Source organism: Vigna umbellata, chromosome 4, assembly GCF_029865625.1.
Source record: "Vigna umbellata cultivar VRB3 chromosome 4, Vumbellata_1.0, whole genome shotgun sequence".
Classification (NCBI taxonomy): domain Eukaryota; kingdom Viridiplantae; phylum Streptophyta; class Magnoliopsida; order Fabales; family Fabaceae; genus Vigna; species Vigna umbellata.
The window spans coordinates 39,861,814-39,973,536 of record NC_142168.1 but is presented as its reverse complement, the minus strand read 5'-3'; the positions used below and the strand labels follow the sequence as shown (position 1 = coordinate 39,973,536).

General features: G+C 32.4%; 6 protein-coding genes, 1 long non-coding RNA gene and 1 pseudogene across 10 annotated transcripts; 4 read left to right on the top strand and 4 right to left on the bottom strand.

Moving 5' to 3' along the window:
* Positions 1-10,209: 10,209 nt before the first annotated feature.
* On the top strand, positions 10,210-11,533 carry LOC148200164 (uncharacterized). The gene is made up of 2 exons (XM_088111971.1): positions 10,210-11,138; positions 11,219-11,533. Exons 1-2 carry the CDS (start codon positions 10,212-10,214, stop codon positions 11,531-11,533), a joined length of 1,242 nt encoding a protein of 413 aa, XP_087968097.1. The 5' UTR covers positions 10,210-10,211.
* A 6,835-nt stretch (positions 11,534-18,368) lies between these two features.
* On the bottom strand, positions 18,369-20,675 carry LOC124847119 (protein trichome birefringence-like 19). The gene is made up of 2 exons (XM_047324516.2): positions 20,116-20,675; positions 18,369-19,182 (listed from the first exon to the last, which is right to left on the bottom strand). Exons 1-2 carry the CDS (start codon positions 20,581-20,583, stop codon positions 18,394-18,396), a joined length of 1,257 nt encoding a protein of 418 aa, XP_047180472.1. The 5' UTR covers positions 20,584-20,675; the 3' UTR covers positions 18,369-18,393.
* Positions 20,676-29,859: 9,184 nt separating this feature from the next.
* Positions 29,860-38,774, top strand: LOC148200162 (protein trichome birefringence-like 19). The gene is made up of 2 exons (XM_088111338.1): positions 29,860-30,545; positions 37,689-38,774. Exons 1-2 carry the CDS (start codon positions 29,916-29,918, stop codon positions 38,472-38,474), a joined length of 1,416 nt encoding a protein of 471 aa, XP_087967464.1. The 5' UTR covers positions 29,860-29,915; the 3' UTR covers positions 38,475-38,774.
* LOC148200163 (uncharacterized) lies at positions 35,346-36,781 on the bottom strand. Its single transcript, XM_088111339.1, has 2 exons — positions 35,671-36,781; positions 35,346-35,377 (listed from the first exon to the last, which is right to left on the bottom strand). Exons 1-2 carry the CDS (start codon positions 36,779-36,781, stop codon positions 35,346-35,348), a joined length of 1,143 nt encoding a protein of 380 aa, XP_087967465.1.
* Positions 38,775-48,213: 9,439 nt separating the features above from the next.
* LOC124847115 (pentatricopeptide repeat-containing protein At1g09220, mitochondrial pseudogene) lies at positions 48,214-57,861 on the bottom strand (annotated as a pseudogene). Of its 3 annotated transcripts, none has more exons than XR_015785520.1 (2): positions 55,751-57,861; positions 48,214-49,476 (listed from the first exon to the last, which is right to left on the bottom strand). The product of XR_015785520.1 is annotated as a pentatricopeptide repeat-containing protein At1g09220, mitochondrial pseudogene, transcript variant X3 (transcript). The 3 variants fall into 3 exon arrangements; XR_015785518.1 differs by lacking the exon at positions 48,214-49,476 and adding an exon at positions 50,735-52,393 and having other exon boundaries at positions 55,751-56,182; XR_015785519.1 differs by lacking the exons at positions 48,214-49,476; positions 55,751-57,861 and adding exons at positions 50,735-52,393; positions 55,124-55,246.
* A 7,212-nt stretch (positions 57,862-65,073) lies between these two features.
* On the bottom strand, positions 65,074-69,768 carry LOC148200161 (uncharacterized). Its single transcript, XR_015785521.1, has 2 exons — positions 69,268-69,768; positions 65,074-65,391 (listed from the first exon to the last, which is right to left on the bottom strand). It is a non-coding gene; the product is annotated as an uncharacterized LOC148200161 (long non-coding RNA).
* A 9,920-nt stretch (positions 69,769-79,688) lies between these two features.
* LOC148200160 (protein trichome birefringence-like 19) lies at positions 79,689-86,199 on the top strand. The gene is made up of 2 exons (XM_088114552.1): positions 79,689-80,286; positions 85,260-86,199. The coding sequence occupies exons 1-2, from the start codon at positions 79,774-79,776 to the stop codon at positions 86,043-86,045; spliced, it is 1,299 nt and encodes a 432-aa protein (XP_087970678.1). The 5' UTR covers positions 79,689-79,773; the 3' UTR covers positions 86,046-86,199.
* A 12,269-nt stretch (positions 86,200-98,468) lies between these two features.
* On the top strand, positions 98,469-100,853 carry LOC148200159 (protein trichome birefringence-like 19). The gene is made up of 2 exons (XM_088111576.1): positions 98,469-99,438; positions 99,772-100,853. The coding sequence occupies exons 1-2, from the start codon at positions 98,965-98,967 to the stop codon at positions 100,579-100,581; spliced, it is 1,284 nt and encodes a 427-aa protein (XP_087967702.1). The 5' UTR covers positions 98,469-98,964; the 3' UTR covers positions 100,582-100,853.
* The last annotated feature ends 10,870 nt before the right edge of the window (positions 100,854-111,723 follow it).

Genomic DNA, 111,723 nt, shown 5'->3' with positions numbered 1-111,723 from the left:
CTCCTAAAGCTTTTTAATCATCTTTCAGGTAAGGAAACGTGGATGCTTTAGTGCGTGTGAGTTGGACACTGTTGATTGAATTTGGTATGTTGAACATGTTTATTGTGCATAATTGTATGGTATGTTTGATTCCTTGAACTAAGTGTTGGTTGTTTTTGGACTGTGGTGATTGAGGAAGCCGAAGAATTGATCATTTGAGCAAGTTGGTGTTTATTCTAATATTAAAAACTGTTTATGAACTAAATACTAAGTCAGGAATACCGATTTCCATGGTTTCCCAAATCACATATTTGAAGTGGTTGTTTTCTAATATAGTGTTGAAGAGGATTGATGTGACGTTGAGCACTCGCTTAGTACTACAAATATGGAACCAATTTTGCTTTCACTAGTGCAGTCAAGGGAAACGACAACGGTTATTTTCGCCTATAGGCAGCGGTTCCGCAACCGAGGTATATACGGGCGAGGTAAAAAGGTGGACGACTTTTGGCCTCGGTTGCAACCGAGGTAATATCTCCAACCGTTGAGTGCCCACTTTTTTCGCTGCAACCATTTATGAATGGTCTAGCGCTCAGCAGTGGCAGGACACCGTTGAGCGCCACTTTTCACAGCAGATTTGGAACCATTTTATTTCCAGTTCGCTGAGCGACAAGTGTCGTTAGGAGAGCTAGTTTTACAAGAAAAATGACGTTGAGTGCTAGAGTTGCCAATGAGCGCAACCTTTGTGCAAGAGGTTTCTACACTGAGCGCCACTTTGAGCGTCGATTTATATGACTTTGGTTTGTTCCTTTGATATTTTTATATTGATATGTATCATTACTAATTGTGTTGATGAATATAATGGTTGCATGAATGTGTATGAAAACCTATGATATGTTTTTGTGTGGTATGGTTGTTGAGAGTAATTCAATGAGAAATTTATGTTTTTGTGATGTTTAGTGTATGCTTGACATATGAGAATCCAAAAAGAAAAGTATTCTGATATACTATTAGCCATTAAACTCATATAGAGAGGAATGAGGTGGCATGATATCTTTACCCTAGACTTTTGGTTTTAGGTATGAAAGATTAACCTCGTGAGTAGTAAGGTGATAGCCCCTGTATTTATGATTCTACAGAGCATAAATACCACTACGAGTGTACACCTACAATGAAACCCTATGTTAAAGCATGTATTTAGATAATTGAGTCCAAAGTCATTTGTATGTATGTTCATATGAATTATGATATGTTATAAATGCTGAACTAATATGTTATATACTTAAATCATTTTAGGAAGTTTATTTTTGATCACTAGCTTACACTGTCTTCTTTTCTTTCTATGATGTTTCTATTTCATAATGATTACCTCTTAGTATAAATAAAGAATGAGTTAGGTGTTAATGGAAGTCAAATATGTTACCGAATAATCGTTTAATGGAAGTCAAATATGTTACCGAATAATCGTTTACGTTTTAGTTAGATATTTATATACACTAGTGCAAAAAGGGGCATAGACGTCCGTTCTTTAGGCCTTTTAACGTCCGACCTTCAACGGACGTCTATTCGGGTGACGTCTATGTAGACGTCCGTTGTGTCAGGTCGGACGTCTATATGGACGTCCGTTGTGTCCCGCCGGACGTCTATATGGACGTCCGTTGTGTCCGGCCGGACGTCTATATGGACGTCCGCTGTGAACCTCTCGGACGTCTATATACTACTGCAGAAGGGGCTTTATTTGACGGCTTATTATTTAGGGTTATTTAGGATTACGGGTTAGGGTTATTTAGGATTACGGGTTTGAACGTTTGTTTGTGCACTGCAACACGTCTGAAGAACAGATTCAAAATGAAAATGGAGGAGTAAACGACCTAAAAATGTAGGTCAAAAAACGCCGCCCAAGAACACGCAACAAACTGCACCAAAATGCACCGAAAACGATTTTTAATCGGTCCAAATGAAAGATATGTCATCACTGAACAATTTAATCGGAATAAAAGTAAGATTAAATGGCCCAAAACGCATAAAAACCAACCTGGAAATGCAAGGCGCAGAGGGGAAGGTTCGCATAACTCCTCGCGGGTTCGCGTTTTGAAGTGTGTATCTTTATTTTAAACGTCTTTTGAACGTCCGTTGTGGCGGGGGCCGGACGTCTATAATATAGTAGACGTCCGTCCCCCTCTACAACGGACGTTCAAGGGCTGACAGCGAACTACCCTGTCAGCCTCCTGAACGTCCGTCCTGAAGGGGGACGGTCGTCTATTATATATGGACGTCCGTCCCCCTCCAGGACGGACGTTCAAGAGACTGACAGGGTAGTACAACCCGTCAGTCTCTTGAACGTCCGTCCTGGAGGGGGACAAACGTCCATATATAATAGACGTCCGTCCCCCTCCAGGACGGACGTTCAAGCGACTGACAGGGTAGTACAACCCGTCAGTCTCTTGAACGTCCGTCCTGGAGGGGGACGGACGTCTATGATATATGGACGTCCGTCCCCCTCCAGGACGGATGTTCAAGAGACTGAGGGGTTGTACTACCCTGGAGGGGGACGGACGTCCATATATAGTAGACGTCCGTCCCCCTCCAAGACGGACGTTCAAGAGGTTGATGGGTTCACTACCCTGTCAGCCTCTTGAACGTCCGTCCTGTAGGGGGACGGACGTCTACTATATTATAGACGTCCGGCTCCCTTTAGGACGGACGTCTCCACACTCAATTATTTACATTTATGCCACCGGTCAATTATTTACGTCGGAGTTTTCGTGGACGGACGTCTATGAGGTGACGTTAAAGGTCAATTCTGCACTAGTGATAGTAGTTTCTATATTTTGAAAAACTTTATAATATTTTTGTAATCTTGTACATATTCTATATCAGGATAGTTATTATATTGGATAAATATATTAATATTTGGTATGTTTTATATCTATCTACTAATTTATGATGTTTTATTTAATAATTTTTTATTATTAAATGTAATGTTATATGTGACACATCATAGTTATCCATAAAAAACAGTATCACATAGTTAAAAGAGAAAAATACTTATAATAAATTATATTGTGATTTAATTTGGAAGTCACTATATTGTTACTATTTTGATACATCCAAATAATTACATTTATTATTTATGATGTGTTATTATTGTAGTTTTTAATAAATATTGAAATTTAATAATTTTTTATTGGTAATATTCATTTTACAAAAAATGTATTGCATTAGTTGCTAATGATGTATAAATATTTAATTAATTTTTATTAATGAATATGATTTTATAATAAATTATTATTAGAAGAGGAAAGAGTTTGAAAATCAATGAATAAAAAAACAGTGTAAACTATTTACTGTGGTAGTAGAAAATATAAAAATAAAAGTTAGCTAATCATGTAGCCGTTACTTATAAATGTCTTGACTTCAGTTTCCCCACAAATACAATAAATTCGGTTTCTGGTCAAGCATATTTAATGCTGCCTTATATTTTGGTCTTAAAATCTTCAAAAGCTGAGATAACATTGATAATATCAATTATAACTAAAATCAACTATATTAAGCAAAGTTCATTTAAGTTTTATTTTATTTTTCTAGATAGTTTTTGTATTATATTGGTGTTCAATCAATTTTCGTACAGTCAGAAACATCCAATAAATCATTTAGAAATTGGTTGGTTGAACAATGTGGATGATCATTTTTAAACAATAACTATAATTAATAAAAATTAATTTAAAGTAAAACACTATTATTACCATTTGAATTGTGATTAGGTTGATTTAATTCGAAATCCATTTCAAAATTTATATATAAATTTTAAAGTAGTAAAATAGATTAGTTAAATTTATTCAGCATCGTTAAATTTATCAAATCTTTGTTGACATTAATACATAGGATTTTCTTCAGATAATCTTTCAACACAACCGAACAAAACGAAGAATAAACAATATTACAAACAAATAATTACAGATTTAAAAAACTTATAACCTCAGCTTTATAGTTTTCTTTCAAGTGATTCTTAAATCAAAGTTATTGAAAATAATGTTTCATTTTAAATATAAAATTATTTTATAAATATCAATACTAAATAAGATTTAGAGAATTCAAATTTACTCTTTAAAATATAGAACATTTATAAAATAATCACACACATTAAGAAAGATAATGGATTTAGATAATTTTTTTAAATGCTACTATATCAAATTAATCTAAACTATTAAAAAAAATTAAAAACTGTTCATGAATTAATATAAACTACAAATATACACAATATTTAATTAAGATAAAAATAGAAAACAAATGTAAAAATATAAAATACCTTATAGAGTTAAGGACCAGCTTTCTTTTTTCTAAAATGTGTCCTATAATAAGGATTGGAAAAGTAACTTTTTATTATGATTTTAATTAAAAATGTATATTATTAACAAAAATGATCATCTAATAATAAATTATGGTATCAATTATTTTTCTGTCTGTCAATCTCTTCTACAGGGCTTGACCAAGATCCAATAGAAGCAAACTCTAATCCAACAGCAAAACCGGTGCAAATAATTTGATTTATGACAGTTTCCTCGTATTCACAATATACAAAACTAAATATTCTGATTAAACTGTTATTAAACCCTTTAAGATTTAAAAAAAAAAGTAATTTTGATTCAACTTTTAATTTTGTGTACGTTTTTTTAATAGTGTAAACGGCAATAAAATTAGAAAACTGATCCTGGTAGTCAAAAAAATCTTGCAGCCAATACTTCATTTTAAAGTAAATATAATAATAATAATAATAATAATAATAATAATAATAATAATAAATAACCAAAGAGACAAGTAAAAAAATAATAAAAAATATTAAATTTATAATTTGTTGTTCATGTTTTTTTTTTATTTAAAATAATTAATAGTGAAACCGTAATAGACCTGATGAATAATTGTTTTTTTTGAAGAGCCAAAAATTTCTCTAATCAAGCACTTTGAAATTTAACAAAAAAAATAGCTTAAATTTTTGAAGGGATTGCTTCAACTAAAAAAAAAGGTATACAATTTTGTTTCCCTAAATTAGACTGAATCTTCTTTTCTTTTCCCCTTTTCTTCTTGTGTAGTTTTCCATTCCTATATGAGAAAATGGCATGAGCAAAGCTCACACATGTTCTTCCCAACATTGAACATAGAAAAAAGTTTAGCTTTCGGTGGATGTGAAAAAGAAAAGAGAGAGAGAGAGAGAGAGAGAAAAAAAAAAGAGAGAAAGAGTGTGTAAAAGAGAGAGAGAAAGAACATAAACATAGAGAAAAAACAAAGATCTAATCGAAAGTACATATGATGCATGAAAGAAAAATTGAAGGGAAAAGAACATTAAAGAAGAAGAAGTAAGAAATGTTTGAGTAATCAGAAAGCAAAAGTTTTGGACTTTGGAGAATCAGCGACTTTGAGAGTTTGTTCAATAAGTTTTCTGGCTTTTCTGCTTCTAATCTCCATTCTCATGCTTTCACTCTTCTCCACTTTATCATACTCACTCTTCTTCACAATCTTCAAACATCTCATCTTTGATTTCAAACTCACCATCAATCTTCCCAATCCCATTGCTTTCTTTCTTCTTCTTCTTCCTTCAACCTTCTTCTTCTTCTTCTTCACTCTGTTCATCATCAATCAATCACAGATAAACTCATTAGAACAACAACAACAAGAAAAAAAACAAGAAGAAGAGACGGTCACGTGAGAGAGAGCTACTCAAAAGGAAGAGGAACATAGAAACAAACCTTTTCAAGGACTGATTGTGAAAAGTTTTGACCTTTCTTATGTTATATACACTGCAAAAAAAAAAAAAGCCTCTTTCTCTCTCCTTTTTTTTTTATTTATATGTTTTTTCTGAATAACAAGTGCATTCAATGAATTCTGCGTATATTCTGTGTCCATTTAAGAATTCTTGTTCTTAATTGTTTCAATATTCACATCAGTAAATAACAAAGGATAAGATCAAATTCATTGTACATTGAAAACTAAAAAACTTAATAATTATAATAATAATATCAATACTTTTGTAGGAATGAGATAAGTTTAAGTTTAATGTCGACTTTAGTGGGAGCAGTTTTGAAATTGTATAATGGTTAAATAATTTTTTAAAATTTTTGAACTGGTCTATATTAAAATTGATATTTTAAGAAAATTGTTATGGTTCATACTTAATATTTTAATGAAAAAAAATATTATTAGTAACTTTATTATTATTAAGTTATAGTAGTGGGAGTAGCATAATAATTATGAAGACAAAAAATTAATAAATTTAGAGATGTATAAATAATTTTGAAGAGATTTTAGAAACTTATATAATCAGATTTTGAATTATGTTTTTGTTTGTTTTAAAAATTGAAATTTTGTTATAATTTTATTTTTAAAAGAAGTTTTTAGAAAATAAAAGAAAAAAAAATTAAATTATATACTTCATTTCAAATTTTAAACGTTATAAACTATTAAATATTTATAGCTTCTATACTTTTGAAGCTAAACGATTTTGATTCATTACTTATGCATGTCTTCCAACTGCTAATAAAATATGTTATATGTTTATAAGTTATAATAATGTCAATTATTTATTTGCGTAAGATGTTAATAACACAATTTAATAATAAGTTTTAATATATATGTTATAACAACATATGCATTAATACTTATGTTAACCATTAAATAAATTAGTAATGAGCATTAAAAGTTATTTAATTTTAGAAAACAAAAAAGAATCAAATGTACACTGTGGTCAAACTTTAGCATTCGAAAAATTATTCACACAAAATAGTAAATTTATGGTTTTAATATTCTTTAATAAAATATAAATAATAGATCTTATAATATAACAAGAAAAATATAATTTTCTGGCATTAATTTCTTTTAAAATGTTTCTATTTTTTTTCAAGAAATTCTAAAACTAGAATAAGGTTACATATTGTCCTCAAACTTTTAAAAGTTATGTTTCGTCCTAAACTTATTTATTTCATTCTGTACTTTATAAAAATTATGTAAAACATTATTTTCAGTAAATTATTTATCATTATTTTTCTTACGTTAAACCATATTTTAAACTAATATTTAAAATAAAATAACAATTTAAACACCAAATACTAAAATGATGTTAAATGTGTTAAAAAAAATTCATATAATTATATTCAATTGAATATATTTATTTATTTTTAAAATTTTAAAATTAAATTACACTAAATTTAAAATAGAAATAAATTTTAATTTTATAATTAAATTCAGTTACTAAAAATATATTTAATTCAAAAATATAGTTTGGATTTTAAAATTTAAAACTATTTATTTAATCTGAATTCTAAAATATAAAGAATATTCATATCATTCAATATGAAATCTTCTTATAGGAGCGATTCAATAAAATCTGAATATATTTGTTCTTCAGGAAGAAAACTTTTGTGGTAGTAGTAAACACTGTTTTTTAAACAGTCTTAAAACTGTAAAGTAAAACAAAATTAGTTTATGTTAAAATTAGTTTAAGTAAGCTTTATAGTTAGTTGGCATGCAATTTAATTTTATGAAGCAAATAATTTTAATTTTACTTTTCTTGAAAGAGTTTCGGAGAAGTTCATTTAAGGAAGCTTATAAATATGATAAGAATATCTTCAAATAAGCTTTTTAACAAGGCTATTTTTTTTATAAATAGTTTTTGAAGATTATAAAAAATAAATGAGCTCTTTTACAAGTTAAAATTAATTTATGTATTAGTTAATTTGGAGAATTATCCTATATAGTTTCTCTAAACCTAAACGAAGAAATCATGTTGAGAAACAAGAGTCCACTAAAAGATAATCAATTTAGAGAAAGGGTTAAATATGTTTTTAGTCCCTAAACTATGGGCCATTTCTGGTTTTCGTCCCTCTTCCAAAGTAAGGTACACTTTAGTCCTCATCCTTTTCGAAACTTTGGTTTGAGTCCTCCAAAACTAACACCGTCAAAAATATGCTGATGTGTCTAACGTCTCTGTCCACGTGTAATTGGTTTTTTGCTGACGTGTTAAGTCAGCTGGGGATGGAAGTGATTCCTCTTTACTTTGGAACGAAATTGGTACTCAAAATCAGTTGCAATTGGTGTTGGTGTTGCTGTTCTTTGTTTGGGTTTGGTTCGTGGTTCATTTGCGCGTGCATCTTCGTGGTTCATTGAGTTTGCTTGGTGAAAGAAAGGGATTTCTTTGTCGTTCGTTGAGGTGGTTCGTTCAGCAAGGTAATTTTTTAGTTTAAGTTGAACTTGTTTTCTCTGTGATTCGTTGAACAAAAAAAGCAATTGTGTGTGTAATGGGCATTCCGCTGTGCATTGTGAGTCTAATGTGGGAAGTTTTCATTTGACCTTGTAGGAAAAATGGTTTTTGATGTGTGTTTGTATCATATGGGGAAGTTCATGAAGAACAAGGGTCTACAATACGTGGGAGGAGAGATACATGTTATTAGGGGAATCGATCCCGACATGTGGTCATACTTTGAAGCAGTGGGATTTGTTAGAGAATTCAAGTACTGTGGAGAGTTCAAACTTTGGTGGAAGGGTTCCAAACAAAAGGAAATGAACAACCTCAGACCACTGACAGATGACAGAGAAGCCATTTTGTTGGCTAAGTATGCAGAGGCAAATAAGGAGGAAGTTGAAATCTATGTTCAACATGGCCAACCCAGTCAGGCAGAGGAAATTAGTTTTCTTACATTTGGTGAGGAGGCAGAGGAAGTAAGAGTACAGCAGATGGAGGAAGAGGTTGTTATGGATGAAGAAGATATTGGTGGGGTGGAGGGAAATGTTGAAGTACAAGACCTGGTAGTAGATGACGAAGAGGAAGAGGGGAATGTTGAGGGAGAAATGGTGGAAGAGCAAGTGGAAGAGCAAGAGGAAGAGCAAGAGGAAGAGGGGATTGTTGAGGGGGATAAAGAGCAAGATGAAGAAGAAGAGGAAGAGGGGAATGTTGAGGGGGATGAAGAGCAGGAGGAAGAGGGGAATGTTGATGACAGTGAAGAGGAGAGAATGTTGTTGAGGAGTGAAGACGAAGGGATGGAAAATGTTGATGAAAGTGAAGAGGAGAGAATGGCAAATGGTGATGATTGGTTTGGGATGGACAATGTGTATGTTGAAGAAGAGAGAAGAAATATTAATCCAGTTTTGGATAGGTGGAAGAGAATGAAAAACAAAAATAAAAGTGTTAGGAGAAGATTTGGAGAGAGTGAGGGGACATTTGTCATTAACGAAGATGTTGGAGAACATGAGATAAATGAAGATTATGATACAGAAGAGTTGTCCTCAAATGTAGATAGTGATGAGTATGTGAGGGACAATAGAAGCCACTTTCCAACGTATAAAGCAGAAGATATGAATAAAGGATTCAAATTTAGATTGGGTATGGAGTTTAAGTGTTTGAAGGATTTTAAGAGTGCTTTACAGGAGCATAGCGTTTTGAATGGAAAAGAAGTAAGGTTTGTGAAGAATGATTTGAAGAGGGTAAGGGCAGTTTGTAAGAAGGGGTGTGGTTTTGTTATTATGGCTAGCAAGGTAGGAAGCAGGGAAACCTTTAGACTCAAAACTCTAGTTCAGCACAAGTGTGGAAGGGGTTTTGGTGGCAAAAGTGCAAATGTAGAATGGATTGCACAGGTTTTGGTTTCCAGATTTGTCAATGTTGCAAGCATGACAGTGAAACAAATCATAGATGAAATACAAAAGTCATATAGTATTGGAATAACTCATTGGAAGGCTGGAAGAGCTAAGAGAATTGCAATGGATTGTTTAGTGGGTGATGGAGAACGACAATATGCTCGTTTGTATGACTATGTGGCTGAGTTATTAAGAGTCAAGGCTGGGACCTTCAAGATTAAGGTCAATCAACCCGAACCCACCTTGCAACCAAGGTTTGGGTCATTTTACATGTGTTTGGAGGGCTGTAAGCAGGGGTTTTTAGGTAGTTGCAGACCATTTATTGGTGTAGATGGTTGTCACTTGAAGACAAATTATGGAGGTCAGTTGTTAGTTGCAGTAGGAAGAGACCCTAATGACCAGTATTTCCCACTAGCTTTTGCTGTGGTAGAAACAGAATGCAAAGACACATGGATGTGGTTTTTGAGACAGCTGCTTGATGATATTGGAGGAATAGATTGTCAAAGGTGGATCTTTATTTCGGATCAGCAAAAGGTACATTAAAATTTTTAGTGTAGTTACAAATTTATTTTGATTATGTTATACTTATTAGTGTATTATGGTTGCAGGGATTAATGTCAGTTTTTGATGATATCTTGAATGGAGTGGAACACAGGCTGTGTTTACGCCATTTATACAACAATTACAAGAAAAAATTTGGGGGAGGCTTGCTGATTAGAGACCTTATGATGGGGGCTGCCAAGGCAACATTCTATAAGGAATGGGAGAAAAAAATGGGTGAGTTAAAAAATGTCAATGTTGATGCCTTTAATTGGTTGATGGGTATACCAACTAAAAGTTGGTGTAAGCATGCTTTTAGTGCTTATCCTAGGTGTGATGTGCTGATCAATAACTTGTCAGAATCATTTAATAGTACTATTTTAATGGCAAGGGACAAACCAATAATTTCAATGATGGAATGGATTAGATCATACATAATGAGTAGGTTTGCAAGTCTTAGAGAAAAAATTGACTCATATCCTGGTGATGTTATGCCTAAACCGAGGAAAAGGCTGGATATGGAGGTTGAAAAGAGTGGCAATTGGCTTCCGGTATGGGCAGGGGGTTCACAGTTTGAAGTAACTCATGGCTTTACCATGGACAAATTTGTTGTTGATTTAAGTAATCACACATGTACTTGTTACTTGTGGGATTTGGTAGGAATACCATGTAGACATGCAGTTGCTGCCATTCATTACAAATCAGAAAACCCAGAACATTATGTTCATCCTTACTATAAGAAAGATGCCTATAGAACTTGTTATGCACCAATTATAAGTCCTATCAATGGACAACAACTTTGGCCTACATCTGACTCTCCACAACTACTACCTCCCATTTACAAAAGACCTCCTGGGAGGCCAAAAAAATTAAGAAGAAGAGAAGTTGATGAATATGTGAGCCATGGAAAATTGTCAAAGACCAATACTGCTATAAGATGTAGCACTTGCAATGCATATGGACACAATGTAAGGACATGTAAAAAGAGCCAGAAAAGGAAGGTAAATCTTCTTGGTAATGTTATTTACAAGTTCATTTATTTACAACTATTTGTTATTTAACTATCTTACTCCTTTCGTAGGACAAAAGGGGGGCTTCTACATCAACACCTGGATCTGCATCAACAAGGGCTGGATCTGCATCTGCATCAGAAGCTGGAAGGGGGGCATCTGCATCTGCATCACAAGCTGGAAGGGCTGCATCAATTGCTGGAAGGGGGGCATCTGCATCTGCACCACAAGCTGGAAGGAGATTAGCCACAGTTGCAGGGGCTGGGGCTGCATCAGCATCACAAGGTGGAGGATCTGCAACTATGCGTGAAGGGGCAAGAAGAACATCCACAAGATTGGCTGCACAAATTGTAGGGTCTCAAGGAAGTTGTAATTCAAAGATGTAATTTCAGACAAATTGTAGTGGCTGTAGGCTGTCAAGGAAGTTGTAATTAAAGTAGTGGCTGTAGTGGACCACTTTTTTGTCTTGTACTGTCTGTAACCCTTTAAACTATGCTGGGACCACTATTTGAACATCTTCTTTATTAATCAATATGGACCACATTGCTTTGCTTTTACTTATGTTGTAATTCTTTAATCTGCTGTTTGCTAAAGTGTGCTTCATTATGTTCCTGCTAAACTGGTTTAAATATTTGCAGTTTCTGGTATTTTATACAATTTGGTACAAGTTTATGCTTTGAGTCCCTCTGTTGGCTGCTGGAACAACCAACAATTTCGTGCTAGTTTCTGCTTTTAGTCCCTCTACAAATTTCCCATTCTAATCCACCACTTTTGGTGCTAAAGACCAACTCATACACTGATATTTTCATCTCGAAGCTTTTAGCCTCTGGTGGCAATTAGTACATGTCAAATTTGGTCAAACAAAGTTGCTAAAATCATCACATTAACATTCCAAACTCGTTTCTGCAAAATTGACATTTAAACCCCCAAATTTTAAACACTTTTTCTGATAACTTGCAGAATTTGGTGATTTTAAACACACCTGTTAATATTTCCAAAGTATATAACACAAATGCACATAACACAACCATCAAGGCACAATTGAACTGAACTTCCACAGTTTATTGAATTTAAAACTTCCTTGTACATCCACATCACAACCTATCTAATTACAATTAACCTTCAACACAAACAGAATACAAAACATGGCAGTTAATGCCCATGACAATACAAAAAACACCAACATCATTTTGAAATTTTTTCTCTCTTCCTCTAATTTCTTCTTCAACTTGTCCTTCTTCTTCCTTAGCTCCAACACAACATTTTCAATACACACTTCAACTTCTTCACTCTTCCTTTGTAAGCTTCCTTCCATTTCGAAATCTCCTTCATCAACCCATTCAAAGAAGTTACAGCTTGAATTACTCTACAAATGAAAATTATAAATCAGCAATGCAATATTCAACACAATAAATAAAGCTTTTATTCTCACTTACTGCCCAATTTCTACATCTATAAAATTGTCTCCCTTTGTTCTTCAATGTAGTTACCTTCAACAACAACAATCTTTCCCCACAACCACAGTTTTTTGAAGCTAAGTGAGATGATCCACAACTTTGGGACATTCCAGAACCTATGCTCCTTGGTGTGCAACCTCCTCTGTCACCTTTCATTTCCCTTCAAAAGTGATTAACAAAGAAACTCAAGTTCGAAACCAGTACCCTTCAACAAAACCCTACATCCCCAAATCCATCCATCATTTTAAACCAAAACAAAGACAAATGTGAACTTACGTGCCCAACTCCACCAACGCCCAAGAAGGTGATATCCAAGCTTCAACCTTCTTTCCACTTTGTCTTTGCTCGAATCCTTCACACAACACTTTGCAATGAAACTAATAAACCAAACTTCACCAACGCTGGATTAACTTTGCATTTTAGCTGTTTAAACACGTGGAAAGAGACGTTGAACACGTGGACAGAGACGTTAGACACATCAGCATATTTTTGACGGTGTTAGTTTTGGAGGACTCAAACCAAAGTTTCGAAAAGGATGAGGACTAAAGTGTACCTTACTTTGGAAGAGGGACGAAAACCAGAAATGGCCCATAGTTTAGGGACTAAAAACATATTTACTCATTCATAACATTATTAAGTACTTCATAAATTAATTTCAAGAAATATTTTTAATTTAAACAATTAATTTAAAAGTTCAAATATTAAGTACTACCAGGAAAACAATACAACATTTAATGTGCATTTTTGAGAGAACTTCTGCAAAAACTAATTTTAGATTACATTAATTCTCATGAGAATTTATTGTAGAGTGACATGATGTGTCTTTGAAAGTTTTTATCTTAAAAACATGTATTACTTTTTAATTCAGTACACAAACTATTTAAATTACTTCCATGAATTAATTGAAAATTTGTAAATTAAAATTAATTTCATTTTCTAATATAGAGCAATTCTTACAAACAAGTACCATACGAGTTGCTATTTGAGACTAAATTGTTTAAGCTAGAAATTGTGTGGGCCTAACAAGCCCATATAAAAGCCCATTTATTCCATGAACGTAGTTAAGACTGCTACTTTCTGCAGTTCTCCACTTTTCTGCCTACACCCTATAAATTATAATATCCCCATTTTATTCTTTATTAAAAAATAATTAAATATGTTTTTAGTTGTTAAATTTTTTGACAGAATTCATTAATATTCGAAACTTTAATATATTTTGATCTTCAAATTTAGTTTTAAAAATAATAGATATAGTTTCTTTTAACTTAATTATATTGTGTTAAACACATGTCAAACAGTAAAAAAAATTTAAATGTTAGAAAAAAATTTGTTTGAAACGTTAACAAAATTTAATAGGTTAAAAAATTATATTAATTTATTTTTAAAATTGAAAGAAATATTAAAGTTTCAAATAACAACAAATGTTCAAAAATTTAAAATATATTAAACTCTAAAAATATTAAAAACCCTAATTTCACATTCCCTTTCCTAGCATCACGAAATGTTCTGTATCTTCCTCTCTCTGCTTCAGTTTCTTCTTTTACATAAATTTGCTAAGATTGAAGGTGAAATCTCTCTACTCGACATTTTATGAGAGGTAAAGGATAAAAGAAAAAATGAAATTTGGAGAAAAATAACAATAGAAAGAAGTTGTTTAGGTTATTTAAAAAAGAAAAAAAATAGAAATTCTTAATTTATTGGAATTATCTTACATAATAGAAAAAAAAGTTAAACATAAAAAATAAACAGAGAAAAAATTCTTTAAAAAACTGAGAATTATTATCTCGTTTTTTGTGTTTAGAATAAAATGAAATTGTGATTTGACACTTTATGACAAATGGAATAGACGCGTCTTTTTATTATCTATAATGTGAAAGTGTTCTCGTTTGCTTGACATTGTGTTTACTTGAAGATGATCTTTTCATTACTTATCATGTGAAAGTATTCTCGTTTGCTTGACATACGAAAATTGTGTTTATTTAGAGGATGAATTTAAAGGAGATAGAATATATAAATGCGAAAGCATTTGAGTAAATTAAGTGTTAATTTTTTTAAGGGATTTAGCGATGGGTGATAATAGATTTGAAAATAAAAATTAATATAAGATTTCACTTATGTAACATATATAAAAGATATTTAAATTTATAAAAAAGTAAAAATTAATAAAATGTTTTTAATAGTAAAAATAATATATAATAATATTTATTAATAATGTATTTATTGATAAAAAATATTATAAGAGAAAAAAATTAAAATTATTTTTTAAATAAAATAATTAAAATAATGTATTTTTTTTAGGATTATTACTATCATTATTAATGGAAGTATTTTTTTTATACACGAATACACCATTACACCGTACTAGTTTAGCCGGTTTGACAAATTTGTTTTTATACCACTTTAAAACATTTCTTATTAAGAAAAATATCTTATATAGGGATTATAATTCTCCATGCGTGTGTGTAAATAAATCGATGGAAGAATTGTTACTTGATTTAGGTTAAAGAAAAGAGATAACGAGAACGGTGTCAATATATGTAAGTATTTGATAATAAAAGTTAATTAATTAATAAAATATATATTAAATATTATGAATAATTACTTGGGTATTGAATTTTGATTATTAATCTTTTGAGTTAATAATTAACAATAGTATTCATTCAATTAAAAAATTTATAATAATGAACATATTTTTTAATTTGAGTATTGAATTTTGATTACTAATCTTTTGAGTTAATAATTAACCATAATATTCAATTAACAAATTTATAATAATGAACATATTTTTTAATTTGAGTATTGAATTTTGATTATTAATCTTTTGAGTTAATAATCAACCATAATATTCAATTATCAAATTTATAATAATTAATATATTTTTTAATTTGGGTATTGAATTGTTTATTATTAATTTTGATTATTAATTTTGAGTTAATAACTAACAACAATATTTAATAAACAAATATATAATAATCAACATATTTTTTAATTGGGTATTGAATTTTGATTATTAATCTTTTGAGTTAATAACTAACAACAATATTCAATTAACAAATTTATAATAATCAACATATTTTTTTAATTTGAGTGTTTAGAAATTATGTACATAAGTTTTTCAATTCCTTAGATTACATTTCAAAAAAGCTAACATTAGTTTAAGTGATGTTGATTAAGTGTTTTACAACAAAGTTTGAAGTGTAACAGTGTATCTAATTTTAAGTATCAAGTCTTGTGAGATGGAATTGCTTCAATAATGTATTATTTTTTTGATGAGCTAGTACTTAAGCATATGATAAGATATGTAGTCTTCAACGTTACATGCTACAACTCAAAGTTTATAAATGTTTATACTATTTTATCCTACATTACATGCTACAACTCAAAGTTTATAAACGTTTATACTATTTTAAGAGGATTTTATAAGAAATGTCAACATCAAATATTTTTCAAAAAGTGTGTTAAAGTTGTCATGTGTCAACAACTCCTTTGAAAAATATAGTTTTTATAGACCATTTGTCTAGTTGCTTTGACCTTTATTAAAAAATAAAATAAAAAATAAATAACATAGACTTGATAAATATGTTGAATATTAGAGATATCTTCAAAAAGAAGTTTGCATTTAATGTTTTATTAGGATAGACACAACTTAAAGAACAAAGAACATTTCAAGATTACACAATGATTTGAAATGATTTAGAATGACTACTTTTCTCAAGACCTTTATAAATAGAAAAGTTCTTAAAAGAGAAAGGCTACTTAGTTGAAAAATATTTTAAATGAATATGCTTGTCACAGTCTTGTGATAACACATCAAATTGTTCTTTAGCAATTTAAATGAGTAAATTTAACTTTTCATTCATGCAAGAACGTAAACTTTTTTTAATTAGCATTCTGATTTTTTTGATTATTTTCTTTGTAATATTGTTTTAGGTAGGAGTAATTGATGGTCTAAATAATACTCAATTTAACTAGGAGTAATTGATTATCCAAACAATACTCGACTTTGTTAGGAGTGACTGCTTGTCTAAATAATACAATTTTAAGCCACGAGTGGTTGAGTTAAAATAATACTTAGTTCATGTCTTGCTTGGCCGAATAATAAAACATGATCAAGATTAACATGTCCTAATCCTAATTTAAAAGAACTTTTCACTAAGAGTATTAGAGTTGTGTGCCTAAGGGAAATTCTGTTTGTGAAAAGGAAACTTGTGTTACTTGATGCTTATAGGAGGAAAGTGTTATTTTTAGTGTGTTTAAGTAGTGGAGTATACCTACAAAGCATAATCAAGTTGTTCATCTTTTTGTGTGTTAAAAGGAGACGTGTTTCATCTCTTATCTGTTAAGAGAGATGATTTCTAATCTAATCTTTAATTCTCTATTGTAAATTATTACTTATTTTAGTGAAAACGTTAATCCCTCTTTTAGAGAGATTAAGAACTAGATATAGGGTCTTTTGATTCGAACTAGTATAAAAATTACCTGTGTAATTTTTTTCTCCCCTTTACTCCTCTTGTTTGTTAGCCTTTATTCAAAGTAATTTTTCAGTTTCATTAAAGAAATTTTTAAAAACAAAAATCTATTAAAATGGTAGCGATTTTTAACTTGAAACAATTCACCCTTTTTTATTTTGTCCTACCCTCTAGTCATTTGCTCGCCAAACTAACCAATCCTTTTATAATGACAAGGAATAATAAAGTGGCTAAAGGATCACTTTTCCTGGTTCCTTTTGATGGATATAACTCTTTAATAAAACTTCAATTCACTAGAAGTTGATATGGATTCCATACAGGCACTTACCACAAAATCCTAAATCTCCTAAACATATAAGAATTTTTACTTGATGAAACCATGATAAGCCTTTTCAAAATCTAACTTTAATTATTACATTCTTTTTTTTTTCTTTTTTTTCTCTCATTTACCATTTCATTTTCCTCAATTACCCCATTCAACATCTTTCTAACTCAAAGGAATGCACTCAATGATTCATCTATCACTTTATATAACACATTTTTCAGCATATTTAATAAGAATTTGGCTAAACTCTTGCATAAACAACTCATAAGTGAGATATGTCTATACTCATTTAGCCCAAGGGATTATCACACTTAGCTGTTGAAGTGATAAAAGAGAAAATACATCCTTTTTTCTATGTCACTCCTTTTAAGAAAGTCTTCCATCACGATATATTTGTTCAAAATTTCTCTAATAAAATTGAAATTATAATTATTTGGTATCAAACTTTTACTTTCTTCACATTCTCTCACAATCATTCTCAATTCCTCTTCTATAAATCATGTAGGATATTGTTTTCTTCTCTCCTTGTAAACCTATTTTGAAAAAACTTGACTTCCTCATTGATCCTTGTTGCCTCCTTTACCCATTTCTCATTTATAAAGATTTTAAAACTAACACATAATCGTTCAATAGTATCATATTGATGTCATTTTTTTATGTGTTAACTTGTATTTCATTAAATGAAAATCAGTTTAGTATTGTCATCTTCAAATTTTCCAATATGATGAATGATTGCATTAAACACACACAAATTTCTAAGATTAAATGATTTTTAAACACACATTTAAAAAAGTTTACATAAAAATACACATTCCAAGCAAAATGTGAACTTTTAAAAGCAAATATGATGTTAATTAGTTTTTAATCTCATTAAAGATATTATTTCGAAAATAAATAATAATATAAAAAATATGAATTACATTTATCACACAATTAAGAAAAAAAAGTGAAATGTTACAATAATGCTATATTTTTAAACAAAATTATCAATTTATCTATGAATGAATCATATTTTTACTTATAGACGTTACACTTTCCATTTTCAACATTTCTAATAAAAAATCACTCCATGTGTCTATTGGACCAGGCAAGCACCAATGGACACAATCATTATATAGTGTCATATTCTCATTTGGCCAATAGCCATATCTATTGGGGTGACCATCTGGTCTCAATAACATTGCTTGTGTGGTGTCAAGTAACATGAACTTCAACCCTTTCTTTATTCCTTCTTTCTTGGCAATTCTGAACTCATCTAATTGAATCTTATGTAACTCTAAATCATAACCCTCTAACTTTGTTTCATTACTCCTAAATGGCTTAGTTCTCATACAATTTCCACCTTTATTCCACAATCCATTTTCAAAATGAGATGGTGAAAATGTTCTAAGAAATATGGTACCCTTGAAGTTTTCTAAACTAATGATGGATTTAAATGTTGTGTTATAAACCTTTCTATAGCCATAGTACAAGTTTGAGTGAGTCATATTATCTAGGTCACAATGTTGACATCCAACAACTCTTTGTTTCTCATAGAACACAAGGGGTCCCAAAAACCATTGTCCTCCATTGATAATAACATAGTCAAAATCTTTAACGTGGGTTGTCCATGTTTCATCAAACTCATCAATGTAAACATTGAAGAGAGCACTACTTGAATCCACTTTTTTAGCCCTAACTAGATGGGGTGTCCAATAATTAGCCATGGTGAAGTTGTAATTTGAGTACTTCCATTGCTTGAAGGAAAACACATTCGTGTTGGAAACATCTATGGGCCACTCCACCTACAAAGGATGATGAAGAAGATAAGAGGATTACTCTTAAAATGTTTGGGAAAAAAATCTATTAAGAACTTATGGAAGGGAAAAAATAATAAAAGAAAATATGAATTTAAGTTAAAATTATAGTTCATATACAAGTTGTAAAAATAAAAATTTAAAACCATCACCCATCTTCTAACAAAATGATATTAACAAATTAACAATAAAGTACAAGTATGACATTTGCTTATTTTATTTTAAACTTGATAAAGAATATTTTAACATACAATAGCAAAAATATTTGGCAACAAGTTGTAGAAAAAACACAATTTCTTTTTCTATTAAAAAACTACAGTTAAAAGTGATTTTTGGATGAAAATATATCTCTATCCTACTCTTTTCTTCTTCTTCTTTTTTCAATTTAAAGTTAATTTAAGTTACTAACTATGTCAAAACATAAAGTATTCCAACAATTAGGGAACATTTCAATTTTAGAGGAGTTCTATCTATGTATAAGCTAATCTAACAAGTTGTAGTGAAATTATATTTTCTGAGCTCTTATCTGCAACACTATCTCTTACTTGGGGACTCTAAAAGTACATAAACAAAAATGAACATATGTATGTTTGAAGAGGTTATTTACATAAGTATATTTTTCCATAAATTACGTAAATGGAAACAAAAAATAAAAAAGTAAATTAATAAGAAATTATGACATTTCAGTTCAAAATAATAATACTAAAATTGTTACGACTCAACGATTTTACTTTTTTTTATCTTTCCTATTCTTTCCTTTTTCACAAATTTATCCCACCCATAAAAAACTATTAGAAGGAGTTTAAAGAGATAAATGACATAGAATATACTACATTAAGATGAATCAAACACCACAAAGCTTATGATTATGGAAGCAGAGTTTTAGAGTCTGAGTCTTGAAAAAGTAGGAGAAACACTAACCCTTGAAAGGAGGCAAATCATAGACTGCATATGATTTCTGGCTAAGGAGTCTCCAACAAGAGCCATAGATTTTCCCCTCATAATTTCCAGGAACTGAAAGGGGTTGAAGATGGGAAGTTCACACTCATTTGGTTTCCATCTCCACTTCATGAACTCAGAATCTGGTCTCCCATGTTTCATGCAGTTTTGGTGTTCATGAATTGCCCAACATGTTGTGTTTGTGTAGTATGGTGCTTCAGGATTTGGCACCCATTCCCCACTGAAAATGTCACACTTCTTCAGAGATGTTGAGGGCAAGCTTTCTGGCTCCTTCAAATCACCAATTGCAACCTTAAATTTATTGATCTTCAACAGTGCTGTGGTCACAGTAAATATCAGAAACATTATGCATACTACTTTACTTATGTTTGATACTGTTTGTTTTTTGGTTCTGTTCCCACATTCAAGCTCCATATGTAGGAACTTCATGGAAAAGGAGAAAAAGAAGAGGAAGGGATAAAGGAAACTAATAGGGGAATCAGCTTTTGCAAATATATTCTGTGTAAAACCATGGTTTGTTTTGTCCAAGTTGCTTCAGATTCTCTTCTTTTTAAACCTATCATTAATTAACCATAATATTTTATCATCTCATAATTTTCTGGTGGACTTGTCACATGTTTATATTCCTTTTCCTTTTCTAATAATGTGGAAAATTCAATTTACTAAACTAATATTTTTCTTACATTTTCTTATATTCAAATAAATTTAATATTCTTATATTATTTAGAGTCAAGGATAATTAATTTACATTTTTTTTCTCCAATTCCTTAAGAGATAAAATTGTAATAAAAATTGATTTGCTAACATGGATAGTACTTTAACCCTAATGATATTATATCAAAGATATTGGAGTAGAAAGAGTTAATAAATTCACCTGTGAGATGAAAGTTAGATGACTGTGAATTTGAACATTGGTATTAAAAGGAGTAATATATTATTAACCTCTAATCTTGATCATGTATAGATAAAACCACATCTAAAAACAAATGTTGGTGATATATTGCTTTCATAAAGAGTGATTTCTTTATGATAATTTATGTACGAACTGGTTGATTTGTTTGCTTCATCAAACTTTATGTAGGTACAAAATGAATGGACCATCCTAACTTTTTTTGACAGCTAAGATTGATAAATGATGTTGTAAAACGAAAGGACAAAAGGGGAATGGTGCTTTGCTGGAGTTTTCTTGTGATAAGGTCCTTCATATATGAGGAATCCCTCACCAACAAAAGCTGTCACATCGTTGTGTTTTGTCCTGTTCAACCTGCAGACACAAGATATCTCTTCAGATATGTTTTTCATGCATGTGAACTTATGATAAAGCATAACGAAATTATATATCAGCAAATAGTGAATATTTATTTCATGGTTTAACCTCATTAATTCAAATCAAATCAAAGTCTTTGCTTCATTATATATAAGTAAAATAAATATTAACACATTTTATTTTTAATATAGTAAAAAATTTACAATATAAGAATAAAAGTTTTAACTCTATTAATTTTATTTGATTTTGTAAGTGTAAAAGTTTAAAAAATCGAGTTTTAAATGGGTAGTGTGGTTTAAATAATAATATTCAAAATTATTTTAATATTAAAAGTTCAAAATGTAAATACATTTTTTTTCTTAAATCACATAATTTTTTTAATTTTTTTTTTCTTTAAACTTTTTAACAATCTCTTCATCCATTTGAAGATCAGAGACTACCAAAGTTATCCTTAAGACATTCTCTTAACTTTTATCTGATTGGTTTCTCAAATAGAGTAAATTAGTTTTTTACTCCTTTTCATTGTTTGTGCATTTTTCAGTGCATGTGAACTATTCTAGTTTACATGTGAAGTCTGAGTCTTTTATAAGAGTCTCTACTAATCATTGGTCCTAATGGTGTATCTTGATCGTGTTTCTGTTATTCATAGGAGCAAAAATGGTTTTTTGTGTGTTTAGAGCTGTTTTTAGGAGTTCTTGAGTGTTTGGTCAGTCTATCAAGTAAGAGAAGTTAATTACCTTGCTTTAGAATTTTATATGCTTTAAGAATGTTAAATTGCATGTCTGATCTGTTTGAGGTTGATGGACATCTAATATTGGTCATTGAATTGTCAAGTAATCTGAATGTGTTGCAATGGTTGTGTGTTGTTTGAAATTGTCTTAATTGGTGTTGAATTGAGAAACTTAGGATCTGACCATTTGAGCAAGTTGGTATGCACTATGAGATTGAAAACTATTTTTGAACCAAACACTAAGTAATGAATACCAATTTGATCATTTGGTTCCTGATTTCCCAAATCACAGTTTTGAGTTTTTTGTTATTTGATATGACATTAAGCGATATTGGCATGGTGTTGAGCGCATACTTGGTTGTGCAAGTTTGAAAGTACTTTTGGTCCAAACTGTTGACTGCCCCTTTCCACTGTAGAATGGCCACTTTTGCGAACGTTTGGTGTTGAGCAGTGGCAAGGCACCGCTGAGCGCTACTTTTCACTTTAGGTTTGGAACAATTTTAATTCTAGGTAATTGAGTGATAGAATTACGTCGTTGAACAAGACGTTTTGTGAGAAGAATGACGGTAAATACTAGGACTACTGTTGAGCGCCATGATTGCTACTAAGTGTCAAGATTGCCATTAAGCATCATGATTACTACTGAGCGTCACTTTTTGCGAAAGGTTTAGCGTTGGGTGCCAAGATTGTTGCTTAACGCTCTCTTATGTGAGAAGTCTTGCATTAAGCGCCACTTTGAGTGCCAATGTGTATTTTGTGATCTTCTTATCTTGTGATTTAGTTTGAGGTAGTTTTACCATGGTTTCTATGTATGATTATTATGGATTTTATTGCTTCATGGACTAATAACATGGTTGTGAACATGTATAGTGAATGTTTTAAAAGGAATTTTAAGGAGAAGTTTCTTGTAATAGTTTCAATAGTATATGTATTGATGTATAAATTTCGTATTGAAAGTTATATTGATGTTCTAATAACCATTCAATCTCAAGTAGAGAAGAGTAGGGTATGTGGTGACAGTAGCAGAAGGTCCTAGTGTAGGGGTTTTACTTTGGCCAAAGACGGGAACATACTAACTTTGTGTGTGATATATAGGATGAAACCATTTGACAATGGTTCTGTAGAGTAGTAGAGGTCACCGCAAGTGCATAACTCGCTAGAGTCTTAAATAAATACATACATATGGATGGTCAAGTCTATAATGAATGATTGCATGTCTTAGGATTTGTTGATGTGAATGTTATTTGTGTTAATATCTCTTTAAATGTTGTATGATTGCCTTTTTGATACATTAGCTTACCCTTTCTTTTATGTTTGTTTGCTTTTTTGTTTCTTTTTATAATGTTCACCTTAATGGTGTAAACATATGAAGATGTTGCCGTTAGTCTGGTACAGAGAGAGATGCAATAACATACTTAAGATTAGTTGTGTTGTGTATAATCTTTTTTCATTTGAAAATTTATAGCTTTTGTTAGTGTGTATATAACTTCTAGACTTAGTACATATTTTATGTATAAATATTTGTATGTTTGTCTCATCTCCTGGTTGATTATCATTTATATAACTTTTATTTAGTAGTGTACATTATTAAATAGAATTTTACATTTAGTTTATTATTTATGTTTATTAAAGAAAAATAATAACTTTAATGTATAATTATATTTAAAGATACCTTTTTTCTATGTTTTGTTCTTTGTGTTATAAATTTAAGTAAAAATTATTGTTAGGATAAATTTCTGAATAATTTTAATGTAAATTTAAAAATAAGTTTTAAATCTGATTTAATTTTATAAAATGAGTTTGTTAGATGAGTTTTGCATTTATTATATTATAAAATTAATTTATTTTTAGTTGATTTCAGATTTTTAATATTTATAACACATTCTATTCATATGGAAATTATCAATGTATTGTTTTTCTGGTTGGCAGGTAGATCTCATGTTCAAGTAATGTATTTTCATGCCGATGGAGTCTGCTTTCAAATTGGGGTAGGTTCACTAAGAATAATATTGCATTCTTGAATGTTAAAATTGCATATTTTAGAAAACCTTACAAATAAAATCTTCTGACAATTAAAATAACCACTAAAATGACATATTTGGTGACAATTTTTTTAAAATACTGATAAATTTGCTAGAAAAGAAAAAAAAAGCATTATTAACGATTAAAAACTGCCACAATTATTTAATATTTATCATATTTTGATAATTGAAAACCATCATAAAAATATATCATTATTTATAATCCTTCAATATCTATTAAAAGTTTTAAATTGTCACAATATTTTAAATTTTTTGTCAATCTTTACAATTTCAATTATTATTTATTTTTCAATTATAACTAATAATTGAATTATTTATTTTCTTTAAACTATTTTATAAGATGATGATAATAATATTATTAATTTTATCATACTTTATATGTGATGGATAACTGGGACCAGACTTCATCTAGTCTAAGATGTAGTTGGCTAAAACAGGATGCCAAATATATTTAGTGAACAACATAGAAATCATCCATGTTTAGTGAGCACAACCCATCCACATGAATAGGCCAAATATATATGAAGAACGGCAATAATAATCTCAAATCTAACTAGCGATGAAAGACAGTGTTGCACTTCTTCCTTGAGAGCTTTACTCCATCAACAACCTCACATTTCGCATAATGTTAGACTATATCACCAAAGAGCACCAATATATATTTATATGGGTTTTCAAAATCTATCACAAGTAAAAAGTATATTCAGAAATATAAACCATCTATTGAAAATGTAAGAGCAAACGACTTTATCCTATAAGATACATAAAAACGTTCGTAGTTATTCTGTTATTTAGAGTTCTTGATCTGTGCTTTGTTTGATCTGCATGCTCTATTTGATCTGCATGCTCTAGTACGTAGGTGTTGCTCTTTGGGTAATCTTGTAGTGCAGTTACCATGATTTGTGAATTTTAGTTGTTCTAGTTTAAACATAATGCAGACTTGAGGACTTAAATCTGTTTCAGTTCAAATTGTAAAATTGTAAAATACGTCAATTATCAGTTCTGGATTTTGCTTTGTTTCATAGAATTCTGCTTGTATTTTTGTAATTGTTGCCTCTGTAGATGGTTATATTTTTCGGAAGTTTTGAGTTATGTAACTTCATGTTGAACATCTAGTAGTTTTAGGCATTTTAGCTAGATTTATTAGGTTAGTTTATACCTCTAAAGAACGTGTTCATGTTTTCATTCTTCCATTTGCTTTGCATGGTCTTTTTTCTAGTTTTCAGTTTTGAATAGATCCTAAACTGGTCATTGTAATGTTTGAACAAGTGAATGAGAATTAACATGTTGATTACCGGAAAAGTGCGAATTACCGACGGCATATTACCGAAGGCTTGTAAGCCGTTGGTATTGAGATAATTACCGAAGGCTTTTAAGCCGTCAGTAACGTTCTTGCTAATTCAAGTCCCAAATTGGGGCTTTCGTTCCCCAATTTGATTTTATTCACTTGCACGCTTTCGTCTCTGTCGTCCCTTTCTTCACATATTTCCTTGTGTTTCTTCACACACTTCCCTCCATTTCTTCACGCTCTCCACTTTCTCGGTTAGTCACTGGTGGTGGTCCTTCACTATGGTGACTGGCCTCCTTGATCGCAGTTCGTTCACGGTGCGTGGTGGTTTGGGGTGTCTTAGGCTACGATTTTTATGCGGGTTGGTCGCTACATTGAGGGCTGTTGGTGTCGAGGTTGAGGGACTTTGTTGGAGTGGCCGTAGTGGGCTTATGTTGCTGTCGTGCTCGTGAAGGGCTATCTCGGTAGAGGTAAGTTCCACAGAATTTCATTCACATTCTCATGTTCATATTGCTGAAGCCTAGACAGTTTTGCTGCCTTCATCTACTTTTCATTCACTTGTTAGTATGTGATTGAAGGAACGTGGTTGAGGGATTTCGTTGGAGGGGCCGTTGTGGGCTTGTGTCGGTGTCGTGCTGTACAAAGGTTGCCATCGTCAAGTGCTATCTTGGTTGAGTAAGTTGTGCGTTTAAAAATTCATTATGATTTACAATGTTCTGGAATGTGTTTGATGTTCTTGTGGCAGCAGTGTATGTGCTTGTTTGATTGAGAAAGTTTATTGTTTTGTAATTGAAATGAGTGGCAAGGCATTGCATGGAAGGTTAAAATAGCCTTAGCCATAGTTTACGGAAAATAAAAGCAACCGAGCAGGTGAAGATTGAAGAAGAGTGCTAATTGATGTAACTATTGCCTTTGCTTCTAATGCCTGCAACTACGAACTTAACCTTTCAACCTCTAACTTCCCCTTGACCTGCTTCCATTCAACGTACACATGATGTTATATATTGTAAATGGTTGATACTATAACTTTCCTAATCATAAGTAATTTGTAGGTTTTGGTGCCTTTGCTTGGCACGGTATGTTTGTCCAAAGGCAAAGGCACCAAAACATTAGTCTATTACCGTGCCAGTGCAGGCAAAGGCACCAAAACCTACAAATTACTTTTGATTAGGAAAGTTATAGTATCAACCATTTACAATATATAACATTATGTGTACGTTGAATGGAAGCAGGTCAAGGAGAAGTTAGAGGTTGAAAGGTTAAGTTCGTAGTTGCAGGCATTAGAAGCAAAGGCAATAGTTACATCAATTAGCACTGTTGCTCAATCTTCACCTACTCGGTTGCTTTTATTTTCCGTAAACTACGGCTAAGGCTATTTTAACCTTCTCACTGGCATGCCAATGCCTTGCCCCTCATTTCAATTACAAAACCATAAACTTTCACAATCAAACAAGCACATACATTGCTGCCACAAGAACATCAAACACATTCCAGAACATTGTAACTCATAATGAATTTTTAAACGCACAACTTACCTCAACCAAGATAGCACTTGACGATGACAACCTTTGTGCAGCACGACACCGACACAAGCCCACAACGGCCCCTCCAACGAAATCCCTCAACCACGTTCCTTCAATCACATATTAACAAGTGAATGAAAAGTAGATGAAGGCAGTAACACTGTCTAGGCTTCAGCAATATGAACATGAGAATGTGAATGAAATTCTGTGGAACTTACCTCTAGCGAGATAGCCCTTCACGAGCACGACAGCAACATAAGCCCATTACGACCACTCCAACAAAGTCCCTCAACCTCGACACCAACAGCCCTCAACGTAGCGACCAACCCACTTAAAAACCGTAGCCCAAGACTCCCAAACCACCACGCACCGTGAACGAACCGCGGTTAAGGAGGCCAGTCACCACCGTGAAGGACCACCACCAGTGACTAACCGAGAAAGTGGGGAGCGTGAAGAAATGGAGGGAAGTGTGTGAAGAAACACAGGAAAGTCTGTGAAAAAAGGGATGACAGAGACGAAAGCGTGCAAGTGAATAAAATCAAATTGGGGAACGAAAACCCCAATTTGGTACTTAAATTAGCAAGAACGTTACCGACGGCTTAAAAGCCTTCGGTAATTATTTCAATACCGACGGCTTACAAGCCTTCGGTAATATGCCGTCTGTAATTCGTACTTTTCCGGTAATGTTGGGAGACTTTGAGAATGAGATTTTTGGAGAAGTATATTTTTGATAGTGAAAAATTTTCAAAATGAAAGCTAAAATAATATTTAAATATATGGAAGAAAAGTGTTTGAAGTTGTTTTAATAAAATAATAGGTTAAAAAAATACTAAATTATCCTATGTGTTCATCGTGTTATTTCATTTGTGATGAAAGTGTGTTTCACAAGAGTAAAAGATGTTTCGGATGGAAAGACTTTAGCAATGAGTGTAGAGGAAAGATAAGAAGAAAATGTTTTATATTTTGTACAGAATTTCTTTTTTGAATAATTGTTATAGATGTATGTATGTATTTGTTTTAAACTTCTTATGAAGTGAGAATACTTTTATTTTTGAAAAAAAAATAGTTATATATGTGTATATATTAAAATGTTTTATGAATAGTTTATTAAGTCTCGAGAGAGTCATGAGAGAGAACAAAATATCAGTGGGTTTAAAGAGAAGGCAGAAAGAAAACGAGAGCACTCGTCCTAGGGCTTCAAGAAGAAAGAAGACCCTCTTCACGCACACACACAAATCTCAGAGAGAGAGCACTGGAGAACAATGGAGGAGAAGATCAGAGACAGAGGAAAGACACACACTCTCAAAGGTACTGCAATTAAATTTCTGATGATTTTTGTGTAAGATTACAACTTTTATACATGTAACAAAGTAAACTGATGTTTGGTTTTGTTTACCATCTAAGATAGTTAGTACTAATTCAGCTGTGAGATGTGACATTACATTGAACAACTAAGTCAATAAACTTAATGCACTATTTAGCGCAAATATATTCACCCTACCAAATATGAGTTCCTGTGGAAGAAAATATTTCATACAATATATAACTCATTGAAAGAATGATCCGGAAAAGCTTACGTAAGTATATGAATATATTTTCTCATGTAAAAAGAAATAATAAAAAGAAAGTAATAAAAAAATGACATTAGAAAAATGATTAGAGAGAAACAATACAAAAGTGAATGTAGGAAAATTTTAGAAATCAAATAATAGAAGTATTGATTCAAATTGACAATTGTTCACTTATATTTATTGCATTAACTTAAATTATATATTTATTTTAAATTGTTGATGAAAAGTTATATGGAAGAATTATTGTTTAATGCTCATTTACTATTTGCCCTTGCGTGTGATTAAAGATTTTCTATTTAATTAATTATATTAATGACAAAATCATGCAAACAATAAAAATATTGTAAATGTTGTGTAACCAAGTGTATACTAAACATATTACACTTGCTATAATACTTATAAATTTATGTACAGTGATTTATTTTTAATGATTTTCCTGATACTTAAAAATGTTACTAAATACTGTTTTTTTTTGTAAATATCATTAAAATAAATAAATACCAACAAGTTATTAATATGAATAATACTGTACTTAATTTTCTTATACAAGATTTCGAATTTGAGCCTTGTAAATTATAGAAAGAAAAACAAGGCTTATATTAAAAATATCCAGCAATTTTTTTCTGTAAAGATCTGTAAATCACAAGACCTACCTGTTGTAAGAATATTAAAATAAATCATTTATATTTTTAAAATAATTCCAAAAGTAAATTAAGTTTTCTAAAATCTTACCAAAATGTAAACATTCTCGAAAACCACTTATCAATTTTCCCCCAAATCCCACTGATTTGTTTCTCTTCAAGGATTATGACACCTGGTCTTTTTTTTTTCCAAAAGAAAAACTATAAAAAAAATTCCATTTTACTTTAATTAAAGGAGAAAAATTAGGGAATTTTAAAAACTATTAAATTTTGAAAACTCAAAAAGTAATTTCTTTATTCCTTAAAAAATAAAAAGCACATACATACTAAGAGTGTTATATTGGATAAAGTTTTCATTCTTTTCCTATATGTGGTATTACCAAATTCTACAAAACCAATGGGCTAACTAAACATTTGCAAGAATTAATTCCATTTTTAAACCATTTTGAAATTAATATTATTTGACCACTCTGCTGTTTATGGTTTACACGCAATACAAAAAATAATTAATTGTATATGGTGATAAAAATAATTTATGAGGTACAGGAACATGAGAAAATTTAATTTAAAATATTTAATGTAGGTTTTAAAAGCAAAGAGTGTCAATCAACAAAAATGATAAATTTAGTGTGATCTTCTTTTGGATTGAGAAAACCTAATTTTTGGTTCATCTCCTCAATCCCTTCTCTCTCTTTCAAAATGAAGTTTCTTCTCCAATTTCCTCTTCTCAAAGGGAACAACAACAATAGATCAAAACAAACAATGTCACAAAAAGTTACAATACTAGTAGTATTCTCATCCTTGTTCGTATTCCTTATCACCATAATTTCTTATTCTTTGCTGTGGAAGATCAATGAATTCAGGGGGCTGGGGCTATCTATTGATATTGATTATGGTTTGAAGAATGAGACAGAAAGTCTGCAGAATCAGACAGAAAGTCTGAAAAATGTGACAGAAAGTTTGAAGGATCAGACATGTTTGAGGAATGATACAGAAAATTTGAGGTATAGTTTGAGGAATGAGAGAGAAAACATGGCATCAAAACCTTTGAAGAAGTGTGACATTTTCAGTGGGGAATGGGTGCCAAATCCTGAAGCACCATACTACACAAACACAACATGTTGGGAAATTCATGAACACCAGAATTGCATGAAGTATGGAAGACCAGATTCTGAGTTCATGAAGTGGAGATGGAAGCCAAATGAGTGTGAACTTCCCATCTTCAACCCTTTTCACTTTCTAGAAATTATGAGAGGAAAATCAATGGCTTTTGTTGGAGACTCCATTGGCAGAAATCACATGCAGTCCATGATTTGCCTGTTATCTAGGGTTAGTCTCTTCTTCTATCTTTTCTCAATCTTCAACTTCGAAAATCATGTTATTACCATAATTATCTTTTCTTTATTTTACTCCTTCATTTTCGATATCAATTATAGTTGTCCTTTTTTTTCTCTGTCTTTGTTTATGTTTATATATAGTAATGCATCTCAACATGTGTCAACTCATGTTTTAATTCATATGTCACCAGTTCATGTTTTTTTTTCCACTGATAATATAATACATGTTAATATGAAGAATTGTCATATATAATTAAAATGATTAACTTTTATACTTTTAAATTTTTTTATTTTAATTAATGGTTTACAGACAGACTTTAGCCGGCAAGTGAACAAAATTTTCATGATAATATATAGTTTGATTTTTATAATGCATTAATTATAAAGGAAAGGTACTTGACAACCAATAAGTTTAATAGTTGTTGAATATTTGACTAAGGGACAAAGAAAGTAAGAAGAGTCTCTATTTTTTTTATAGTATTTTAATAAAATTCAATTCAACTTGTTATTGTAATATATATTATCTACAAAACTAAAAAATAGTGCTGCATGTATGAAATTTATTTTTTATCTGCTTCGATAGTTACTTGTTATTAAATCATACATGTTATGTGGTCACTAAATTTAGTTAGATGATTAGTCGTATAGTTATCAACATGTTATATTTTTAGCTTAAAACCAAAACTATAGATATGAATAGTTAATAGATACAACTATTATATATATATATATATATATATATATATATATATATATATATATGTATGTATGTATGTGTGTATTCTTTAAAATAGATACATGTGACACTATTAAAAATGTTTTTTAAAGTGAATTCAAAAAGTTATCATTCCTAAATTAAATTTTAAAAGGTATTATTTTTAAATTAAACTATTGAACTAGGTATTAATAAAATAACAATAATAATTATATAATTTAAAAATAATATTAAATAAATATAATATCATAATTTCAAAACACTAAAACTATTTACCATGTATACGCTTGTATTTCAATTAGTTAAAATATGATAGAAACACAAGTCACTAGAAACATTATTAATTTTTTTTTATTAAAGCTATGGAAAAAAATGCATACAATCGTAAAGTTAACTTTTTCTTATTATATTTATAATGTTATAATTATATAATAAGAGTATTTGTAATCTTTTAAGACAACTACTTTGTTGTTAGTAGTTTCCTAAAATCATTAAAGTTTCTTGTGTTTATCTATATTGTGTACTTTTGGTAACTATTTTTGGTGTTATATCATAATTAGATAAGTTTATCTTTTAATAAATACAAATAATTTTTTGTTTAATAAAATAAGTAGTTTATACCATTATATAAAAATGATATAACTAGACAATTTTATCTTTAATAAATAGAAAACATTTTTCTATTTAATAAAGTCAATAATTAAAGAATGTCTTTATTAAAAGGAATTACATAACTTTTCCAATTAAAAACAATCAACATTATTATTATTCTTATTATTTTAATAGTATCCTTACAAAATTATATATTTCTAAACTCTATTATTTTAATAATTTATATCCTTTTAAAAAAGTGTGTATTTTAAAACTGTTTTAGTTTGATGTAATAAAAATGTTGATGCACATATATCATACTAAAATAATGCGAATCAAAAAACAGCTGTGACAGAGTGATGGCCAAGCAAAGATAAACCTTAATCCTCATTATTCATCCTGTATAATAAAGTCTGAAAGTGCTCAATATATATTCAGCACATTGTTACAAAATAAAAAGAAGAAAATAAAGAGGATTACAGCCTGTCTAACACAATAACAGAATGCTAGAAATATCTACCAAAATCTACCACAGTAACAGAAAGCAAATAAACATAACAAACCAGGGGTAGAAACGATATTTCTCACACCCTCCCTCAAGATGGGTGGTGAATGTTTAGCAATCCCATCTTGGATAAATTGATGTTGAAAGGTCCAGGATAAAGTGACTTAGTAAACATATCTGCCAATTGATGCTTCGAAGGAACATGAGAAAGAACAATGAGCCCATCAAGAACCTTAGCACGAATAAGATGACAATCCACTTCAATATGTTTGGTGCGTTCATGAAAGGATGGATTCTTAGCCAGTTGAATGGCAGACTGATTATCACAAAATGTAGGAAAAGGAATTGGAATTTTAAGGCATAAATCATCAGCAACATACTTCAACCATTGCAATTCACAAGCAACAGAGGCTAAAGCTCTATATTCAGCTTCAGTAGAGCTCCTGGACACGGTGGATTGCTTCTTTGATTTCCAAGAGATAAGACAATTCCCATAGAATACACAATAACCAGTGATGGATTTTCTAGAGATGCAACAAGTAGCCCAATCGGAGTCAGAAAAAGCTTGAAGTCTGTGAGGATTGCTGGAAGGATAAAAGAGGCCTAATCCAGGACAACCTTTGAGGTATTTCAAAATCCTGAAAACAGCATTGAGATGAGAGGATCTGGGCTTGGACATGAACTGACTAACTTGCTGAACAGCAAAAGAAATATCAGGCCGTGTGTTTGTTAGATACTGTAGTTTGCCAATTAATCTCCTATAAGAAGTAGGATCTGAAAGAAGATCACCATCATCATCATTTAGCTTATCGGTAGGATTTGAAGGAGAAGGTGCTGGTTTACATCCAGTGAGACCAAATTCAGCTAAAATTTCTAAGCAATATTTTCGTTGATTCAAGACAAGACCCTGTTGTGATCTAGCAACTTCAAAACCAAGGAAATACTTGAGATTTCCCAAGTCTTTGATGCGGAATTCTTGATGTAAAAATTGCTTAACAGCAACAATATCATCCATGCTATCACCAGTTAGAACGATATCATCCACATATATTAGAAGAGCAGTAAAAGAGGTAGCAGACTGTCGAAGAAATAATGAATGATCAGCTGTACTCTGAGAAAATCCATAAGAAAGTAAGGCAGCTGTGAGCTTAGCATTCCATTGTCGAGAAGCTTGGCGAAGACCATAGAGAGACTTGTGCAATTTACAAACCAAATGAGGTTCGGGAAGAATCAAGCCCGGCGGAGGTTTCATATAAACCTCTTCATCCAAATCACCATGCAAAAAGGCATTATCAACGTCAAGCTGGTGTAAAAACCAGTTATGAGAAACAGCAATGGAAAGGAGAAATCTGACAGTTGTAAGCTTCACAACAGGGGAAAAAGTATCAAAGAAATCCATGCCTTCAGTTTGTGTGAACCCTTTGGCAACTAAGCGTGCCTTATATCTTTCTATAACCCCAGCTGCATTCAATTTAGTCTTGTAGACCCATTTGCAACCAACAACTCTTTTCTTTGGTGGTAATCGGACCAATGACCAAGTTCTATTCCTCTCAAGAGCCTTAATTTCCGCAAGCATGGCCTGCTGCCAATGAGCATGTTGACAAGCCTCTTTAAAAGAAGATGGCTCAATGAAGGCAGATAAAGACATGCAAAAAACAGTGTGAGAGTTAGAACATTTGGAATATGACAAGTATGATTGTAAAGGATAAGCTGTGGAGCTAGAAGTAGGAGCAAAAGAAACAGTGGAACAATCATAATCAGACAAATAAGCAGGTGGCTTCCTAATTCTAGTTGAAAGTCTACCAGGTGGATCAACAGGTTGTACAGTATCAGGAGAATCATTATGAAATTGCATAACTGGTTCAACAACATTATGATCATTATTACTAGAGATAACATCCGAAATAATACGAAAATCATTAAAGTGTGAACCAGGTATATCAAAAGCAATCAAAGAATCAAATGATTGTTGGGATGCAGCAGTACCAGTGTGATGATGATGAGAAACAGAATATGGAAAATGAGACTCATAAAAAATGACATTACGAGAGAGCAAAAGCTTATGTGTAGTCATATCATATAACAGAAAACCTTTGACCCCTGATTTGAAACCAAGAAAAATACACTTAGAAGCTCTTTTGTCTAATTTGGTTCTGCCAGAAGTAATAGTGTTTGCAAAGGCTAGACAACCAAAGACTCTAAGCGTTTTAAAATCAGGAGTTTTGCTAAAAACAATTTCATAAGGAGATTGGTTTTTGAGAAATGGAGTTGGGAGCCTGTTTATGAGATGTACAACATGTCTTATAGCAAAAGACCAAAAAACAAAGGGAAGATGTGATTGGAAAAGTAAGGCGCGAGCTACATTCAAAATATGTTGATGTTTGCGCTCAACTATTCCATTTTGCTGGGGTGATTCAATGCATGATGTTTCATGAAAAATGCCTTTAGAAGAGAAGAAATCAGTTAAGAAAAACTCCTTGCCATTGTCAGATCTTAGTCTTTTAAGTTTAGTGTCAAATTGATTTTCAATGAGATGTATGAAATTGGGAAGAACAATTTGGACCTCAGCTTTTGATTTTAAAAGATAAACCCATGTGAATCTACTGAAATCATCAACAAGTGTTAAAAAATATTTATGACCATCAATAGAAACAGTGCTTAAGGGTCCCCATATGTCAGCATGCAACAACTCAAAAAATTGAGAACTCTTGGAGGTGCTAAGAGAAAAAGGTAATTTCTTATGTTTGGCAAAATGACAAGTGTCGCAAGGAGTACAATTCTTGTATATAATATCATCATGTTGAGAAGATAACAATTGTAAAATGGAATTTGAAGTATGGCCTAGTCTATGGTGCCAAAGTGCACTGATATTGACTGCATTTACAACGAAAGCATTTGATTTATTGATAACATCAGTTTGGAAAGGTAAATTGCAACGCATAACATTTGATTCTGCAAGACAATACAAGCCATTAATCTTCCTAGCTGCTCCAATCATCTTGAAGTGAGATTTCTGGAAAAGAAGACAGTGAGAATCACAGAATACTGCCATACAGTCAATAGTGGAAACAAGTTTGGAAATAGAAATGAGATGAGCAGAAAAGTCAGGAACAAAAAGAACATCAAGAAGAAATAAGTCACCTATGTGAATATTCCCAGAGAAATTGGCAGTGACAGTAGTGTGATTAGGCAATTTAATGTGTATGGGTGTTATGGCATGAAGGTTATGAAATAAGGATTTGGTGGGACAAATATGATCTGTGGCACCACTATCAAATATCCAGGGAATAAAATCAGAAGATATACCTGAGTGTTTAACAGAGGCTTGATTCACTGAGGAAGAGTGATCCTTACTCTGTTGAAGCAAAGCCAAAATTGCTTGATACTGGTCTTTAGAGAAAGTGAATTGGTCATTGGGAGGACTACCATCCAAATCAAGGTGCTGTAGAGAGGCAGCTGAATCTACTTCAACCAAACTGGCAGAAGCTTTGGTGTTGGGCTTGTTCTTTTTATAACCAGCAGGAAAACCAATGCGAAAATAACAGGTTTCAATGGTGTGATTGTTCTTCTTGCATTTTTCACAGAATTTGTTGTTCTTGAAATTGTTCTTACTAGCATTGAAAGGGACTTTGTTGGAAGAGTTGAACCGTGGTTGAGCATTCGAAACTGCGGTGAAGGCCAAAGAATCGGAAACAGGATGTTTAGGATTGGTGCTAATGAACTCACGTTCATGCTGAAGAACCATAGAAAAAGTTTTGACAATCGAAGGCATGGGATCCATTATCATGATTTGAGAACGAACTTGGGCATAGCTCTCATTGAGACCACAGAGAAATCGAATCACATAATCATCCTCTCTTTCTTTTTGAAGTTTCGCAAGAAGTCCACAAGCACAGGGAGTTAAACAATTGCAGCTGAGAACACATCTATAGAGCTCCAACTCTTTCCATAGGATTTTCAATCTCGTATAATACTCAGAAACAGGTAAATCACCTTGATGACAAGCAAGAATCTGATCCTGAAGATCAGAAACCCTAAATTTATCAGCATGGGAGAATCGATCCTTGAGATCTCTCCAAATCTCTGATGCTGTATCCATCCACATCACCGATTGCTTGATCGAAGAAGTCATGGATCGTGTGAGCCAGGACATCACCATTCGATTTGAGCGACGCCAAGCTTCGTGAAGTGGATCTGAGAGAGGGGGACAAGGAAGAGTACCATCAATGAACTTCTCCTTGTTTTTGGTCTCCAGTGCGACGACCATGTCACGTTCCCATTGATGAAAATTGCTCTCCGTAAGGAGAGGAGAAACAAGCACCAATGCTGGGTTTTCTGCAGGATGAAGATAAAGTGGGTTTGCCGGATTCACAAGGTGATCCGGTGTTTGTGTAATAGGATGGCTTAGGGAAGCCATTTTCAGAAAATGAGGAAGAAGAAAAAGAAGCTTCAGGCGGAAGAAGCAGTGGGTGTTAGCTCTGATACCATGACAGAGTGATGGCCAAGCAAAGATAAACCTTAATCCTCATTATTCATCCTGTATAATAAAGTCTGAAAGTGCTCAATATATATTCAGCACATTGTTACAAAATAAAAAGAAGAAAATAAAGAGGATTACAGCCTGTCTAACACAATAACAGAATGCTAGAAATATCTACCAAAATCTACCACAGTAACAGAAAGCAAATAAACATAACAAACCAGGGGTAGAAACGATATTTCTCACAAGCTGCAAAAGGAAATTTTATTATTAATCGTCATGCATTATATTCAGTTTATTTTTAAAATGTTTATAATAAATTCAGTAGTCAACCAAATATATGTTTAAACTTTTCCATTCTTAATTAGTTTTAGTCAGTTTTAGAACGGTTATGTTTTATGGTTAAAGGATTAGTTTTAGCAACAAGTTAATAAATATGTTAACAATATGCATTTAGCTGGATTTTTTCTAATTATACGATCTTAGTTATTTACTCCAATTAAATCAATTTGGTTCTATGAATAAGCCAATGTATGATGCTAATTGGATCTGAATGTTATTTTAGTAATATTCCATTAGAATACAGTGATGATGTAATTTGGAGAACCAAAACCTCATGAGTATTCGAGCATCTAATTGCCACCCTTACAACCTTAAAAAACTAAAGTCATTTGTATGTATTATGATAATTCAAACAGCTCAGTTGGGATATTTAGAGAACCAAAATTACAATTATGCAACATTGTATTGTATTAAAAACAAAATAGAATTACTATTACATACAAATATTATATATATAGCTATATTTATATTTTACAAAATTGAACTTTTTTGTACTTTTCAGGCGGAGTGGCCCATAGATGTATCATACACAGATGAGTTTTCCTTCAAAAGATGGCAGTACTCGAACTACAACTTCACAATGGCTACTTTTTGGTCACCCTATCTAGTTAGAGCTGAACAAGTTGATTCAAAGGGTGATCTCATCAACATTTATCTTGATGAGTTTGATGAAAAATGGACGGCTCAAATTAAAGAGTTTGACTATGTTATTATCAATGGAGGACAGTGGTTCTTGAGGCCAATAGTGTTCTACGAGAACCAAAAAATTGTTGGATGTCAATATTGTTCATGGGAAAATGTCACGCATCTAACATGGCACAGTGGCTATGGGAAGGCTTTTAGGACTGCATATAAAGCCATAGTCAATTTAGGAAACTCCAAGGTTGTAACGATTCTTAGAACGTATGCTCCATCTCATTTTGAGAATGGGGTGTGGGATAAAGGTGGGAATTGCATAAGAACTAAGCCATTTAAGAGTAATGAAACAAGGTTAGAGGGCTACAATCTTGAGTTACACACCATACAATTGGAGGAGTTCAAACGTGCTGAGAAAAAAGCTATGAAGAGAGGTTTGAAATTCATGTTACTTGACACCACACAGGCTATGTTACTCAGGCCAGATGGTCATCCCGATAAATATGGTCACTGGCCTCAGGAGAATATGACAGTATCTAATGATTGTGTGCATTGGTGTTTGCCAGGACCTATTGACACAATGGCTGATTTTCTATTGGAAACGTTGAAAAGGGAAGGTGTCACATCTTTTCCTAAAAAAGATTTCATCTAAAGACAATTGTTAATTAGAATTATTTTTCAAACTACAATTGGCAAATCTTGTCTTGTAATTTGATGTATAAAGATGAATTGTTCTTAACAGGTTTTATAGACTCAATAGTGATTTTTTATTAGAAAAGTTGAAAATGGAAGTTCTTATATATCTTTCATATAAAACGATAAATGAAGCCTCTTTCTACCCGGAGAACTAACACCTTCCTTCCATTTTCAATATTTCTAATAGAAAAATCAATTCAGAGTCTATAGGCCTGGCAAGCACCAATGTCCAATTTATTTGTATTATATATGTTATTATCATAGTATTATTCAAGGAACCCTATTTATGTTAACCCAGATTCTATCCACTCACATAGAAGATAAGATCTATCAAAATCTGAGAAAAGAATTCTCACACCCGCTTGCATGATAAAACATAAAAACCATGCAGATGTACAATTTCTATGGGTAGATAATCATCCGCAATGTAGGTGGGTGAAATGAAGAGCAAGTTTCAATTACTAAAAACAATAATGACGACACACTTTCTTAGTGTTTTCAATATACTATCTTCTATTGATTAAACTTCATGTGAGCCTTATTATTTTCAAACTCAGACCCACCTAACGAGATAGAAATTGGAACTCACATACTTAGTGTGACAATGTGAATTTCACCTTATAAAAGATATTATGTCAGAAAGATCTTTTTGAGAAAATGGATTTAGACTTAATTTAACATGTAAAAGAAGGTTCATGTCAAATTATGAATTATAACTCAATAATAGCTTTTATCGATATGGAATCTTCAATGTATCTTGTCGCACCAGAAATCAAATATCTTAAATTTGATATTTGTGGCTAATGGCAGACTATATAATAGACTCAACAAATCTATTATGTTCTAGGTTTGCAACCAACAACCTATACTTTATAATGTGATCCTAATTCTAGTCTATCTGAAATCTACAACACGAATGTTAGAAGCATTTTCCTGAAATCTAACATTGACTCGCAAATTGAGAGGCAACTGAGATGAAATTCCAAATAAATACCCAAAACCAAAATGATGTAGTCGTTCAAGCATTTTGCCATACATGTAGAATGCAAAGCTCCAGAATGACAGGTGGGCCTCAAGTAAAAACCCACTTGGAAAGAAAAGCTCCATTGCTATAACACCAAGCTGGAAGCCCAAGGATGGAGGAAACCCACCTAAGAATGAATCCTTATGGCTGACCAACACCATTGGAGCTGAAGCAACACTTAGATTTTCTATAAAAATGAGCATCCCTTGTTATTTATATACTAACTTTGTAGTTCAGTCCTAGAGTTCTTAGACATATATTTGATAAGTGCTTAATATGAATTAATTTTAAAAGGAATTTGGCCCTTATATTACTTTGATTTTGTTAAAATTTTGTACAAATCATTCCAGTTTAGCTTTTTTGCAATACTTGATATAAAAGGAGAGTCAAAGTGAAAAAATAAAAAAAATGGATGAAATTTAAGTAATCATGGACAAAAGTGACGTCTGTGCAACTGAGCGGAAAAATTGAGACTTAAGCTACACAAGCAAACCCATTGCAAAAGGAAACCTCAAGTATTAAATCTGAAATTAAGTCACAAAAACTCATTTATAAAGAAGTTATCTCAGGGTTGCAGCACCAAAGCATGAGGCTTAAACCACAAAAGAAAATCCACCTAAGAATGAAAACTCTGCATTTGGAGCCCCATGTGTGCTAAGCGCTGTCTTAGGCAATTTATAAAAACAAAGTTGCTTCCCAATATAGTGTTTGCAGAGAAGTGAGATTGAGAGAAAGGAAAATTGACTATCTCAAAGACAATTTGAACCCAATATACGTCAAATGCAAAATGAGATATAGAGTGTAGATCAAAAGATTAGGGTTGTCAATCGGGAGAAGGGTATCATGACTCTTGATTCAGAGGATAGAGTTATGCTATCTCATAAGAAAGCAAGTTGGAAAATCAGAAAAAGAAACATAAGAAAATGTAAATCCATTTTATTTGTATTCCCTTTACTTTCCACTTTTCGTTCTTTAGAATTATGTTTCAAAGTTGGCCATCATTTGTTTATTATTCTTTACAGATTGATGACCTTAAAGACAAAATTAGAAAGGTGGTTAAAGGGAGGGTTCCTCTTGATAAGGATGTAATAAAGGAAATTACTCAAGCATTAAGGTTGGGAAAATCTTTTAATTTTTTTTGTTTTTTTATGTTTACTCGTAGTTGTAAGCACCTACCTCTTGAATTTGGACTGGGAACCTAATTCCATCCTGAAATGTATAAGGTGAGAATTGTCCAACCTTGTATAAGCTCTCCATTGGCCATATGTATAGTTGATGTGAAATATCAAACACACTCCTTGTTGGACTTCTTAATTCAAGAAGTCAAGAAAGCAAATCAACCACACCAACAGATTATACTTCTCTGAATATACTTCTCTTATTCAATGAACCAAGAATACAATTGTATAGTAATCCCTCCTAAGAAAGCTTGATCTCCCTCCACTGGACTAATGTTCCAGTCAACAACAATTACTAATCTCATTCCCCTCGCCCTTTTCCACTAATTATTATTTGGTTTAATAGCCAATTTAGTCCCCACTTTGGTTGAAAAATCTCAATTTAGTCTCTCGTTATAAAAGTGTTTTGCATTAGTCCTAACTTTTAAAATAGTGGGTCAGATTGGTCCCTTTCGTTAAATATAAGTTAACGAAATTAATGGATGATGATGTGACACAGCTTAAAGCTGATGTGTTAGATTGGTCCTCGTTAGCTTTAAGTTGTGTCACATCATCATCCATTAATTTTGTTAACTTATATTTAACAGAAAGGACCAATCTGACCCACTATTTTAAAAGTTAGGACTAATTCAAAACACTTTTATAACGAGGGACTAAATTGAGATTTTTCAACCAAAGTGAGAACTAAATTGGCTATTAAACCTTATTATTTATACTCCCAACCCTTTAACAAACTTCTAATAGAAACTCCCTCCTAATTTCTAATGGACATTTTCTCCTTCCCGTCTTTATTTCTCCTTACATATACTTTTTTCCCTACCAATACCCCCCTCCATCTCAACAACCTTGTCCTCAAGGTTGAAATTCGGAAATTGTTGCTTGATGTACAGTTCCTCTTCCCAAGTTGCTCCTTCTACTCCACCCTCTTGTCATTGGATCAGAACTTGGGATACCTCCTTTCCTTGTTGATTTCTGTCTCGCCTATGTAATACCTTTAAAGGTTTATATAATGGACCTTCCACCTGTAGTTCCTCTGGCAATTCCCCTTCCACCTTATTCTCCCCGCAACTTTCTTCAACTGTGATACATGAAAAATCGAGTGTGTTCTGGTGGTAACTGGCAGCTGCAATTGAAAAGCCACTGGACCCACTTGTTTTTCAACCAAGAAAGGTCAGTAGTATCGAGCAGATAGCTTGGGATGCAGCCTAGTTGGCATTGACACTTGACTATGAGGTCTTATCTTAAGGATGACCCAATCCCCTTCTTTTATATTGGACTCCTTCCTCTTTCTTTCGCATACTGCACCATCCGCTCTTGTGCTCTAGTCAGGTGATGTTGCAGCTGATTGATAGCTTCATCTCGCATCTGCAAGTCCTGTGCCACCGCTTCTACCAATGTTTCTCCTGGAATAAATCTAGTTAATGCTGGCGGGGGTCTGCCATAAATTGTTTCAAAAGGAATGCATTTTGCCGCCCCCTGATAACTGGTATTATACCAGTATTCAGCCCATGGTAACACTGTGTTCCAAGCCTTAGATTGTTCTGAACAGAAACACCGTAAATAGGTTTCCAATACCTCAGTCTGGTCGTCCGTCTCTGGGTGGTATGCGGTGCTCATTCTTAATTTGGTGCCTAAATTCTAAAAAGCTCCTTTCAAAATGTACTGATAAAAAGAGGATCTTTGTTGCTAACAATTGACACTGGTATCTCGTGCAGGCGCACCACTTACCTCACGAAGATTTCTGCAATTACCTTTGTTGTATAAGGATGCTTTATGGAAATAAAGTGCCCATATTTGCTCAACCTATCCACCACCACCATTATCGTTTCAAACCCCTGAGATTTTGGCAACTTAACCACAAAATCCATATATTTGTGTTGTTGGCAGACCAAATAGGAAGCTACATAGTCTGTCACCCTCTTCTTCATACCCTTCCAATGAAAAGCATGGGCAAGTCTTCTATACATTCTATATACCCCCGAATGTCCCCCTATAGTAGAATCATGCAATTCTGCTAAAATATTTGGTATCCATTCAAACTTTTCTGAAAGCATGAGCCTTCCCTTAAAATGTAACATCTCGTTCTCCATTGTGTAAGTAGGATGAGAATCCGGATCATTCTTTATCTCTTCAATTATGTTTTTCAGCCCTTCATCCTTCTCCACTTCCTCTATTATCTCTTGAAAATCAGGCCAATATGGCCTGGTTATCACTTGTAATGTCTTGTCCCCGTCTTCCCCTTCTTCTCCTTTCCTAGACAATCCGTCCGCCACCTTGTTTGAAGCACTCGTCCTATAATAGATATCAAACTCATATCCCATGAGTTTTGCTAACCAGTTTTGCTGGCTTTGAGTTATTATGCGCTGCTCCAACAAATACTTCAAGCTTTTCTGATCTGTAAAAACACTGAAACGCTTCCCTAGTAGATACGAACGCCAGTGTTGAGTGGCCAACACCACGGCCATACTCTCCTTCTCGTAAACTGACTTGCTTAATGAACCTTCTGATAATGTCTTGCTGTAATAAGCTATGGGCCTCTTATTTTGTGACAATACCGCTCATATTCCCTTCTCCGAAGCATCACATTCAACTTGGAAAGGTTGTGAAAAATCTGGCAGAGCAAGAACAGGAGCAGTGGCCACTGCCTTTTTAAGAGCTTGCATGGCTTCTTCTCCTGCAGTTGTCCACTCAAATTTCCCGTTCTTCAAAAGATTCGTGAGAGGTCGGACAATTTTCCCATAATTCCTTACAAATCTCCTGTAATATCCAGTGAGCCCTAGAAACCCCCTTAACTCTTTAATGCAATGGGGTGTTGGCCATTCGGTCACTGCAAACACTTTGTCTCCATCCATCTCTACCCCTTTTTTCGATATCATGTGTCCCAAATACCGAATGTGCCTCTTGCCAAAATCACACTTTTTCTTGTTGGCAAATATCTGATGTTGTTCTAGCATTTCCAACACCTGCCTAAGGTGTTTCTCGTGATCCCCCCATGACTTACTGTACACCAAGATGTCATCAAAGAATACAAGCACACTCTTTCTCAAGAATGGTCTCAACAATGAATTCATCATGTCTTGAAAGGTGGTCGGAGCATTTGTGAGGCTAAAGGGTATTACTAAGAACTCATGTCCTAAATGAGTTCTAAAGGTTGTTTTGGGTATATCGGCCTCCTTCATCCTTATCTGGTGGTATCCAGATTTTAGATCCACTTTAGAAAAATAAACTGCACCGTATAATTCATCCAAAAGATCTTCAATTACAGGAATTAGATATTTATTGGAGATAGTTGCTCTGTTTAAAGCTCTGTAATCTACACAAAAACACCAACTCCCATCTTTTTTTTTAACCAAAATTACTGGACTAGAAAATGGGTTGTTACTGGGCCTAATAATACCTAAGCCCAACATCTCCTGAACCTGCTTTTCTATTTCAGCCTTCATTAAGTGAGGATACCTATATGGTCTCACGTTCACTGGCTTAGTACCTTCTTTAATGGTTATCTGATGATCCACTTTTCTGACAGGAGGAAGTCCTTGTGGCATCTCAAACACCCTCTCAAACTCCCCCAAGATCTTCTCCAGATTTGCTTCCTGCATGGGAGTTAAACCCTCTACTCCTAAGTTTTATGCTGTTGTATCAGACTGATGCAGACCCCACACCACCGCTAGCGTTTCAATCCCTGTTTCCTTATGCAACGCCTCGAGATTGATGACCTTCATCATTGATCTGCTATCACCTCTTATCACTACCTCTCCTTCTGCCATCCCATACTTCATGGTCATTTGCTTCCAGTCCACCCTAATTTCCCCCAACGTGGCCAGCCACTCTACTCCCAGCACGACGTCGACTCCCCCTATTTCAAAGAGGCAAAAATTCTCTTTAATTTCCACTCCTTATAGTATCAATGAAACTCCCATGCAACCACCTCGCGTTTCCTTTCTTTGGCCGTCCCCCAGGCAAACGCAATATGGCGTCGTCTCCTCCTTCTCTAAACCCATCTCGTTCGCCAAACTTGTTGAGATGAAGTTATGGCTCGCTCCGCTATCAGTGAGCATGATTACTCTCCGATCTCGAATCCACCCCGACAACTTCATGGTTTTGGATTGAGCGATTCCCCCAACGGAATACATCGATAATTCCATGCATCGTTGTTCCGCCTCCTCTTCTGCCTCTGCCACTTCTTCTTCTTTGTCATCGGCCCCCATAATCATCACCTTGAAACTTCTCTCCGCACAACGATGTCCTGGGCTATAAGGACCCCCTCAATGAAAACAGCGGCCCTCCTCTCGCCTCTTAAGATATTCCGGATATGGTAGAGTTCGCACTCCGCGACTCGATCTGCCTCCACCTATATTGCTTTCTACCTTTGAACCGACGGTTCTGGTCGTCTCATCTTTCTTTGGACCGAGACCTCTGCCACTGCTCCCCTGCCTCTCTGATGACCCGCGATAGGTCTCCGTTCGCGCTACAGTGCCCGCGCTAGCCGCATATTTCCCCCACGTCGATCCTCCTTTCATCGTTCCACCACCGCTAGACGTCCTCGCCACTAATCCCGATTGCTCCACGTCCTGTGCCCTTTGCATCACGGTTAACAGATTGCGCAGATCGTAAGGTCTAACGAGATCCCTCAGTTCTTCTTGTAATCTAGCAAAGAAATATCCGAGAAGTTGTTCCTCCGTCACGCCAGCTGCCTAAGCCACTAAGACTTCGAATTCCTGTACATATTCTTCCACCGTTCCTCTTTGTCGCGCTGCCGCCAATTTTTCGAAGATTGTTCCCCGATGTCTACATCCAAACCTCCTTACCATCACCTCCGTCAATGTCACCCAGGTAGGATTCTTCACCTTCTTCCGCCAAAAACAAAACCAATAATTCACTCCTTCCTCCATACAGATGTACACCAGCTTCATCTTCTCCCTTTCTGTCACATTTTGTAATTCAAAAATTTTCTCCACCCTAGCAATCCATCCCATCGGATCGATCCCTTCGAAAGTGGGTAATTCCAGTCTCTTCATCCAACTCTTTTGAACATCGCGTTCTTCATCCGATTCTTCCTCTAATTCATCCTCCTCCGTATCCCGACTTCCATTAACCGAATGACTTCCTTCAGAACTCCTCCCCTGGTTCCCTCTTCTCCCACGGTCGTGATTCACGTTTCGAGCCATTCCTCTCATCTTCGCTCGAATTTCCTCCAACGTCGCTTCCATGGCATCGAATCTTCCCTCCAATGCACTCACCTTGTTCTCCATCTCGTCTCTCCTTCGATCTGGATCCGGCAAGTCGGACCAATAATGTTGGACTTCTTAATTCAAGAAGTCAAGAAAGCAAATCAATCACACCAACAGATTACACTTCTCTGAATATACTTCTCTTATTCAATGAACCAAGAATACAATTGTATAGTAATCCCTCCTAAGGAAGCCCAATCTCCCTCCACTGCACTAATGTTCCAGTCAACAACAATTACAAATCTCATTCCCCTCGCCCTTTTCCACTAATTATTATTTATACTCCCCTTTCCCTTTAACAAACTTCTAACAAAAACTCCCTCCTAATTTCTAATGGACATTTTCTCATTTCCGTCTTTATTTCTCCTTACATATACTTTTATTCCCCTATCACTCCTCACGTTCAAAACTTGTTGAACCAAGTTCACTTTGAGAGTTGAGGATGAGCCGAGATAAGATTTATGATATGTTGGAGTTGCAAGTATAAGTGAAAAAGTCTTACATTGGGTAAGATTGCAAACTAGATCACAATTTACCTTGTATTGAATTTTCTTTCTGGTGCAGGGCTGGTGGAGGGGAATTTGATGATATTAATGCAAAGTACTGCGATGCTGAGAAGGAAGTCAATATGTTGCAAATAAAAATACAAGAAGTTAATGGTAACCTATCCAAACACCACAAGGATTTGGAATGTAAGTGCTGTCTATCATTCAAAGAAGTTGAGCATAAACATTTTAGTTTTTGAAGGAAATCAATGTTTGAGTTCTGCATGCTTATTGTTGCAATGGATTGCTATTCTGTCATGCCAATGCCAATAGATTGCTATTCTGCATATCAACATGATAATAATATGCAGTAAATATAAATAGCCTTCTATTTAGCATTTTGTATGCGTCTCTTGATATAGGTGATGGTGCCCACTTGATATTTTTTTTTTTATGCTGCATCCTCTTTGCCCTGGTTTGGTTTCTTTCTTCCACCATGCTGAATAACTGAAGACACAGTTTTGTACCATCTATATTTAAATGATTTTCTTGCAGCAAGAAAGAGATTTATAGAATCGAAACTTCAGTCTTTGGATCAGCAATGTTCTGGACTTGATTCTTATCTCAAAGTTTTAGAGTCTTCCAAGGAAAAAAGAGATGTACAGAGAAGGTCGATTTGTGCCAGACCATAGTGTTCATGTTGTTTTTGTGAACATATCAAAGTTGTCTCTTGACTTGATGTTGTCACTGGTATGCTGGTTTCATATCAACTAATACTTTGTCTTATGATTGCTTGCATCAAATATAATATTGCTGATGGCATGAGGCAGATGTTTGATCCTTTTGAAATGGTTGCCAGAGCTCATCATGTTTGCCCTTGCTGGGAGCGATGCTACGACTGTCGCGGTCATACAAATTTGATGTGCATAGAAAGAATGCAATATAGCTAGGATGTGACTCCTAGGTCGTCTCACAAGGACCAAATTTGGTTCAGTTTCGGATCAACACGTTATGGGGGGTTTTGTGATTTTGATGCGGTAAAATTAAATTAAACTGAAAATTAACTTTAAAACAGTAAACGTGAAAACGGTGAAGTAACATTCAAAACATTAAAAACCAAACGGTAAAAGACACCAAAATAAAATTAACGTGGGAACACTAAACGTAAAACGTTAAACACAAAAATAAAAGCATCAGTAAAAATAAACCGTAAACATAAAACTAAAATGGTAAAACTGAAATTAAAACAGTAAAACGAAATTAAACAGTAAAAACGATTTGCTACAGTAAAACGAAAATACAGCAAGGTCAAACAGTAAAAAAATAAATCTGGAACAGAAAACTAAAATACAGAAAACGAAAATACAGAAAAACTAAAATAAAGTACATAGTAAATACAAAAAATAGTAGAATTAGAAAATAAATTACAGCAGTAAATTTTACAACAAAACAGTAAATCTGAAATAGAAAAATGTAGTACAGAAAATGAAAATACAGAAAATAAAAATACAGAAAACAGTAAATACAGAAAACGGTCAAAACAGTAAAACAGTAAAAAAAATAAAATTTCAACAGTAATTAATAATATCAAAACAATAAATACAGAATTGGAGAATCCAAATAACAAAAATACAAAAACAGTAAAAATGGAATACAGAAATACAGTAAAACAGTAAAATACGAAAAACAGTAAATTGTAAAATATGAAAACAGAAACAGAATTACTGCACCAAAATATAGAAAACCAAATTACAGTAAATAATTCAAAGTGAAATAATTAACAACAAAGACAAAAGAAATTAATTTGTAGAAAACATAATTCACACATTTAATTACAACAGAAATTAAATTACAGCATCATTAAAATACAACAGTAGAAATTAAATTACAGAATCACAAATAAACAATAATAGATTTAAAGTTTAGAAAATTAAATAAGACTGAAATTAATTACATCAAACAAAATAAAATTGGAACCTATGATGTAGTGTGTACACCACTTTCAACCGTAGCCTTCCATTCTGCAAATGCTATGCTCCTCTTCACGTTTCTGTTACAGCCTCCTACTGTCAGCAGCTGAACTTCTCTCTGACTTCTACTCTACACCACGGCACCCCCTTTTTTGCTGTACCAAAGCTGCCTTCTTATATTTTTCAGTCCCCTTTTGTCCGTGTATGTGCACATCACTTGAAATAAAAGTGCTAATGGGGTCTCCATGAATTTGTCTCTAAACATTATTATTTTTTTACTCTGGACCGTCCCATTCTCTTCCAATTTCCAAATGCCCTCCATGTCACCATGTATTAAATACAAGAAATAAAAATGGTGCTACTAGGCCGGCCCACTTCTTCATTATTAAGTTTTGTCTTTAGCACATTTTCTTCATTCAATCCTTCCTTATGGACGTTCCAACAAGGAAATGGAGGGGCCTCCACTCTTTCTTTCTTTTCTCCAATGTAGACCGTGAAAATGAACCAGCACATAGTTAGCAGCCTCTCCTTTCTTTCATGTGCACATGGACATCTCCTTCTCCTTGCCGTCAGCATCAATCACCGTGTCATTCTCCACCAAAAATCAGTCACGTTTCCTCTTCTTTCCAACTTATGGCAGCAACAACTTGGAGACTTTCTTCCCTGCATCACCATGCTGCATTTTTTTATTCATGAAAACATGGTATGCATTCCTTCCAGGTTGCGGATGCTTCTCATGCTCCAACCAAGGTGGCAGCTGCACCAGCTCATTGCCGAGACATCCCCCTTCACCTTCTTAATTAATTCCATGTGCCTCTTCATCCAAAAATGGACTGCACCGTGAGTTGATGATGTGTGAACGGTGATTAGCTAGAATCCACTTTCAAAGGTGCATGAACCCCTTTTGTAGAACAACACCTACTATCCTCTAATTAGATATAAAAAACCGTGAGCTCCTTGAACAAGTGTGGAGTGGAAAAGCATGGAAAGTAAAACAAATCTTAGCATTTTAGAACTCTTTCTCATGTGGTCGTGAGCTTAGTGGTGGCTGCACCTCCATTGCCGTGACACTGCTTTTGATTCAAAATAAAATGTGCACTTAATTAATTGCTTCATAAAATAAATTAGTCCCTAATTTTATCCAAATAATTTCCCTAAAATTAATAATGTAAATAATTAACCATAGATAATTCAAATTAATCAAAATAAGAATTATCGGTCAAATTAAACACAATGATGAAAAACGGGAAAATACTGGACAATTAAGCACAATTCCCTGACTAATTCTAGTACAATAAGCTAAGTGAAGTGAAGAAAATAGTGATTCATCAAGCGGCCTTTCTCTCCAGAAGAAGACAATTTTGTCAAGAAGGTTTTAACTTCAAATCCTGTTATTACATACTTACATTATCTATTGGCTTTGAGCAAGCACGTTATGCAGTTTTGAACTGCACTTTTTCAATGACAGCAAAGAGTGAAGGCAGCTAGTTCAGCTGAACATATGAAGATTAAGTCAGTGGTTCCTTAAGCATCAATATATGAGATTTAATGCCATTAAACCCTGTAGTTTTTTAATTTTATTCAACCAAGCGCCCTTCTATTATTGGAATTGAGTGCCCTTTGCTTACATTGCGTTAAAATACATCATTTGGCCTTAGTAAAGCAATACAAATTCCACGTCAGGTTGATTGGGGGCTTAACTGTGTAAACTGGTTAACTATCAGAAAAGCGTGCTATTGAACAAAGGGCAACCAAAAGCACCCAAGTGTATCAAACAAACCAAAGAGAATGAAAAATATAACTAAAAGGGAAAGAAACACACATCTTTGAAGAAGTTCAAAAAGTTGGTTTCAAGCATATTAAAGTTACTATATGAAAGCATATTAAACAGTCTATTTCAAGCATTAATCAATAAGGATACACTTAATAACAAAATTATATACTTCTGTATTAAATTAAAACTTTAATGTGGTGCTGTCTTCATTAAAGTTAAAGGATCATGGAGGACAGGAAAGGGCAGGAAAATTTTCAGTTAATTGTGCTCAACTGATTGGTCAGCGCCAAAATGCAGAGAGATATTATCTTGTCCCCAAAGATGATATGTAAGAACAACAATATTACTGTTTTCATTTTGTTTTGAAAATAAATACAACTTACTGTAATATAATTCCATTTTAAATGTGAATTTTTTATTGAGAGCTTGTTTCCTATAAAGTTTATTTTATCTGAGACAACTAAAATATGGAATTCGACCACTAAACTTAATTGTAGGTAATCTCATTCTTGAGTAACTAGAAAAGGCAGAACCAATTTGTTTAAATGCAGAAAGGCAGAACAAAAACCATCTATTATATAATTTAGACTATACTATAGCCAGGAAGTTTAAATGCAATTCTTTTATCTATCATATCTCTCAACCTTTGAGCGTCCTTAAATCTCTCAACACCAACAAGAATATTGGACATAAGAACATAATCCCCACCGTGTCCTCTCTCCATCTCTAGTACTTTCCTGATCACCCTCTGACCAATTTCAACATTATTATGAACACTACAAGCACCCAACAAAGTTCTCCACATTACAGCATTGGCAACCTCATGAGGTACCTGTGAAGCAACCTTTTCAGCTTCTTCTAACCTGCCAGCCCTCCCCAGCATATCTATCACACAACCGTAGTGCTTGATATCTGGCACTAGTTTACAATCCTTTACCATTTTAACAAAAAAATCGAGGCCTTCTTGAACCAATCCTCCATGACTACAGGCACTCAAAACACTAAGGAATGTCACACGATTCGGACTAAGCCCAGCCTTCTCCATGTTTTCAAAAGTCTCTAGAGCTTCCCTCCCCATTCCATTCATTGCAAAACCAGAGATAGCTGAAGTCCACGATACCAAATTCTTCCTCTGATCAGGTAACTCCTGCAAGAATCTATTCACACTTGCTATACATCCACACTTTGCATACAAATCAATTAATGCATTGGTAATGCGTATGTCAGAGGAATTGAACCCTCTCTTCTCTGCATATCCATGAGCTGATTGACATATCTTAATACACCCAATGTTTGCAATAGCAGGAAAAATGGTCAAAAGAGTAACTTGAGTAGGTTCTATACCATCAACTTGGATCATTTCCCTAAATAAAGTTAAAGCTTTCATGGGCTGATTCCTGCGTGTGTATCCATCAATAACAAGGGTCCATGACACTACACTCCGAGAAGGCATCTGATTAAACACAGAAAGTGCAAGTTCAACCTCACCCCATCTAATCAAACCAGTGATAAAAACATTCCAAGTAACTAAGCTTTTGCATAGCATTTGGTAGAACACTTGTGCGGCTTCAACTAAAAGACCCCAACTTGAGTACATTTGCAAAAGCCCAGTTTGCACATACATATGAAACTGAAACCCAACCTTGAAAACGAGGGCGTGGAGTTGAGTCCCAAAGCGGGTGCAGTTTGGATTGGCAGAAGCGTGGGAAAGAAAGGCAAAAGAGAAGGTGTCAAGGGAAGGGTATGTGAAGAAAGTGTGGGAGTGTTGGGTGTACCTAAAGAAGTGAAGAGCTAGTTGAGGGGAAGGGCCACGGGAGTAACAGCGGATGACATTGTTCAAGAGGAGTAAACAAGTGGAGGTGTCGTGAAAAGGGTAGTGAAAGAGGCCAGAAGTGATAATGTAACAGTGAACTTGTTGCAGAATTTGGGGTTGAGAAGGATGTTTGAGCAGAAGAGAGAGCAAGTGTTGTGGATGTTTAGGTTTGGGAGAGGACGAAGGAGCTGGGATTTCAAGACACGGAAAACGGTGAGAGATGGTGGTGCTGGATATGGTTGCCACTGTTACAAAACCTGTAAGGGAGAAAAGGTGCTTTGGTTTCAAGAGTGACATTTTACTAACCATGTTCCATGTTCCATAAAACCATGTTCCGATCCATCTCACATTATCTACTCCAAGAGATGAATATAATGATCACAATTATCCACACCTAAACCTGTACACATAAATACCAAGTCACCTACGTAATTTAACATTTTCATGTAACAGAATAAACATTAGAATTTCACAGAACCAATAACATTCCTTATATTGCATTATGTTCTCATAAATATGTGTATATCCTGCAAGGTCCATTAACAATTATCATATAGAGCCCACAATAAATCATACAACTCTTTACTTTCCATCCATATCTAGTACCAGTTTTTAACATACCACCCTGTTCAATCTTTGCTTAACTCATTTGCTTAACTACCTAACATATCATATTACAAACTTGTCCAAACGGAACCTTCCAACCTTCATTAAGCATGCACAGACCCAGTAATAACGATGCACAGAAGACTTATACTTTCATACTATCAGTCGTCTAGATTAAAGAGACCTACTCCAACCTTCAACCAGCGAGACAGCTGGCCCTGTTACTCTAGTTCTGGTTTTAATATTATTACATGCATAACAGACCAACACAATGGCAAAGATAACCAGATAACCCGAAAACCCACGTTTTCCAGGAATTCTTCGTTACAAACCTGATACATTTAGACAGCAATTAGACAGACCACGTTCAGCATATATTCAGAACACCCACCATCAGTATATTCTCAAAAATTACCCTCCATCACACAATAACTCAAGTAACTCAATCCCACCACATTCCAAGTCTTCCAAACATCTAAAACCCTAACCATACTACTCAGAACAGCCCAATGCATGGCACGCAGGGTATTTAGGAACATACTAACTTCAAGCAGCAACTAAGCCAGACATTGTAATCATTAAACTCTCATCAGTATAATTCATACAGAGTACTAGTGCAATCAAACATGAATTTCATCAAACAAAACGTAACAAGAAAGTTGTTAATTAAACACACACAATGGCAACACAATAGGACTCTAAAATTTCATCAGAAACAGCCGTGAGCACATTAACATTGACTCTTCCACAATCACGACATCCAAATACATCAAACAGAAAGCTCAATTGAAGGATTTTCATTATGAATCACACATTTAACTAATAAATACAATTCAAGCAGAGTTAGCTCCCCATACTCAACTCATCCAACTAGCTAATCCATCCAGACTTAGCAGGTTCATGACAAATAGAGTACTATGTATATGGAAAATCAACTTTAGGCATGACCCAAGTCACACGATACTCATATTCCAAAAGACTATTGCAAGGTCAAAATTGTTGTTAAGTATGGAACCAACTACATAAACAATCAATTACATCTCCATTAACATTTGCAGCATGAAACACTAAAACAATCAAAGTTACTCAGAGTTACTCATCAGAAACTAGGCAAACTCACTCCCCACAGCCTCAAAAGTTTTTTTCGAAAACCTGGTTCTAAAATATAACATCCCAAAATCGGGAGTCACAATTATACGATAGAATTTGAAATTTTCACAAACCGTTTATAAAGTTTCCCAAGAAAGATAACCAAATATTAATAATTGTACGACCATTGTATTAATACATAAATTAGTCTACAAAGTTAGCATTTACATAAACCTCAATTCGTTATTACATTATACATAAAGATTCACCAAAAACCCCTTTTAGCTTTAACTCCCCCTCTCACCAGCGTCCACAAGATAATTCTCTATACCTACATATACACCTGCTCCCACATAACACACACGTTATACGATCATATTCACACACACACAAACAAACAAATATGGGTGAGTAACACATGCATTAGAAGACCATCAATAAGACACTCGGATTTAGTACCACATGTTCACCATCCCATTTAAATTCAAACATAGTATCTCCCGAACATAATCATACAGCATCTATTAATGATGATAACAACCATCATCAACCAACCATAGACTTCACTGTATTCCCAAATCTCCCTAGACACATAACGTCCACCCATAATCCAAATAAGCTATATTTAGCTTAAAACAATACCAACTCCCCATGCACCTGCCAACAATTATTTTTCCAGTAATTATAGTATCACACAGCCAAGTACAGATCAAGGATACCCATAGTATTTCATTTTAACTAATCCAAACAGTTTGCAAGCAACCAATGATGAGGGACCAACAAAAATTCCAACAGTCTAGCAATCAGAACACTAAGAAAGGACATGTAATACACCAGATGACCCAATGCACTAACCCAGTTTGAACTAGCGTACCAGGGTCCCTATATCTCTTTTTCAATGCAACCAGAGTAAAGTTCAGAGTTGACTACCTTAATTATTTCAAATATAACTTTGCATTAACAACGAATATACAAACTACATTTGACCAAAACCCAGAGTGTCCAAACAAATCAGAGAGTAAATTCCCAGCAGCCATATGAATAACTAGAATGCTTAAACACAGCATATACAACAGGCTAAAAACTGTAACATAAACAAAGCAACAACATCCAACATACTTCCATCAAGCATTTAACGTAAAGGCTCATTCCATGTTTAAGGTACAGACCGTACTCACACCTGAATTTGCAGTCCAACCCATATCTAAAAACGGTAACAATTACTCACATATAAACTACATATGACAGCCCTGTCATAAGCATAATCAATTTCCATCATATTATTATACGGGCAAACAAACCAGTTAATCAAACAGAGTCATAAGCAACAGGTCACGTAATTTATCTGGGCAGACTCAATTCAGCAGTGGTTAACATAAGCTTATCATTGCAAGCATGCATCTGGACAAGGGTTTAATACAGGTAAGCAACATACATTATGGAGAATCCTGTTAGTAGTAGATTCTGCCCAACAGACTCTCACATGATAGCCCAGCCCAAGCCACAAAATCTATTCAGTTTCACTAACAGCCAACCCAATTCCATCACACACATTAGACTCTGCATCAAACTTACTGTAAGCACAATTTTGACAGGTGAAAATACATTCCATTTCCAGTTACAGTTATGCTTGTCATATATTCAGAACATGTAACACACAAGCCCACACTTAAAACTCAAATACCATATAACACACAACCCGTATCAACCAATGTCAAATTGTTACAATGCAGCTAACCAAGGATGAAATAACAATCTTACCCACTTCCCAACCATTATCACACCCAAAACACAGCAACAAGTTCCCATCAGTTCATATAATTCTAAAATTATCACAATAACGTCTAAACCCCCTTTGGACATAAACAACCATTAAAAAATTGATATTCATCAGGAACACAGTCAAGGTACTTTAGCAGTTCAAATTTCAGTCCAATATCAGAAGGAATAGTAGAACAGAGCATCCCGCTCACACATTCGAAACACCCAACAAGAACATGCCCATCATTTACACGCACTTAGAACAACAAAGAAAATACACATTTACATTTACTCCCCATACCTTTCATGGCGTCTCAACCACAGCCACTACAACCTTTCAAACTTTGCATCCCCTGCTCCAACGTTCATCCCCTTGACTCTAAACGCCCCTTCTCGAACCACATTGCATTCATTCTCAGAGTACCACTCACTGACACTCAAACACAACCTTTCTCCCTCGAATTGCTCCCTAAAAAAAATAGCGCTCCTCCCCTCTCTTCTCTACCCTCCCCCATGTTACAAGAGAGCAGTGAATGCTCATCATTCACGCCGAAATCCCCCCAATGCCCTAAGGTTTGAGGTATTTAGAGGAAAGAAGAAAAAAAACGTGTTCTCTATTGGTCAAAAGCTAGGTTAAAAAAAATCAACCAAATAAAAATAAACTCTCCTTTGTTCCCATTAGGGTTTGAAACCAACACACCTCACCGTCTCTTAACCACAAGCCTACTCTCACCACTAAGCCAAGTCATTTGTGTTGCTTACATACTCATTTAATATCTATTTAAAGGTTACTTTCCGTCTCCTAGTACAATTAAAAGACACACTTACTTGTACAATTAAAGCTTCTATTAGTTAACCCACTTGATACTAGGATAACTATAATTTATTTTATAATACACAATATTCTCATAATTAACTTATAAATTATTTATATTAAAATTGCGAAAATTCTCAGGTCTTACAACTTGCATTGCACAATTTTTCTGTATGCAAGTGATACTACACAATACAAGTACCTTAGCCTATGTTAGTATGCTATTTTGGATTTAAGAAAGACAGGTCTACAACTAATTGGAGATTACTTCAACTACTTCAGTTTATTTCATGCTAGGAAATCTTTGACATTTAATCATCTCAAGAAAATTACCGTGGTTCCTCAACTCACTAGTTTCATCATGATCTCCAAAGGCACAAGCTTTAAGGGATAAAAAACAAAATGTGTCAATTGAAGTCTTGAGACGTAACTGACTCTTCATAATTTAATCCAAGCTTTGCACTTCCAAAACATTCCTAATGTTACAATTTTGATTTAACAAGTATTGACAAACTCTCACTATAATATTGTGTGGTGGGTGGGGGGATCCTTCCCTATGCGTTTTAAAAAAGCGCAACTTTTTCCATTATTAACTTTCCTCCAACTATTAAAACCTATAAAAAAAACACTGAACAAAATTAAAAGATGTTGACGACAATGAACTCATTGCCTATTATAATTCAAATTCAATTACATGTAACAATGAAAACATGTGAATCAGGGCATCCGCTTGATTTTTTCACTAAAAAGATAGTAAGGTAAGCAATATGCAAAATCTTTTATTGACGAATACTCTAACCATGAAGGAAATAAGCTAACCCAAGTGTATTGAAATCTTCTTAGATGATCATCTTTACCAAACTATGAATGATTTTCTAGATGCATATGATATGGATCTCATTTTAGATAAGTCCTTTGTACCTCATCAATTTGAATTGGTGGGTAGTGCCAAATTTGAGGATGTTTTCCTATATCACATTCTAAATAATTTTCAAGTCCTTATATGTAACTATAAGAACTTTAGAGAGTAGTTTTTCATTTTCTTCAATCCTACAATTCTCATGAAATTTCTCAAGTTTACTTGCCCTAGATACATTTTTTTCATCTTCGTCAAAATCATTCATCTTGAAAAACTAATGAGTTATTTTACTCTTTATTTTTCAAGTTTACCCAAAATTAAATCTCAAAACCAAAACTCAACATTTCAAGAAAATTAACAACTTCTAAGTGGTTAACTTTGTTTACCTTAAGGTAGATTCCTAATACAGCTCTTCTCCTACACAATTTCAAAGCTTAAAATAGCTCTATTTACATAATGAAGAGTTCAATCAACAATTAAAACATGATTTTATGATCTCTAATATATAGAGATTTACCTAAAGTGTACAAAAGTCACATGTAACAGGAAAATAAATTGCTTAAAAAATAAGGTAGAAGATAAACTTACTCATAAGAAGAAATAGATCCTTCCATAATATTCCTTAAATCCTCATTTTCACCGTGGTGAAATTTGATTTTTAAAAATACGAGAAATTGAAAGTGAAAATTCAAATAGAAAGAAATAGAGCTACGGAAGAATAAAAGAAAAAGAAATTAGAGAGCGGAAGTTATGTAACATCCCAATAAATAGTAAATACCATTAATTAGAATTAATTACAATTAACCGTAAACAGTAATCAGTCTTTGCAACTAACAGCGATTAAAGGCCGAACGGCTTGAAACCAAAACTAGCGTACGCTCAAACAGAAACAGAGATAAATAGGACGAACGGCTTTACAAAACACATAGCCGAACGTTTCAACTACGCTATCATCTACAATACTAATCTAACGAGCATTCTAAGGCTCGGCCTTTACTTCAACTTCGACCAGGTTGGCATCATCCAAATTTTCTTCTTCCAGCATTTCTTCAAGGGATGCACCACCATCTGCTCACATCCACAACGGATGATCATTGCAAGACAAGACGAACGTACATGGACAGTGGACAACACAATGGAAAAACAAAAGGGTAAGCTTACGTAATTTAAATTCATACTTCATCATTTATATTCAAACCAACACACGATCAACACATATACATACACATCAATCAACACATGAATATATCAATACTAGACCGACCGTCCGGACTGTATGAATCTGTGTAGTTACAAGCGTCCTTGCACCCGAGTGATGTAGTAACTGGGATACACCAAACAGCTGCCACTCGAGGTAAGTCCGTTCTTACGTCGCCCATGTTAACTTATGGACTAAGGACCTCCTGCCGTTCCCACACATGAATACCCCCTTCTACTTGAAGAGGCGTATCACGGAACATCAGGATGGACAGCGAGTCTTAACTAATCCACAGTCATACTTTACCAAATCAATATCCAATACAGAATTAAGAGTCGTTCCTCCTTGGAACGCTCGTTCAAATGTCAATATCATAACTTCATTTCTTAAATCGTTCGCACACCTTAACTCTTCCATTAATTCACATTTTCATTCTATGTTCCACTTTCATAAAAAGACGAACGTCAATTAACTGTATGGACGAACGCTACTTTGAGATCAGGACGAACGCTATTTCAATTTCAGGACGAACGTTGTTTAAAATCAATTACTTATTCATTTGTACAAGCGCTTGATAGAAGACCTTGCGCGATTTAGAACGATCGTTCGATATAAGGCCGAACGACATTAAAACGAACGCTCGACATAAGGTCGAACGCTATTATAGACGAACGTTTGACATGAGGTCGAACGTTAAGTCAATCGCTCGACATAAGATCGAACGCGATCGAAGACGGACGCTCGACATGAGGTCGAACGCTTTTTAAGGACAATCGCTCGACATAAGGTCGAATGATTTCACAGACGAACGCTCGACATGAGGTCGAACGCTATCGAAGACGAACGCTCGACATAAGGCCGAACGCTCAAACATTCAATTTGGGAACGCTCGTTCACGAGTAGAATTCTTTCCGAATGAAGGAATCCCAGTCTAAGTTATTTTAAGGGGCAGTCGAACGGTTTATGACCGTACAGTGACGAGCGTTATTTATCAAAAGGGATGAATAAAAGTTAAGATGTTTCAAACTTTGAATATTTTCCAGATTTCAACATTTAAACTTATACTGTATAACTTATATGATTTTCAACTTATAAACTTTATAACATTTATTCCAGTAATTTCATTTTCAACATCAACATTCAGATTTATTTCCCACAACAAAAGATCCATTTTTCATGCGTATCAAACCAACATGCAGATAAATCAAAACCAGAAACCAGATTCCATAACAGCACAACAGAGTTCGTTCATGCAGATCCAGAAAACAAGTATACAAAGATTTCATACAAACAACTCACATCATGTTTTCATAAAATCAAACACGTATAAATTTAAATGTATGTAAGCTTCCCTTACCTGGATAGCAGTGTACTCCCAACAGCAAGATTCTAGGGTTTCCTCTAACCACGTCTTATACCCAGGTTTCGTTCAACAGTTCCCACGTAAAACTAAGACACCAAAATCAACGCACTTCAGACTCAGAACTCATGCATGCAACCAGAACTAGGGTTCGCATGAAACCAGAGAGGACGACACTTAGAAAAGAAAACTTACCAGTTCCAATCCAAGTTCTGTTCGGTCCAAATGAAAGATCACAGCTGGACGAACGTTCCTATGGTTCTGGAAAGTGAATCGGAAGGAGAAGAAGATGAGTTACAGAAGAGAGAAGAGCACTGGTTCTAGAGAGAGATCAGAGAAAATGGAAGGTTTGGTTCTGAGGAAGAAGACGAGTGATGCAGGTGAGCGGAAGGGTTTTCGAAAATCACTTTTGTTCCTTCCAATTCCAGATGAACGAGCGTCTCACTTTCGGACACCTGCACCTCCACTCAGACTTCCAAAACTTCCATCGCGACACATGGCGCTCATGCAGGCAGCGTTCAGAGCGCAATTAATGCCTGGGACGTGTGGCGCGGCTCATTAAGGAAGCAGCTAGGTGATTCATCAGCGTAATAAATACTGATTTGACACCTAATTACGTTTAAATTTTTGGGATCTCACATTCCACCTATCTACAAAAATTTTCGACCTCGAAAATTAAAGACTCACCCGGAAATAGATTAGGGTATAAGTCCTTCATGGCGCTCTCCACTTCCCAAGTTGAATCACCCGTCTTATCGTCCCACACCATTTTCACCAAACGAATTTCCTTGCCTTTGTAGTACTTGGTGCGGTAATCCTCAACACGGACTGGATGCAGCTCTAACGTTCGGTCTGGACGTAGTTGAATGTCTTCTAACTCCAGTACGTGTGACGGATTTGCTATATATTTTCGAAGTTGAGATACGTGGAAAACGGGGTGAAGGTTGGATAGCTGGGGTGGCAACGCAAGCTCATACGCCACTGGTCCGATCTTCCTCAATATCTGGTACGGCCCAATGAATTTGGGAGATAGCTTCTTTGGACGAACGGCTCGCCCTACACCAGTAACTGGATTGAGTCGAAGGAATACATGATCTCCTACAACGAACTCCAACGGTCTTCTCCTTTTATCAGCGTACGACTTCTGTCTGCTCAAAGACGTCTTCAACCTCTCCTGGATTTGCTTAACCTTCTCGGTCGTTTGCTGGATAAGCTCAGGTCCAGTTAGCACGTTCTCTCCTTCCTTGAACCAACAAAGTGGCGTTCGACATTTCCTCCCATAGAGTGCTTCGAACGGTGCCATTCCAATGCTCGCCTGGAAACTGTTGTTATACGTGAACTCCACTAGCGGCAGAACCTCATCCCATGCACCTAAGTGATCTAGGACGCACGTCCTCAACAAATCTTCTAGCGTCTGGATGGTTCGTTCAGACTGGCCGTCCGTCTGAGGGTGGTAAGCTGAACTCATTTGCAACCTACTACCAAGCTCGCTTTGAAGTGATTGCCAAAACCGTGAAGTGAACCTTGTATCACGATCGGAAATTATGCTCGAAGGTACTCCATGCAGACGAACGATCTCCTGGATATACAACTTGGCTAAGTTGGCTAACGACATCTTTAAGTTGACAGCTAGGAAGTGGGCGCTCTTTGTTAGCCTATCCACGATCACCCAGATTGAATCATGATTCCTGACCGTGCGTGGTAGATGAGTCACGAAATCCATGGATATGCTATCCCACTTCCATTCGGGAATTTCCAACTGTTGAAGCAATCCGCCAGGTCTTTGATATTCTGCCTTCGCTCGTTGACAGGTTAGACATGATGCCACGAAACGAGCGACATCACTCTTCATTCCAGGCCACCAAAACGATTTCCGGAGGTCTTGATACATCTTAGTCATGCCAGGGTGCATGCTAAGACGACTATGATGACCTTCCTCCAGAATAATCCTCTTCAGTTCGCCATCATTAGGAACGCACGTTCTGCCCATGTAACGCAACATGCCGTCCGTTCCCGTATTGAACCACTTAGCTTGATCCGTACCGAGCGCTCCTAATATCTTCACTAACTCTTCATCTTCACGTTGCTTCATCTTGATTTGGTCAAACACATTGCTAGATATCCTAAGGTTACAGCACTTGATGCTGTTCGGTTCTAACTCAAACTGTAACCTTAGATCTCTGAAACTCTCCACCAAGCTCAGCTCGCGCACCATCATGGATGACATATGCACCACTTTTCTGCTTAGAGCGTCCGCTACTACGTTCGCTTTTCCTGGATGATAGAGTAGCTCGAAATCATAATCCTTCAAGAACTCAAGCCACCTCCTCTGCCTCATATTCAGCTCTTTCTGATCAAAGAGGTACTTGAGACTCTTGTGATCACTGAAGACTTGGAACGTGGATCCATACAAGAAATGCCTCCAGATTTTTAGCGCAAAAACGACCGCTGCCAACTCCAGGTCGTGCGTTGGGTAATTCCTCTCGTGAATCCTCAGCTGCCGAGATGCATACGCTACCGCCCGCCTCTCTTGCATCAAAACACAACCAAGACCTTGATGAGAAGCGTCGCAATAGACTTCAAACGGTTTAGACGTGTCCGGAATAACCAGTACTGGGGCGCTCGTCAGCTTCACCTTCAACTCCTGAAAACTGACCTCACAACGATCGGTCCAAGCGAACGGCTGATCTTTACGGGTCAATTGAGTTAACGGCGCTACTATCTTAGCAAAACCTTCAATGAAACGTCTGTAGTAGCCCGCCAGTCCAACAAAACTACGTACTTCCGTGACCGAACGCGGACTCTCCCAATCCAGTACCGCTCGCACTTTCGCTGGATCTACTGAGATGCCTCCAGCCGACACCACATGACCCAAAAACTGAATCTCCTTCATCCAGAATTCACACTTAGACAGCTTGGCATATAGTTCTTTCTCCCGCAACACTCCAAGTACGAGTCTAAGGTGTTCTTCATGCTCATCTTCGGTCTTGGAATAGATGAGGATATCATCTATGAAGACAACTACAAACTTATCCAAATAAGGCCTGAATATGCGGTTCATGTACTCCATGAACACAGCTGGAGCGTTCGTTACTCCAAAAGGCATTACCACATATTCATAATGCCCATACCGTGACCTGAATGCTGTCTTCTGGATGTCATCTTCTTTAACCCTAATTTGATGATATCCGGACCTCAAATCAATCTTTGAGAACACTGCAGCCCCATGTAGTTGATCCAGCAAGTCATCTATCCTTGGCAAAGGGTACTTGTTCTTGATGGTCAGCTTGTTTAATTGCCTGTAGTCAATACACAACCGAGAGCTGCCATCCTTCTTCCTTACTAACAGCACGGGCGCTCCCCAAGGTGATACGCTCGGCCTAATGAATTTCTTCTCTATCAACTCCTCAATCTGCTCCTTTAGTTCAGCTAACTCCGCAGGCGACATCCTATATGGTTGAACCGAGATGGGAGCCGCTGTAGTCACCAAATCAATCGTGAACTCCACTTCACGCTGAGGGGGAAGTCCAGGGATCTCTTCCGGAAAAACGTCCGCAAACTCGTCTACAACCGATCGTCCATTACCGTTTCTAGTGGACGATCGTCCTTCTACCACTCCTCTGGATTCCTGATCCTCGTGGGTCATAATCAGGAAACAGCTGGCACCTTCCATAATGTCTTCTTTCAGCTGACCGAGCGTCACTGAAAGAACTTCTTCTTCTTCACCAGGGAAGATCAACTCCTTCGCTCCACAATCAATAAGAATGCGATTGGCAGCCAACCAATCCATTCCTAAGATCACCTCCAAACCTTGAAGAGGTAAGCAGATGAGGCTAACTTTAAACCTACGTCCCTCCACTTCTATAGGACACTTGACGCACATAGTGGACGTCCTAACCTCACCAGCTGCTGGGGTCGACACCACCAGATCAAACTGCATCTCGCTCACTTCTAATCCCAGCTTTTCAACACACGCCTTCGAGATGAAGGAGTGCGTTGCCCCCGAATCAAACAAAGCACAGCATGATCTACCATACAACATGCATTTACCAATTACAAGGTTACCTGAGCTTGCTGCTTCAGTGCTCGTTATAGCATACACTCGCCCACTAGCTTGGGCTCGTCCTCCTCTCGCCTGATTCCTTCCAGCATTGGGTGGCCTCATCACCGCACGCCCACTCATATTGCACTCATGATCCGAATGTCCGTTTCTCCCACAACGATTACAGTACTTGACTCCCACCAAAAGAGGGCATGAAGATCTATAATGTGGCCCTCCACACCGGAAACAAACAACACCTCCCTGTCCAGACTGTCCGACAGGAACTACTGCTTGAGATCCGCTCGTCTGAGAAGACTGATTTGGACGAGCGTAAGGAGGTCTCCTCTGTACAGCTCCTCCCCTGGACACCATCGGTCCTCTACTCACTTGCTGCGACCTCTTCTGACGTTCCGCTTCTGCCATGTTTTTCTCCAAAACCATAGCAGGAAAAGACCGGATACACAAACTCGATATCAATACTTTCAGGTCACTTCTCAACCCATTTTCAAATTTCCTGCACTGCCATTCCTCGCTAGTAGCCATCGTATTGAACCTCAGGAGGTGTTTAAAGGTGTTGGTATACTCCGACACAGACTTCGCTCCTTGTGCCAGTTGAAGGAACTCAACTTCCTTAGCGTAACGTACGCTGTCCGGAAAGTACTCCTCATAAAACTTGCTTCTGAAAACCGCCCAGGTTATGGGGTTCTGAGCGTCCGTTAAAATGGCCTTCATACTCGTCCACCAGTGACTAGCTTCTCCAGTCAACAAATACTCTGTAAAAGCCAAGCGGCTTTCATCCGGACACCTCTTAGCATTGTAAATACGCTCCATATCTCTCAGCCACTGGTCGGCCTCATCAGGAAGGCACTTTCCACTGAATTTAGCCGGATGGTGTTGAAGGAAACTCTCCAGCGTCCACTCAGCAGTAGGCGGGGCAGCGTTGGAAGAAGACGCTCCCGCGGTGTGCCTTGTTGCTGCTAGAATCTCCATCAGCTGTCGTTGAGTTGTTTCCGAACTAGCCCGTGAAGCTTCCAAACCTTGCATGGCAGCTTGGTTTTGCTGCACTAACGTGGCATTTTGTTCCATCAATGTGGTATTTTGCTGTTGAAGTCTCTCAATGATGTTTTCCAACAATCTAGAGTTGTTGGAAGTATCAGGTTCACTCGGTTGAGGAGGGGGAGGCAATCTAGGTGCCATTGATTCTCTGGACACAGAGAAAAACGAGCGTTAGTTACGTTCAAGAGTTAAAATAAAATTAACTCATTAAACATACAACAAGCACACAGCAAAAACGCAATGCACTCATAACCTACAGCGTCCTTAAAAGAACAAAACTGCTCTGATACCACTAATGTAACATCCCAATAAATAGTAAATACCATTAATTAGAATTAATTACAATTAACCGTAAACAGTAATCAGTCTTTGCAACTAACAGCGATTAAAGGCCGAACGGCTTGAAACCAAAACTAGCGTACGCTCAAACAGAAACAGAGATAAATAGGACGAACGGCTTTACAAAACACATAGCCGAACGTTTCAACTACGCTATCATCTACAATACTAATCTAACGAGCATTCTAAGGCTCGGCCTTTACTTCAACTTCGACCAGGTTGGCATCATCCAAATTTTCTTCTTCCAGCATTTCTTCAAGGGATGCACCACCATCTGCTCACATCCACAACGGATGATCATTGCAAGACAAGACGAACGTACATGGACAGTGGACAACACAATGGAAAAACAAAAGGGTAAGCTTACGTAATTTAAATTCATACTTCATCATTTATATTCAAACCAACACACGATCAACACATATACATACACATCAATCAACACATGAATATATCAATACTAGACCGACCGTCCGGACTGTATGAATCTGTGTAGTTACAAGCGTCCTTGCACCCGAGTGATGTAGTAACTGGGATACACCAAACAGCTGCCACTCGAGGTAAGTCCGTTCTTACGTCGCCCATGTTAACTTATGGACTAAGGACCTCCTGCCGTTCCCACACATGAATACCCCCTTCTACTTGAAGAGGCGTATCACGGAACATCAGGATGGACAGCGAGTCTTAACTAATCCACAGTCATACTTTACCAAATCAATATCCAATACAGAATTAAGAGTCGTTCCTCCTTGGAACGCTCGTTCAAATGTCAATATCATAACTTCATTTCTTAAATCGTTCGCACACCTTAACTCTTCCATTAATTCACATTTTCATTCTATGTTCCACTTTCATAAAAAGACGAACGTCAATTAACTGTATGGACGAACGCTACTTTGAGATCAGGACGAACGCTATTTCAATTTCAGGACGAACGTTGTTTAAAATCAATTACTTATTCATTTGTACAAGCGCTTGATAGAAGACCTTGCGCGATTTAGAACGATCGTTCGATATAAGGCCGAACGACATTAAAACGAACGCTCGACATAAGGTCGAACGCTATTATAGACGAACGTTTGACATGAGGTCGAACGTTAAGTCAATCGCTCGACATAAGATCGAACGCGATCGAAGACGGACGCTCGACATGAGGTCGAACGCTTTTTAAGGACAATCGCTCGACATAAGGTCGAATGATTTCACAGACGAACGCTCGACATGAGGTCGAACGCTATCGAAGACGAACGCTCGACATAAGGCCGAACGCTCAAACATTCAATTTGGGAACGCTCGTTCACGAGTAGAATTCTTTCCGAATGAAGGAATCCCAGTCTAAGTTATTTTAAGGGGCAGTCGAACGGTTTATGACCGTACAGTGACGAGCGTTATTTATCAAAAGGGATGAATAAAAGTTAAGATGTTTCAAACTTTGAATATTTTCCAGATTTCAACATTTAAACTTATACTGTATAACTTATATGATTTTCAACTTATAAACTTTATAACATTTATTCCAGTAATTTCATTTTCAACATCAACATTCAGATTTATTTCCCACAACAAAAGATCCATTTTTCATGCGTATCAAACCAACATGCAGATAAATCAAAACCAGAAACCAGATTCCATAACAGCACAACAGAGTTCGTTCATGCAGATCCAGAAAACAAGTATACAAAGATTTCATACAAACAACTCACATCATGTTTTCATAAAATCAAACACGTATAAATTTAAATGTATGTAAGCTTCCCTTACCTGGATAGCAGTGTACTCCCAACAGCAAGATTCTAGGGTTTCCTCTAACCACGTCTTACACCCAGGTTTCGTTCAACAGTTCCCACGTAAAACTAAGACACCAAAATCAACGCACTTCAGACTCAGAACTCATGCATGCAACCAGAACTAGGGTTCGCATGAAACCAGAGAGGACGACACTTAGAAAAGAAAACTTACCAGTTCCAATCCAAGTTCTGTTCGGTCCAAATGAAAGATCACAGCTGGACGAACGTTCCTATGGTTCTGGAAAGTGAATCGGAAGGAGAAGAAGATGAGTTACAGAAGAGAGAAGAGCACTGGTTCTAGAGAGAGATCAGAGAAAATGGAAGGTTTGGTTCTGAGGAAGAAGACGAGTGATGCAGGTGAGCGGAAGGGTTTTCGAAAATCACTTTTGTTCCTTCCAATTCCAGATGAACGAGCGTCTCACTTTCGGACACCTGCACCTCCACTCAGACTTCCAAAACTTCCATCGCGACACATGGCGCTCATGCAGGCAGCGTTCAGAGCGCAATTAATGCCTGGGACGTGTGGCGCGGCTCATTAAGGAAGCAGCTAGGTGATTCATCAGCGTAATAAATACTGATTTGACACCTAATTACGTTTAAATTTTTGGGATCTCACAAGTTACATGTGGTTTTACAAACTTTTCCAAACTTAATATCAATATTATAATAATATATAAATATAGTTTTAAAAAATATATAGATTAGTATATAAATATAATTTAAAAAATATATATAAAATAAATTGAGAAACTTTTGGTGGAGTCGTAACTCTCCTCTCTTAACCAACGTTTGTTTATACGTATAAGAGAACAAACATACGGTCCTTTTATCTTTTCAAATATTAACTAAGAATTTATTTTAAAAAAATAAAATCCCAGAAAAGAAATGGTATTCTAAAATAGTCATTATAAAAAATATACAGTTTTTCTTTTACAATATTAAATATAAAGACAAATCTTAATTATATAACAATCAAATAATATATGATAGACGTAAAATAATTATAAGAAATTATAAATGATCGAATATATATTTAAAAAAAAGTTACATAGCTATGTAGAAAAATTAATACAACTTTTTTAAATTATTTAATAAACTATAAATATTTTATTAATTTAGAACAGAATCCAGTATGGCGTTGAAAATGAGATATATATAAATACTTTTCATCATTATTTTCGATTAAAAGAAAATTTTCATACCAATATTTTTACCTATTCAATATTATAATTTTCTATCAAAATCAGTACCAATTCATATAAGATCAAAACAAATTTATTTTCTATCCATATAAAATACTAATTAATCTTGTTAATAAAATACTTTTATAAGTGTATTGTACGACCATCCTACCAATTATGGACAGGAAGGTCATGTAACGCCGTGCAATCCATGGTAGGATTGTACACCCCTATTTTTGGAGTCAATCATCCCAACCAAAACATTGCAGAACAGAAACTACTGCACCTAAAACAGATTGGGTCGAATATTCTTGAGACAAAGTACCAACCTGGCTGGTACTACACAAAACTAAAGATGGTGCCAGTTTCCCAAATTCTAATTCCAGTATATCCACTTTATTCAACCTTTTTCATAGAAACAGCATTCACACACAATTAATCCATATTCCCATAAGCATACTTATATTTTATTAAGTTAGAATCTGGTTCATAACACACGTGTACTTCGTTATTTTGGACAATAGCTACCTATATAACATAAATTTGAACATATAATCAAATTAAACCATACATGTCAACATCCAGAACTCATCATCATACACTTCATATAATATATCACATTTAGAATCATAAACGTGACTCAAAAGCTCACGAATTGCACTACAAACAGCAGATATCGCAGCCATTCATAATAGCACTTCATAACCATCCAACAACGAACAAAACCAGAATAATACCCAACTATTTGCACCGCAGAAACAACATTCACCATGAATTCAAACCAAAATAAAATTGAAGACAAGCAAAGTTACCTCCGCATACTACTCTGTACAACCTAATTCACGAACCTCAAAGCATCAAATTGTATTGTTTCCAATTAACCTTTACTCCAGATAGTACAACATAAACACATCATTAGCATATCAATTGTCAATTTATAATTCACCAATGCAAGCATTTCACCAAACAACTCTTCAAGTACAGTCTGTTAATTGAATAAAGAGAAAGGCAGCACAACCAAGTTCATTGGATTCGTCATATCCAGCCGTGAACACATTCTCATTGATTTCTTTCACAATTACATCATTCAAACCCTAAAACACCAAACTCGAACAAGACTTACCAATTCATATCACTCACACAACAAACATATACAATGCAAGTAAGGTTAGCTCCCCATACCTGGTTAGAAGCTCCTCCAAGTAAGACCCTTGAACCGAAGCCGTTCGCGCCTCCCGTGCTCACGATTCTGCTTCGCTTCCTTCCTCAACCCTCCCTTCACCAACCTCCAATATCGCACTCACAGAAATTCGCCCAAAAACCCGAAACCAATCACTCCCTTTTTCCTCTCTGATTTTTTTTCCCTCGAATCATGTCTAGGTGGGTTCTTAAAGCTACCCTTCACTCCTACCAATCCGACTCTCGACTCCCCTCTTGGTGGTTACCGCGATTCGGGCAAGCGAAGGCAGCGGGGAGTGAGATCGTCGAACCAACGATTGTTGTTAAGGTTGTAAAGAGAAGCTTCGATGCAAGCTCTTCCTTCGTGAAAGGCTCACAATCGCAGACGAATGAGGCGAGGCGAGGCGAGGCGCGTGAAACCACTCTCCTCCGCCGCCACTTTCTTCATCTTAAATCCCTTCCCGCTTCAGAGACAGCAAAGTATAGATGTGGTGAAAATGCAAAACTTTTATCACTGTTTTTTATGCTAAAATAATAATTAATGTCATCATCTATCTATTAAAAAAAGAATATATTTTGTAGGATAATAAATAATATGAGTTGAGATTTTAATTTGGTTAATCTCATAAATATTTAAATTCAGATTAGTCTCCTAAAGACAATAATAAACACAAGTTTTTAAATTTGATTTAATAAAATATTGTGAACTATTTTATCATTAACACAAAAATACTTTTAACGTATTATATTTAAAATATTTTACTAACAGAGATTAATTTATATATGTTATATGTGAATTTATTTTTAAATTTTTTATCAATATTTTCTTCCATAAAGTTAAAGAAAATCAATATAAAAGATACATATACAAAAATTTTCCTTTAATATCTTAAATAAAACTATATAATATAAAAAAATTAATGAAAAAACTACAAAATGAAAAACATACTTTAACAAAAATTCCATAACTCCAATCCCCTTTTAACCACGTTTTATGTTTGCTTTTTCAGTTATATGTGTTTGTTTACTAATATATTTTTGAATTTTAATATAATAAAATATGAACAATTTGCTTCGCATGCTTAGTTTAATTGAAATATAAAGAAATCAAATATTTAACTATTATACTTATATGAAATCACTCTAATTATAGTCATTAATATTTATATGTATTTATATTCATTTTAATTAGTAAATTCAAATTTAATAATTTATACATATATTATAAATTTTAAACATGTTTACAATTTTTATCAAATTACCATGGTCGTAATTATTTTCTAACTAATGTTAATCATGATTTTCGTAGTTAATACAAGTTTTTTTTTTCTAGACCAATATTATTTTCTAATATCAAGATGTTCATTGTAGTTGTTTTTCTATTAACGTTTGCAGTGACTTTTTTTTTTTTTAATACTAACATAAGAGCATTTCACCAACACTGACCGATTGCTTTTGTAATGTCAATAAAAACATTTTCCAACTAATACAGATTGAAATAACTTAAATTCATTATAAGCTTAAATAACTATGATAAACATCAATAAAAATAATCTCAATAAATATTAATCAATAAAATACGTTGTCAATGTTAACTAAAAGAAAAAAAATTAAAATTTGAAAACAAAAACATCTATGAATATTAATTAACTTAAAAGAAACTATTTATATTTTTGATATATCCGATGAAAATAAAAATAATTTACTTAAATAAAGAAATTAGAAGTAATAAATATTGATTTCATTATTTAAATAAAAATGAAATAGTTAAAATTTAATGTTAGAATGTCTTAAAAATGTCGAGAACAAGTGAAAGATAGTAAAAAAAAATGTATAAAAGGAAATTACATTATAGAATAAAAAGGTACAAAGGAGGACTATCATTAAAAGGGTGTTACTCCCTCCACCACCACAAATTGCTTCCTCAACCACCCCATTCCCCTTTTACCCTTTTCTTTATTTTTTTCATTTCTATTTTACCCTTATTAAAATTTTAGGGTTAATATTATTTAAAATCTCACGTGGACATTCATTCTCTTTATCATTCTTCCATCTTTCTCTTTATTATTTTTTCCAGGTTGTCTCTTACGTTCCATTATCCTTGGGTTGTCTCTCATGTTCCACTTCTTCTTCTCTTTTATAGAATTGTGACGTGAGAGTGTGGTGGACTTTGTGTTTAGTAAGATTGAAAGTGGGGAAAGCAATTCATCTTCAGTCGTGAGTGTGATGGTGCTTCAAGGTGCTGGTTCAGAGGCGTGAAGGTGCGTAATAAAATCCTAAAATATAAACCATATAATCTTTAAACGGATGTGAGCATCCGTCAACGGATGTCAACATCCGTTTAAAGATTATATGGTTTATATTTTACTGTTTTTTTTATATTAATTTTGAAGATATTTAAATAATATAATTTATATTTTTTGATATATTATTTTTGAATATATTTTGATGTATTTTAATAATGTATTTTTGAGGATCTTTATTGTTATTAGTATATATTTAGATTTTTTTTTGTTTTATTTTGCACGTTATATATAGTTAGGGTTTTTGTATAATATATATTTTTATATATGACTTTTTTTTTCTTTAATAATTTTATAATTATATAAAAAGTTATTTATTAGTTTAATTATATGAAATATATAATTTTACTATGTTATTATTTTTATATTTTTTTGATTAATTATTAATTATATTAATAAGATTTATTATAATTTTATAGGTGATTATTGTTTAAAATGGATGAATATCTTCATATGGATTCTCAAGTTGGTTCTAGTTTGATATCTCATTTCTCTTCATTCATTGACAAAGTTGGAGAACATCCTCCTCCTGTATGTCAGGAACATCGACATGTTCCTCCTCCTCATTATCGTCATGAGGACCCTCAAATGCCTCCTCGTGAACAGGACCCTCATAGGCCTGATATGCCTCCTCCTCAAACGCTCGGTCCTCGGTTATAGGGTCATCCTGAATTGGAGTTGCACGTCTTCTCCGAGTTGAAGCTGTAGGTCGTCTCCTACCTTCACCCTGTGCAGAACTCTCTCATCGAGAACTTTCTCCTCGAGAACTTTCTCCTCGAGAACTTTCTTCTCTAGAACTCTCTCCACGAGAACTAAAAGATGAACCTCGTGTTCTTACCATTTCTGACAAAAATATTTTTAATTAAATTAATAATTATTTCATTAATTAATATTATTTTTTTATTAATTTAATAATAATTATTTCATTAAATAAAATAATTTTAATTTAGATATAAATAAATAAATAATTAGAAAAAAAACACTAAATTTAAATACTCTATAAATTAATTAAAAATATAATAAATTAATAAAGTAAAAAAAATAAAAATATAATAATTACGTAACAAATTAATTGAAAATAAAAAATTAAAATAAAAACTAATAATAAACTTAAAAGTTAAAAAAACTACAGGCCATAAACGGATGTCGAGTATCCGTTTGGATCTGAAGCGGATGTCGACATCCGTTTCAAATCCAAACGGATACCCGACATCCGTTTTTAGCCTGGTTATCTTCTTCCTTTCTCCCAACACACGTACACAGCAAAAAACGCAGAGCACAGCACAGAACACAACACAGAGAGATATATGTATTGCATTTAAAAAAAATAAAAATATTATCACTAACCTTGTGGGAGAACGCACCGCCACATCTCACCGTCGCACCACCGTCGCACTGTCGCGCCGCACCGCCGCATTGTTGCACTGCCGCGTCGCGCACCGCCCCCACCGCCAAACCGCTGAAGGAGGAAGAAAACGGATATGGAGGAAAAATGGAAGATGAGAAACGAATGTGATGGAGTTTGGGTGAGAATTTGAGAGGGTTGGGAGGTGGGTGAGAATGGGTAGAAAGATAGATTTTAGGGTTAAAGTAAATAATTAGGATTAAAAAGTAAAAAGGTTATTTTTGTAATTATAAAAGGTTAGTTTTGTAATTCAAAAAATATGTAATAGAATTGGGGAGGTGGAGGGAGAAAATATGGTGGTGGAGGGAGTAATAACAACAAATCATTTTTCTGTATTAATAACAAATCGCATATAAGGTAATGCATTTTACTAAAGGTAATGCATTTTACTAAAGGTCGATTATACCTTTTCATAAATAACTTATTACCTACCTACATGCACCAAGTAACTTTTCGTGCATCTTCACCCTTAGGATGTCTCCTACCTTTGAGATATCGAACAAATAGTTTCATTCGGGTCTTTCCACCTTTTCAACTTGCATACACGTCTATTTTTTCAGTGGAAGGTAACAAAAACACTTGTTGAAGTAACAATTTGTATCGCCGCTTCTTCTTTGTACTGGCTAGTTTAGAGAACACATCGACCCTCTAATTATCTCATCTAAAGATATGCTCAAACTTTATCTCAACAAAATTGTTAATCATGTTCCAAACAAGGTGGTTGTACTAAAGTAGTATAGCGTCCTTTACTTGATCATCTCCATTTAGATGGTCCACTGTGAGTTGAAAATCAATCTAGCATATTATCTTATTTGTGTCAACTTCGTTTGCAAACATAAGGTCTGTAAGCTCCCCAAATTATAGGATGTTACGGATTTACAAAAATCGATAAATTTTAAAATGTTATCATAACGCAGAAACGTATTTTTCAAAAACTTTAATCTTTCAACATGCATAATTTATTCAAAACATAATTGTTCCAAAAGTTTTGTCCAATTACATTATTCTAAAAGTAATTACAATGAATATGAAAATAAAACAACTACTATTACTTTGTTTCAAAAGTCTATGCCAAATTTTTTTTTTAAAGAAACCCAAGTTTCTCCCTCGTCATCTCACAAATCTATCATATCTCTAGAATATCTACAATATCATTTGCTCACGTATAACACATTATACGATCATCGTTATAATTTCATTCACAAACATGTATAGGGTAAGCTACCGATAAAACAATCATAATAACAAGATACATACATATTGATTATATCAACCATAATCAAACTCTCAACAAGAAACATATCTTTTGATTATATCAACCTTAATCAAACACACAACAAGATGTACCTTCTGATTATATCAATCATAATCAAACACCACATACATAGAAGTAATAACAATAAGATTCTTAATCCTCTAACAATTCAATCATAATGAATTACTCGATCCTCAGTCCTCGATCCTCAAACTTCCATCCTTGATTCTTGATCTCAACTCTTGATGTTATCACTAACATCTCACACATAGTCCTTTGGTCTATCAACTCATTAACACCTATGCTAACTACTTACTATAACCATATTAGTAACACCACTATCAACATAGGATAACCTAGAGCATCTTCAATACCATGATCATCATTATAGGTACACCACCAACATGATTATCCCAATCATAAACCATACCATGAGCATCACCAAACTATGAACTCCGTTATGACAAGACTTAGTCATACTCTTGTACCTTACCTCACCGATTGTAGCCACTCCTATAGCCCCATTTGTAGCTTTCCCATATAGATACACTTGAGTCATCCTTCTTCTGACTTCAGACTTGTTCACCTATCACAAGGCAGAACATTTATCCTCCTCACCAAAGAAGATTCAACACTCGAACACCATTCTCTTTTCTACAACTATTTGCCAAAGAGAATGTCACTCTCTTTTCAATAATCAATGCCAAAGAGAGTCACCCCCTTTTCAACAACCAATGCCAAAGGGGATATCCCTCCCTTTTCAACAACCAATGCCAAAGGGGACACTTATTCGTAGACAGAACTAGGATTTAATAGGTACATCAAGTAGACTAATCCCTCATGTCTCATGCTCATTAACCACACACATTCTTGTGCATTCCATCTTCCACACATGCTCTAATCTCAACTACAAGTAAAAACTGACCCTAAACTTAACCACTAACATCAATCTCTGATTATCATCACGTTCCACAACTCCTCCATCTTGTTCCATGTTCATTCTTCATCAAATTTGCCATTTTTCACAAAAATACATTGTGATAATCAATTATCTCAGTGAAATTTACCCATAAATATCACATAGGAAGGGATAATCGATTATCATCTCAGATAATCGATTATTTTCGCAACCATACTCAACAACGACACGTAGATAATCGATTATCACTAATGATAATCGATTATTGCCGAATCGAAACACATCTTGGACATGATTCAAGCATTCAAACATACATACATCAACCCTAGATCATGTGGAAACATACTTAACACATCTTATATGCATTCAAGCATCACATACCCATGTAAGCATACTCAAACGCATATATTACATCACTTAAATCATCCAAATCCAACCATTGATATGTTATACCCCCAATAAACATAATTATACTACATATGATTTTTATCACACACCCTTACAACATATATTTGCATGGAAACTTCCAAACATCATAACTTTATTCTCGCTTAGCATCAAACTATCTGTTGGGATAACCCAACAAAACATATATAATATATTCATAGGCAAATTCCATCACAAATGTTACCAAAAACCTATTCTCATGCACACACAAACTCTTACCCAACAATAGCAATAGATAATCATAATCATAATCATATAAAAATACATCAAACAAGTACTTTCATGCAATTAAATCAAGAATACATAGCATACAAAAAACAATGGTAAGCTTCCCCATACCTTGGCCAATCCTAGGGCGCTTTATCTAACTTCAAAAATACCACAAGTCCTACCTTGTACTAAGGTTTTTTGTAGCTCTTCCTCTTTTTTCCTAGAAAAAGTCTTTTCTCTTCTTTAACTCTCTAATTTTCGTTTTTAGGAATTAGGGTACCAATGTGAAGACCCCTTTTACTCTTCTCCTTTTTATGTTCTTCTATTTTATCTCTATCTTTTTAATTAAAATAATATCTCTCATTTAATCTATAAAATAACCAAGATTTCCTCTCTTATTCCCTCTTAACTACTTTTTAAAATATAAACAATTACTAAATCTTTCCAAAATCCGTTAAATCTTTTAATTTTAGATTTATTTTTATTGTTTCACTTTCTACACCCCCTTATATTCATTCTACACCCCTTATATTCATTCACAAATTAAACAAAAGTTTACCTTAACTCTTTTTCTTTCTAGAATTTGGCTCACTCCTATTCAATCCTAAATCACCCTTCTACCCTCAGTCCAACACATCATATTGGTAACAACACACCACACAAATCATCCAAATAACAACATATGTTTCACTTAATCAATAATAACATTAAATAATCAACATAATAATTATAATTCTTGAAAACATCTAATCATCAAACACCAATTACCAAACAATAAAATTTAAGTCTCATAACCACATTATTTCCTAATTACCACATTTTCCTAGGGTCTTGTGTAAAGCCCATGAAAATGTTCATATTAATAGTAGTAATTTTCTTAAATATTATTATTGGTAGTAAAAATTTTATGGATAGTAAATATGATTAATAAGGAAATTTTGAAAAGTTAAACAAAAAAATTTATGGTCATTTTAGAGGTATGGATTCATACTTTTGAGAATATATTTTCTTAAAAACAATAACAACAACGAAATTTGGAAACAAGAAATGGACAAAGGACTTTCGGGAGTGATTGAATGAGGAAGAAGACAAAATAGCTTTAGTTGAATAAAATATTATTTTTAATAAAATAATATTAAAAAAAACTCAAATAAGACCAAAATTTTGGCCTATAAATACCTAGTGGAGGAGGTTTTTTGCACCAAGGAGTAGAGAAAATCTATGAGAAAGAAAGATTAGGAAGAATTTAGAGTTGGAAGGAGTTTAGAGGGAAGAGGAGCTAACCTTTCTATGCTTTTATGTTAATGATTTAATATTGCTATATGACTATCCATGACTTAAATTTTTGTATGTAAATGTGTTGGTTGTATAATTTATGTGTTAGTATTGTTAATGAAAAACTATGTCGTTATTTTGAATTTGTGAATAAGAAATTTTGTTAAAAACTAGTTGAGGAATACTTTGGCTAGGAAAAACTTGGATACTTAAGTTGTCCGTTGAGACACACCTCTCTTTCCTGAAAGTCTACTCGACAAATTTTTAACTTAATTCTTATTGAGCATATTATGTACCGCTAATTTATTTTGTAATATACTCAATTAATATGAAATATTTGATGGATACATTTTATTGTGCTGAATATGTGAACTATAAAAAGGTTTGAATAAATACTCAATCATATTGTGAAATTTAAATTTTTGACCATTTGAATTTGTAACTGGATGTCTATACCTAGAGGAATTAATTCCGCATTTTTGATAGAATTGGAACCCACTTGAATATTGTCCTCGAGTTTTCTAAGTAAAATCTCAATCTATACCAAGTTAACCATTAGATAAACCTAAAATTTGGATATGTAGTTCCTAAGACATGTTGATTCATCTTGACTGTTCAAATTTTTTTTATTAAGTCGTGTTTATTAAGGATCTCAAAATAACATAATTTTATGTTTGTGAATTATTGATGTAAAATTTCTATTTTTCACTTTATTAATTGTTAGATCGGACTGAAACTTTTACCCTAGACTCTAGGTAAAATTATGACGTGGGACATGTACTAGGAATAAACTTTTATGTAATGTCATAACAATTTAAATGGTTGATCTATAACCTTCAATTGGTAAAATTATATTGAGGTTTTACTCGTTATGGGTAAGATAAGATTATAATAAGAGTATGATATCTGGAAATAGGTGTATGATATTTTATAAATTTTGGGTATTGACACGGAAATGGGTTGTTACCAATTTATGATTGGAGAATGAATATGATTGAGTTAGGTGGATGAGATAATATGATTTGTTGATTTTATGAAATGTTGGGATGAATATAAGGAATCATTAATTATGAAATGAAGTTTACTACCAGGAGTAGTATATTTGGTTTGTACCATAAGACCTTGATATAAGTAGAGTGACTCATGAGACTTATGAAAGCAAGCAGAGAGTGGTCTGACCATAAGGCTTTGACATAAACAGATTACTCATAAGTCTTACAGAAGCAAACAGAGAGAGGTCTAACCATAAGGCTTCAAAAATTAAAACATAGTATGCTTGGAAGGCTTAAGGAAGTAGGCAGAGAGCGGTTTGACCATAAGGCTTCGTGAGTAAGCATAGTAGGATCAAAATGATAGCAGAAATATCATTTTTTTTCTTGACTTCTTTCAAAATCATCCTTCTCGTTTCCATAAACCTTACTTCATTAAAGATAGATAGTTTGTGGAAGGCTATCGTAAGATCAACTCTAAGGAGCTCGACTACCGTCCATGCAAACAAATCAGCATTATGAATCAACACTTGACATATAGCTTTCTCTCCTTTTTCATCCATCGTTATCCTTATTTTAAAGTTTCAGCCTTCTTGCAAAGGAAACATCATGGTTTCCCGAACGGGCTTCATCTTCGTTTCCCTGACGACCTTCATCCGTGCATCATTGTCTATCTTGGAATCTAGATTATTTCCTTCTATATAGTTGTAATGACTGCTCGTATTCATTCGACATTGTAACATTGAATGGTGGGATGAGGAGCCATGAACTCGTAATATAACAATCACGAGTTGTCTTTTTGATCGTCATAAATTATAATAATGTCTTCGAATAATAGAAGTAACCTAGATGGACTTTGACATATAGATAATATATTTGTAACTATAAATTATCCTTGCATCTTTCTATATATTTTGTATTAATAAATATTTATTTTGATGATAAAAAATCATAATTTAAATCACAAACTTATAACTTTTTATTACGAAAAGCTACAGTCATGGATGGGATTTATTATACAACTAACAAACTTATACAATTTTATGATGTTTTTTCCTAAATTTAATTAATACAAAAACTTAAAAAAAAAGTGTTATTAATACTTGAGAAATAGACGAAAAAAAACTCAAATAATCTTAAAGAAAACTTTAAAAAAAATATTACCTTCATTTTAGTTATTCCATCTTTAAGCAATTAATAAATATTAAGATAATAAATAATTTCTTAAAAAGTTACTTTTTTTTAACAATTTGATATCTAAATATGTAAATACAAAACATACTAACTAAAATGAATAGTCTTATTAAATGATTATATAAACTATTCACAAATAGCACATCCATGCATTTAATGTGGCACAGTTCAAGAATATATGAGGATTGTTTCTCCAAAGAAAAGTAAATGAAAAGTTCAATCATAAATTTATATAAACCTAATCTAATAAATAAATAAACAAATAAGTAAAAACAAAGAATCACAACTCATACACAACTTTAAACCACTTTACAAACATTATATATATATATATATATATATATATATATATATATATATATATATATATATATATATATATATATATATATATATATATATATATATATATATATATATATATAGAAGAAGAAGAAAAGGCTTGAAGGACCCTATCCTATTTCCCTCCTCTTCTGTCCCTTTCTCTTTCTCTTCTACTCTCATTCTTCATCATGAAGTTCCAAGACACTGAGCATCATCCCACCATGACCCCAAAGCACATGATCCCAAAACTCACCTTGCTAGCAATCATGGTGATCCTAACACTTGCCATCACCCCTTTGTGGTACCCTTTTTGCAGTTACCATTCATCATCACTCTTGAAGATGAAGCACAAGTATAAAAACCACATTCATGATGATGATGATGATGATGCTATGGCACAGAACCTTCCCTCAACATATGTGGAGAAGTGTGACATTTTCACAGGGGAATGGGTGCCAAACCCTAAGGCACCCTATTACACAAACAAGACTTGCTGGGCCATTCATGAGCACCAGAACTGCATGAAGTATGGGAGACCTGACTCTGAGTTCATCAAGTGGAGATGGAAGCCAAGTGATTGTGAACTCCCCATTTTCAACCCTTTTCAGTTCTTGGAAATTGTTAAGGGAAAATCCATGGCCTTTGTTGGTGACTCTGTGGGAAGGAATCAGATGCAGTCCATGATTTGTCTCCTTTCTAGGGTAAGTACAAATACCACCACCACCCTCTTCCAATACCTGCAAAACTCTAAAATTCTGCTTCCACAATTATTTTTTTATATATTAATTAACATTAATTACAAAAATATCATTCATTAATTAACTTGTACACAAATTATAAAAAAAAATAATATATATCACCAAGTTTCATGTTATCCGGTTAGAGGGTTGTCATAATCAGGGTTAATTTATGCATAATTTATGGTATACTTTTAGAATTTCAATCTCTGTATACACAGAATTATTTTCAAGGATTAAAATCATTGATATATTATGATATTTGTTGAGACTATACTTCCATTGATGTGATGTGATGGTTCAGCATTATACATGCTAACTATTTTTATTTGTTTTTTTTATATTTTATTTTATGCAGTGAATATAATAAATAAACTTTATCTGATAAAAAAATATCTTGTATTCGAGTGAGTGAGTGAGCACATTTCTTCACATCCCATTATTGTTTATCATCAGTGTTGTTGTTTTCTCATTTGCTTTTTGTCTTTTTTTTTGTCTTTGATTTTTGTTTTGGAGTATTGCTTTGGAGTTACGTAATTAGGTATCTGATTACATTGCAAGCTTAAACCTTTTTCTTTAACCAAAGTTTAAAGCCAAAAATGCCTTCATTCAATTAAACTCTTCTCCTTTTTCAGCATATGGGATTTTCACTCTAGTGAAAAGCACTCATTATTCTTCTATGTGAAGTATCAAAAAGGTTCATGTCCCATACAAAAATAATATATTTTTTCTTAACTATTAAGTATTTATTAAATATGTTGACAAAATTAAGGATTTTTTTTAATTGTATTTCTCTTATTTATGATCGTAGAATTAGACCACACCTAACAAAGATGAAATCTACTTAAAAAAGGAGAGAAAATAGAAATATTCAAACAATGTAATCTTTAATTTAAGTCCTGATTAGAATTATTCCAATACCTGTTTAATAATGAAAAGGGTTATTTCAATTTTGAATATTATTGTTTTAAAAAGGGTAATTAATTAAGAGACAGAAAATGATGATGAAGGATGCATGCCAAAAGGAATCGAATCTTTTGGTCTGAAAACTCTGCTCACATGAAACAGAGTGTAGTGTAGTCAGTATTTCTTCATTATATGAGTTCTTGCTTTTGTCTACTTTTGAGTTCCCACAGATTTTAATTTTAATTTCTTTTCATTTTTTATTTTTTTATATTTTGATGGCACACTTTACAATACAGATGTACACTTACCCAAAACACTCCTGAACTGACAGAACTATTTATTACTTTCTTCATTTCAAAATAATAACTTTTTATTTTTAAAGTAATAGGCTTTCCTTTAACCTTGCTCTTATAAAATTAAATGAATAAGGGTATTTTTACAATATTTTTTTATAATATTTAAAAATTATTTACGTATTATTTTGTTATTGTTTTATTATGATTATTATTATTAATAATAGAATAATTTTAGACTAATCAAATAATATGTAAATAATACTAAAATATTATAAAAAATATTTTCAAATTATCATTATCTAAATTAAATAATTTGGATACGTAGTATATTAAAAGACTCAAGAATAGTGTATTTAAGTGATAAAATATTTGTTTTTAATTTCTTATTAGATTATTCTTCATTTGTAGAAATGCATCACATGTATAATTCTTTTCCTGAAAGGAATAATCTCTTTTCAACCTTCCGTTTACAAAGAAAGGAACTATATCATATATTTTCATAATAAGAGATTATTAACAAGAGATTGTTAATTGTTCAGAGGATAAAAGTAAACATTTTCTTATTGAAAAATAAAGTAAGACACATACAAAAATATATTAAGAATACACATTTTATTTGTTTATAAACTTAAATTTTCTTTTTCATTTTATTTGATTTCAATTTTTTATGTTATTTTAATAAGTTTTTAATACAACAAAATCATTGTATTTTAAAGACAAACATAACAAATAAACAGCAACAAAAACTCAGTAAAAATTTCAGAGAATTCAAATTTTATTTTATTTTATTCACTTCCAATATGAGATGACATTATTGATTAATATAAGGTTTAATCATGTCACCTAATCCATCCCATAAGTTAATTAAGTTAGTAGAAATGGTTGAAACGTCACAATTAGAAGATGTAACATGAAGAAAGAAGAAACAAAATTCCACTGCATTAGTGCAGATTAATGTAGCTTTCGTAATCCTCTGCTACCTATTATTTCTCTTTTGGTATGTTCCACAAGTTTTGTCTGAAACATTGATTTTATCATTGTGAAAGTTCAACAAGTTACATAAGTTTTTCAAATTGATAACATATTTTTGTGTAATTATTTTTTCTATTTCAAAAATAATATTCTATTAATGTTGCTATATAATTTCTTAACAAAAGTCTCGTTAATTTTACTAAGAATACTGATAATTGAGGTCTTTGGATTCTTAATTAGAGGTTTTGATTAAATATTCCTAGAAACATTATTATCATAAATATCACTATACCTGCCAGCAAGCTGTGTCATAAATTGTCTTTGACCTGTTAACCAATCTTGAATGGGACACATATTATATTAAGGTTTGGATTAGACCTTAGTCGGCGAGATTGTAAAATAAAAATTTAGTGATTTTTTATAATAAAATTATTGTTATATTGTTATTATTTTTTAATAGTAGTTTTTGTGTGATAATAAATTATTAGTGAGTTTTGAAATGTTAACTAAAATGTCATGAAAAAGAAAAATTATAATTATATATTATTCAATAATCACTAAAAACAATCAATGTATTCCTTTTTAAATGACATATATTTGCAAAAAGAAAATTATTTATTCATTTCTCATTTTTAAAATTCAAAATAAAAGAGCAACATTAATTCACACAAGTAGTACTAGTGTAGAAGAGGGATATTTATTAATATTATATATGGTTAAAAAATAAAAAATGCACTTAACTAATTTTATCAATTATATTATTACGGTTGACTTGAGAAAAATAGAAATCTTCATAGTTATTTTATTAAAATTAAAATAAATTATTGCCATATTTTTATACACAAACAAAATATTAAAAGAGTAGTTGTTCCATGCTTTGCCAATAAAAGTGGGTTATAATTTGGGTGCAAGATTATCTATTAGTATTATTTATGCTTCTTATTTCTCACTCTAGATAATTTAAATAAAATTTTAAAAAATTTATAATATTATTAATGAAAAAAAAGAAAACACTAGGTCACCTAAAAGGAAAGTAGTTGTTGACTAATATACCAAAGAAAAATACATATTGTTGTTTGAGAAATGGAACTAACAAACTCCTTTGGGCTTAAGTTGTTGTTTGTTTGTGAAAAATGAATAATTGCTTTTGGAATCCAAGATGAAAAACACATACTATGGGCCCTTTAATTATGTAAGTGGATAACTATGCTAAGAAATTTATAGACTCATTATTCATAAAAAAATAACACAATATTATTATTATTTGTGTATTATTGCCTAATTGTCTGTTGCAATAAATTGACATATATTTATATGATATAGACAATAAAAAGGAATTATTCCTTTATTGTTTTAGTTCTTTTCACAAAATTATTTTATTTTAGAATGTTGAGAAAGCATATATTACTCTCTTCTTCTTTTTTTCTTTTTTTCAATTTTATGCTTTTTCTTTCTGCACTTCTGAATAGTTTGTTTGTAAGAGTGATTGTTTTAGGAAATAGCTATTAAACTGTATAAAAGAAAGAGTAATTAGATCTTATCACTAATTTCTTAAATTTCACAAAAAAATATTAACTTCTTTAATTTTTGCCTGCAATAGAAAATGTCAATTAATTCAAAATAGGAGTAAATAAAGGGATATTATAGATGTGCATTAACTTTCTCCGTTATTTATTTATTTAATCTCATCATTTATTATAATTATTACTCCTTTTTTTTCTTTTCAATCAAACCAAAATGTGGTAGGCCTTCAGCATTTTTCCTATATATTAATTATTATTATTAGCTGTCAAATTCTCTTTTCATTATCAAATGAATATATATAATTAACTATGGGCTGGATTATTCGATTTCGTTATACACATGCACCTTACTGGGACAGAATATTTTGGCTCCAATTGCAATGATTATGAATGTGATGTTACTTTCTATTTTTTGGGCTAAGTTTAGAAAATTAAGTCTCGGTACATAGTACATGCTACATATATTACATAGAAATAGACATGGCCACTCCAATTTTAGAAATTTCAGGTAAAAATTATTCATATCTTTGTTATACTCAAATGGAATATTATCACATGATTAACCAATTGAAAAATAGTTAAAGTAACAATATGTATAAAAGGTTTACATTTTCCTAGTGGATACTCTAATCGAAAGATTAATGAAAGGAACTCAACTAATATAGTAATTAAAAACTAATAAATATTATAAATTCATCCTTATATGAAACACACATAACATATTACATGTGTTGTACAAAGATAATTATTTAATATATATATTTGATATAAAAGAAAGTTGTAAAGTCAAATGCAAGATTTAATAGAACTCAAAACTTATAACCACATATGAATTAATAAAAGTTTAAACCCACTAACAACATTGTCTCAAATTAGGAATGTAAGTTAACTAAATTAACACTTCATGGATATATATTATATAGTTTTTTTGTGAGATCAAACAACAATAATTACATTACATTGTCTAAAGTAAAAGATGATAAACCCAGATAAATTTGTTGAAAACAATGTAAGCAAAGTTTTTCCATAATGTTATTTGCTATGACTAAATTATATTACATAACCAGACTTTAAAGTTGTATTTTACATTTAAAATTAATATTAAAGTTTATCTTAACAAGATTTGTTATTGAATTATTTTGTCTGAATTTTTGTTTGAATTTTGTTTTAATTATTTTGTAATATTTGAATTATAATATGGAGAAGTTGTTAAATTGAAGTTTTGTGAATGGTTATTCAGGTGGAATGGCCAATAGATGTATCATACACAAGTGATGAATACTTCAAGAGATGGAAGTATCCTAGTTACAACTTCACCATGGCCACATTTTGGACACCCCATCTAGTAAGATCCAAAGTGGCTGACCCAAATGGTCCAAGCAACACTGGCCTTTTCAACCTCTACCTTGATGAGTATGATGACAAATGGACCACACAAGTTCAAGAATTTGACTACATCATTCTTGATGGAGGGCATTGGTTCTACAGACCAATGGTGTTCTATGAGAGAAAAAAGGTTGTCGGGTGCCATTTTTGTGTCTTGGAAAATGTCCCTGACTTGACCATGTTCTATGGCTATAGAAGGGCTTTTAGGACTGCTTTTAAGGCCATCAATAGTTTGGAAGACTTCAAGGGCACAGTTTTTCTTAGGACATTTGCACCGTCTCATTTTGAGAATGGGATATGGAATCAAGGTGGGAACTGTGTGAGAACTAAGCCATTTAGGAGTAATGAGACAAGGTTAGAGGGCACAAATTTGGAGCTCTATATGATCCAATTGGAGGAGTTTAAGAAAGCTCAGAAAGAAGGGAGAAAGAAGGGTTTGAAATTCAAGTTAATTGACACAACACAAGCAATGTTATTACGACCGGATGGACATCCTAGTAGATATGGACATTGGCCTAATGAGAATGTTACATTGTATAATGATTGTGTTCATTGGTGCTTGCCGGGACCCATAGACACATGGAGTGATTTCTTGCTACAAATGTTGAAGATGGAGGGAATGAGATCGGCCATAAGCTAGATCTATAACCATCTTTACCTTTTTCTTTTTTTTTTTTAACTTGTCATTGCCAATATCTTTTTTATTTGTAATTTTTTGAAGATAAAATTTGTTATCCTGAATTAAATACACTCTTTTAAATCTATAGAAAGATATACATGTTCAAGGGTTATCATATTTTTTTTCATAAATATTATAAAGTCTTAATAGGTTTTTGTTTGGAAGTTTTCAATATTTTTTTCTCAGCTGTCATTTTATTTAAAAAGGAATCACTTATCTCTTTCATTAAATTAATATTAACACTTTTAAGTAAAATTAAAATTAAATTAAGGATATTTTTTTAGAAATAACATTAAATAAATCCTTAAAATATTAGGACAATAAAACCTATTCAACTATATATTATAAACTATTGTATACTTTTGTTATTTTTTAATTTAGTGTTTGGGGCCTACACCTCACAAGCAAATTAGGCAACACATAATTATTGTGCTTTGTATTGAAAGGTTGTTGTTTTAGCTAATTAATGTGATTGTGAATCCCATCCAAATCTCTTAGGTCTTGTTTACTTGAAAAGGGATTTTGGGAGAGTAATTGAAGGGATTTGAGAGGATTTGAAGATAAATTTCTTTGTTGTTTATTTGAGTGAATTTAGAGGTAAACTAGAGTCTATTTGGAAGTAAAATTTGTGAGAATTAGTGTAGAATTTTATTGACGTGACAGATTAAAAAAATTTACTTTCAAATCCACTCTCATTTACCTCCAAATTCACTCAAATAAACAATAAAAAACTTTATCTTCAAATCCTCTCAAATCCCTTCAATTATTCTTCCTCAAATCCATTCAAGTAAACAAAGCCTTAGGGTGGTTCCAAGTTGTTGTGTTTGGCTTTCTTAACAACCTCTTGTTGTTTTTGGAAGCTTCTGAAGGTTATAAAAATTGTTTTTTTGAATCATTTGTATGATAGTCCAAAATATAGTTGTGGGCTGGGTCTTTGATTCGTTAGACATGTGAACCAAACATTATTCATGAATATAGTTCAAACCTTTTCTAAACACTAATATAAGATGTTAACACAACTTGGTTTTCAAAAAATATTAACAAATATTCTCTTTTTCCATCACAATTATTAGTACATTACTATTGTTTGTCTCCTCTCACCTTTATATTTTTGTGCATTATTTGCTAGTTTTAATGTTCTTGTAACCTCGAATGCACATGTATAAACATGTTGAAGTATAAACTTGTGAAAACAAAATATAAGCTTTAGTTTGTCTTCTATAAATGTTTTAAAAAAAAATACATTATTGAATTCAATTTAAGAAAATAAAAGGCATACACAATTATAATTCAAAAGAGACATTTTTTAAATGTTATTTCATGTGATTACTATTTATTAGATGATTTTTAAGTTTTATTTTTTGACTTCTGATCCAGATTTGACCTGTTCTGCGTGATATCACATTGAAATTGGAATGATATTTATGGTACTTAGTGATAATTATGTGATTCTAATTTGTAATTCTTCAATGCTCACTTGTCCATAGTGGAAAATAATTCAATGTATTAATATTCATTATTTAACTTATCCCTATTTTCAATGTCACGAAGTAAAAGTCTTAAGTAGTAATTGCTAAATAATTGAATTTTGAGTGAGCATTTAGTCGTTTGTGTTAATAAAAAGAGTAATATATGAAAAACAAATAATTGATTTTTTTTAATTAAGATAATTCTACGTGTCAGTCACATATAAAGTATTATAATGGCGACTTGTTCACATATAGAAAAGAAAAGGAAATAATGTTTTTATTTTATTTTCCTATTAAGCATAACAAAAAAAAAATTACATAAAAATAAAAAATGTAATTTTTCTTTTTCTTTTTCAATGTTGCGACCATTTGCAGTTTATGGTATGGAGTTTTAGGGCTTTTGTGCAGTCGTGCTGCATGCATATGTCCAAGGGCTGAAAACCAGTTCAAAAGGTCCAAAAATTTGTCCATTTGTTTTTCCACATCTTTTGCTTTCAATGCCTTTAATTTTGTAATAAAATAAAGAAAATTATTAAATTAAGTGTAAACTAACACAATATACATAATACGAATACAAAATTCACCAAATTTCTTCTTAATAGAGACAACGGACCAAGCTTTAATTAAAGTATCAATTAATCATTATTTATTGTGGATATGAACTTGTCACCAATACTTATAGCAACCATATATTTAAAGTATCTAAATTTCTAAGAATATCTGCATTGCAGTTATTTACATGAATCACTTAAAAATAAGGTGCATTAATAATACAACATGATCTTGAAGTATTTTATTTGATGCTTACTTATTATATAATATATTAATTTGCCTTGTTTAACTATTTTAATCAATAAAAAAGTGATTTTGGGGGGTTAAAAGCAGAATAAAAAAAGCCTTAAGTTTAATACCCACTTTAAAATTCTTACTATAATTGTATAGTTTTAAAATTTATGTAATTGATAAATTTAAGATAGGTAACTTATTTTAACAAATCATGTAAGTAGTCTTTGTTTTAATTAGTTTTTATTTTTTTTAAATTATAATTTTAGTTTAATAAGTGATATGCGAATATATAGGTTTTAGTTCTTAAATGTTTGACTTTTCTTCTTATATATTTATTATTTTATTTTGTACTAACTAAATCTCATATACGTAACATAAGATATCATAAAAAAATAATTTAATTAATCAAAATGTAACAAATATCTAAAATTTAAGATTGTGTAAAATCAATTCTGTTTTTCCAAAACATGGGAGAGTAAAATCACATCAAAATTGAAAAAGACTAAAATTACAATTCAGCATTATTTTTTTTTCCATGAGCATCAATATATAGTATGTTCACTTCTCCTACTTGATTTATATGAAGGAAGTTTTCATTCATGTTGATGACATATATACTTGGACCTTAAACTATGACCTCTAATCTTAAACTATGATATTTTAATACAAAAATCACCCCACAAAGAATAAGGGTGAAATGGGAAAATAATATTGAAAGAGCATAAAGCTAAAAAAAACTTGAAATGAGTAATGACTACACCAAACTTTTTTGATGAAGCATGATGCATATTATTATAGCTCTCAACTAACATCCTGAAATGAAGTCCACGTGGAAACCCTAATGCCAAGAAACTATTGTATCTATGAAGATGATGGATAAGGTTGAACCCTAAATTTACACCCCACAATTGCATTTGTGGAGTTTAGCCATTTCATATTTGTTGTCTTGTCCATTTCTTAAACTCCCAAACATGACAACTAGCACTTTATGCTCTCAATTATGCCATTATCAATGAATCAATCATAGCTTTTTTTCTTATTCTTTTTCCTTTCCCATACTTAGGGACAATTTTACCCTTCATTAGTTGCTAATTAGTTTGAATATATATGTTTGTGTGTGTGAGAAAAATATATGAACAAAAATTAAGTTATACATGAATTGAGTGAGAAAAAAGTATATAAACAAAAATTAAGTTATACATGAATTGAGAATGAATTTTCTTAGAAAATAATTTCTGTAAAATAGTTAAGATATAAATTAGTTTTTTTTAATAATAAATTTATTTATTAATTTATTTTTTCTCGAAGTGATTTCGTAAAAGTTAATAAAGACTTTAAGTAGTCATTTTAATTGACAGGATTTCTGTGTCCATTTGACTAAAATAAATTAATCTAAATTAAAATTTTATAAATGGGAATAAAACAAGATAATAGTGTTAGTTTAAGCTTATTTGGCTAATATATGACATGACATCGCATAGAGAATGTGTTACAAATTGATTCTCTGGGGACACTAAGGTTGATTTATGATTACCTCTCCCACTGTTAGTTTATCTTTATTGAGCTTCACTTTTTTTTTTTTGTGAAAGAAAGTTTAATTAATTTGATCCCTCTTATATATTTTTATTGCAGTTCTTATGATTGATATAATTTTTAAAGTGATATTATAAAATGTAATAAAACTATTATACAATGGGAATATAACATTATTTTATTAATTATATCAACACAGATTACTTTAAAAAGTATATCATACGGTTACAACATTAGTCAATAAAGGGTATGACTTAATCTGAAAACAATGATAATGTAAGGATCAAAATATGCTCTTTTTTTCACATAGAGATTAAATAAAAAAGGTTATAATTTAACTTTGACATGTATGACAATATAAGTAACAAGTGAAGAGGAGAAAAACAATACTAATATTAATTTTAAGTAGATAAGTAATCATTACAATAAAAAAAGTTAAATATGTCTTTAGTTTTAATATTAAATTAGAATTTGTTTCTTTTTTTGAAAATTTTATACATTATAATTTTTAAATTTTAAAAATGAATAAATATAATTATTTTAATTTAATTACGTTAAACTTTTTATATATCAAATATATTTCTAAAATAATATTAAAGTGAAAATATGTTATATACTAACATAAAATACATTTAAAAATATAAAAAAAGTTAATTTAATTATATAAAAATTTATTCATTTTTAAGGTTTAAAAATTAAAATGTATAAAAAATTTAAATAAAAACAAATTTCAATTTACGTGAAAGTTTAAGGAAAATAAAATTAGAAGAAATAGTAAGCCAAAGTTGAAATAGAATTTTTAACATTTTTTATATATTTTTCTATAAATATGACATATATTGTTATTATTTTTAACTCGTTTGTATTAAAGTTAAGAATACAAAAGAGGCCAACTGCTAAAAAATAATAACATTTTTATAATGTTAATTCTACAATTCCTTATTATTTTGTAAACTCAGTAAAGAAGTAAATAAAACATCAAATACAGTATATACAAATAATTATTGATGTATAATGTGGGCCCATGTCGTTATTGATGGTCTTTTGATTTGTTAGTTTAGTGATACGACCACCCAAGTTCATTTTACCAAAGAAAAAAATAGGAAGATAACGATGGTACTTTTTGCATCTTCTTTTTTCAATTTATGGATTAAACTAGCTAATTAGGACACTTTAACCCATGATTATGTGTTCTTTGGTCAACAATTTTTTTTTTGTATGTATTTTTTAGTCAAAGGGAAGGTAATGCATATCTCATCAAGGAAAGATGATGCTACTCTTAGTTAATGGTATATGGTAAGAATGTATTAAGGGGAAAATGTAGCTCATTATCATTTAAATATTTTTCAAAATATTAAAATTTAAAAAAATGTCTCAAAATTTATAACTTGTTAACTATTTCAGCCTTGTTATTGAAAAAACAAAAATAAAGCATGATATGTCTTTATTGTTAATAACCTACTATCATTAATTGTATTCTAAACTTAAAAAAAGTGAGTGGTTATGTTTAAGTGTTGAAATCCACTAAGTAGGTAAACTTAGGTATTGCAACTATCATAAAGAGATAAGTTTAGAGATTAAAGTGACATTAGATAATTAAATTTAGGCATTAAGATGAGAATAAATGGTTAAGTCTAAATATCAAGATGACACTAAGACGTTACATTCATAGTTTATTAAGAACATTAATGAATGTGTGATAACTTTTATTTCAACGGTTTTTAAAATTTTTTTTTTTTAAGATTTGAGTAAAATAAATTACATTTTAGAAAAATTTAAAAGTGACCAATTAAGCAGTGAACTAACGGATTCAACATGCAATGTATATATCCAAAGTATGATCATATTGGTCTTCTATTGAAGTGTTTAGGTTAATCTTTTAGCAATAGTTGTGGAAAAAAGTGCCTATATATATATATATATATATATATATATATATATATATATATATATATATATATATATATATATATATAAGGTGGCGTGTTATGAAAAGTGAATGAAATAACATGTGACATGTGTGAAAGAAACATAACGTGAAGTGTGAAAATGGGAAAAATTGAATCTACAACTACAATCAATAACTTCACTGCCAAGCGAAGGCAAGAGAGAAATTCAGATATGAACAACAATCATTTCAAGAGAAATCACCACCACATTATGGCTCAAATCAAAAGTGTTCAAGTAACCTATGATTGTTATGACAAGTTCAAAAAGTCATGAGAAATTTTTCCAAAACGTTTATCATAAGCTTTTGATGGCCTCAGATAGATCTATTAAACTCATATAATATTAAGGACATTTGAATTTAATTCATATAAAAAATTAAAATTAATTTTATAAAATTTTAAAATAATAAGTAGATGGGTTTTGTTTTCTTTAAGTGTTCATGGAACTTCAATTTGCCTTCAATCAAAAAAATTAAGATAATAAAATTTATGAGTTTTTTTCAACTTTCTTATTTTTAATCAAGATTTATATTTATGCTTATTTTTAATTTTTTTGAATATATATTTAAATTCAAAAATTGATAGCAATGTCTCTCTCAGGAATTTTTTTGCTAAGTTTTATCTTGTTGTCATTAAAATGTTTTAATTCCTACAATACGGAAAAAAAAATTTAGTTACTATATTTAAACATTTTTTATCTAAATGTTTTCAAACTACCATATGAAAAAAAGAAGAAAATAATGGTTGAGTGTTTATTAGTATGAATATAAATTTAAAATATATCATCCAATCAACTTAAAACTTAAAAAAAAATGTAAGAAATTTTTTTAGCGGTGTTTCAAAGGAGCTTAAATAAATGCTATTTTAACTACTTTTATTGTGCATATCAAAATTGAAAGATAAAAAAGGAAACTAAGATATTGAAAGATAAAGATATCGAGAATAGGATTAAGAAAAAGATGGTTACATAACAAATCAAAATAGAAAATCAAAATACAAAGAAATTAAAATAAAGTCAGTATATAAAGGACAAGAAGTAGATCGAAAAAATGTATTCGGTAGACAAAATTGAGAAGGTGGCCTACTAGACTTAGTAAATATAACTGACAAAATGTAAATAATTTTAAAATAATAATATCACAATTTAAGTTATTTTGTTTTATTTTGTTAAAGCTGTAAAAATGGAAAGAGGAAAAATGAATATAAATAGGCTATTATATAAAAGAAAATGACAAAATTGTGATTACACTTCAAACCGTTTAAGAATGTTGCAAATAAGAAAAATAAAAAATTCAGTAATGATTATTGCAATTTGAGTTACTGTTTTCATAAATTTCTTTTACTAATTTTTGTTTTATTCTTGGTAATTTAGTTTTATACAATTTACATTCTTGCACTTTATATTTCTAGTTTGACCACTTCAATCAATTTCCATCTTTATCATTCTTCTTCGCTAATTAACATTTAATCTACATTCACTATTTCATCTTTATATGAAAACACACACAAAAAAATGATTATTGAAAAATAATGCATTGAAATTCATATTAAAAGAAAATTCAGTGAATTAAATATATTTGTGAACTTAATCTCGTTAATCTTTAAATTTTTTATTAATTATAGAAACTTATATCAAAACACTTTAAGTTAGATTGAAAAACAACATTTTGCTAGAATTTACGTCAAATTAATTTGGTTCACTACAAACAAATTGATAAAATATCAAACCAAAATCATGAAGAAAAAAACAACTAAATAAAAATATCAAATTTAATTTTGAGAAAAAAAAATTAAATTAAAGCAATAAAATGTAAATTAAGAAATTGAAATAATAATGTTTTAGTCCTTTTATTGTAAAAAAAAAATTCCACCACTTTCTTTTCAATGTAAACAATAACTGAATAAAGGAAAGAATACATTTTTAATCTTTGATATTTTTGAGTGAGTTTCCAACTCCATTTTCTAGAGCCTTTAAAAAAAATTAAACTCTAATTTTTTTTATCTGCATAACAAAATTATTAAGTTCATGCTAATTTGTTTAAATCATTGAACACATTGACTTTTTTTATCGTACATGAGTTGACCTGTTTAATCACACGGTTCATCTTATTATTTACATAAAAATCGCTTATAAATATAGAAAAAATAATAATAAGTTGATATATGCCTTCATATATAAAAGTAAGTGATTTCTATCATACACCTCTCTCTTTTTTTATTAAAGGAATTAAACATGCAAAATAAAAAATCTATTTAATCAAACAAATACAATGTGGGTTTACTTTTTTTTCACTATATTCTTTCTCGTTTACTTTTTATGCTGAGTTTGCAAGATAACTTATTATAAATAACTAAAAGCACAATATGAATAATTAAAAAAAGCAAATAGTAATCTCCTAACGCTTTCTTCAAGTGATTAGTTGCTTATGGGTGTATTAAAGTTAACTTTTTTTTCCTCTCAAATCAATAATCTATTCTCTTTTATTTATTGTTTTCCCTTTTGTTTCCTTTTTTTTATTCACCATTCAAAGCACGAGATTCTTTTCTAATTTAGACGAAAACTATAGAAAGCCAAATCCGAGAGAGAAGAAAAGAATAAGATAAAAGTTTATTACAACTATTACTCTAATTAAGATCATTAGTTTAATATAATGCAAATGAATTAAAATATAAAATACATTAACTATTATATATGCTTCGTCTTAGCCAAAAAATTGGTAATTTGCATAAACTAATTTCCTAAATGAGTTTTCAAATATAATATTTGATACTATTTAAAATTTGATTGCGATAGATTATTGGTGAAAAAAATGAATGCAAAATGTTTTACTTAAATCTTTGAAAGAACTAACTGATCATTTCTCAAAAAAATGAAAAGCAAAAAAGATGAATTAAAGTGTTAATAGAAAATTAAAGAAAAGTATAAAAAAAAGAAAGTTAAACACTATTATTTGTCGGTAATGCATATTTTACTAGTAAAATTGTACTCAAATGTTAAAAAATGATTTCTTCTCAAATGTTAATTATTATTATTATTATAGTTATTGAATTAAATTATTTGGAGGCTAAAATTCAAGTTTGCCTCTGATTTGTTATGATAAAATAATTGTACAGAAACTGATATCTTAACCACTTAATTAGCATTGGACAATGGTTGGGGTTGTCATGAATGATGAACCCTAGAAGAACCCCACCAATACAAAAGTTAGTTCAATGGTATTCCCACAAATGATTGTCAAATAGAATAGAGAGATTTTTCAATAAGTAACTTTCCTTTAAACACTCATGAAATTATTTTAACAAAATAACCTATTTTTTTTTATCAATATAATAAGTTACTAAGCATAAGCATAGGGATTTATTGATGACCAAAACAATCACAAGAAACCTAAAAAAAGTTTTTCTCTTTTTTTTTTTCATGACAAGAACCAAAACAAACAAACAAAACTATATTTCGAAAACCAAAAGCATATTTAATTTCTCACATCAATTATATCAAACATCATTATTGCTAGAAGTTTTGAATGTTGGTGCAACTTTCTAAATTGAATATAAATCCAACTCTTGGATGTATATCCTTGTCATCACCATAGTTAAATGTCTATTTTTTTTTATTATGCGTGTAGGGCTTAAAGATAGTTCAATAATTAATGACGGTAATCTAAAATATGAAGAAATGGGTACAGAGAATATATTATGAATTGAAAAATGACCTAACATATTGGGCATTTTGGATGTTGTAATGGCAACAATCGCTTGTAAAAGATGAGGATTTGCTAAAAGTTATTGCATTGTTGGTTTTTATATGTTTCACTCAGACATTTGTATTTTATTCCTTACCAACCACTTTCGTCCAAAATATGCCAACTTCAGGTATACATTCTGGCAAACCCACCGTTTCATTCATTTTTTTCTTATAACGATTAAAAAACATTGGACCACACAGCTCATGATGATATTATCTTTTTCGGTAATTTTATATTTCACTTCCTAAATGGTCATTTTACTTTATGATTTGTGATCTTTATTCTTTTATATTTATTTTAAAAAAAATCTATAATTTGATTCTAATATTAGATGATTAGTTGAAGCATCAAATTTGTAGAAAATATAAACTAATAAAATTTGAATTTGATGTTTATATAAGTGAATGATATTACCTCTAATTCAAAATCTTAAAACAAAATTGATTTCATAAATATATATATATATATATATATATATATATATATATATATATATATATATATATATATATATATTTTGTAAGATTTAGACTCATTTGCATTTCTAATATTGAAACTATAGACAGTTTAAATATTTTTCTTCCATGTCCTTTTAGAACAAAACTCAATTAATTTTATAAAATTGAATTTAATTTTACATATATTTTATTTATTAAATTATTTTCTATAATATCTTAAATATGTTTGAATCAATGTATAATTTGTTTGAGTGATAATAAACTCAGTCTTCTTATATAAGGTTTCATGTTTAAACACAGTGAATAATTGAAATATGAATGATATGAGTAATGATATTATGACACACTTTTATATTTATTTGACACAAAATACAAGAGTAAAATAATCATAAAAATATAAATTTTTGTATTTTTTCAAGAAAGAAAAAACTAAAAAAATAAGAAATGATAGTATCAAATGAATGTAAAAAATTAAAGTGTGTCAAAGAAATATTACTTTTAAAATAAATATTTAAAATAAATATTTAAAATTGATCTGAGCATAGATTAAAATGAGAGCAAGTTAGAATTTAGTGGTATGTTTATTTTTATGCCGAAAGTATAGGACAGAAACACCTGTTGGAAAATCAATAATCTGTCGGCAATATTCCTGTCTCTTGAGCCACACCACTTTGTTCCAAACTCTACACATAAAGCTCTCATGAGCCTTTGGTGTGTCAACAATGTGTTCTAAGTGTCATCGATGATGAAGACTAAGTGAAATAAATAACAATTGAATCATCATCTTTTCAATGCTTCCTGCATCACCAGCAGTTTTTGAAACAATCAAAAGGGTTCAAAACAGAGTACTAGACTTAACAATGAAAATACAAAAAGAACACAAATCGCAAATTATTCCTTCATGCCAATGGTTTTTATAGAAATAGCATGAATGAAAAAATTAAACTCATCATCTTTTTGCTAGATTGTTCAAGAGTTATTGGTGCCATATCTGTCAATGATATTGCAGGAAAATTTCACTTTGTTATTTTACTTTATTATATGAATTAATTATAAATTCGTAACAGATATACGAATAAAAAATTTAGTGAACTTATTATACATGTTACTTCTTGGTTGGATGATATTGTAAATACCGTTTAGACTTGGAATAACGTGTGTAATGTTTTAGTCATTTTTTATATCTGGTCTCATATATTACACAATAATTTGTTTTGGATATTAAATGATTGGATGAATAATTTGTGATCCAGAGTACCAGAACCAAAGGTATAAAAATATTCCGTAACATATATAATGAAAATTAGATAAAAAATGTGCCGGGATTAAAAAATAATTAAAAGGAATAAAGGAGACAACTGATATTTTTAGTTGAACTTTGCTTCTGTCATTCAATCATGAACACTTCTCAGCTTTCTTTCCTTTTTCTTCTGTTTGGATAAAAACAGATTGCTTTTTCTTTTGATAAAAAACATGTACAACAAATTTATGCAGAGTAAACTTTACAATTTCATGCTTTGGAAACAGTCTGGTTCACCAACCACCATGAAAATCGATCAGAGGATCTACCTGCTTACTCAATCCCTACAAGCTTTATTTATATAAAATAATTAAAACAATGGACAAATAACCAATTTGAAAAAAAATAAAATTATATACATGTAAAAAATATATGCTGATATCTCAAATTTCCAACTTATTGTAAAATTTCAATTAGTACATGTTGGATATCTCTAATGACAAATTTATATTTATAAATAAATACAAATATTTCCGAATTTTACGCCGTTGAGTTAAGTTTAATATTTACCTTATGACAAGCATCCAAAATCTATTTTAATAAAAAAAATTATTTGTTAAATTTATCATGCTCGTTCATGTTAAATAAATTATAAATATTTAATTTAACATTTAAGATGTATATATTTTAGTATAGAAAGTGTTAGAAATTTTATATTAACTAATAAATTTTTTTTATAACATATAAATAAATTCAAATCTTAATTTATAAGATTAAGTTAGACTTAAAGTTAATTTTTTAAGATTAAAAAACATAATTTATTAAGCTTGAGTTAATTTAAATTGACTTTTTTTAAACAAAAATATAATTTAATGTAAAAAAGTTGTTCTTAAGGCTTAATCATGAAATGATTTAATAAAATTTAGCAACATAGTATCATGGTTATAGCCGTTAAGTATTGAAGAGCTAAATGAAACTTTAATTTCTTTGAATGACTAATTGTAAGGTCCCATTGTTCTCTGTTTTTATAATAATGGTAATCTTTTCTTACCAGTTTTAGCTTGGGTTCTGTAACTTTCACAGAGGAACTGACAAACGGTACTAAACAATGAGAGCACAAGGGGCTATTATATTCTTGGATTCCCTTTGATTTATTTTATTTTTCATTTTTGTAGTTTTTGACATGTTTTATTAGTCAGACATAGTTGTTTATGAATTGGCTAGCATCCTCAATGGTTCTTTGTCCTTGTGTGTACATTTTAAAAGATGTGCATTAGCAAGAACAAAGACTATTGTTTATGCAAATCTAGAAGCAGAACAAAGCCAGAGTGTTCTATGGCCACTAGTTTAAGAAAGAAGCAATTGAAAACTTGTACAATAAAGCATTCAAGGTGAGCATAGAAAAAAACAGTGGAACATCACTTTTTCATTTTTTCTCTTCTTTTCTTGTTTGTTTTTTTTCCTCCATCTATCTATGTACACGTCAAATTATAATTAATGAATAATGACACTATAACTAGACTTAGACATATCACGAATTGGTGAAGTTGAATTAGATATAATAAGGCATTCCTTGAGAGAAAGTTCAGTTTAGAACTGAATTAAAACTTGAAAGGTTTATCCTAACCAAAGATTGGAAGAACGTTCATATTTATATGAGCCATTCAGCGAAGGTTTTGATTCAGAATATAACTCAGCAATGACAATGAAGGCTCGAGGCAGTGAGGTTTTCAATGGGAAGTACACAACAAGAACCACAGCCAAAAGCTTTCTCCTGGTACCCTTCACTCTTCTTCTCATCATGCTCCCTCTTTCTCTCATGAGGAACTCTCACGAATCAACTCCTGAGGTGTCTTCTGCAACTGTCAGCAGCAGTTTGAACAACACAGAAATTAAACACTGTGACATCTTTTCTGGGAGATGGATGCATACTTCCAGACCACCTTACTACACCAATGAAACATGCCACTGGATTATTGACCAGCAAAATTGCATCAAGTTTGGGAGACCCGATAGAGAGTACCTGCATTGGAGGTGGAAGCCTGATGAATGTGAGCTTCCTCTCTTCAATGCAACTCAATTCTTGAATCTTCTCAGAGGAAAGAAAATGGTGTTTGTTGGAGACTCGGTGGGGAGAAACCAGATGCAGTCTTTGTTGTGCCTCCTAAGTCATGTAAGTGAGAAACTCCCACCTTCTTTTTTCTAGCTTTTCCAAGAGAATAGAAGCTGAAAGTGTTTGTCATATAGTTCCATCCTTGCATTATACAACTCAATCTACCCTTTTGTCTCAATTTTTGAGAATCATCAACTAGTTGTGTTTCTGGTAGAAAACTTTGTTAATGAGTTTGCTGCATGATTATGTTTCAAGGTTTTGAATTATGGAATTCTGATTGCAAACTGTGTTCTAAAACCTTGGTTATGTTAGAAAGTTCTAAGCAATCATAAAACATGCTTATGATGCTAGTGTGATTTGTGGTTTAAACTTGTTTGAAATATGATTTTTCAGGTATCTGAACCTGAGGATGCTTCTCACAAATATTCTTCAGATGTCATGTACTTCAAACGGTATATCTATCACGAGTACAACTTCACCCTTGGAAATCTGTGGTCTCCATATTTTGTGAGATCCAGTGATGCTGACCCAAAAGGGCATTCCTTCAACAGCATAATGAGACTGTATGTGGATGAGGCAGACGAAGCATGGACCAGTGAGGTTGAGAAGTTTGACATTGTGATAATCTCATCAGGGCAATGGTTTTTCAGGCCTCTGCTGTTCTATGAAGAGGGTAAGCTTGTGGGATGCAACAAGTGTGGGATGGAGAATGTGACAGACCTGACACACCTCTTTGGATACAGGAAGGCATTCAGGACAGCATTTAGGGCACTGAATGATCTAGAAGGGTACAAGGGGGTGACATTTTTTAGGACATTCTCCCCAGCACACTTTGAGAATGGGGATTGGAACAAGGGAGGGAAGTGTGTGAGGACTAGGCCATTCAGCAAACAAGAAATGAAGCTTGATGGATACATTCTAGACATGTATATGACACAAGTGGAGGAGTTTGTAGAAGCACAAAGGGTAGCAAAAGAGAGGGGGTTGAATTTTGTGATGATGAACACAACTGAGATTATGCTTCTTAGGCCTGATGGACATCCCAACAACTATGGACATTCTCAGGACAAAAATGTGACACTGAATGACTGTGTTCACTGGTGTTTGCCAGGGCCAGTTGATACTTGGAATGAGTTTTTGCTGCATATGTTGGATGTAGAAAGTAAGGGATATTATAGTTCAAAGCTGGAGAGAGTTTTTTAAGAGCTTTGGATTTAGCATGTGGAAGATATTGTTAACCATGTGGAGATACTTTTTGTTGTTTTGTTTTTGGGTTCAGAGAAGTATATTGTATTTATGTTTTGTAGATGATATAGAATGTATATCCAAAAGGTATTTGTGGACACAAATTGTCTTCATTAGCTGTCATGCATTATGATAAAATGGGCAATATTCATTCATGCCCAAGAACTTCAAATGTATCACAATAATTGCAAGTAAGAAAGTAAGAAAGGCTCTTCTGACTTCACTACAAATATTTGAGTTGCTAATGCTATCATGCTGTTAAAAAGGAAAAAGTTTTTTTAACCATTTTTTTTATAACATATTTTACTATTATTTATGTGATATACTAATAAAATAAAATAATAACACATAATTTATTGTTAAAAAATTATTAATATATCATCGTCTATCTGGTTTAAGTTTTTTCCTTTCTTTTTTTATGGTTTAGGTTTTTTCCTCTTTTTTTTTGTTAAAAATCATATAAAATAAAGATCAAAGACACCTCATGCAAAAATTGTTGGTAAAAGAAGGTTCAACTTAGTAAACTTTAAAAATGAGTTTGAGGCTCAAAATTGTTTGAAATTTTCTTTTTCTATGATAGATAAGATAGGAGAAATTCATTAGTAAAATATGACTTTGTTTATTTAAAAAATCCGTATCACAGGTAACATGTTTGATGTCTTTCCTTACACTTGAAATAAAGTGTCTTCTTAAAAGAAATAGCAATTCATTCTGAGGATCGCAATTTCTATATTACCAATTTTAATGATGAAAAATAATTAATTATTATAGTGATTAATTTATAAATTTATTTATTTAATAATCAAAACTTTAATTGTTAATTTTAAAAATCAGTTTATAAATCAATTATAATTTATTTATAATAATTATTATTTTAATAACTAATAACTTTTAATTTTATAAATTAATATGTAAATTGGTAATTAATTATGATGATGAATCATTTTTTATCACTAAAATTGGTTATCAGTTATATTTTATTTTAGGATAAAATTTATTTGATTAAAGATAAATGTTTTAAATATATTTTATGATAATTAATTATTAAAGAGAGAAATTTACCAAAATTTTAATTAAAGCGTGCCTTTATCACATTAATTTATTTAACTATAAAAGTTAAAGTTTCCACCTTTAGAAGTGATATTGTTTAGAAAAATGCTGAAAAGATAATCTCAAAATGTATGTTATCAAAATAAAATAAATATAAAAAATAAGCATTTTTAACATAAATTTCTCATAACTAAGTTTCATTAAATTTCTCATAACCAAGTTTAGTTAAATTTCTCATAACTAAGTTCCTTTTACACCAAACACTACTTAAATATAAGTATGCTTTCATTTATTTTACTAATGTTATAAAAGTTATCTTTATGAAATTATAAAAGTTATCTTTTCAGTAGCTATCTGATTTTTTGGCAGGTAGATATGACACGGGTCAGGATAAGTGTGAGTATTTCTGATATATATATATATATATATATATATATATATATATATATATATATATATATATATATAAATTCATATTTTCATTTTGGTTGAATAATGGCTATATCCACATTAATGATTATATTTATGAGAGTATTTATTAAATAATTTCTTTCATAAAATAAAAAATTTAAAGTAAAGGAAATATGATATTAACATAAGTTTAATAAAAAGAACATACATGTTCTTTGATGTTAGATAACAATAAAAAAATAAAAATATATAAATCTAATAACTAAATATCAACTAAACTAAAAGGAAATTAGTAACTCATTCTTATTAAATATCATTCATAGTTAAATTCATATTCAATATTCCGTCTAAGTAGTTGTTAATATCATACCTACTTTATAGCATGTTCATAAATACAAGTTAATTAACTTATGGTTTAAATGTTAATTCATATCTAATGTATCATAAGAATAAATATGAACTATGAACAATGTAATTAATAGACATCTCTAACATTTGTATGAAAGTTGACAATGATATGTCGGTGGGTTGGTTCTGCATTTTGCAGGGTGTCTTTATGGTGTGGGGTATCACTATTCAAATTATGAACAAGTACTGCACAATAATACTGTAGCAATTTATTGTATCAATTTATTCACCTTTGAAAATTTCCATCTCTTTCGTCTGAAGTTAAATGTGGACTTTTCAAAAGTGAAAAATAATAATTCTAATGCCTTGCAATCCACATTACATTATGTGAATCATTCAATGGTTTCATAATTTCAATTCTTTATGCATGTGCATTTTCTATAATTAATGTCGTGGATTAGAATGTACTGTATATAACGTGCTTAATATTAAACTCTTCATCACTTGTTCTTTCATTCATTAACTCATTAACGTTAATTTGTTTGAAAATTTTCTATTTTCTATTTTAATGTTAATGTGAATTATTGGTGATTTTCTCTATAACCCTATCCTTCTTGAGTTCTCTCATTTTTCTTTACAATTTCTTATTCCTCAATTATCTGTTCAACAATCAGGAAATATATAGGTGATTTCTGCATTGAGGGTTACCAATCTGATCGATCAATTGGTTGAATTGAGCAGGTAAGTAATAAACCCCTTTTTCCTTAGTGTTTAGGGTTCTTGATCATGTAAAGTAGTTCTATTTTGCATGGTCAAGAATCCCTCTCCCTTGATTCTTAGTCTGTTTGTGGTTCTAAGGTTAGTCTCCAATCACCAAACCGTGATTTGTAGGTTTTCTAGAAGTTCCTTGTGCCGCAAGAAATCTGTGGAGCGTTTAGAGGTTTTGGAGGTGTTGATTCAAGGTAAGGGAAGCTAGATAATTGCTTTTAATTGAAGTGTGTAGTATAAGTTTAATGGTATGTGAGTACTAAACTGTTTGGATTAAAAATGTTATTGTGTGTTAGTGATAATTGAACTAATTGGGTGATGTTGATGATTTGAGTGACAATGAATGTTGTATAACATGTTGAATCGGTTGTATGTATGTTTGTGAGATTGGATTTAATGTTGATGAAGTTAATTATGTTGATTGAACTGTTAGAGGAAAAAGAGTAGTCTTGGTTGTAATTGTGTTGGGGTTAAGTGGAGGTTTAAGGTAGTGAGATGGTGAGAAATGGTTGGTTAACTGAATTGTTGAAGTTGGGGTGTTTATGAACTAGTTTGGGTTATGTTCAACACTTTAATTGGGAGAAATTTCAGTTTGGGGTGAATGGTGGTAATTGTGTAGAGTTTAATTTGGTTTAGAACTCAAATGAAGGAAGTGAAATAATGAAAACTTGGTTTTGGGGTTCTGTGTGCAAATGGTCATTTTGGAGAGCTTTGGTAAGTTGTTTGAGACTTGTTTGAGTCCCTAAGTTGCTTGGAATTGTGCCACAAGTGGTAGAATTCAATTTGAGTCTCTAAGTTGAGTTTTTGTGAGTTTTTGATTGAGATCTTGTAGCCATTTGTTAAAAATAGGTTTAGAAAGGTTTAGACACACTTATTTAAGTATAATTGGGTATATAACATGATCTAGGAGGATTAGAAGTTGGGAAAAATATGTTCATTTGGTGAAGAGTGGTTTGGGAGTAAGAATTCTATAGTTTTCGTGCTGCAGAATTATGCAGACTTGTTGAGCGACTCCATTCGCTCAGCGAGAGGTCAAGAAGTCTGGGTCATTGTCTCAGGTTTTTCGCTCAGCGACCCAACTTGCTGAGCGAATGAGTTGGGGGTCTGAACCACTATCTTTGTTTTCGCACAGCGAGAGGGGTCGCTAAGCGAAAGGTTGAAGTCTGGAAGCACTAGAAGTTTTATTCGCTCAGCGAACTGTGTCGCTGAGCGAATGGTTGGGGTCTGGGACCACTGTCTTTTTATTCGCTCAGCGAGTGAGGTCGCTGAGTGAGAGGACTCTGTGGTCACTCAATGCGCTTGGTCACTGAGTGACTAGTCTAGGGGGTGTTTTATTCTTTTTCTTATGGAGTGGAGTTACATTTCTATTCATTGTGAATGATGTATAAATATGTATGCGATTATATGATCAAAGAGGTGATTTGATGGTGATGTTCAAGTAATGTGTGAGGTGTGGATTTCAAGTACCATGTGAGAAAGGAATTCCAAGGAGGAATATCCTAAGTTGGTTGTGTTATGCTATGTATTGATGTAGGGGCTCCTAAATTGGGGAATGATTCTGACAATCTCAATAACCCATTTCATGTAGAGATTGGTGATTATGTCGTGGAGAGTAGCAGAAGGTCATAGTCTATGGTCACTGGTTATGACCATAGATGTTTGACGGATTAACCTTGGTGTATGGTTTTATTGGTGGTGGTTGATGATGTGGTTATTATTATTATTTCTGACCTAGGTTGCTCCACCATACACGGGTACAGGTTCCCCATGAGTCCGATATCAATGCATATATCCAGATAGTAAAGAGTGTTTCAAGTGGATTGGACAAGTTATTGTGTTGTTTGATTCATCATATGCATGTATATTGTTATCGTTTTAAATAGTATGTAAAATATTTTGATACTCTAACTTACTCTTGCTTTTCTGTGGTTTGTCTTTGTATGTTGTTTCTCTTTCGCGGTGATCACCTTAATGGTGTGAGCTTAGGGATGCAGTCTTTTCAGTTGGCGCAAGTGAAGGTGGGGAATGAAGCTTATAGTATAGGTAGTTATTTTTGTTCTCCAGGTGAAGATTTGTATTCACCTAGTCTGTAGTTCTTGTTCTATCATTATAAATGTAATGTTTAGTTTAGTAGTTTTATATTACTAAATTTGGGATGTTATAGATAGTATAATATTATTAAAATAAGATATTTGGATTTTTCCATTAAGCTATCTGAGCTTTCCATGAACTTTATCGGTTATCTAAACTTTTCATTAAGCTATCTGAGTTCTCCATTTATCTTATCTGGCTATCTGAGTTCTCCATTTATCTTATCCGGCTATCTAAACTTTCCATCGAGCTATCCAAATGTCTTGCCAATTTGGGATCACAACACACGTGTTTTGCTAACTTTACTGGGTTGGGGATGTGACACACCATTTGTTATCGAGCTATCTTGCTAACCTGGGACACAATACACTTGTCTTAAACAATGACACACTATTTGCCACGTCCAAAAAAAATTAAAAACTAACAATGCTAGTAATAGAGGACTAAATTTGTAACTTTTTAAAAAGAGAAGGACCTAAATAAAACAATGTTGGGAAGATGGACAACAACCAAAATACATAATAATTTAGGCACCAAAAACATATTTAACCTTAAATTTAAAAATAAAAACATGAAAAAAATACAAATAAATGCCTCTTTAGTTTTTATTTACTCATTAACTAAATAATTAAAATCAAATTAATTTAGTAATTAAATAATCTTTGTGGATAAAAAAAATGTTCAACTCATCATTTCAATCACTTAATAAAGAGAAAATGTATGGGTGGAAAAAGAGTGATGTGGAGTAAAAGAAAGATTTTGAAGCTTCACATCATATTTTTATTGTGATTTTTTAGTTATATACTTTTACCTTTTAGGTTAAACATATTTATTTTCACTTATTTCTCATATATATTATTTTCTAAATCTAGCCATCAATTTTTTTCCTTTTCATCATAAAACTCTTAATGCTCTTATAGGTAAATCAATACAAATATAGTGTTTCAAATCTTAAATTTAATATTAATTTTTATTTTTAATAATTAATTTTTTTTTGGGAAATATTTCTTTTATAGTTTATCATTTAATAAATAAAGGAGAAACAACTTGTTTAAATAAAAGTTTAAAAAAATGACAAATATGCGTGCGATCATGCTAGGGAAAAAATATAATAGTTCGAGATAATTTTATAACAATAGCAAAAAATACAAAGATTATGTGAAGAGTTAAACTTTTTAAAGATATTTTACTATAATTTCATTATTATAGATCATGAAATCATGTTAAATTAAATGTTTTTTTCTTTTGATTATTGATTTAAATTTTTTTATTACTTATTCAAAATTTATTTTGATTAATTAATTTTTAATTTGATTAAATTAAAAGATTTAAGAATAATTATGATAAAACCCATTATAAAATAATTTTTTTCATTTTTTTTCAATTTTAAAAAGTAATTTATTAAATATTTTCATTAAAAATTATATAAAGAGTATTTTTCAAAATACAATTTTAATTGTTTTATCTGTTTATTTGATGTAGTTCAAAAGAATTGTTGTAAAAATATTAGTGAATTATGCACATCAAATAAAAGAATTCCCACCGTGTAAGACCCATGAAAAATATTTACCTTAATAGTAATAATTTTATTACTAATAGTAATAAATTTCTTTATGAATGGAAAATATAATAAGTTTATAAAATGTGGAAAGATTAATAAGAAATTTTGGTAGCTTAATTTGTAAGACTCATGAAAAATATTTATAATAGTAAATTTTAGCATTTTATTAGTAATAATAATTTTAATGGATAGAAAAATGTAAATTTTGGATATAAAATTTTAGTAATTCTAGAATGAGAGGTTCAAATTTTTGATAACTTATTTAGGATGTTTTTTAGAAAATTGAATAGTAAAAAGTGAATAGTAAATAGTAAAGTGAATAGTAAAAAAAAATGAATAGTGCCAAAGTGATAAGTAAGCCACGTTGGTGCAAGGTGGATCAGATAGAATTTGATTTAAAATAATATTTTTGTAATAGTAAATGAATAGTAAAAATAAATAGTAAAAAAAATGAATAGTAAAAATGAATAGTAAATTTTTTTTTGGCTATAAATAGCAAGGGATGGAAGGCTGAAACTTACACCAAAATTATAGAAAAATTTGTGAAAGAAGAGAGTTGGAGAAATTTTTAGTTGCAAAAGGGGGAATTCTGGAAGTTTTCGGAGAACTGTTTCAGAGAAGGAAATTAAGTCTGCAATAGAGGTAAGGGGAGCTAACTTTGAGTATTTCCTTTTGTATTATCTTGAGTCTTGAATATGCTATATTTTGCTTTTGTCTGATCTTAAATCTTGAATATGGAGTATTTTGTTTCTGTATGATCTTGAATTTTAAATGAGAGTATGCTTTGGTGTTGATATCCAAGTGTGATAGTTGTAAAATGTGATGTTGATTATGTTATGTCATTTGTATGTTATTAGTTGTTTATTTTTGTATTTTGGAAGGATTAGAAATTGTCTAACCGGCTCTGCCAGATTCAATTTCTTGTTTCCCCAGAACTTTTACTGTTCTATTTAATTTTTATTGCATCTTCCTGGAAGGATTAGAAATTGTCTAACCGGCTCTGCCAGATTCAATTTCTTGTTTCCCCAGAACTTTTACTGTTCTATTTAATTTTTATTGCATCTTCCTGGAAGGATTAGAAGTTGTCTAACCGGCTCTGCCAGATTCAACTTCTTGTTTCCCCAGAACTTTTACTGTTCTATTTAATTTTTATTGCATCTTCCTGGAAGGATTAGAAATTGTCTAACCGGCTCTGCCAGATTCAATTTCTTGTTTCCCCAGAACTTTTACTGTTCTATTTAATTTTTATTGCATCTTCCTGGAAGGATTAGAAGTTGTCTAACCGGCTCTGCCAGATTCAACTTCTTGTTTCCCCAAGAATTTTTATGTATTAAGATTATTTTAATGATTGTCAAACATTTGATTCTTCTACGATGACCATTTATAGTAATATTTTATTATTGTTATTTTATTTGTAATATATTTATCTTGTATGATTTCTGTGATGAATGTATTTTATGATGTTGATTTGAATTTATGCGTCTGAACATGATGTGATTATTGTGGGAAGTAGGTGAATGTATGAGGTATGTTGGATTCACTATGATAATATGATGGTATCTGGTTATTCATGTCTTGGGTTAAGTTTCAAAGTGACAGTATGGTTCATGGACGTAATTCCATGATCCTCAAGGAGAGGATACATGGTGGTGCCCTAGTAGTGTTTAGAATGAAAGTAGGAGCTCAGTCTTGGGGGTCATCCTAAAACTCCAATGGTCTTTCTTCTCATGTAAAGAGGATTGAACCATGTGGTGAGGAGTAGTAGGAGGTCCTAGTCTTGGGTGCTTCCAGTATGATCCAAGGTGAGTAATAACGGATTAACCTCGTGAATGTGGTAGGGTGGGGAGCCCAAGTTTCATAAGCCACCACGAGTGCAGGACCCGCCATAGCTCGACTATCATTCTAGTCCGGACGAGTCGGGGTATAAAGTAACAGGTCTTGTGATGTCAGTTTACCATGTTTGGATGACTTTTGCATGTCGTGTGAGTGGGTGAATTATGGTTTAATAAGTATGCTCTAATTGTTCTTTTATACGAATTTAAGTATGATAACATGAATTAATTGTGCTATATGTATAACATGCTTTTTATATCTAGCTCACCCTTGCATTGTTTGTGTTGTGTGCTGTTTGGGTATGTTTCTTTGGCGATGATCATCCACTTGGATGGGAGCAGATGTTGTCGCGGAGATACCCTTGGAGCAAGAGCTGGAGGTTACTGATGTTGCAGAGTAGTTTTCTTAGGGATTTCCTGATTGAACACTTGTAGTGTTTAATCCTTTCAACTGTTCAAGTTTAAATTTTCTGTTTCTTTTATTTCTGGATGACTGTAATTTCACATTTAATTACACGTCATACTCCGACTGTTCTCTATATTTGGATGTTAACGTCTTTATTATATAATATTGGTTGTTATGTTATTATATAATCGGGATGTTACACACCGTACATATTGCTATAGGTGATATAGATAGATTATGTTTGTCACAATTTTTTATAAAATAAATAAATGTAGGATTAAGTGGTTAGATCAAATGAATGTACGTAAAACAAATGGATTGAGTGACAGAGTTGGTATAAGCATTAATTCATGACCATCTCATTAAATTTTGAATAGACGAGAAATAAAAAATTTCTAAAATCAAACTTTTACTTGCTTAAATACTTACTTCGTCTCATGTTAAGAGGTGAATTTCTGTTTAGTATCCGGTTTTAAAAATAAAGACATTGTGTTCCTATGTTATGAAAAATGTATGAATAAGGTCATGTCCGTTAAGTTGGCAGCAACGGCGTTAACTTTCTACTGATGTGACGAATAAATCAGTATTTTTTTTCTTCTCTCCTCTGTTGTATCCGGCTTTCTCTCTCTTCCATATTAATCGTTGACTGTTGAAGGCTGCAAGGGCCGAAGCAGGTTCCTCTGCATTGTTCCATTACATACTGTAATCATCAATTCTTTCAATTAAGAATTCTTCATTCCTTTTTTTTGCTTTTGTTCCGCTAACCTCCACCAAATTCCTAAGTCAAACCTTCATCATTTAGAACCACCTCCACAGGAAGAAAACTAAATAAGAAATCAGTTTGTCAAGCAAAAAAAAAGACATAAAAATTGAAATCAGAAAACATGGTTTCCCAAATCAAATCAAGATTAAATTATAGTTCAACCCCAATTCGCGATCATCGGAAGAGCGAGTGGAGAAAGCGTGTGAGTGGAATGCGTCGAAAAATGCAGGGTTAGGGAGGAAGGTAGGGCAGAAGTGGGGAAAGGAGTTGGTCGTCGGGGGAGGAAAGATCGATGAGAAAGACGAAGGCGGGGGGAGTGGGAGGGGGAGAGGAGGAGGGGAGAGAAGGAGAGTACTCGACAGTGCTGTAGGTGGGGGAGAGGAGGAGGGGAGAGAATGAGAGTACTCGACAATGCTGTAGGTGGGGAAGAGTTTGGCAGGGAGGTTGGGGTCGGCGATGGGGCGGGGAAAGGGGTTGCAGAGGAAGTAGAAGGGGCAGTGCCAGATGCGGGAGTGGTAGTCGAGGCGTGTGTAGGGGTTCAAAACGGCAGCTCATCGCGAACAAAGAAGAGGGTGGTATGGGAGGATAGGGACCTCACTCACCATCAATGGACTACATATTATGCTTAGAGGGATCACCAGATTCGTCCCCTCCGTCGCCCACGAATTCCACGTCCACTAGAGCCCTTCCACCGCCTCCAATTCCAGCAGGTCCCCTTCCACCGCCTCCAATTCACACTCGCTCTCTATTTCCCTTGCCCTTTGCACCCACCAAATTTCATTCCAACCTTCCTTTACCCTTCTACACTGAAATCCTCTTCTGCACCTTTTCAAAATTTGTTCAATTATATTTAATGAAGAACTAATTTTGTTCTAGATATAATAATCAAGAACTAATTTCAACGAGAACTGTTTGATCACCAAAATTGAGTTTCTAGAAAGCAAGGATTCAAAGAACATGTGCGCACCAAAGGAGGAGCTTAGGGACGATGACGCTTCCGACATGGATGACGTTTCGATCTTGGTTGCAGGGTTGGATAAGCCCCTTGCATTGCCAGATGAAGAACGCTGCCTCCCATATGTGGAATAAGAGGGATAAACCCTTTTGGGTTTCTATCAGAGAAAAACCCTTGAACTTAAATGTACCATTAAATGGAAGAGAGACAAAAAACTGGATACAACAGAGGAGAGAAGAAAAAAAATACCAATTTATTCGCCACGTCAGCACACGGAGTTAACACCGTTGCTGCCAACTTAACAGACATGACCTTATTCATACATTTTTTATAACATGAAAACGAAGTAAACATTTAAGCCTTTATTTTTATTCTAAATTTATAAACTATTTTAGTCTTATGTTCGGTCAGATTTTACCATTAGTAAAACTTTCAACCTTCAATTTTTTAAAACGAAACCATATAATTACTTTTCATCCTATTGAGAATAAAATTTTTAACAAAGAAAAATCGAAGGTTTTAATTTATGCATAGTATGATTTATAATTAAAATTTTAACCCATAAAAGGGTTACATGATTGTATAATTCAACCTTTCTTTAACCAAGAGACTAAATTAAATAAAATAAATAACTAATAAGATTAAATTAAACTTTATTGTAAAACAATTAATTACCATTTGGTGTTTCCATTTCTAGGCATGCCACTTTCAGTCTATTTTCATCCATAGGCACCCACCTAACCCTTCTAATTATTAGATGATGGTTTCTCCTAGTGTTAGAAATAATGTTTCACTAAAGAAGTCCAATGCCATAAACATTAATTCTTAGTGGTCAGATTTCAGATACCATGTGAATTAATCCCATAAAAACTGAATAACTTCAATAATTGATTATAAGGTATAATCAATTATAAT

Excerpts from the sequence above, each read along its gene's own strand:
- LOC148200164 (XM_088111971.1), top strand. The coding sequence starts at position 10,212 with ATGTCAGTTTTTGATGATATCTTGAATGGAGTGGAACACAGGCTGTGT. Across the intron at positions 11,139-11,218 it reads AAAAGAGCCAGAAAAGGAAG|GACAAAAGGGGGGCTTCTAC; the intron begins GTAAATCTTCTT and ends CTCCTTTCGTAG.
- LOC124847119 (XM_047324516.2), bottom strand. The coding sequence starts at position 20,583 with ATGAAGTTCCTACATATGGAGCTTGAATGTGGGAACAGAACCAAAAAA. Across the intron at positions 19,183-20,115 it reads TGATTTGCCTCCTTTCAAGG|GTGGAGTGGCCCATAGATGT; the intron begins GTTAGTGTTTCT and ends CATCCTTTGTAG.
- LOC148200162 (XM_088111338.1), top strand. The coding sequence starts at position 29,916 with ATGAAGTTTCTTCTCCAATTTCCTCTTCTCAAAGGGAACAACAACAAT. Across the intron at positions 30,546-37,688 it reads TGATTTGCCTGTTATCTAGG|GCGGAGTGGCCCATAGATGT; the intron begins GTTAGTCTCTTC and ends TGTACTTTTCAG.
- LOC148200163 (XM_088111339.1), bottom strand. The coding sequence starts at position 36,781 with ATGGCTTCCCTAAGCCATCCTATTACACAAACACCGGATCACCTTGTG. Across the intron at positions 35,378-35,670 it reads AGCCTCTGTTAAACACTCAG|AAATCTCACTTCAAGATGAT; the intron begins GTATATCTTCTG and ends CTTCTTTTCCAG.
- LOC148200160 (XM_088114552.1), top strand. The coding sequence starts at position 79,774 with ATGAAGTTCCAAGACACTGAGCATCATCCCACCATGACCCCAAAGCAC. Across the intron at positions 80,287-85,259 it reads TGATTTGTCTCCTTTCTAGG|GTGGAATGGCCAATAGATGT; the intron begins GTAAGTACAAAT and ends ATGGTTATTCAG.
- LOC148200159 (XM_088111576.1), top strand. The coding sequence starts at position 98,965 with ATGACAATGAAGGCTCGAGGCAGTGAGGTTTTCAATGGGAAGTACACA. Across the intron at positions 99,439-99,771 it reads TGTTGTGCCTCCTAAGTCAT|GTATCTGAACCTGAGGATGC; the intron begins GTAAGTGAGAAA and ends ATGATTTTTCAG.